This window comes from Scatophagus argus, chromosome 3 (assembly GCF_020382885.2).
Source record: "Scatophagus argus isolate fScaArg1 chromosome 3, fScaArg1.pri, whole genome shotgun sequence".
NCBI lineage: Eukaryota > Metazoa > Chordata > Actinopteri > Scatophagidae > Scatophagus > Scatophagus argus.
Genome location: NC_058495.1, coordinates 9,901,060 through 10,018,538, shown reverse-complemented (window position 1 = coordinate 10,018,538; position 117,479 = coordinate 9,901,060). Strand labels below are relative to the sequence as shown.

The window sequence follows — 117,479 nt, the reverse complement described above, 5'->3', positions numbered from 1 at the left end:
AAGGATTATCTGGTTTTACTGATTTAACCACTATCAGAAAGGTAAGTGTTGATTAAATATATTTATTCGCAAATTCTGATAACATTAGTTCCTTGCTCTCTCTCATCCTCATTTTATTCCTGCTTCAGTTGCATTATTCAAGAACAAACTCAACTGACAGATTGATGGGGTACAAACATGTATAATACAGAATTTTTTTTTTTTTTTAAGGAGTTAGATTTACATTTTGAACAAAAAATATGTCCATTAAAAAACAAAACCAGCATCTTTCAAGGAAAATAAAATCATCAAATGGTGTACATCAGTGAGGTCAGTACTATGACAAAAGTCTGTTTTTCCTTCATTTCATCATATTGCAGTCAGTATGGATACCTCCTGGTACTGCCCCTTGCTTTTTTAAATCACTGCTACATCATGAGCCAACAGTTGGCACATGACTCATGTTAAGGTAGTCTCGCATTACCTTGCATGATCTGTTGTTTGCTCTTCTTTTTCACTTGTGATCTACCAGCCTGTGCTGCATTCTTTATTTGTCTGTGTACCTTGGGACGGTTTGCTGACCTCACATGCCTTTCACTGGCTGTTCCGTTCAGCATTTGAGCAATCTCACACACACAGTCCCACCACAACCAACCTTTGCTGTTAGCGACGGAAATACATTTACTCAAATGCTGGGATGAAATACAATTTTGAGGTACTTCTATTTTATGCTTTACACTTCTACTGCGCTATATTCGAGAGAATATATTATTCCATTGCTTACTGCAATTATTTGACAGCTGTATTAATTACACTACATATGAGGACTGTGTAAACAGATGATCATCTTAGACAATATAATTTATTGATGAAACAACCTAACAGCACATAAAAAAGCGATAATTAGCTTTGCTTAAATTAACCACAACAAAAAAATCAGCTTACACAGTGGTCACTAATATGCAGTTGAGCATCAACAGTGGTCATTCTTCCTGCATTATAAACACTTTTTCTAAGTATTCAGATGTTTTACTTCAGTACAAGTAGTAATACTTGTAACACTCTGTTATAAGTCCTGAATTCAAAATTAGAATTGTTCAAGATCCACTTCAGACATGTTCTAAAACTGTGGCTCTCAAAGTGGGAGTCTCCAGCAAAATAAAAAAGAGAAAATTTTCACTTTGATCATATCCATAAGTGCCAAAATGTATACCTGATATATGGAATGTATACCAGTCTTGCATGTAACAGTATTAAAACAGCCATAAAAAATATTAATGTTCACATTATGCTACCTCAACGAAATGCTAATGCAGTGAAAAAAAGTAATGTACAGAGTCGTGTAATGGTTAGCCAGACTTCAAAACTTTAGTTAAAAGACACAACAAAAAAAAAACAAAAAGCATTGACGAAAACAGGATAGCCTATTTTTCGTGTTGGGCTTAACGTGTGTGTGGTTTAAACGTAAATATTTAGACAGTAGTATAAATGTTGCTCAGAGACACTTATAATGTAGCCGTTAAGGGAGGTGAGCTCTACTTAATCCTCCATTAAAGGTTCCCGCACACCAGACTGCCTGAGTAGGCTGGTAAACACAGTGACAGCAGCCTAACCTGCAGAGGATGTGATGCAATGCTCTTATTATCATAATATATGCTGATATCATCGCTTCAGTCCTCCTCCAATCAGCGCGCTCCACTTTCACCACCTGCTAGGAACTGAATTCCATCATTCCAGGCATTCCTGCCCTCCCTCTCCCTCCCTCCCTCCCTCCCTCCCTCCTCCTCTTCCTCGTTTAGCCTACAACCAAGTTTGTCCCGACAGCTCTGCTACTATTGTCTTCCCTCGTACAAAGAGCGTTTAACCGCGGCGTCTGGTTTGAATCTCCGTGGGATATTTATCTGCGCTCGTGGTTTGTTTTTATTTATTTCTCTGAGTGGATATTATCATACTGGAAGATACCAAAGTGGCGCTTGAAGGAGGTATGTGCTGTGAAGTTGTGTTTGACTGACATTGTTTTCGGGTTTGTAGGATGAGAGTGCGCTCTTTCTTGAGTCCTGTGCTGCTAATGTAGTCAGCTTTGTGTGAAATAGTCGAGACTGCGCTGAGGACAAATTTAAGACGGGGCTGAGATAACATCTGCCTGCTTACACGAAGGTGAAATCTCATTCACGATATGAGGCGGCACTGGCGGGTTCCCAAACTTTCTCGTGTCGAGAAAAACCCCCCTTGAGCCATATGCTCTTCTGCTCCGGACACCTGGGGAAACCCAATCCCAACATCAAGTAGCGATAGCCCACATTTCTTACGGTGCCAAATTCAGTTTAAAGCTTTTATTTTGCCCTCCTGGACACCTCGTAAGGGCCACATAAGGAAACATTGAGTCAGGCTGATATAAATAAAAGGTTGGTGGTATTAAAAGTGAACGCACTTGCTACGAATATCTAATTGGTTTCACGTTGGCCCGTGTCAGGCGTAAATACGTCGCGTTTCTTTACGCGCACCGCGTAGACGGTGATGTGACGAGTCTTGTGGACAAGAAACGCCAAATGTTGATGCAGTTTAGTCTGAAGCAGCATGACAATCTTGCTCAAAAACCCTGTTTTCATGGAGTAACGAGGAAAGGTATTTTAGGAATGCAGAAAGAGGGAAGAGAAGCGCACTGGAGCGGGTTTTTTTTTTTGTATCCACAAATACCTTTCATAGTGCAGCTAGATGGAAGGCTCAACATTGTAGACAAAACCCCTCAGAACATGCTAAAACAAATTTTGGAAGGACAGAGTCCACATATCACTGCAAGGTCACAAATCTTAATATAAACTACGTGATAATAACAGTTAAATATTCAAACCGAGTACCAATACTTCAATTTGACAAGTGGAAGTCCAGCATTAAAACTTAAGTAAAAGTACAGAAGTGTTATCAGCAGAGTGTAGTTACTGTATCTACCAACATTATTTCTTATTATATATTGTGTAACTGAACAGCAGTGATTATAGCTGATTGAGTCGATGGTCATTTTTAAAATCAAAAATGCCAAAAATATACTGCCTCAAGCTTCTCGTCTGGGTGTAGGGAACTATAATGGGCATTTTTTGATTAATCAATAATTGAAATAATGTGCAAATTAATCAATATTTAAAACACTGTTAGTTGCAGAACTGTTTAGACATATCTGATATTTGCTAGAATGCATTGTGCTTAGGGAAATTTCTTAAAGACAGCTTTGAAATATTAACGTACCAGTAGAAGTTATTAATAACCATTAAACAAAAACAATATTTGAAATAGGTACACATTTGCTGCGAAAATTAAAATCTTAGTGTCGAAATTTAGACTAACCAGTGATTGAATCTGACTAAGTCCATTTTACTCAAGTCCAGTGCTTGAAGCACGATTTTGAGGTACTTGTACTTTACTTTGGTATTTCAATTTTGTGCTGCTTTATACTTTCACTCCACTATATTTTGAAGGCAAATATTGTACTTCCTTCACTACATTTACTTAACTTCAGGTACTGTGTAGAATCTGGTGGTATGGATGAGAGATGGTGTGAGACCTTCTGCAAACAGGCAAAAACTAAAACATGACATCGATAATCGGAAAAACGCTGAATATCAGATGGATAACCATCCGAGGCTGATAATCGTTTTTCTATAAAATTCTGTATACACGTGAAAGTCCACAGTTCTCAGTGCCTTCTCTTCTGTCCCACAGGCATCCAAGCATGGAGACACCACTGGATGTTCTGTCAAGAGCAGCATCATTTGTTCATGCGAATGAAGAAGAGAGTAAGTCTGATCGGAGAACTCGGGTCCTCTTGTGTGTCAGTAGAAGTGGAGTTTACGTGCAAATCTTTCTGTCTGGTCAAAAAGTGTACTGTAGTTTGTATGATTTAGCCTTGTTACATGTCAGTGAAGTGCAACAACATGTCCAGTCATAAGCCTTGGAGGACAATAGGCGTCTTTGTGCTGGACAAGCTTGCATTTGCAGGCAAATAAGACCAACCATACCCAACTGCCATCAGCGCTGCTTTTTAACCAGCGTGTTTGCTTGTGTTAACCTGCTTTCACTGGAATCAGGGTGGGGCAGGTGTCTGTCTTATCTGTCTCTAGCTCTGTTTCAGGGTCCGTCTCTAACTTTTTGTGTTACTGTCTGATTGAACTCTGTCCATCTTCCCCTGCCTCCTGTCTTCTTCCATCTTTTCCTTTGTCATGTCTGAGGACTTCTGCTATTGCTGACAAAAATTAAAAAAATCCACCCGAGATTAAGCGGAAATGACCAATCCTTGTCAGCTGGCCTCCTCACAGCTAGCAGGCCCCTGAGCTGTGTGAAAGCCACAAAGACACTTAACATTGAGTGAATACCACTGATAACTGATGTGCGCTGTTTGGAGGTGGACGTTTAGTTTGTGGTGTTTTTAGTATTCTCCTCGACAGCTTAACTGATTGTGTGTCATGCATTTAATAATCCCACTCTGGCTGTGCAGCACTTGAACTATTGATGCAGAAGAGGCCAACTTAAAAAAGCTGATGGATTTGTGATTTTCTTTTTCTGTTTGTTTTGTTTATGTTTGAAGGAATTTGAACTAAAAATGGTGTACTGAATTCCATTAAAAGACATGGATATTTTAAGTTGACAGAGGTGCCAAATAGCTCTTGTTTTTTCTTATTTCACAATGGGAAAAGTTCTTTAAGTTTTTAAGTCTGTAACTCTTTTTCAAAGATGAATAATGGTTGATCATTTTAGAATATACAGTAGACATACAAAAAAAAAAAAAGTTAGATAATCACTCGGATTCATTGCTCTATAGAGAGTCTGGGAATATTTAGAAAGAGCTTTGGCTGTATAACGTCTCCCATGTCACCGTTTTGTTCCCATAATGCTTTGGCTTAAGTGAGCTGAATATCAGCTTCCTTGCACTTCTGGGGAAATGACATGGGAGCTCTCCTCCCCTCCTCTGCTCCTTTGCTCCCCTGCAGTGTTTTTGTTTTTTCCTCTGCGCTGATGTCACTTTTTGTTGTGGGTTGTGCATGGCCTCTTTGTCCAAAGACAATGCACTCGACCTTCTTCCACAATGGTGCACCAGAAATGGGAGAGCGAGCAACCCAGCCAGCCTACTAAGTTAGTTAACCAACCAGCTAGTTTGCCAAACTAACCGTGAATCAGTCAGCCAACCAGACCAACAGGCAGTTGAGTCAATAACCTCTGCTCATTTGTTTGCATTTATGACAAGTCTTTGTGATGCCTGTGCTGCACTCGAGACCAGAGCACTTGCCGTAGAACAGGGAGAGGCTCAGGCCTGCCTTCACAGCAGCAGTCAGTGTAGCTCAGAAGGGCCAAGTGTGGCTTGTTGAAGACTGGTGCTTCAGTTCACAACATTCACAGCTTAAAATGAAAAGCATTGTTCAGTTTTTTAAAACCACGGTGCTGCAGATAACCCATCTCTGTTGGAAATGAATTTCTTGGGTTATTACACACATTCTGCCTGGAGGGAAATGGAATTATGAATAATAATGGAAGTTTATGAATAATGTATTGGTGCGATGTTGAACTGCTTGGCTCTAAATTGGAAAATATACTACATTAATATCCCAGAATAGATTGTTGGTTTTGGCCTGGATTAATTAACGCTGCCTGAATATGAGAGCTCATCCATGATTAAAACTCTAGATTTTTTATTTCGACCTGGACTTGGTTTTCTGCTTGAAATGTCTGTACTTGGAGTTTGCACACATCACACTTTATATTTGTGATGGGTGGATAGCAGCAACAGCTTTTTTCACAGAGCAGAAGGCAGCACAGTTGTCACACTTTGAAATATCACAGTCTTTATCCTGCCTTGCAGCTTAGTTTATTCTTTGATAATGTAACGACTCCTGAAGACTTGCCTGTTTGTTTTCCATGCTTTCCATGCACACGAACATAGTTTCTGCCTCCTTACTTTTACCGTTGAGTTTAGTATACTCACCAAAACCTCCCATAACAGTGCCATAATACGACCATCATAATCCCGAATGCTCAGAGGAGTTGATCGAAATGTTCATGTGCTCATCTTCACATGGTCACAAGAATGACATTGCAACAGGGAGCAGCAGGGTGCAAGTGTTATGCCCTGCATTTTGCTTCTCAGGCTGTCTTCTTCTGGGAAGCTGTTGAAACCATGTGCAGGTAGATCAGGGTGGAAAACTCTCCCCTTTTTCCAATTAATCTCCTTAAAAGACTAGTGCTCAACACCAATCAGAGTTAAAGCAATAAAGGGCAGGTAACGGTCCTTATAGTAAATCTGCACCTGATTGATATGAATGTATATAAATAAGTTTGTTGATCCTTGCTGTCCGTGAGCTCGCACTCCCACCTTCCGGTTGGAGGACAAGCTGTCTGTGAAGAACACTAATCACAGGTCTTAAGTCAAATAGTCCTGACCTTGAATATACAGTAATTACTGTACACACTTACTAAAAAAGCAGTGAAGTAATCTGCGCCTTATATTTAATGGTAAATGTGGGTGAATACTTAATACTTGTCATCACTCTTCCATAGCAATTTTGGTGGCTCCTTGGAAGATCTTGCAGTGTGCTCCACCCTTCTTGCAAGCAAACCTGTATTTGAAATCAAACCTAAACAGTCAAGCCCAACCTCAAGGAGAGATCAAAATATTTTTGTTTGTAGTTCTGTGTCTTCTAAATTATAGCAGTTTTCTTACATTTTTAGAGTAATTTCTTTGACAGTGTCTCTGTATTCGCACTAAAACCAGTCAGCATGCCCTGACTATGCTTGTTTGGTCTTGGATGTTAGATCAAAGGCAGTCATTCCAAAGAGGACCGGTGGTTTAGGGCCCTACCGTAGTGATGGAATATGGGCCTTTTGTTTCTGACAGGAACCACAACAAAAGAAGGACAGGTGCCAAGAGAAGGTGGTTGGCTGAGTTCTGAACAGTGCCCTCTGCCCTACTTCTGCACACACACAGATATACATACTGTACACTGATATCCTGCTTGTTTGTTTAGAGCAAACCCACACATTCACACACACACAGACACACACACTTGCAGAAGTGTGCCCCCCCCCCCTTCATTGTTATAGTTTCCATGGTTTGTTCAAATACCACCAGTCTGTTCCTACCTCTTGGTGAAAGGAAGTAGTCCATGTGGATAAAATAGTAGGAACGCCTTATATAATGTAATATCGACATAATACATTCTGATACAAAAATACTGCAAAAACAGAGCGAATTCAATGCCAGGTAGAACTTTCTGAGCTCAAATGGATATAAGGCAGTATTGGATTGCTGCTTCCAGATGTTTCTGTTATTTTGTCCATCTCAAATCTAAATTTTCAATCTCAGATGTACGGCAGTCTCGATTTGTGATCACCACTGTTTCAATTTGGTGAACATCACAGTGAAATTTACCATAACACCCTCAGACTAACAAGACACCCTTTACCAAGTCACCCAAAGACTGAATTTCAGCCGTCCAGGGATTTACACTGATTGCATTTGCAAATTCAGGCTGCCTCCCTGAGGCAAGGAGAGGGGAAACACTGTATGCACTATAGCAAGGTGGTTAACTTTGCTCGTTTTAAACTTTTAAACTTCAGGCCGTTGTGATAGTTTCCTCGATAAGAGAGCAGTAAAGACTTGTCAGAACTTGTCTGTGCTTGGCAGATCAGCACTGAAAGTGAAATCAGAGAGCTTAGATTGTGACATGTTGTCTAAACTTTACTGGAAGGGAACAGCATTCTAAGTGGGAGGTAATTTGACTGAAGATTCATGCCCGTGGGTGGGATAGGCTTTGGGTGTGTGCAGAACTCCAGTCTGTCGAGGATTGTGACAGATATTTCTCAGTGCAGCCCGTGCAACATGACGCAGGTGTTAAACAACTAGATATAGTAAAGTGAGCATCCATATGGTGAGCAGCAAAACTCTATCTCTGTAAGACATCTTCCCTGCACGACCTGTTAAGGTGTTTTGAAGTTAAAACTTAACCCTTGATGTGGTCCTCGGATATTCTGGTTCACAACAGAAAGAGGAGGAGGAGGAGAAGAAAGAGCTTTGGTGCAGCTTAGGTAGCCAGTCATCTGTTTTTACAGGGCTGCTAAAAGAAGTGTGAGCAGCACTCTTTTCCAAGGTCAGAAATTGCTCATGGCACGACCTAAATGTGTGTGTAGTTTATCGTCTGTTTATAAACAGTTTGATAGTTCCTCAAGTCTCAAGGTGTTGATTGGAAACCTCATGATAACAACAAGACTCAAGGAAGTCACTGCTTCCAGCCAAGAAATAGTCGGACTCTGCAACTCGACATTTTTACACATTGTTTTTTGTGCCAATAAACAATTAGTTTGTGAGATTTAGAAATGTTGAAAGGTGGATTTGTTTTTGGTGTTAGACAAATAGAGCTTCACCTTGCTTTAAGTCTTTATGTTAAGCTAAGCTAAGCTCGGTGTCCTGTAGCTTTAGTTCCATGGATACCAATTTGAGAGTTGTATTGATCTCAGCTCAGCTAACTCTCAAGGACAGAGTGGATAAGCTTATACATGAAAAGCTTACATGAAAAGTTAGAACTGTAAATATTACACAAATAGTGAAGTGAAAGCCAAGTGATCCGTTTAGATATAACATCACCTGTCTCGGCCCAGCATGGGAGAAGCGAAGGTCTCGTCAGTGTTGACTCTTCGCACTGATGCTCAAGGAGACTTTTTTGTGCCTCGATTGATAAATTGAGCACAAAATGTAATGATTTGGCATGTCAGCAGCATATCTTTCTGCGTCTGCAGCCTACACATAGGCTCAGTCTTGGGTGGTTTTTGTTCAGAGTATTAGACAATGTGCTGCTGCCACCACTGAACACCACTACTGCCTGCCTTGGGATTAAATGATTGCACAAGGAATGATCTGTCTTCTAAGTGAATGACCAGCTAAGCTTTATGAGTTAGAAGTCTGCAGCAAACATAACAGCCATAATCAAATCAGGTGGTGTCAGTGTGGAGCACACCGACATCTGGTGCGGTTGTGTATGCATGCTGTAGTTTTTGTGTGTCTGCTTAAAATTGTGTGCCTGCCCCTGCAATAAAAGCTGAAGTATGCATGAAAGATGTATGCGCTATTGTCTCCAACACCAGCAGTGTTTTATTGCCCGTTCCCTTGACAGCTCCCCAATCAGTGTCTGTGGCCTCTTTATTGATAAATGGGCTACTATGATGTCATTAACTGTTCACAGTGTCTGAGTTATTGCCTGCTATCAGTGTGTTTGTGGCTCAAGGGGTCTGCAGTAGATAAATCTCAGTTATCAGCAAAGTTTTTATGGGTGGTTATAAAGATCTCATGGATGACTAAGTCAAAGTGACATCTAGACAATGTGCAAAGTAACGCCTGTCCCAGTTGAACACTGACTTTACTGTTACACTCCTGCCCCTCTCTTACATCTGTTCTATCTCTCTGTCATCACAGAACACCTCTACTGTATGTGAGGTGTCACTGTGGGAATCCTGCCATTGTCCGTGTCTGAGCACTGGTCTCAAAAGAGGAGTTGGTGCATTGTGGGTTTAAGCTCAACTAAAAGGGACTGCAGTGTTATTAATGAAGGTTCAACATTGTGGGTAGAGCTGACAAAAGTCAATGTAATAATGAAACAGGGGAAGAAGCATCACTTGTATCTGTCATACAGTCATACAGAAAAACAGCCACTCCTGATGCATGCATAGGAGCAAATCTGTCCACAAGACAGGAACTCCTTAAGGAAATGTCTTCTAATTTGGTGCAAACATCCACTTGGACTCAAGAACAGACTGATTTTGGTGGGCAAATGTCAGACATCACTGTGACTCCAAAAACCCAAAAATCCATACACTATTTGGACAAAATTTCACACAAATTTCTAATATGATATGATAATGATGACATTTTATATTCAGAAGGTCAAAGGTCAGCTTCAGTGTGACATCATATTGTTTTCTGTCCGTTATTCAACACCATAATTCAGAACAGAAGGGCAGATTGTGACCATATTTCACGTTTGGTCAGATAGTGAATTGGTGACACTAATCTTGGGCGGACACCTTCAGAGCTGTGCTGATTGTACACATCTTTTGTGCCATGATGTGTGTGAAACATCCACATTTTGGAATTCTGTGGCATCCTTGTGTTCTGTCAGAATGAGCTTTATTGGCCAAGCATGTGAGCATACGAAGGAATTTCACTCTTTCTTTTTCTAGATGAAAGTACACAGCAACAGAGACATATACAGCACAAGTCCACCTCAAGCTCACTGGTTTTCATGATGTTGAGCTTCAGGTGATTGCTGTTACACCATGTGATGAAGCCCTCCATCATCCCTCTGTTCTCGGCAGCTCTGTACTTCCTTCTCTGTAAAAATAGTCACTAAATGAAGACAGCATGTTTCCCATTGGAAATATGTATAAATGAATATGTTTAGTGCTCGTTCAAGACAAATGAGCTTTCCTCCTTATCATCAGTCTATCTCTTGTTGCCCCCTCTCCATGCCTCGAGATTCATTTCCGTCTGCAATTTAACTTATGAGTCTGTTGACTGCTGCACGCACGCAAACACACACACACACACACACACACACACACACACACACACACACACACACACACACAAACAAACCCGCAGAGAGTCACTTACGTCACTGTCACTGCTTTGTTAAGTGTCGTGGCTCAGCTATTAAGAAAAGAGGGCCATGGGGCCATTAGGTCACAAGCTCAAATGTCATGTGTCAAAGGGTCACAGTTGCAAGTCACAAGGTTAAAGACAATCAAATCTTGTTTTTCTCTACATGCAGCATTTCTGCACTTTGACCAAAACAAATTCTCGGTACATTTACGCGCAAGTCATCATTTGAATTGTTCCTTCTAAACAAGATGACATGTTTTTTTCATTTGGGGAAAGACTTTTGTGTTGTGTCTAAAATAGTTGTGTTAAGTTAGAAAAGATGTGATTTAAGTCCTTTACTGTTTTGTTTTTCATCTTTGTTTAGAGCAGCATGTGTTCCGTAAATTTGATGCGGTAAATTCCCTTTATATGATTTCCTCATCACTGTGAAGTCTTTTATGGTGTTGATAACCACATGTTTTTACCATCAGATGTTTTCACTGCTAGAAACGGGGATGTATATCTGGTCTTTCAGAACAAGGTTGTATGAAGAGTTAGCCACCACGCTGACAATTTCAGGCTGAAGGTTCTTACTTTCATCTTTTGGATCCTGACTGTTTGAATTTGGGGCTCTTTGACTCTCACAACTTATGTCTTACATTTGCCCTCAGTAAATGCCACACTCGCTGGTCTCATACCAGCTCTGCTGTCTTAGCGAGGGAACGTTTTCTCAGAGCCGTGCTGACCACACATACTTGACATTCCTCTCTTTTTGATAGCACTCACCATAGTTACTCAGAATGAAATGAAACAGGATTACAAAGCATCTCACAAAGAAAAAGTTAACCTTTAGCTTAAAAAGTGTTGCTGCTGAGACATACTGTATTTTCTTTGTGATTGGTGAAGTCTGTTGATCATGTTTATTGCTGCTGATACCGATTGTTGCTCGTCTGTGAGCCATGTGGTCCCAGTGATTCTCTTGTTTTGTTTATAGCAACTGGTGTAGCTGTTATAGCTGGTGTACCTATTAATGTGGTTGTCCCCAGCTGCAAACGTGAGTGTGCATTAACCCAACTGTTTAAAAACAAACAAACAAAATGTTTACTAGTGGGGATTTTTCACTGGGGTCGCACTCTTCCACAACAAAGATTTTGCTACGCTGTTTTTCCCGTGCTGAAACAGGCAGGTACTCTCCCCTCACACACGAGGGAGATCTACTTCCCATAACACCTGACACCGTGAGCGCTTGACATTAAAGTTTGCCCGGGGCAAGTTAACTCTGTGTTTGGGCGAGCGAAATGCCTCTTGCAGTTGTCTAAATAGTCGAGTGTAGAATAAATGTGCTATGTAATGTAACATCATCTACAAATAAATTGTGCACTGTCTCACAGAGCTGCAGGCATGAGTCTGTCTCACCACCAAGCATTGCAGGACTGATGTGAAAAAACTCACATGAGGGACACTGTAGAAGTTAATGCTGGGGTTGACAGTGTAGCATAATGCATAATGTTACTAATGATGAATGTGTCTGGAATGCTGCATGTTTCATTGTTTTGCCCGGAAGATAATCGCTGTGGTGTTCCAACGAACACTCCCGTGTGATTGTATTACTTTCACAAGCTTTGTAATCCAGTGATGAACTACACTCTCTTTTTGGACATTTTGTTAAATACACCCATAATGAAACTGTAAATCCAAATGTTTTCTGTGATTATTGTTCTACTTTTTTGTGTTAAAAACAGTTTTTCTTGTTGTTGGCCATCCACTAGCAATCCCATGATGTTCTGGCAAGAGTGATGGAAGAAGTACGTTGTAAGTAAGGTGTCAATTGTAAAAGTACTTGACTGGTTACTATAAAGCATTGACTGTGCTCTCCCAATCGCAATTTACTGAACATTGGCCAGTAATGATTGGCAGCCGACTGATCTGACTGCAAGTTCACAAACAACATAAAACAATAACAGATTTAGAGCCTTTATTGCATGTAAACTTCTTTTGGGCTGATGGAGGCACATTAGAGAAACCACAATCATTAGGTATTTATTGCCATTTTCTAGGTGATGTGATCTAAAAATATCAGTTGTTTTGAAGAGCATAGTAAGGGTAGCTGTACTTGATAGTCTGTGAATGTACTCTCTCAGGATAGTATGTATAGTATTTGTAGCCTGGGCTTCCAGCGATAAGGTTATGTTGACAGCATCTGAGTATGCTGAGGCTGTAATTCAGGCACAGATGCAGAACATGAGAGGTAATGGCACAGGTCCTGCTGTCCCACATAGGAACAATCTTGCCAGTAAATGATAAGCTCCTGGGCTTAGTATGTTACCAGCTAACTGTTGCCATGACAAGATTGTTGTCATATGTCCCATTGGTCAATAGGAGCACCAGCCATTTTCCATGACCAGAAATAAGTCAGGTTTGGTGTTATATTTTGGAGATGCGTAATTTTCTTAGCAATAAAAAAATAACTGAACAGCCTCGCTATTTGTATATGAAAGTTGGATAAGATATTTGGATATACATGTTTTCCAAATTTTAGTTAGAAAGAGTGAATGTTCTGTTATCATATGATAACATATGATAATTGTTAGAATAATTGTAAATGTTATCCAGACACTTGCATAATTAATAACATACAATAGATATCTAACCGTGCTTCGGCAGAGTCTGAGAGTACAGTCGCTGTCTACCTCGTGCTTGTTTTCTTTGTGCTGCAAACTAAATTTGGAAGGCAGGGTGAAGGAGGTGGAAGGAGGGAGAGCACTTATGATTAAAGACCGAGAGAGAAAAAAGATTTGGAGGAAAGAATAGGTTCAGGATGGACAATTAATAAGAGAAGAAGAGAAGAGAAGAGCTTGGTTAAACCAACAGAACAAAAAGGACGGACCGCTTAAGAGGAGACAGATAGACAACAGGTCAGTTGGAGACAGTTTGTTCTGATGGTAAAAGAGAAGCAGGCCAGACAGGCTATGAAAAAGAGTAGAGAGAACACTCAGCAGGTTTATCTTGTTTTTGCCGCTGCAGATTGTGTCACAATACACAGAAACCTTCATAGGTTTTTTCTAAATGCACACAGGTAGTCTGAGCTCCTATTAGTGTTCTTACCTTATGAAAACAGCAACCATCCAAGTCTACGTATTCCCTGTTCCAGTTTGATAAAACGTGTGGACTCTGATGGTTGTGGCTTGGGACTTCGAGACAAACCAGAAGAATGATGTTAATGGTATAGGAAACTGTCTCAGGGGTTGCAAGTAACACCGCTCATTAGCCTGTGATGTGTATTGCCAGACAGCACTGAGCTACTTCATGAACAATTAAATGAGGGGTTACTGCTGCAGACCAAACTCTCACATTGTATAGAAACACTTTGTATCAGGGCACAGTGTCTCTCTCTGTCTGTATCTACACTGTATGCTGTGCAATAACTGCAAAATTACCAGTTCATTATCAGTTTATACCAAAGATTAAATTCTCATTATTCCCCTTAAAGCAACATTAACTTTCCATAGAAATATAGTTAAATGTTGTGCGTCCAGGTTGTCAAATACTGACACTTGGGTTGGTGGCTCAGGTTCGATGTCAGCCCAGAGTGTCGGCATATGACGATGTGTCAGAGAGACTCAAAAATCGACTATCTTACTACAGTTACGTGGTGTGGCTTTCAAAAGATAGATGACAGTTTCACTGTTGTTTACTGGGATGCAACAGGAAAAACTGGACTTTTTGTGTTGTGCATTTAGAGGGGAATATCTTGTGTCTGCATCTGGTAGCTAATTGTGTAGTACCAGAAAGAAAATGCCCACAGCAAGTGAATGCAGGACGGTGTTTAACAATAAAGAAAATGCTAATGTCTGACATGTCTTTTGCCATCTGCCGCATACACATAAACACAAAGGTGGGAAATAGCTTCACTTCCACACAATCACCTGTTGTTGTCATTGTTTTCATGTAGCAACCTGATATTTCCCCAAGAACACTCTCAGGAACCTTCTGTAATGGTGTCTTGTTGCAGTGTAATGCAGTGTAATTTAGCTTCTGTACGCTCAGTAAGATGACGTAAATATCCTCGCAGAACTTCTGTTTGTTCCCTGGTGGCTTTTCAGAAGCACGTGACATTAAAGGAACCACTCTGGAAGTTTGGATTTACCTGTACAGGATTTGCATAAAGTTGACTTGCAGATAATTCAAAATAGACCCCCAATACATATTATTATAACTTATAATACAGATCTGTGTTGCTCATGTGTTTGCAAACATAATGTATGGCCTAACATTTTGTAGCCTCAAGGTCTGTGGAAAAGTCACAGCTAAGTAACCACCCGGATACCAAAAGCTGACACATTTCAGAGTGTCTTCAGTTCATTATGTCACCATGTAAACAAAGTAGTGATATATTGGTACAACAGAGGGCACAATAAAGTAATCAAGGCTTTGACCTGTGATCTCTGCTAAGTTGATCTTCCAACCTAACTTACAAAAGACAATGTACATCTCCAACATGGCTTAATGATAATTTCAGAAGTAAATAAATGGTGAGGCTGAATTCAAGGAAGGAAGGAGCACAAGTGAGAAAAACATAAGTGTGAAAGTCCATTTTTCCTTACACTCTACCATCACCTTACAGTCTTTTATTCTGTAAGTGAATAAAGAATTAGGATGAATCACCACCTGGCCTGTGCAGTGTGTTGTTATCCAGACACACCCACTCCCGGGAGAAGTCCAAACCTGTTGAGAGAGAGAGAGAGAGAGAGAGAGAGAGAGACACACAACACCACAGGAGATTAAGTAGGTGCGGTAGTGCCTTGTCCTGGTAGATTAGGTAAATAAATAGACAAGCAGGAAGTGAAGGGGTTAATGAGAATAAAGCAAGAATTCTCTATGATTCAGGATAGTTTTGTACTCATGTCACTCAAAAGATTGGGTAACTGGTGGGTGCACTGGTAGATCCTACAGTTTTCATTTCATTCACCACCAACTCTAAGCAGAACTTATTTTAGAATCAGAATCAGAATCAGCTTTATTTGCCAAGTACATGTGACCATACAAGGAATTTGACTCCGGATTTTTCTCTCTCCTGTGCACCATACAAAATACAAAATAACAAATAATAATAATAAAAAAATGAAGAATAAAATATTTACAAGAAGAAAAAAACAAGATATAAATATGTATATATATATATATATATATATATATATATATATATATATATAATATGAAAATTATCTGTAAAAATGAAGTTAAGTGTTTGTACGGTGATGTTTTGCCACAGAAATTTGTTTTACCTGAAAGCTTCTGTTTTTTTTCGTTTTATAAACAAGTGTTGACACAGTATAGCTGACATTGGTGTGGGTCGTCAGCTTCACAGCGAGCTCTTAACACTCAAGTCACGCTGGGGAAACAGTGAGGAGAAAAAGGTTGTTACAACAGCAAGTATGTGTAACAACGTGCCCCTATCGAAGAAAGAGGTGGAATTTTGTCAACTTGTTGTGTAACCATTAATCTCCTTAGTATACTTACTCAGTCCTACATTACGCCAAGCCGGTACAAAGACACCCTGTTTGAGACTCTGTTCCCCTTTTTAAGTAAATCTTAAGTCAAATGTTTGTGATAATAGAAAGACAATTGAATTGCAAACGCAGTGGTCACAGGGGAACAAATGATGATCTAATAACCAGCAGTACTAAGACACCTTTTATGTATGATGGAATTATTTATGAGTGTTTTTATAATCATTAACTTTTTAAACACAGAGTTGAGTTGTCCAAGGTGTCTAACTTCCCGCATGCGAGAGTCTGAGCCAAAGCGGAAACAACACTCTGTATGCTGTTAACTAATGCGGTTTGTATGTAATGGATCATCCGACATCATCCTTGTGTCCCCTCTGAATAATTTGACTGGCTTATCGGTTTTAACTAATGTTGTAATTATCTCTTGGTCTTATGGATTTATGTTATTATTGATTCTGGTTTGTCTTTTGCTCCATATACCTGATCATTCTGTCTGTAACTTGTAATTGCTGCATTGGCCATTTATGTCTGGTAAAAGAAGTCTGCTGACTGAGTGGCACTTCCTTCATAGTCATTAGCAGGGCCTTAAACATCATTGTAAGCCAATATTAAATTGTGGAAAAAATGTGACTTTTTGTTTAAAGAAGCAGAAATCTATTGTTTAAAAGTTCCTTCCACCTTCTGCTTTCCACTTTCCACTGTTATGATGGGCAGTTTTTCAGGTCAAACAGCCATTATCTGTTGATAAACTGGTCTATATGGAGGCACTGGTCTGTTGGTCTGTCTTTCATCTCTTTCATCCCCAGCTGCAGTGAAATGTGTGAAGATGTTCATGTGAAATATGAGCCTGTGTGCAGGGATGCACTTGCCACCTGAACCAGTTCAACTGTCTTATTGCAGTTTTGTAGTTCGTATTTCCTGAGAAGCTGTGACGCTGACAATACAGGAACTTTAAAAAGCCTTCAGCATAATTTTTACTTCCTGCAAAAACTTTTTGTGTGTTGCCACACACTTACATATGATAAAATACAAGTTAAACTTTTGTCGAGCTTTGAGCCTCTTCGTTGTAACCTGCAGTGCCAGCTGTAGCAGCAGCAGCAGCTGAATGACCCCTCTGTCTGAGCTCAGCCTTTTTGTGTGTGAAACTGGAAACAATGGGCGTCCAATGAGACAAGAACCATGTTCCTTAGCTGTGAGCCACCGTTAGAGGGGGAGGCCGAAAGGGAGGAGGGGAAAGGCCTTTTGTGTGTATTTGTGTGCTTGTGTGTTTGAGAAAGAAAGGGGGGACGTGTTTGGAAAGATGTGGAATAATGTGTGTTTGTGAAGCAGAGTAGAGTAGATGTATGGGTTTTCTAGTTTCTAGCATGTGTGTGTGTGTGTGTGTGTGTGTGTGTGTGTGTGAATGGGTGAGGGGCAGGGGATGCAGGGGGTGAAGTCCCCTGTATAATTAGTCTGTTAATCCGGTTTTGAGCAGCGTTAGAAGTTAGCAGAGGCCTGTTTTAGTGAGGTTTTGTTGCTGCCATAAGTCCAGTGTTAAATGCTGTCTGATGAATGTAATTTACAGTGATTTTAACCTGCGTGAATCCTCAAAGAGAGTAAATCCACCTGTCTGAAAGCTTTATTTCTTCAGTCTCACTAGAACAAAGGGCTGGAGTGCACTACTGCCTAAAGGCTAAGTAAGACTGATTCTTTCTCACTTACATATACCATTTTTTGTTCTTTTCACACGTCTTTCTGTGTAGTAGCTCTGTACTTTTCATACTGGGTCTTGTGTTTGGAGTTTGCACTGACATTCATGACGCCTCTCATTTCTGGTCTGTGCGTTGTTTTGTTTTTTGTTTTTTTTGGGGCTATGTGTCATACAAAAAGTTCTGTTATAACCCACACTCTAATGTGCAGCCACACCCTACTCATTATGTTTCCTGTCAAATACCCAGAGGATACTCCTCTTTACTCTTTTCCACACAAACCATGTAATCTGATGACAGTCACACTCACATTCTATTCATCTGGTTTCATTCCGTTTACCTCCTGCCCTTTCCACATCAATCCCTTTTATTGAAGAGAAAACGTGGGTATAGCGCATCTCAAGCACCAGGGGGCAGGAGATCACCACTTTTTATATACATTCAAATGAGTTGTGAAGTTTGTTTTCTCTCCATTTATAAAACAACTACGGACAATTTGCGCAGATTTGTTGTCATATGTCACAAACATTACATAGGCTATATAATCTACTTTTCTTTTAAGATCTCTAATATGTCCATACCTGAGAGGTCTTTGTGGTACAGAGAAAAAAATCCTCAGTTCATTATATTGTATTCTGTTGTGTTCTTAGGAGCCTGACCATAAAGACACAATGCAGATTGAAGGGAAAACCACCGTCCTTTCCAAAAGGAAAAAGGTTTATATCCAGAAAGCTCATAAAGAGAAGCTCAACTTCTTTGTAAATTTCCCTCCTGCCGCCTTCCTTTTACTTGTTAGTTTTCCCCTCACTCACAGTCAGTTTCTAGTGACTTATAAAAACCCTATAACTTCCATGCTATCACAATAATGTTCCCATAATACTTGAGCAGGGACTAACAACATGTGATAAGGTTATAGCGACCATAACGCACTTTTATGGCACCTTAACGTGGTTATCACTTCTGTATTCCTAGAAGGACTTGTCTGCTTTACATCAGCAGCCATGGTGTTGTTTAAAATCCTGCGGCAAAACTACAGCATTGGGACTTGTGATACTTTTCAAATTTAACAGGGAGTTAATGCAGCTCTTTAGGTCCCTCACTTCCCTCTCTGGATGTGTTTGGAGAGGCTGATCTTGCGCGTCAAACATCCCTGATATTTGAGGCGCTCCAGGGATTTATGGAGCATGCCCAGTGCGCCCCTCTCGCAGGCAGAGGAAACCACTGCTGCAGCATAGGAGTCATACCAAGCATAGCCTGCGTGTCAGTGCAGTCGACTTACAGCTGGCTGTGAGGAGAACTGACGCTACTCTCTCTTCTTCTTTTTTTTAATATTGCTTTCCATCACTGCGATACGTTTACCCATATTTCAGAAAAGTTTCGTGAAATAGTTCAAATAAGTGCGGGAATCCGGTCTCTCTCCTCTCTGTCGGGCTTTATTTTAGTAAGGAGGTTTCTAGACAAACTAAAGTTGGAGGCTGGGCCTTTGGCTTTTTGATCGTCGCTTGAGAGGAGAAGGGAAACAAGCTGGTCTTTTTCTTTTTTTTTTTGGTAAAAAATCCAATAAATGCTACTAACGAAAATGGACCTGTTGAACTACCAGTACCTGGACAAAATGAACAACAACATTGGTATTCTCTGCTACGAAGGTAAAGTGTTTGTGCTGTTTGTGGGTGTTGCTACGGTTGTTTTTAAAACCTCGAAGCGGCCGCTGCCGATTGGCTTTGAGTTAACTTTAGCGACGCTGTTGGTCGAAGTTTTCTCTCTGGTTACATGTGCTAACGTAGCTGTTGCTTTTCACAAGCTTTTCGGAGAAAACCTTTAATACATGTTGATGAACTGACTTTTTACACAGCTTAAAAAAAAGAAAGAAAAATAACTTCTCAGCGGTCTGAAGTTCATGCGTACCCCGTTTTTCCTCATGGGACGCAGGTTGGCTAGAGCCGCTAGCAACGCGTTAAACTTTAGTTTGAGTTTTCACTTTTAACTGTACTCACACTTTCATTCGCTCGTTATCTGGAAAAACTTTCGAGTTTGTTTATGAGCCTGTCTTATCACTTCTGTGCCATTGACCGCTCTTGTAAAGGAAGACCTGGCTAATGACTGAGATCAAAGGCTGAATAACAGACTGTAACGTTGAGCCATGTGTGGATTTCATGGCTCTCGCCCTATGGCTGATTCATGCCGTCACTACTCACTCACTTATTCATATTTTCTGCTCTCTGTTATTAATATAACCTGTCTGACTTTCCTCTCATTTTTATATGTGGCTAAAATCCATCTCTGTGTCTTTTTGTTAAGTGCCGAGATTTCTCTTGTCTTTGCAGTTATTTCTTACTGTTATGTCATTAACACACATGCCCTGTCCAACCAAAGTACCTGACTTTGGAGCAGGGTAACTCGTGTCCTGTGCTCTGCGGTTAGTGCTCATGTGTCAGCGGCTGTAATATCACCCAGTCTGTCTGTCTGTCTTGGGGGCTCAATACAAGTTCCTTCCTGTGCCCCTGATTTGTACTGCAGCATGCCAAAATCAACCCCAGCATCGAAAGATAAACAAAATCCTTTTTTTTTTTTTTTCAGTTCACAAGCATGTCTGCAGTTGTGAAGTCTGCCTACATTTTTCAGATTTTACATGAACTACAACTAATGATATATTTTAAGTGAAAAATTACCCCACAGGAAGACCTAGTGGGAAACAAAATGTTAGTATACTAAATAGTAAAGGTTTACTGTAGATGGTCACAAGTGATTAATCTCCATCTGAGGTTGCACTGAAACAAAAGAAAACATTTCCATGGGGAACTGATCAGGAAGTTTTGTTGTCATCTGTTCTCCTCCTCTGCTGTGCATTAGCGTATTATTCACATACTGCTACTGCGCCACAGTTGGCAGCTACTCTCTACATAACATGATGAACTTGTAATAGCCCTCCTGTTAAACCCACACAACTGAAAACCGTTTTGCTAGGAGACAGAGACCGTTCAGCAGGTGTCCAAGTAGGTAGAAGATGTTTTTGTTTTTGTTTTTTTCTTTTTAGTTGTTAAACATTTGATTAAGGTTTATGTCAACAGAGTTGTGCTTCTGTCTGTTTCTAATGCTAATACGAGAAAACAAGTGTTATGTTGCTGTAATTCCTGTTTGACAAACTGCAGATAAGTCTTGCTCTTAGGCATGTGACTTTTCAAGTTTCGAAGTTTGGACTCGCATGCCATTTTTGGGGGAAATTTCAGTGTCAGTAAAGCTCACTCCTCAGTGCAGTGATGTTGTAGCAGATAAGAACCCCTGGTCTGGGATTGAAGCCAGTCAGAATTGGTTTTCTGTGTCACTGCAAAGCTTCATCTTTGTCAGGTTTCATCCTGTGCGTCTCAGTGAAGAAAATTACAGGAATTAAGAAGGGAGAGGACTACTTTTAGTAGTCTTTTTATACTTGTATGTCTTCCGGGCATCTCTTTTATGTGTTGGGTTTTCGACACAATGCTTTATTTCTATCTCTGGAAGCACATCTCTGCAGGATAAGCCCATGTGTTTGTTTTTTTTTCTTTTTTTTTCCCCTCTGGGTGTTTTTTGTGTGTGCTGTTTTTAGCTGACAGAGCTAAAACTGACTCCATCATGTGCCTCATGATAAGAAAACAAAGATAAAAAAAACAGGGAAAAGAGCCAGTCTGTAAAAAGAGTGAAGTAAAAGACCTTCATGTTCAAACATGTTGAGCCAAGAAGGGATTGGAGGTGCTTAGTGATATTGTGGCTGTTCTGACTTGTTGTTGTATGCATGAGCTCACGTACTTGTGCACATTGCCTGCCAAATACAGATGTACATGCTCATATATACTGGTACACCAGTGTCCCAAGAGCTTCAGTCAGACAAGTGCAGACATGACAGTTATTATTTCCCATAAAAGTCATGATTCCTCATTGAAGTGTTTGGGTAGTTCGCACTGTCCCAACTTCTCCATTAACCTCTGGTTCATTGATTTGTTTGTGTATCACATCATTTTTGGGAAGGATGTGTCATATAACTGATTTATCGACATATATCCTTAACAAACTGGTATGACTCTGTTCATCTACAGTTTGTGACTTTTCTGGTGAACATTAAAAACAGCAACAAAAAGAATCAATAATTATTCCAATTCAATAATTCCAGGTGTGTTAATTTGCGTTAAAGTAACACTGATTTTGACCATAATTTGATGACCAACTTCTGGATGGATGTGTCAGAAAATGTGTCATATTGCAATGTTTGTTATGAATGGGAACTAGTTCTGGGAATTCATGCTTAATCATAAATGTTACCCAACCATTTGCATGCATGAAAGAATGAATGAATGAAGTAATGAAGTCCTTTATTGTAGCTGGTTGTCCTGTATTGTGGTTGCTTGTTTGGTTGAAGTGCTCATAGTCAGTACTTAAAATGCCAGATAGCACGGCAGGAAAGGAGCACTGGAGTCAACCCATACTGTCTTGGGATTTATTTTTGGTCAATATTATTTGAACTTGTCTCATCCTAAATTACAGGAAGCCAACAAGATGAACTGAAGCTATTATTGTCAAGTACAATTTTGCCTTTTAGTGCCTACTGCTCATTACTGTTATCACTGCAGTTTTTTTCTGTACAGTCAATCAGTGTTATTACACTGCACATTGTGTTTGAGATCAGTGTTGGTACACATTCCCAGTTAGGAACACAACCTCTGATTGGTTGACAAATAAGCGCCGGTTTTTCACATGCGGTTGGAAAAAATCCATACTGTCACAGTCCTAGTTATTACAGTAACTGACGAAGGAAGTCCATTGATTAGCTAATCAACAACAGTGCCAAGTTGTAAATAGTTGCTAACTGCACACTTCAATCTCCTGAAGCACATCAACTGATTGCTCCCATTTAATTTCAGTCGATGTTGTCTCCCAAACACATTAAACTGTGGTTTTGATTATATTCTTGGAAATGATTGTTTTTAGTCAGTTGTCATCTACTATATGACCGTCCTGCTTTAGCTCTGTCTCTCTTTTTCTTTGTGTGTCCAGTCTCCTGTCTTGCTCTCCAACTCTCCCTTTTCTTTCTGTAAAGCTGCTATCAGTTGTAGGCCTGGCAGTTCGGGCTGTAGGGGAATGCTGACTGTCCCTTTTTGCTGATGAACAGGAGAAAATAAACAAGGACGAACACCTCAAAGCTGTGGACTTTTGTCAGCCTCTCTCCCTCTGTTTTTGTCTGTCTTGCTGTCTGTTCCTCCTGCCAGATATCAAACATGTTGAACATTCGGTTTAAAAGTTCACCTCTAACACCGACAAGAATGTCTGTAGAAGGGCTTACTTGTATGTCCTTTTAAGTATTTAAAGTGTAAATCTCCATGGACTTAGAAACAAAGACAACCCAGATGGGCAAGTCCAGGTTACTGAGAAACTCCAAAAAATAACCAATTTGCTGCTTTGCAGAGATGGAAGAGAACATCCTTGGACTCTTCTTCATTAAGTATCTGAAGGGGGAAATAAGAGAGGGAAATGACAGAGAGGTTCACTTTCATTTGTAATCCAATCACATCCTGACTACTGGCTGTTTGAAGCCCTGTCAAGAGAAACAGGTTTGATTATGTGGCCCTAATGAACTGAGGGGGTGGAGGGGATGTGGGTGGAATTTTACATATGGGCAGCAGCCCTCCTTCCAATGATTATCTGCTCGTTGAATGGGAAATAAGCATGGCTTGAACAAATAAATAGAATAGATATGACCTTGAACTGGGCCAATATTTCTCCCATACATAAGCGGTACCTAATGTTCTTGAGTGTAGCAGAACGTCATGTTGTCAGTGGTTGTATGAGTACTTGGCTTCTTTCCATGTTCCCATCTGTCTTTTTAATTTGAAGGTAAATTGCACATAAAATGGACCTGTTCTTTGTGCCTGTCTATCTCTGTATTTTCTTTTGGCTTCCGTTGGGCAAATATTCAGTTACATTATGTTACTTCAGAAATTGAAGTTGAATCATCACCTTTTTAAATGAACGTTAGATTTATTGTAAGGGTGCATTAGTTTTACATTAGTGCACCTGACAGACGAGCAAATGGGTACAATGTTGCTTAGTTTTACTGTTGAGCAGCAGTAGTTGACGCTGTAGGACAAAATGTCTTATTTGTTGTTTGAGGGCTTCACTCCTGAACTGCTGATAAGCTGTTATGTTCCCTGGATTCTGATTGGACAGTGTGGTGTCACGGTGTCCCTTCTTTTATAGCCACCCCCTTGTCCTGCCAAAAACAATGATGTCACCCTTGTTGCCATGCTACACAGTGGAGCGAGTAGGAACATGCCAGAGAGGAGAGGAGCTGCTGCTGTGTTTGTACAGCAACAGTGGAGGAATAGAGTACACATTTTATTACATTACCAAACCTTTTCTTCCTGTGTGTGTGTGAGAGAGAGAGCACAATGAGCTTCTGAATGACTTAATGATATAATTATTTTCAGATCGGTTTAAATTGGTTTTCACCCAGATTTGATGACATCATGCATCCAAACTCAGTGTTTCATCCATCTAAAAAAGCCTGTTCACCATAGCTTACAGGAAACTTTCTCCTTCTAGACAGCTCAGAAAGTGTTTGCAGTAAACACACTCTATAGCTCTGTGCTGCTAATTAAATATGTTTTCCATCCAAAAGATCAACATTTTTAAATTTTGAACATAAACTTTATATTTAAATCCTCAGAACCACTAAGAACAAGCCATGTCTAGCAGATTCATTTCTACTGTGTTCCTCTGTTTTATTTATGACAACTGTCTAAATTGTAAGTAATTTTATTTGGAAGAACAGCAGAATAATTACAAACATTTCATAAAATATAGTTTGAATGATTGAATGTCTACCCTGATTTGTCTGTGCATTTCATTCTGCAGCGCCAGTGACACAAAAATAAATGAAACTTTGAAACCTAATTAACACTGCAATTTATCATTGTTTGTCATCTAAAATTATTTAAAATGAATCGGGAGCAACCAGCTGTTGTTGTGTTGAGTATGAGAGTAGTTATGGAGAAAGCTGTGACTTGGAATGGGACTTTTCTTCGAGACTTTATGTTTTGTTTGGGAAGAGTCAGACAGATAGATGCAGCCAAAGCAGTGGAAAGTCCCCGTGCTGAAACAGAGCCAGTGGTAGTTTTCCTGATTCTCTTTTGCTCTTACTCCCACTCGCCGTCGTCTCTGTAGGCTCTCTGTACCAGAACAAGACTGGAGGAAAGCTGAGAGAGTCAGGCACACACAGAGAAATCGTTCACAGCACACACAAACACATGTATACGCAAAAACCCTCCACAACTATTTCTTCCAAAACATTTCCCAACCAGATACTCCTCTGCTTATGCCAGAGGTTTGTGCCTTACTCAGCAAACTGTATATAAGTCAACAGAATCCAAAGTTTGAGCTGGAACACAGCCTATGCCGTAACACTGTCATGAAGTAGTTTTTGTGGCTAACTTGTTTAAAGTGGCAATAAAACCCGTTGCTGTCTACTTGAAAATATCATAAATTTGACTTACTACCACAATTCACATCCAAGTCTAAGCACCTTGTTGGAAGTGCATGTGAGTTGACAGGAAACGCACGGCTGTCAGTTTCTTTTCAGTCATGTTTGAAATGACCAAAGTATAGCCAGCTGTTGGTGAATGCTTGGTGAATGTATCTTAGCCTGGCTTTGTCTTTTTGTCTTTGCTTGTTCAGTGCTTGTGTAAAGGTGGAGTTTACGTGATCAGTGCCCCATATTGATGTTTACATGTTCAAACTTCAGAACAGAGGTTCAACATCACCAGTAACTATTTCTCCTTTATCTTTTCTCTCGCTTGCTGTCTCTCCCCATTCAGGTGAAGCAGCTTTGAGGGGGGACCCCAGACTCCAGTCCCTGTCTCTGTCCTCATCTTCCTCCTCCTCCTCCTCCTCTTCATCATCGTCCTCCTCATCTTCCATCTCCTCCATCTCCAGCCACAGGACAGGTCCACCTCCCATCAGTCCCACCAAGAGGAAGCTGAGTGGGGACCAGGGGGACAGCGACATGGATGACAATGAGCATGTGGCAAAGATGAGCCGACTGTTTGCTGCACAGCTGTGAGTACACGACTGAGATATACTCATTTGCTGTTGCATGAATAAGCAGGCACTTTCTAATAAAATCGATAGGGACCTTCAAATGTAGATACTTTCTAGATGCTCATTTCCTGAGGTGCTATTAAAAAAATATCTCCAATTTTGTGTCACCCCACCTTTTTCTATTTGTGTCTGTCATTCACTCAAACACATTATGGCCTAGAAAGCACATACTGTATGCCCACCCACAAAACTCAGATTTTTGAAATAAGACATTTTTGACTTGTGTGATCGAGTTTTTCTGTGGGGCCAATGTTTGCGAGCTCTTTGCTTGATGAAGTTGCACACGGACAGGCTTTCTCAGAAGTCCCAGTTTGGACTCTTGGGTGCTGTGCCAGGTTTAGCTGGCTGCACAGTGTTCTCCTTATAGCTGCAGATCTCTGGAAGCTTGGAAACAGCGACTGCACAACAGAAAGATTACTCACATTTCCAGCGCTCCCACATTCCCACTTGCAGAGATTCCAGAAATTCTGGAGTGCTTATTGGTGGTGAAGGACTGGAGGGGCTGGAGCAGTGGAGTGAAAGCGCTCTCTCTCATTTGATTCATTTGAGTCAGTCTTGGGACTCCAGCCATTGCTATTTATCGCAGACACAGTCAGGGAGGTGTCAGGTAGAGCAGTGCACTTTCGCATGCATGCTGACTCTTAGCAATATGCGCAGTTGCTGAAAATAGCAGGAATATTGTAATGTCATAACTGTTTCATGCCACTTGTTTGCCAGTCAACATGACTGTGAGGTGACACAATGGAACATAGCAGACATAAATGCACTCGATATTCAGGAGGCCCTGGATTAAGAGTTGAGCACAGTTGCTGGCAGTGTATTTATGTGATTAAGCATGTGCAAACACACAAGTGCATGCAAGGGATGCACATGGAGTGCATGCTGTCATTTGTGTGTGTTGGCACAAACACCTTTTAAACTTTACAGGTAACTGTGGAAAGTTTGCAATGGAAAGCGATTGCAATGGTGACCCAGAGTTGCAAGAAATACACAAGTATCAACAGAATTTTCTCACTCCTGCAGTGTAATCCACTCCTCTGACACCATTATGTTTATGTTCACCATGTTCCAAACTCTTCACAATGTAGCTTAAGACACACACACTTTCCTGTTGCATTCTCTTATCTCAAAAGCTCTGCTGGTAGTAACATATTTGCAGTTTGGAACGTATCAAGCAGCGTAGAGATTGTAAATAAAGGGCTTGTACCCCAGTAAAAGTAACTGCAAAAGTTGTGTTCAGTTATGTTCACTTGCCTGTGTGACAAGGCGGGGATATTTTTACATGGGTTGTGTTACAGGTAGGAATCTTGCTCAGGGGAAGGGTCTTTGTTCCTTCATCTTGTGGTGGATTGGGCTCACACACAACAAAGGATTAGCTTGTGTGTCCTGACATTTGTGCAGAGTCATCTTGTTTTCTGTTATGGATGTGTCAGTGGTGGGAGAATTACCATTATACTCTTCAGAGAAACCAGGCCTATAAATCCATCTTCCCACTTGGTGTTTTATTCTGTTGCCTCAGTTGTTCTTTTATTCCCTGTGAGCTATTTGTCGTGCACGATGCGGTTAACTTCTGCATGCATTGAGAAGCAAATGCTCCTACGTGCGTATCACGAGTTGAATTTTATTTTGCAAGTCAGTCTTCTGAAGTAAAATGGGACTTATTGTTATGTCAGCTTCCAGTTGGTGTTGCAGCTCTTTGCCACAACCTCTAAATGCAGCTATTTTGTGTAGGTAGTTGTATGTGGTGAAAATAAAACTGATCTAAAAAAGTCTTTGATGTTTTAAGACTTTTGAAACTGCTCATTGTACCTTGATTATCTCCCAGAAGTAACCTGTGATAAGCCATAATCCCTTCATTTAATCTTCATTTTAATCATGACCTTGAAGTCATTTGACTCTAATGTCTGTAGGTTAATCTCTACCCAAGAAAAGTCAATTACTAGTTGACTTGCCGCAACCTGGAGTTTAATTCGAGGCTCTCTACAAAGCTTCATCCAAATATTTTTTTTTTCATCCTGGAAACCTATTTGCCTAAGGGACATCCTAAATTTGTCTTATTTTTAGTTATTTAATTTGAGGTTTCTCTTAGGCCTTTCTTTCCTTGCTGAAAGACTTGTTGAAACTTGCAGTCAGAGGCAGCCTCTGAAAAGTCTCCTCCCCGTTTGAATCTGAACTCCTAAGAACAGTGAGTACACTAAAGTGGAGAATGATGGGTTGTCATTACAGAAACAAGTTAAGCTAAAAACAGTCTCTATAGAAAGCAGTCGGTTTTTCTTTAACAAAATACAAGCCCTATGCTACATTTAACTCATGTTCATTTAAAGGAATAGTTCACCTCAAATGGATTTGAATAGACATCCTTTACATCCTTTTTTTAAGCTGAAATATTCACTGAAGCTGTTAAGCTAAAACCTTTAGCACGCACCCTGTTGGAAGGGGGTGCATGAGCTTAATTGTGTGTACGCACACCATCAGATGAGATTTCGTATCATTTTTTTGTTGAACTGCTGCTTTAACACATCTTCATTTCACTCATCCATCAATTGTAAGAACAGTGATTAGATTTAATTTGAAAATGATGGATGAAAATGTTGAATTTTGCTGGTTGCTTCTGTCTGTGCAGCTTGTTTTTTTGTTTGTTTGCTTGTTTTTGTCTGCATTGATTGCTTTCTTCACTGTTGACGGTTTCTGCATGTTTAGGAACTATTTGTTTTCATTTTCTTCTTAAAAAAAAGGGAATGTTCTGTCCCTCTCTTACTCACTGTAACAGTAGTGTATGTGTGTGTGTGTGTTTTTTGTGGAGCTGTGTGTAGTTGCCTTCTGTTTTGTCTCTCAGTATTTTCAGTGAGTGTTGACACAGATGGACACCTGACACCTCAGACCTGATGCGGAGCTGTGAAGTAGGAATCTCAGGTTTCCTTTGTTAACAGTCATGAAAAGCTGAAGTCAGGGGCAGGCACAGGCTGGGGTGAGAGAAAGAAAACTTTTTGATCCGCCTTCAGCTTTTGTCACGTGGGATAGCATTAACAGGCATGAAAAATGAATGTATTTTTACTTTTGACAAAAACCTGTTTATTTAACAATGTGGTTGTGAGTATGTTTTTTTCAGCAGTGTTTTAACAGTGAATTTTCTTTGGTGTGAAGTCACTCGTGGAATACAGAAAAGTTTATTGCATGGTAAATTCTGCATATAAACAGGCTGAAAATATTAAGAGTCCTAGTGACAGGCTGATATGTGGATGTAAACTGTATGGCTGTATTGAATCTGCATGTGTTTGTGTAGGTATGCACATATGTCGTTGTGTGATCAACTCTGTGTGAGTGTGTGTGTGTGTGCGTGAGGGGGCTGTTAGGCAACAGGGGCTACTTTCTCATTTTCTCTGAGGAGTAGGAGGATTCTTGAACAAAGAAGCCTTATCCTGTCCACTGGAGCCTGCGGGCTGGAAGCTTGCTGCTGCCTGCTCGCCTGCCCGCCACTCTGCAGTTGTAGACATGCCAGTATAAAAGTCCTCTTGCTCAGCTGTTTTATCCCTCCTTAAGAGTAAGAACCTCTATAGGCTTTTAATCGATTTAGATTTTACTTATCTGTTCTATTACTTTTGAATTCCTTTTCCTCCATTGAATCCTATTTAGTAAAATCAATTTTAGATAACAGAGATTCTTATTTATTCATTTTAAGCATTAGCTTTTGCTTTTCATTAGTCTTTCTAACCGAAGTCTGGCACTGGAAGCTATGTACCGCTAAGAAAAGGTTACATGAACCTTCTGAGACTGTACTGAAACATGACAAACAAACAGATGTACAAAACAAACAGATTTATGTAGCTACTTCTCGGATGCAGATATAGGTAGAGCCGTCCACTCTATTCAGTAGGCAGTTGCCACTTGAATGGGAATACATGTAGCTTGCTGTTCCTCTATTACAAATGCTAGTTACAGTAAAAACTCACCTCAGACTCTGCAATACCACTTTTAATAATTAGCCAGTGCTGCTTTTAGCAGCCAGCAGCTGTTTTGAGTGTCCATTAAACTCACAGACTAATGTTAAACTAACAATGCTTTCTTACCTTTGTGGTTTTCATCCTGAACAACACACTCAACCTAGGAGACAGGAAGACATCAAACGCTGAACATTAGTTTATATTGACTCCCTGCTGCCTTAAATGTTTGGTCAAACTTAATGTGCATCCCGACGTACAGCTAATTAGCTTCCCACATGCACTGCACTCCTCGTTTTCTTTTAAGAAAACAAATTTTGTTTCCCAGGCTTTCTTGTGCCTTCATACTTTTTGTTTTTCTAAAAAGTAATGCTGCAGATAGAGGTGCTAAAACAAAATCAAAGGTAGCCAGTTTGCTGCAGTATGTATTGTAGCATACAGAAAGTGTGGCTGCTTTCTACTGGGAACTTCTTCAGTAAGTTGTTCTCATGGAAGTTTCTCCATAGGACTAATGGGGAGAAAATAAGAGAGAGGAAGTGTGTGTGTGTGTGTGTGTGTGTGTGTGTGTGAGAGAGAGAGAGAGAGAGAGAGAGAGAGAGAAAGAGACAGACCAACAGAGAGTGTCCAAGCCTGGTGAAGTCATTGTTACCCTCTTGTTTGACTTGGGACTATTTATGTGGTGTGGGAGCATGTGAGGAAAGGAGGGAGAGCATGTGGGTGTTTTCTTTTTTCCTCATTGTGTGAGTGCGTGTATGTGTGTTTTTTCAGATATCGTTTTCGTTCCCTTCTTGTTGTGGTTGTTCCCATATCCGATCTGTCCCAACTTTAATAACAAGAGATTTCTTTCTGCAGTCAGTTAACTGTCAAATATGTGGTTGATTTCTATCAGTATTTCGTTTGTCTTACTTGCTCTATATATTAAGCATAAAACATGTTTTGACATATTTCAGTGTTGTATTGTCCGTTGTGTGTCGAGTACAGTTGCTTCATTTATATATAAATGACATTTGCCAAGGTGTATTTCCTCTGGATTCTGACTTTTCTATTTTAAAGGAAACAAATATTATTGCTAACTTCCGCTCGGTGCTGCTACAAAAACCTGGATGCAGCAGAGTAAACTGTGTTGAGATGTTTGTATACTTTATTTTCATAGCTTTGGTAGACCCTGTGGCTCACTCTGTGTGTGTGTGTGTGTGTGTGTGTGTGTGTGTGTGTGTGTGAGAGAGAGAGAGGGAGTACTGTATATATCCATTTTGTGGGTTTTTACAGACCTCGCAGAGCTTGGGTCTGGTTGTAACCTGTGGTTGAGCCTTCATCCTCCCCTGCTTTTTTTTGTCGTCTTCTTTCTACACCCTGATTCTTCCCAGATGTTTCCTGTGTGTGTGTGTGTGTGTGTGTGTGTCTTTTTCTCTCTCTCTTCTCTCGCCCTTTATTTATTTCTTAAAGGAGTAGGATATGAACTTCTGCCCAACCAAAGACTGAAGTGAGGTTTTCTCTGAAGACTTAGGAGCACAATTGTGAGAAAAGGCGCTGAACAGTTATAGCTTCTGTAACTTTCCCTCAAAGTAAAATTTAACTTGCTCACCAAATTGGCAGTCTACCATAGAGCTAAACATGGCACACTTTTGAAAACTAAACCATATTTTTCGAATCTTCACTTCAGATATTTATATTTGGTTTAGTTTTCCATTGTGGCAATTAGGCAAATTTAGGATTGTCCAGAGCTGTTTGTTAAGCCAGCAAGAACAAATTATAAGTTTTCAGATTTTACAGGAATACAGTCATTTTTAACTCATTCAAACACATGGTCACAGCCCTGATCTTTAACTTGAGGTAAACATGAAGACAGGGTGTCATGTGAATGGTTACTTAAAAGGCTGTACTTAATGACAGATCCGAGTGCCGTAATATTGTTCAAGATGTATGACACTATCATTTATGTATCAAGGGCTGGATTCCCTTGGTTTTAAATTAAGGGATCTTTGAGTGAGTGCCCACCACAGTGACTACCACTAATGCCAGGCTGTATATAACCCAGACTCAAGCTGTCCCCTCTGGTGTCAGTTACATGCTTTTTCACAAGAAAAAAAGAAGAAGAAAAAAAAAAGTCAACCTTAACAACATGGAGGTGCTCCCCAATGTATCCAAAATATAAAATACTCCCTGTCCGTGTCTAAAATCAGTCTAGAATGGTGTGAGTACTCCTTATTTTAGCAGTTAAACAAGCACTGTGTATCGAACACCTCAACCAATTGGATGTAGGGAGATACCGCATTATGATTAACGTCTTCCATTAAGAATGATTACACGTTGTTAGTGTGTTTAAAATCACCTCATATTAACTGATACAGAGTGTATTTGTCATTCGCTGTTTTAGTTGATCTGATTTCTGAACAGGCGTATTTTTTTTCCTTTATCAAGTGACCCCAAAAATTCCACAGTGTCGATGTAAAAACGTGTGTTACTGCCCCCTACTGAGTTAATTGATTAATGTCTATCATATAGGGAGGAGTGAATGAGTCAGCAACGGAGTTACTTTGGACACAGTCAGCAGTTAACTGAGCAATGCTGACTACTGGTTATTTACACAGTTATTTACACTAAGCTACTTGATAACTATCAAGCTACAAAGAATAAAACTTGTGTCAATCATCAAGCTCATTGTAGATAATTTACAACCCCTTGGACTTTATTGGACATCAAATATAAAGTTCAAAATGTTTTCAATATCACTGATGCTTCAGATTGGTGCTTTTCTCTTGGATGCCATCTTTAGCTAAATGATAGAAGGAGTAAGATTTGTTTTTTCTTCCTGCTTTCTTGAATTTCCCCCAGGATCAATAAAGTATCTATTTATCTATCGATCTATCTAATCTTGCAAAATATTGAGACTCGCCAGTGTTCAGCCAATTAAACCTGAGATCAGTTTCTTGCTATAAATGAGAACCCTGCAGTCAAGATGCTGGTAAGGAGAGCTCACTTGTTTCTGGTATAGTTGAGCGCCTTCAGTCACATTTATACATACATTATTAGATCTACGCTTTTCTCCCCCTTTATTTCTCTGCCCCACCTCAGTGTGAGCCTTTGTAGAGCTGTGTGTTATTTACTCCATATTGATGCTTGATCCAAGAGTGATTAGTAACCTAGTGAACATTTGTTGTGAAATAAGATTAAGCTGTGTCCCCAACCTCTTCCCTTGCTTTTTTCTTTTTTATAGTCCACTCAGCCTTCTTTTTTTTTTTTTTATTCAGTTGATCTCCCCCTACTCCTTCGTGCCAAGTCTCAGAGTTCTTTACTTTTCAAAGTCTTTCCCACTTGTACATCCCATCCACTCTTCTAGACCTAGCAACCCCCCCTCTTCAGCTCTAGCCCTTGGTACGACCCCCATCCCCATGTCTCATGTGTAGCTCTCACCGTCTGCCCTCTGCATCCTCTATCCCCAGCTGCGGCCCTAACGATAATTGAGAGGTGAGTAAGAGAGACAAAGGCACAGGGTGGATTTTGAATGCCTGATCCCTGGCATGAAATGCGGTCCGGGGTTTGGTGGGCAATCAGGCGACTGGAAGGCGGGGGCAGCGGTGGATTTGACTGCTACGCCATTCATTGGTGGGATTTGTTGATCCCGTACTCTGGCCACTGCAATGGTCCCTCTTGTGTGAGGATGTGGGCTCTCTGGCAATGATTAAAGTTTGGAACCACTTCCACAAGCTAACTCAAGACCCAGCTACTTGGAGGGGGATGCCAGAGAGCTGTATTATCTAATTGCCTCAAAGCTAAACAAGTGATTGTTTATCTTGTAGCATCTGATCAAATCTTGTTTCCTGTAGAAATAATTTAGACGATATTTTCACCAGAGCACACGTGTGTGATTATTATAACTTGATTTGTATGTGACTAACTGTACAATGCTTTTATTTTTTTGGCAATTTGTTAAAGAAACTGAAAATTGATGCCATTATGGGAAAACATAAAAGCTTGTTGGTGAGCTGTCAGCCAGGCTTATAAAAGCTCTACCAAGTCTAACCCCCAGGAAGTTTGCTGTCGATTGTGAGGAGAAAAGAGAAAGAAAGACAAAGAGAGAAAAAAGGGACGGACGGGGAGGGGGTGGTCCCCGGCTAATGGAAGCCCTCGGCACAAACGAAGGAAACTACCGACCTTGCTCTTTCTTGTAGTAGACGTTTGGACTATTCACATGGTCCAATCCTCCCCACCTCTCCTCAGCTCTTCCTCTCTCCCTCTCTCCCTTCTGTAGAGACTATTTATTTGTGGAGGACGGTGCTGTGGGCTCCAGATGCTTGACCCAGCAGTCAGGTTGCCTAGTCACATGGAGCTACAACTGTTTGCCTGAACTTGTTGTTTTACATCCAAACAAATCTCAAATGGCTGCTGCAGTGTCTTCACTCTGAGTTGTTTTTTTCACGTCGGTGGAGAAATGGTGAAGACTATTTAAGCACAGCTTATTTTTTAGTAAATTTGATTGCATTTTCCCCATGAGGTTTGACTGTGTACACAGTGTGTATGTAAGTGCAGGGGGAGGGATGTCTGTGTGAATGGATGTGGGTATGAAGAGGAAAGAAGAGATACTGAGAGGCAAGTACAGTAAATCTTGCTCCCTGTAACTGGGCCTCAAACTGTAGCAGGGGAGCTGCAGTAAGGATATAATACACAGTTGAACGCACAACCAAAACACAGACCACATGTGACGCACTAGCAAAATAATTGCTACCTGTTAAAGTGCAAGCAAGTGTACACAGTATCAGGCCCCACCAATTCACTAGATATCAAACATTTCAGAGTCATTATCATCAGAGTTGGGAGCTGGAAAAAAGCACGCCAAAATCTGTGTTGTGTTAAACTGTCATTACTCAAATCACTTATCCTTATCTCTGCTTTCTCAATGATTAAAATATGAGCTCACAGTTTGAAGCGAACAAAGGGGATTTTTTCGTGGTGGGAAGTAATTCTCTTTGATATGGAAACTTTGCGGCAAGCCTACCTTCTTTTTTTCACCTTTAGTATTCAGTGATAGTTTTAGCAGATTAAATCAAATGTTGACGGTGAGATGCAGTTGGAGACAAATCCCAGCTCGTGTCTAAGCTGCAGGATTTCTCATGTGACCGCAGTAAGTGCAGCTGGCCTTAGGTCCACTGGAGAGATAAAGTTGATTTGTTTTACAGAGAAAACCACTTTAGAGCTTTGAACTTTGTGCCTGTTTGCCCCTCTGTGCAGTGATAACTTTGGAGGCCGTCCATGTTGGATCAAGTTAGGAGACTGTTCCTTCCTTCTTCCTAGACTTTATAGCAACGTGTGTCTGCATGCGTGTGTTTGTGTGTGCGCGTGCATGAGTATGTACTTGTACAAAACCCTCCAGCAATCTGAGAGGTAAGAGTGTGTATGTGAGTGTTAGGGATGTCGATATTAATAGCTTCTGGTCCTGCGGTGTTTGACACAAAGCCCCATTTACAATAGTTCTTTGTTCATCTCCCCTCTTTTCACCCTCATCTCTCTCTCTCTCTCTCTCTCTCTCTCTCTCACAGCCCAGGTTTACCTCTCTGTATTTATTCATCTCTCTGCTGCTTATCTTTTTTTCTCTGCCCGTGTTCTATCCCAATTCTCCGTCTTTTCTTACCTTGTTTGATTTTGAGCTCATCCCAACACACTGAAGGCTGGGTTTTCAGTAACTTTGATAGGGTGACATGTTGGTAAAATGTATACATTTTTCAAGCTCCAAATCTGTTTTTTAGTAGTAAAGAGCATGTCTTCTTAAAATTGTTGGAAGCCAAAACAGACATGACATGCAGTCTAGAGATCAGTTTGGAGTCAGTGTAGTGCCTTCGAACCCCAAGCTTTTATATGAGTACATATTAAATGAAAACAACCCAGTGAGCAGGGTGAAATAATGTGTATGCCTCTGTTCCCCAGGAAACCTAATGTAGACTACCGCAGCTCTCCTGCCTCCAAGGACCAGAGCCGGAGCCCCATCGAGCGTGTGGTGGTGCCCAGCGCTATGGGAGTCCACAGCAACCACCTGTACAGCCATGCCCACCACCACCATCACCACCTGGCCAGCTTAGCCGGCATGGACCAGCCACTGGCACTCACCAAAAACAGCATGGTGGAGTCTGCCCGTAGCAGCACAGCAGCTATGGCCACAGTGCCACACACAGTCAGCGCTGTGGAGCGCCAGCAGGTAAGCTGCACATCCTGTTTCTTCTACTGACTACATCTTTTGCAAATTGTTGGGTAAAACCTCAACTCTGGTAGGTTCCCCACATGATGAGACTAATGTGCTTTCATTAGCCAGGCTCCTTGGATGGTGCAGAGTAGAAATTTCCCATTTGGCTCTTTAGCCAAAAATGTTTTCAGGCCCTGGTGGTCATTGAATCATACTCTCTCCCTCAAGCTACAAATCTCCCTTTGGTCTGTCATCCCTACTTTTTTTCTGCATTTCTAATTCTGTTTTCTTTTATTCCCCCCTCGTTCCCCCTTGCACCCGCACTTGATACAATCGTTTCTGTTGTTTTTGGTTATTCTTAAATGTTGAATTTGTGTCTTTGTGTTTCAGAATCGTCCTTCGGTGATCACATGTGCCCCAGCCAACAACCGCAACTGCAACCTGTCTCACTGTCCAGTCTCCCATAATGGCTGTTCAAACCTCACTAACAACTACAGGAGAATCAACAGTGAGTGCTCATGCAAGTGCATCCAGAGGGACACACAAATGCAGACAGACACTTAACAACCTTGATCTCTCTCTGTATTCAAGTGTATTTAGTTTTTTTTACTGTACATGGATTTATGGTAGAAGGAGCAATAATAGCATGATATCTCACAAATTAATTAACATTGATACTTTATTAGACATGTGGATCTGATTTTGGAAACAACATTTCCCATGCCGGAACAGTTTGTGGGAATCCCCTCCATGAACTCACCCTCCAGAGAAAACACAGCCTGCTCATACTCTCCACATTCAGATGGACTTATATAACTAGTGGGGCTAAAAAAAAACCTCTGAGTCTGTGAGTCTCAGAGTTTCTGTTGGGTGCACATCAGTTACTGTGATGTGGCCTCAACATGTTTATTTGCTACCTTGTCTGTTATCTTGGAAAAAAAAAAAAAAAAAAATCACCCAAGGCCTCAGCCAAATACATGTCTGTTTTATTCATGACTGAGTGTCAGTCATGTTTTTTTGTGGGTTGATAACTTAACTCTGGCCACTTTTATGATCTAAGTGAAATCCCTATGATCTCATTGAGGTTAGCAGTGAAATTTAAGATGGTGATTTAATGTACAAAAAAAACACAGCAATGAAAACGTGAAGTAGATGCTGGAGTTAGTATTTTTCCATTGACCTAAAATGCACACCACCAAAGTTTAAACTGATGCTAGGCAATAAATTGCCTGCTGAACTTCATTTAAGTTTGAGAGATGTTTCCCTTTTCATTATGGGAACTAAAAACGCTCTTCTCCTATCCCCTCTGTTGTAGCCAACACAGCCTGTGACCCTGTGATTGAGGAGCATTTCCGCCGTAGTCTCGGGAAGAACTACAAGGAGCCTGAGCCCCCCGCCACCAACTCAGTGTCCATCACAGGCTCTGTGGACGACCACTTTGCCAAGGCACTGGGCGAGACCTGGCTTCAGATTAAAAACAAGGGCAGTCCCTCATCGTCCAACAGCAGCCCAAACTCCTCCCCCGACAGTCACATGGTCAATCACAACCACTCCCCTTCCGTGGTTTCCTGAAGGAGGCGGGGTTTAAGAGGGATTTGTTCCCCGAGCCCTATCAACCACCCCAGCTCCAACACCCGTGCCCCCGTCACTTTGGTCTGTCACCAGCATCCCTGAGGGAATGCCTGCCTGCTGGTCTGCTAAAAACATCCAAAACCCTCAAGCCTGCTCTCTCTTTCTATGCACTCATAGAGGACCAAGCAAGCAATAACAACATGGTCTTTCTATCCCTCTGTGCTCTGGTACGGTAATGCCAGACAATGATCAGTAATAAGCAATGAGGGTTCGACTTTGGGACTTGACTGGAGCATCAAGCTGCTCCTTCCAATCATTCATCATCCCTGCATGTCAAGCTTGGAGCTGAGCAAGCATCTGTAGTTATATGTACATAAAGAGAGAGAGGAAAGGCGGTGTTTTAATTATTAATTTTCTTCTTCTATTTTTTTTGGTTGTTTTATTTGTTTGTTTCTTTAACAGTAGTTTCGTGTACTGCTTTTGCGTTACGACATGCCCGACATTTGAAAGAAAAGATAAGTGAGAAACACTTTGGAGAAAATAATCACAAACCACCTGACTGTGCTACCAAAGAAACCTCAGACACTGATGCTCATCGAAAACAAAACAACAAAAAGTCGCTCTGTAATCTCCTCCCTGTTTTATCCGTTTTCACTCTCACCTTCCTTCTCTCTCCCTCTCTGTCTTGTGTGTGTGTGTGTGTGTTCTGGCGGTTCTGTTGCTGTATGTGTATACTCAGTGATCGACTTGGTCTGATTTGCACTACTGCCGTAGAGGGTAAAGGGTGGCATGTCAATACTGTAATCTGGCACTGCACACTGGGACTGATAAAGCTGAGTTTGAGACGATCAGGCATAATCCGGCTTTTGTTGGAACCTTTATTTGATCTCCGATTAAGTTTTTTTGTTTTTGTTTTTTTTAAATCTACTGGGGAGTCATTTCACCCTGGCCCTGACAGAAGTGTACAAACCACCAACCAATCATTTTTGAAAAATAGAAAGTACATAACAATGAGGCCGAGCATGGTAATATGTCAGAGATATGCGGCTTAATGTGATTAGGACAGCATGTGTTTATGTGTACATGTTGTGCAAACACATTGTTGCATGGTAAGAGAAGGTGGGTGAATAAATGGTTGCTTGTACTGCTGCCTCTGGGAACCCCACAGGTCAGGTCTCACTAACTCAAACCAATCCATGTCCAAACTCAGGCATGTTTTTAGGTGAGGGGTGTGAGGGTATAAATAAACAGGTAAACTGTGGGAGTAAATAGCCATTTTCAAAAACTACCATGAGAAGTTTTATGTACAAGAACAAATATTAGACTTGAAATTCATTACACTTCCACCCAACACGAACAAGCAAACTGGAGTGTAAATTATATGAATGTAGTAGCCACAATCAGTTTCTTCACCCACCTTCCATCTTTTTTTTTTACCATATAAATGTGAATTCAGTTCATTTTATGAGGGGAAAAATCCATATCACATGATATATATCTTGAGTATTTTAAATATACATAATACATCATACATCCCAGCCCTGTATACCAGCCTGACTTGTTGATTGTGAAAACTACACCTGCATTCTTTTTTTTTTTTTTAAATTAAGTGGTGTTGATTGCTGTTGGCATGGAAAAATATACTGTTATCCCAACAAAAAACAACAAACAAACCTACTTGGCACACTTAAATCGCACCAAACTGATTCATTTTATTTCACAGGCACAGTCAGGTTCTTAAATCAGCTACGTTTGGTGTTGATGGACGTCACAGCCTGCAGTGTGTTGATGGTTGTGCTCTGCTGAACAATGTGCTTTGATGTGTTTCACGAGCTTAACTGCTGACAGCGATGAGGGGGATAAAGACGCTGCATGTCACTTTGTGGTTGAGACGAAAAAAAAAAAAAGTCTGGTTTTTAGTGTGGGGGAGAGAAGATAATTCAGATTTCTTCAAACACACCTTTGTCTTTGCAGCTCTTTGAACACAGGTGGTGTAATTATATTTGGCTTACACCCCGCTATGCCTCCCTCTCTTACACACTGTGGTTTGATAGATTTCTGCGAGGTTTGAAGGGTAAACTAATGCTTTTACAGATGCATGTTTTTGTTTTATTTTTAATAGCTGGTATCTATTAATGTTTTTAAGCATTTCAATCTTAACTACTATTAGCCTTTTTCATTTGGACGTTAGTTGTTACTTCTTTCATTGTCAGTAACAGACATAGACACTATACACTCACTGCTGGGTCAGTCGTACTCCATTTTATTATTGTTATTGTTGTTATTAGAATTTTGTACTTTTGTTTTCCATTAATATCAGTATGGTAACAAACATCTATAGTGGGACAGCCTCCGGACAGGCTCTGTTTAACGGTGAGAGCTGCGTTTCTCAGATCCTTCTCGGCAGCGGTAATCAGTGAGCTCGTTCCCACAGCAAGGTTCCATTGTCGAGTTGGCTTTGGGATATGCAGCCCATAAAGGGTTTCTTGAGATGTTGATCCATCAGTGGTACAGGTTGCTACAACCTTCAGCGTAACTGAGCTGAGACACCAAGTTGGCACAAATCACAAGTCAGCGGGGCTTCTTCTCATGAGAAAATCACCTCAGCCTGAGATAAACTGTGGAAAACAGAACACTTGGCTGATAATTTGGGGTTATCTGAATTTACAACGTGATGTCACAGATCTTTCGGTCGTCATCAGCTGACCTTTTGTGTCCTGATTTGGTGTCCAGACTTTACTTTGTTGTTGTTGTATTTCAGTGCTTTCTTTTCTGAACAACTTTGTATTGTTGCTGCAGTTAAGCGAGACTGCTGCAGTCTGAGAAAATGAATTTAACTCTGTAAAAGAGCCTGCGCTAAGATGGCATACATTCCTCCTGTAGGGAACTTTGTACAGGCCTCACATACACTCAGTATCTCCATTATCAACCGACAGAGCTAAGGACAAGCCAGGGCCACCTGAGTTCCCCGGCTGAAAGAAAATCAGCCCTTCATCCATATATTGTGATAAAGGAGCAAACAACATGTTAGAGAAGTAAAGGAAAAAAAAAAAGCACGATTGAAAGGTGACGAGGTTCATATTTGTCTGGTTTAGGTCTTCTTTTTTTTTTTTTTCTTTCTTTTTCAAATCGATTGTGATGGGTAAATCTCTTACAGAGTTCTTTAAATGGAATGCCTGCTCAGTGTTCTAGAATGTCCACACATTCCATCCTCCACTGTCAGAACAGGTGTGAACCAGAACTGATGGTTAAAGTTCTAGAATCTTCAGACACACCAAATTTTGAATCCTAACGCAACTGCCATTGAATTAATGTCCTTAACAAATAAGTACTTCACAATCAAAGTGAGCTTGGTTTGGATGATGTTTTTTTGGAAGGGGGAGGGGGGGTCTTGATCGTGGGGCGGCAGAGCTTCAGGAGCTGAGCTTCTGTAAGCATGGCCGCTATGCCAGGAGATCTCACAGCGATGCCTCTCACCTCCTCTCAGATTAAGATTGGATGTAGAATGAGGGAAAAGGGCTCAGTGTCCAGAGGATTTAGTTTTTCTATTATTGCTCTTTCTCATTATCATTTCACTACCACCCTGTAGGTAGGAGGCTCTCTTTCCGCCTCGGCACACACTCCCTACACACTGTAGGAAAATCACTTAATTAAAAAAACAAAACAAAAAAAAACAATACTTTTTTATGATAGGTAACTATAAGACCATCATTACGCTGTGCGTAACGAATGTACAGAGAAAAAAATCGTAGGTATTTTTTGAGGAACAATTAATTTGTTAATGATATGTAGCTATTTAATTGTTGGTTTTCCCTGTCCTTATATTGTAATCATTGCATTTTCCTTTTTGTGAAAAAAGTTGATCTTTTTTGTTCATAGAGTTTGTCTTGTTAGAGTAAAGGTTCAAGTGCAGGAACACAGCAAATGTATGAAACCACAATAAGCCACTGGTTTGTTGGTGACAATCGCTACTTCCATTGGTCCCCGATGTTCTGCAACTCACTTTCACTTGTGTTCCATCATGTGACTTGGGGCACCTGAAGAAAAGTTTCAGAGGTTGTCCTGTTGGAAGCTTCTCGAGCAGTCTGCATCTTTTGCATTGATAACACACAAAAAATATTACCAGTAGCTCAGTGAGTGTTGCTGGACATTTCCAGTTAACTGTTAAAAATTAACTAAAAATGAGCTACCATACAGGTAAAATGTCCACCACTGTTTGTAAGCAGTATACATTGCAGGGTTTAAGAGGAATTGAGCTCCAAATGAAAGCATCAGTCCATTTAGGAATATTTGCCAGATTGATTTAACTTCACCCAAATCTAAACCTGCCAAGTTTATCTGCTTTGTTGCCAGTTGAGCAGTGGGGATGTTACCCTTGTATCTGATGTTGCTGTTCCCATCTGTGGGGCCATTTTGCATCTGTAATCAAGTAAACAACATGAAAACTGTGCAGATACATAAACAGGACTTAGTCTTTACTCTGACTGTACCACAGGTCCTTTTTGAAGTGGAAGTAGCATGTACTTAGTGGTAGTAATACTCTGAAAAAGAAAATTTGTATCATGAAAACAACAGTGAATTTGTGGCTCTGTGTCTCCTCCTACTAAAAAGGTTTTGGCAGGCCACCTTTTTTGTACGTAAAGTAGCCTTGATGAACAATAAAATGCTTTTAAACCACCACGTGGGCCTCTGCTGGTGTTGGTGTATGTGTGCTTGTGTGATGGTTAAAAGGGGGAAATGGGTATTGGAAAGCTGCAGCTACACTGAGTGTATGGAATGACGTAGTGTAATAAACACACACCAGGATTCCATATGAAGCACTATTTTCACAGAAATATAAAGCTTACAGATTAGCTTTATATTTCTGAATACCAGACATTTTATTCCAGTTTGTGGTGAAAGTGGAGGGCAACAAAAAAAAAACAGCTCTGAGAATAGTGAGAATTAAGAAAAATGTCAGAACCTTGAGTTTAATCTCAACTTTGAGGATAAGGTCTGAGTTCTGTTTGTTTTGGATTCAGGCATTCATGAATGTAAGATCTACTTTGCACTAATCCTCTGCCACAAATATCCAAGTGGAATGCTGAACTTTCCATTTCATTACAGTCAAAATATTGTACATGTTAGCAGTGCAGTCAAGAAAAGCAACAAATGACACAAACACAAGCATGCATCAGCATAAACAAAGCATTAAGACCTTCAGTTTCTCCGTAGGCTCTTTCAATTAAAGTGTCCTACAGTAACAGTAAATATCAGAAGACATAATTTAGATGCTGTCCAGTAAAATCTGTGTGCACTGTACTGCATATATCGCAGTAAACAGACGGGATGGATGGATTCTCCAAGTTATTTCTGCGTTTTTCTGAAGCTCTTTTCCTAACTGAATGAGCAAACAGATGTAGTAAACCATAAACTACTGTCTTGCCAACGTACTCTTCTAAAAGGCAGTTAATTGCGTTGATGGACAGACAGTGGGAGGGGCCGAATGTTTCCAGGGATTGAGTGTTCAGAGCGTGCCGCCGTGTTTTTGTTCGGGGAACTGAGCTGACTCCAGATACTGAGTAAATGTGACTGATTACACATCACCAAGTGACAGGAACAGGTACTTTCTCCCTTGTGAACAACATCTTCATACACACACTGCGGAAAATCAACTTGTTTCTAACGTAACAGTGAAAGACAGACATTTACTGAATAATCAGATTCTTTCTTTGTTATTCTTATTGTATTGGTTGAATCCAAATTAAGAATAATAAGGTTTGTAATGCTTTCCGCCTACTTTTCTGAAGGTTTTGTGACAAGCTTTTGATTATGAGCATTTTATAGCTGTGCCTGCTGCTGTCCACAAAGCCTTTGTCCCTGACCTTTGTAAATGTAGGATTCCTTAAAAAAAAAAAAGAAAAAGGTAACTGAAAGAAACATTAAATGGAGTGTGCAGTCCTTCACAGGCTCAGGGTTTGTTCCTCCAGTTCTTCAGATGCTTTCATCATCACTCATATCCCAAATCTAATGAGAAAATGACACAAAACAGAAAGACGTTAAAACACTGAAACAGACATTTAGTCATTATTTTGTCTGTAAAACTTTTGAATTTTTTTTTCTCAGGCTTTTATCTGTACCTTACAGCCTTCTGTGGAGTTTGTTCAGTGATAATGAGGTAAAGAAAATTCCAGAAAAAGCCTTTCAGATGCCCCATGGATTTCTCTTGTGAACAAACAAAAGTTCTGTTTACAAATGCATTGAATGCTTTTCCTTCCTAATAAAACACAATAAAACACACTGCATTGTCAACATCCATGTTAGCTAGCATGCACTCTTCTTCACTGCTTTTCGAGCTGCGGCCCGGCATTGCTTTGTACGTTAGCATCAGTGGAATGTCATGAAACTGGCTGCAGAAATAAGCATCAAATTAGGACCTTGACAATCATTTTGTCTAACTACTCCAAGGCCAAGAATTAACTTAATATATAATATGCAGTGTTCTCTTATCTGAGTGCAGTGTGTACAGTACATAGAGTCATAAGGTATCATTAACATATCAAAAGCTCTGTAAGCACACAGAGTAATCAGTACAAAGCCCAGCACACTGTAGTACCATCCAACACAAGGCTGTAAGGGCTCTGACTGTGGTTGGCCCCTGATTTACGTCAAAGTGCTCGAACCAGAGAGGCTGCACTGATTTAATACAATTCTACCAACAACTACAAATGTTTGATTCAGTTTGAAACACAGGAGGGGAACAGATAAACAGGATAAACAGGCACATTTAGTGTTGTGGAAGAAGCTCTCTGTCTTGGCTACATGCACCAATAGCTTTGAAAATAATTACTCCCAATCACAGCTAAAGGATTTCTTACCAGGAAGTGACAATAACATGTGACCTTCTGCTTTCTCTTACACACACACACACACACACACACACACACACCTCTTTCTCGCTACTGTGTCAGTAAACAACAGCAGCCTTCTCATGGCAGCAGATTCTTCACATTCTCTCTCTGTAAGACGTAATTCGCATACCTCTAACACTGTCTGGAATGTTACACACACACACACACACACACACACTTGTGACACATACATGCTGCATTCCTTTGAATGTGCTGCTTCAAGACTCTGAAAGAGCTGAAAAGCAAATTCCAGATCAACAACTGAAACCCGGAGAAAACTGAAAGAAATCTAACAAACTTGAAGGCAAGAGCTCTTTCTGCTTGTGCAGCACGCAATACGGCCTGCAACACAGACGTACATTTAGCACACACAGACCCAAGGTACCGTTAGGAGCACTGAGAAAAGCTGTGTCCAAAAAGTGGTTCATATCATTTCTACAGGCCTTCATGGAGAACGTCTGAAATCATTAGAAAGAAATCTACAAACCATCTGAAAGTGAAGCAGAGCTGCAACTGAGAATTATTTTCACTAATAATTTATATGTAGATTATTTGGTTAACGAAACGTCAGAAAAATGTGTTTTTCCAAAGCTCAAGGTCACGACTTCAAATGTCTGGCCAAAAATCCAAAACCAAAAGATGTAGTAACTTGGTTAGTCAATTAATCAGTTGATTATTGAGTTCAAAGTGATCACACTCACAAACGTAGACATGAAAAATGAAACTCAACGTGAGGCTTACAAGGTTCAGCTTATGAATAAACCATCAAATGCTGACTGACAACCTTTCAAAACCGTTTTTTTTTCAGTTACTTTTTTTGCACCAGGCTTCCTACAAAAGTTGAACACACACACACACACACACACACGTGTGAAATGTGTCGACAGGCGAGAATACATTCATTCAACAGAAAGTTTCCAATAAATTATGACTGAACATTTACATGGGTTTCCATTGACCCATTCTTTCAGGGAAATTCTCTAAAATTAGAACCAAATTACACATTTCTTCCTGGAAACCTTCCAGGAAATGATCAGGAAATAACTGACCCGTAAAATAAAAACATAACTCTGTGTTTCTGTCCCTAAATGCTGGCATATTTTGCCAGCACTTTGTGTCACGCCTGTGAAGACGTGTGAGACTAGAAGAAGAAAATAGACTACACAGATCATTACACTAACTGCTGTGTGCAGCAGCATGAAGGAAACACAACATGGAGTGGACACCCTCAAGGTCCTCAATAGCACACGTCAGGAGCTCTCAGTGATCTATAGTGTAGATCCAGATTTGGTTGGTTTATTTTGAAATCAATACCAGGATGATACATTAAGGCAAAACATCTTTTACAGAAAAGCTTAGCATAAAGACTGAAAGCAGAGGTAAACACTTAGTGTGGTTCTTTCCAAAGTCCAGTCCAGTCTCTCTGACTCCTCTAAAGCTCTATTTCCTTTCATTAGCACACAAACCATCATCTGAAAGATATGATGTGTGGTTTCAGGTGGAGTTACCTCCTCTATTTCTTAACTATTCCTTGAACAATAGCTCACTGATCCGCTCAGCACCTCTGTGCCGCCTCTCCAGCTACAGTGTGGGTTGCCAAATACAGCTGGTAAGTACACAATTTACTTACCAGCAGGTAAGATGGTATCACACTTGGCAACACAGTCTTTATGCTACTTTACTGATCCCTGAGGGAAAATTCACATTTAGTTGTCAAATTTACACTGCAACCCAAGCGAAAATATGTCATTAATTGGCCTAAAGAATAATTAGAATATGAAATACAGCTACTACATGCAGGGCTGTAATGTTTGTGTTTGACAGTGAAAGTGAAAGATGGAGTGTTAACAACTGCTAAAACCTGTCAACTGTCAGTGACAACTGTTATTTGGATTCTGTTTAAACAAGGATGTCTTGGATTTCACTTTGGCTTTGTTAAGGTTTTAGTCATCATCTACATCCATGTGCATCTGCGTTCACTACTGCGGTTTGTCTATAATCCAATTCCATTTTCCTTATTATTTTAATCACAAGAAGGACAGAAAAGCCCATGTGTGCAACAGATCTAACCAGGCACAGAATGCTGCTGGTGAGTGTTATCCTCTTTCACCCTGCGACCTGTAAGCTTGTTGTTGGCTGTCGACCCTCTGTTAATGTAGCCTTCCAGTACATTAGCTACCAAGCTAATGTCAATCAAAAGTGATGTTTAGCTTATTTGATTCTCCTGGCGCTATCAGCTCTGTGACAATGTTAAATGGACAAAGAAACCCAATGCAAGATCATTACTCTTATTATTTTTACTACACTATTTTATACTGCCAGGGAATTATTCATGGCCATAAGACCAAAAGTCATTTGTGCCCATTCTCCAGCTTGTGAGGGAACTCTGCAAGTTGCCCCAACTGTTCTGCAGCATGCTGACCTGAGCAACTGTATACTGTATACAGGCCAAACCTGGGAGCTGTTCTGTGTTATATTCCCACTCATCTTATTGTTTTAACTTCAGGATACCTTTTTCAGAGTGTAGTGGGAGAGTTGCAGGACAGTGTGGAGAATGAGGGACAAATTCATATCAAAGCTGGACGTTCAGCATTTCTGCTCCACTGGTGCTGGGGAGCGAGCATCAAAAGGACAGCAAGCAAAGAGCTCTTTGAAACGGAGCGACACTGGAGCCCCTCTCTGGACGGCTGCCATGCCACACTGACGGCCTGTGTGTGTGTCTGTGTGTGTTTTGAGAAATCCTTTGTGCAAAATGAAAGGGGAGGGGGGGGCAGATCGGAAGGGGGGGGGGGGGGGCTTATGTAACGTGAATAGCTGAGGCAAACTGAAGCCAACAACTTTACTACACTCTTTCAAGAAGGGCTGAGCGCTTAGGATGTTTCTCAACCATTTAGCTGTGTTGCTGCAATGCATAATCAGATTTCTGTAAAGCCGAGATCAAAATAAATTACTGCTCAATTCAGTCCAATTAGGAAGCTCATTGGAATCAGTGAAGTTTACGGTAAAGTTAGTTACTGTTTTTTTATTGAATTTGGGGAAGTTTGCACTCTAACGTTATCCAAGATAGCGTCACATCCCTTCCTGGAAGTCATGTTAAAGTTGAAAAGATAGCCTTCAAAAATATGAACAATAAAGAGTAAATTCAATGTCTCTCTTGTCCAAATATGTAAGCTATATTAGGTTATAGTGAAATATGAGTGAAATCTTACACGTTCCTGATAACCCAGTGAATGACTAACGCCTTACCGCCCTACAAGAACAGTAATGTTTGTTCCCACATGGATGATCAGCTGGTAATGCTGCTGATATTTTGCCTGGGACATAACACAGCTTTTGTCTACCTCAACAATTTGGAGTGGTAAATCTGCCTCCATTATCACTGGAAACTGTGTACATGCTATGCTAAAATTGAAAGAATTTGAATTTTTTGGGCTCTGGGAAATTTTTATTATTACAAAGAGAAAATATAATCACCAAATAAGGCAACAATGAAAATATTCTTTTCATTGCAAATCTGTCCTAACTGGTTGACCTACTCCACCCTATGTGTGCACACACACACACGCGCGCACACACTCCGACAGCACCTCAAAGGGATTGGCAGTAGCACAATCAACGACACATCTTTCACTTTGAAGCAGCCTTATCGCACGGGGACCTCGAGTGACTGCAGGTTACAAAAAGGGCTGCTGGATGTTTCATAACGTCCAACAGTAAGCTGCATGTAATCGTTGTGTGACTGTGTTTGTAATCAGTTGGGCTCCGGCTAATATGACAACTATAAGCTGGGCTAGCTGTTGAAACAAGGCTGGGATCTGATCAGATAGAGCAGGTTTTAGCTGGAAGTCGAGGTCGGGTGTGATCACAGCCAACTCTCTGCTGCAGCTGATTATTGTTCCTACACACACACAAAAAAAAACAACCCACAAGCATCAGCACGAGGGTCTTTAGCAATATTTACTCTCTGCAGCCCCAGGCTGAAGCACTGCTTCTGGAAACATCAGAACTGCATCACAGCTTACCAAGAAGCAACTTTTCAAATTTCAGTGGTATTACTGCTTTCAAGCAGATGGCTCAGGATTGTGTTTTCCTTAGCCGAGTGGATTCAAAACAGTGAGCCTCCTTACAGGAACACATCCTAAGTGCGGGTGGCCCCAGTGGGAATCCAACCTCTAAAGCCATTTAACTAGGCAGCGCTACACAACCACTGATGGGCTTTGATATTAAACACACATCTGCTTTACATATTAGAACTGACACCAAAGCACAAAGCGCAAAGTCAAGCTTTCATCATGGAGACTGGCTCCATCTGATATGCAATTAGTGGACCACACAGAGTGACGTGGTTTATGGCTGCTGGATACAACAGTGACTGTGTGCTGCTGGCTGAGGAAGAAAAGTAAGAAATCCAGTCAAACTGTTTCTTCCTTGTGGTCTTCGGTGGTTTATGTGACAAACCTTAAGAAACTGTGACGATATCTGTTGTTTTTGTTTTGTCTTTTGTCAAGCACTAACATGGTGAAAATAAAAAATAACTGTTACAAACCGCTGGCATGAGACGAATCAACAACTTAAAATTACACTGCTTTTAATAAAAACAACAAGATGCAAATCTCTATAATCTCTATTTGTGTGTTTAATCTGAGGCTGTTGCAACCTTCGAGTATTTTGGAGGCATTCAGTTCAGATTTTAAGAATTACTGGTTCTAATGTGGTGACGCTGCCATTGAGACTTCAGTAAAAGCAACCCGGCTGCCATCACTTTACATCATTCAGCACTATACAGTGAGAGAGTGAAGGTGCAAACACTGCCAGAAAGTATTTTGGCAGATAGTTGGTCGCATTGTTCACATTCAAGACTCAAGACTGACAATAGATAACAGTTTAAATGTTTGTTGAATATGGAAATTGTATACTGTGGCAAACTGTTTCACTCCACAGCTTTATTGCATAATCCCTGGCCTCAGAGAGGCCCAGACTACATTAATTCTTTCTTAACGATCTGTAAGTTAACCCTGATGAATCTATCAGCCTGTAGAGACACTGGCACCGGGCCATTAGTTCAGACTTCACAAAGGGGTGTTGGCCATGGAGATTCTTGTTTCCTCTAACAAATGATCTAACATCTGCTGGCCAGGAGGATGCGTTTGATGATTTATGTTAATGAGGTGGGAGGGGTGTCTTCCCCTTTCATCCCTTCTCATAAGGCCCCCCTGAGGGCAGGTTTTACATCCAGAAGGGGGGAGAACAACCCACAGAGCTACAATCAAAGAGAGATGAACTTGTTGAGAAAACAACCCAAGAAGCAAACACACCAGTTTTGAAATGTGTTTGGTTACATGGCTGCCAAATCCTTTCGATCTTCAGATCTCATGGCCCTCTACAACACTGGCCATATAAGCCTTGAATAAGAAAATTCTCTCTCCATTTACTTTCTTCCTCCTCTCTTCCTCCTCCTCTTCTTCCTTCTTTTTCTCCCCGCTTCTCCTTTTCTTTCCTTCTGCCCTGGCTAACCACAATCCACTGATGATGAACACACTGAATACCTGGAAAAATTACCTAAATAACAAAAACAATAGCAGGTGCGTGTGTGTTGACCTTATGTCTGCTTATCTAGATGTGCAGAAGGACCTACACACATGAATCTCACACTCTCTCACACACACACACACACACATCTAGCGATGAGCACAGAAACAAAGCGTGTGTTCCGGGTGGTTGATGCAAATAAATAATGCATTTTGGGTATAGCCTTTCTGTGGATTCAGATTCTGCTATGGAGGAGTAGTCAGCTGTAAAACAGCAGCACTTTGAAGTACAAAAGACATGCTAAGGTCTACAATCACCTGAGGGAAAACCTTTACCTGGTTTAAATGAAACCTGAGCGAAGAAGAGAAGAAAAACTTCTGGGCATTTTTTTCACATCTTAACTTTAGGCTTAATTCACACTCTGCACTGGTGTGTGAAAATAAGGGATATAAAAAAGTGGGAGCTTAAGCTCTGTCTGTTGAATGTGAGCTCTGAGGATTGCAGCAGTCCCTTCACTTGAGACTGGATTTACTGAAAATCACATTTGACATTTTCATGTGGCAGATAGTGTTTCTTTGGAGTTTCTCCTCTTTTTGGGGTCTTCCACTGAGGCATTGCCCTTCTGCAGTGAGCACTTTTAAGGCATGCAGAAACAGTTTTGTGGTCTTCCTGAGAGCACCTCTGTGCTTTGCTCACTGCTTTGAAGCTTTAACGTGAATGCCAAACGTTTATGAACTGTGACTCTTTCTAACCATGCTTGCAGCATCCGCTGATGGCACCGCAAGGGCCTCATTTATAAAACTGACTTGCCATCAATTTCCATCTTAAATTGGACTTAGGCAGACAACCACGTATAAGTATTTATTCATAAAAGCTTACTTTATCTTTAAGCAAAGTGTAGACTTGATGTAAAGTAATTTTCCTGCTGTTTTTGTAAATGTATGAGCATCCAAACCTGTGGTGAACTTTGCATGAGCTTGATGAACAATGGGAAGGGAAGTAGCAATTAAAGGAATTCATTGCCAGACTATTTCTTTTTAATATCAGCCACAGTCAACCCCCTTTTTGTCAACAAACTATTAAGTCCACTGAATTTCAAGTTGTCTGGCTTCAATCTCCTCTACCACTGCAGTGATCTCATCTTCCAAAGAACTAGATTTTTTCTTCTAGTCCAAGTCTATTCTTGACACAACCCTGATTCATGCTGACACTACATACGAGGAAACAATTAAAGTTGATTTGAGATTTTTAGATCACAGGTGCGTAAGTTAAACAGAGGATTCATAGAACCTGCTTAAGCAAGTTTTTTTTTATATTCAGTGTTTTTTATGCATAAACATAAGCACATCAACAAAATGATCTTAAAGCTAAGTTCAAATGTAAATCTAAGAGTGTTTTTATCAATGGGACCCCTGGTTTTTCTGTTGGTTGGTTGGTTGTTTGGTCCACAGTGAAATGTCCTGACAATAAGGGGAAATGAAATTTTGAACAGACATTCATGGACACGCTGACTTTGCACAACTGCCATTACAAAGTTGACATTTGGGCTTCGGAGTAAAATATCTATTGGACAGATTGCCACGGAATTTACTATGAAAGGCAAATTCTAATGACTTTGGACATCCCCTACCACAAGTAGGTCAACTTATTCAGTGAAACATCTCAGCAATTAGTAGATAGACTGGAACAAATTTTGCACAGACTCTTCATTCTGTACTTGGTGGCAGCTGTTACATTTGGAAACAACATGTTCATTTTATGGTGTTTGGTTTATTATTACCAGGGCAAAATTTGCCAGGCTGCTCTGTCCTGCCGCCTGAGATATAACCCACCCAGCAACACCCTGACAACCTGAAGCAGCACCTTCCAACTGTATGAAAGTGCTGCATGTTATCTGAAAGAACACTGGAGGCCTGTCCATGTCCCCTAATGCTGCTGTCTGTACTAATCCCTTAAAAATATTACATCGTGTGAGATGCGTCTTTATTACCTATATAGACTTCTCTCTGTTCATCTCCCGAAGGACACTGTGCCATAATGGTAACACTGAGCTCAAGCCAGTACCTGCATCAGGAAGTTGACACGGTACAAAAAAATTGGAAAAACAATCAGCCATCAAACTCTAATGATGTTTTAGAAAAGAGAATCCCAACATTCTGGGTCCTATAATGACAATGCAGTCTGTTTGACTTTGTGGGTTGCACAGCAGCCTGGCAACAAGACTATTTAAAGTCCTTAATTATTCAGTAGTCTACCACTTCTGATCTATTATGGTTTGTACAATTTATAGGAAAACATTGCCAGAAAAGTAATTGGTCAAATAAATATTCAGACTTAATCTTGGTTTTGGAAGACAGTGTGTCATGTTCCAGTAAAAAAGAAGATCAGCTAGGATTACAAGTGTTAAACCCTGTTTTGTCTGAGTCTACTCTGCCAGTAACACACTTGCTGATCACACACATGATCTCACACACACCCAGACACATGTACAAGCCACCGCAGCAAATGTACACAAACACAGATGCTAACGGGCAAATGTGCACAGCCATGTTCAGCAGAGAAAATGACCTCATGCAGAACAACCCAAGTCAAACTGCTGCTGCAGCACACTGCATTCCCAGCTACATTCCTGACTTCCCCTCAGACATTCCTGCACAATGTGGCGGGAATCTGCAGTGCGTCGGTAGAGAGGCGGTTTAAAGAAGGGTGAAAATGCAAAAGAAAATATCCTATAATATGTCCTGGGAAAGGGGTACTCAGCATTACATGAAGACAAGTGAAATATTAAAACAAAAATAGTAAAACAAAAATGAACAAGGTTTTAGTAAGGTAGTCTTTCATCACAAGCCCCTAGAGTAGCTTTAATGCAACATGGCGGATGTTTTCGTATCTGTTCTTCTTGTGGAAAAAAATATTTCCTCACTGTAAAACTTTGCTGACGGACACGAGTCTAAAATCTCCCTGTACGGAGGCATCTACATTTGTTCTTTCTCCACTCATTTGCTGAGGTTTTCTCCTTTAATTTGAAACTTGTCTGTCTGTATGTTGCAAAAAATAAGCACACAAGTCACCATATTCAGACTTGTCCTGTGCAGGGCCTTGACTTGGTTTCTGGGTGGTATATTCAAATGACTGAAGTCATTCACATGCAGTCTGCCAAGGCACCAAGGAGCTGCAGTCTGTCACAAAAGACCAGCACTGCTTTCCTTTGATTTTTTTTAAATACCACCAAAGACACCCAAGATTCTAACAACTGAAGTTTTTGATGACTACCACAACAACTGTGTTTGTGGTTTATTTTATGTCATTACACGTCTTACCAGCATCATCTGATCCGCAGGACGCACTGTATGAAAAGCTTCATCCTGTAAGCTGTGATCCTCTAACTTGTAAAATATTTTGGTTGTGACATGTTTTGAGAGACAGAGTCCAATTGTGGAGGGCCGCAATGTTCTTTGTATTATACTTTTTCAGTGTGTCACTTTCTGCTCATTACCATTCAGGCTGCCAAAGGAAGCTCTTAATACCTTCTGTTTAATAAAGTAATGCCTCCAGGCAGCATACACAACTCCGCACAGTAAGCAAAGCTTTGGCTAATATTACTTGGTAGTAAAAACACTCATTTGATAAAGCAGTTCCAGATGCCTCAGTGGATACAAGATGGTGGGACTGTGTGATCCACATTCAAAGCTATAGGTGTGTCTGATCCAGTTGCAGAGGGAGTCACCTAAAACTGGGAACAGACCTTAAGATTGTTTAAACCTACAGAGTGTGGACACAACAGCACCGACATCAGCTTGCACAGGCTTTAAAGTCCTTACAGTGAGAAAGAGGCAGATTTTTGAGGACAATACAGACTATGATTCACATCTCAGTCACAAGTGAGAAATACTCATATAAATTTTCCAAGACAGGAACAGACACCTTCCATCTATTATATGATCAGTTCAGTAATCATAACGTGTGACCTCGCCTCAGGGCCAGTGTCTCTGCTACTTCTGCTGTCAAAACCACTGCACAAGTGATCCCGTAGAGGCTGAAACTGCACTTTATGTTGCTTTTCCTGCCAGAAAATACTGTAATCCCAGTTCAACAACTCAACGCCTCAATAACTCAAACCTCCACATGACACAGTAGCCTGTCACATGGTAACACATCAGCTATGGGCGAGCCAAATCTAAACGTTTTCCACATCGAATGTCTCCCTCGCACACATTTTAGGTATTAGGTATCCCCTCCCCTTTGCGTTTTAAATGATCATTTTGTGCTTTTCCATTTCCTGCAGCAATCCGCTGTGTTCTCTCTGGTGCCTTCATTGTTCCAGGCTCTCAGGGGGGAACAGAGTGAACAGGCTGGATATGTCTGTGTATGTGTGTGTGTGTGTGTGTGTGTGTACATGGGTACACGTTCTGTCCACTGAGACTTAAGAGAGGAAGAGGAAGAGGAGGAGGAGATGGGTGGAGACAGGAAGAGGAGGGTCACCTACTAAACCTAACCTGCCCTCTCAGCAGCACATGACCTGGGTTCTGGGGTAGACACAAAACTGACCCATACACCCTCTTATATATAATAATAATTGTGAAATAATGTACAGTATACTCAAACACTTCTACAAGGATTAGTATTGCATTTACTTAGTCCCTGAAACAAAATCTGTGCAATAATCAATCCAATGACCAGAGTGTAAATAGTCCTTCTGTACTGTGCACATCTGCGTGTACTGCTTCTTGTGTATTTATTCTTTTTGAATGCACATCCTGCTCTTATTTTGCATGCTCTTCATGCTCTGTATCCTTTTGGCTGCTGTAACACTGCAGTTTCTCAGTTATGGGACTATTAAAGGATTATCTTATCTTAACACTAATTCATTATTTTATTTCTACATCAAAAAGTGTCTAAACGTACAATGAAGCTATAATTAAACATTAGCGCTTTCTTATTAAAAAATTGTTCCTAATTACCAAACACATAATAGATTTTGATTGTACAGTTGAATACAGTGTTACCAGCATACAAAATGTGAGTCAGTGGCAGGATAAGAATTGAAACGAAATGATATGACACATGCACACACACACACATATATATATATATATATATATATATATATATATATATATATATATATATATATATATATATTATGTATGTTTTTTGCCTAATTCATGTGGGAGGTTTCATTTGTGTATTCAAACAACAATCTGGTTGCACAGACAATACTTGTCAGTGGAATCAATTTATTGGTGGTTTGGGTATTTTCATGGGACACAAACATTGACACATTTAAAACCAGGAAGCAGAGGACTGGTGTGAAGTGAGACAAGACAAAAGAGTGATGGAGAAGAAGAAGTGAAGTTTGAGGGGGGACAGAAGGTTGTGGACAGGTGTACAAAAGGGACATCAGAGGGAAAGTGAAGGATGACATGTCTGGGAGTGAAAGCAGTCTGACACTGGTTAAGAGAGTGAAGAGATCTGGTGGGAACAGAGTTAGTGTGTAGGTCCCAGCTGAGGTCATGTCCCCTGGCTATGTTTTCATAAACTCCTGAGTCTTGGGGTAATCAAAACAAAGCGCCACCCCAGACAGTAAACCTTGGAGCCAAACCTCATGACAGAGAAACGACAGATCAGGAAGTGATGCAGCATCCGCCTTTTCCCTTCTCGTCCCATGTTCTGGTGAAGGGTGGATGCTCGCGCCTCTTCCCTATTTTTCTTTACTGTCACCACCAGCTCCCCATTCTGCCTCTTTTCTCTCAGAGTCATAAAGGCCAGCTACAACAACAAATGGAGTCTCTCTCGGTTGGGTGTGGTGGCCTGCAGAGCAACAGCTGGGTCCTGTTGTTTCTCCTGAGACACCGACTGACTGCTCGCCCTCTTTTTCAGGACAGCTCTCCCTCCATGACCTTAAGTTTTTCTTAAATATTTAGCCTTTTTTGCTGTCACATTCTTAGGATTGCTGTCCTTTCCAGCCACAACCCATGTGTGCTTTTCTCTGAAGTGCTCACTCATTTTCTCAGAACACTGTACTGCTCTCAAACTTTCTTTATCAGACAACTGACATATCCCTTCTTTCATGTGTCCTCTTCTCTCTTAAAAGTTTGGATTCTCTCTTGTTCCATCTGCTTTTTTTGTTCTTTCTCTCACTTAATCTGTCAATCCACATCTCCCCCTTCCCCTCCCTCTTCCTCTTTCCCTCTGTATCTCCCCCTGGTCCCCATTTCCCTCTGACACATTTCCTGTACCCGAGAGAAGACTATCAACACTTTTCCTGACTCATACAAGTGTCTCATAACGCCACAAATTTCTCACACTTTTGTGTAAAATTGTCACAAAATTAACTACATATTGAAACAGGGTAGACATGTACTTTTTTCATTATTTATGACCATAATGATCATTTCACGATGCTGTAAAATATTAAATAAAAGTCCTTTACAGCTTGAAGCCTACATTTAGTTCAGCTGCTGTTGCTTCTGGTGAGCCATTAGCGTGTGTGCGTCTGTGCAACCAGTTTAAACTGTACCTAATGAACCGTTTTGAGCGTGCGACTAACCAAATGGCAATAACAGATCAACTTCAAGGCTGTGTGTGTGTGTGTGTTGCCAGTTCAGACCTGCCCTAGGTTTAATTAGAGCTATGAGTCAGAGCCAACTGACGTGTGGTCAGAGGCGCAATCAAAAACCAGTAGGGCCCCATGGGCACATGCACAAACTCACGCACAGCATGTGTGCCTGCACGACACGCACACACCCACACATGCGCGCACACACACACACAATTTTAAGATAATAAAAATTATGAGATCAAAACATTTTCTTTTTTCTCCATTATTTCTCTTTTGTCTGCTCTACAGGACTGAGAGCAAGTAATGTTCAAGCTAACTAGTCCTTATGTTTATTAAGCTACAAGCCCACACACACAAAGACAAAGTTCACAGCAGAAAAGAAGGCAAAGTGCCTAGTAAACCACAGTGGAGGCAATCTTTTGATCTGCTGCTAAGAACCAGACAGTCAGTCTTTCATTACAGAGACTTCTTCACTCTGTGAATCAGTCACTCAAAGCAGAATAAAACTGTCAGAATAAACCAAACTTCAGATTTAACACCTAACATGAGGACGCTAACCATGACAGACCATTTTGGAAAATCAGCTGGTCAAACAAACCTAAACTATTGTCACCACCTGAGAGGGAAAAAAAGCATATGGCAATCAGGTTTTTGACTTCATGCTGGCCATACTGGGATCCATGAGGCTTAACAAGCCACACACACACAGATGGAGTCACCATATATTTACATATTCAGTATAGTATGACCTCAGGTTTTTAGCTTAACTGAAGTGTGGCAATTAAAGTAATTTTGTTTTCACATGAAAATTAGGTCGGGGGAAACAATGCTGGTCACAGATGTGTGTGTACATGGGCAAAGGTTAGTCAGAGAAAAGAGGGAAAAGACACATGAGCATCGTGTGAACACAAAGAGAATCATGCACGTATATACACATGCATCTCTACATGTATTATTTGTGTGTGTGTGTGTGTGTGTGTTTGTGTGTGTGGGAGCATAATTATCTGAACCAGAGGCTTGATGCTATCACTGTCTTCCATGTGCTTGACAGAAAAGCATCAGGGGAAAAAGATAAGAACTGGCATATTGTGTGTGCATATGTGTGGATTTCTTTTTCAGGCCAGAGCTCCAGGGCAGATTACCTGCGACCAGCCAGGCGCACACACACACACACACACACACACACCAACGCATACACACAGCTCTTATCTCTGTCTTTGATGCAGCTGGAGTGTTTTTCTGTATCAAAGATTATCCAGACTGGGAACGGAGGAATAAACAGTCCTGCACTCAGATGGGATCCATGAATACAATTTAATAGTGTACTTTTAGTTTTCTTAATGCACATGTAGCACAGTAACCGGACATGTTTATGCAGATATAAGTCCTACTTAAGCTTGTGTGCAGGAGAGGTTGTGTGTAAGCACTCAGACAAACAGGAAGGCAGGACCAAAAGACTTTAAAAATCACTTTCTTACACGTATTACATGATCTGTGCCCACCTGACAGTCTTAAATACATCAAGTGAATGTTGGTTTGCGGAGGAAATCAAACAATACAGCATTAACAGCATGCAATGTGCTTCACATGCTGATAGCATTCACTTCCTGGGATTTCAATGGAATAATTTATGAACTCTCTACCAGTATGGAGGGGGATACAGGTGGGAAGCTGACCTCAAGTCAGTCAAATCAAACTTTTTCCAACTATCTTTATGCTTACTAATAGGTGTGATTTTTTTTTTTTAGTAAAACACCAGGCTGACAGTCCATTTATTCATATATTATACAGTTCTTCTTAAACTGAGATTTTATTAGATCCATCCTATGTGTAACGGCGGTGACACAGCTTAGCAGCTCTAATGTAAAGGAAGATGGGATTATTATATGACAGGCTACCTTCACATGGGACTCACAATGTCTAAGTACAACTTGGAACACACAGATCAATTTAGCAACTTCAAATTTGGTGGGTGTATTGGTGAGCGACCGCATGTCAGTAGGAAAATAGTTTCCGTAAAAAAGGTAAACACGACGCCATTTGAAAGCAGGGAAACGGGGAAAAAAACTGCTGAAAATGCTACTTTAGAAGGCCTCAAATTAAAAAGTAGAGAGATATACAGTATAAAAAAGCAGTATGATGGCCACATCAAAGAACGCAGTTTCATTGAGCTGCATACTTAAATACAAAGCGATCCCCATTAAGTGCTAGTGGAGCTTCCAGAAGTAAAAGCCCTTTCTAAAAGTGCAATGCTGACACAGATACGGAAATAGTCCTTAAAAGCTACCGAAGAGGAAGAAGACTAGGAGCTAAACAGGGACGACTAGACTACTACTCAGTATGTCGCAACCCAGTCATCTGTCTGTCTGTCTATCCATGCATACAACCAGCTGCCAGTCCAGAAGAAGGCATCACTCTGGACTGACTGGCGCCGGGGAGGAGAGGCCACGTATAGCATCGGGGCCGCTGTAAGTTTTCCCATGTAGTGAGGGAAACATTGGCTTTAAGTCTCATGAAAATAACTTCCCTATGATTGATGATTGGTAATTCTGAATGAAGCCTCTTTAGGCTCAAGACGTCCCCTTTGTCCCCCCCCTCCCCCCACCTACAGCACACCTCTTCGGCTCCAGGCCAGTGCACAAGTGTATTAATAATATACAGGCCACCAAAGTAGAATCCCTGTGAAGTGGAGCAATGTGCTCAGCAAAGAGGTTTAGATCTTATCACCTGCTATTCTTCACCCACCCACTTCATCTTGTTAAGCTCTGTTGGAAAAGTAAAGTAAAAAAAAAAAAAAAAGAAAAAAAAAAAGAAAAACAAAGAAAACTTCAATAGTGCAGGAGCCCAGTAAGTTTTTTGCTTCTTATGGAGAGAAAACAGGACAAAAACCCCAACTCAGAGCATTTAAACATATTCGGTAATATATTATTTAATATTAGTCTCTTTATTCATCTGTGCTGTATGTATTATGGGGATGTATATTTGACTGGCATTTTGCTGAAGATAGCACGCTGTAATAAGGGAAACACTGAGAGGCTATGCTAGCTCTGATACTCATATTACCTCAGCTACAGAAACAGAAAGGAGGGGAGGGGGACTGAAAGAATGATGACATAGCTGGGCCACCTGACTGAAGTCCTGAATGAGAATCTGCCCTGACACAGAATGTGTGTGTTATTTAACAGATTATTTTTCCCCCTCTCTTGTCTGTCTACACACTCAGTAAGATTCTTGCAGCATGATGAAGCAAAACAGGCCCATTCTGAACGTGAATTGAAAGACGGATGGATCTTGTGCTAAGTCTAACTAGCCTAATTACAATTTTTACTACAGATTGTAAATAATGTAAGTAATATTTTACCCATGTGAAATGACGATTGCTTGAAATGATTAACCGCTTTATAGCTCAAAATATACACAGATATTATACAGGATAAGCCCATGACCTTTCCAGTTTTGTTTGTATGTGTCAGTTCTCACCAGGACATACTTTGGCCAGACGCTGGAATGCAGCTATTAACCCAGATAGCTAATGATGAAATGTGCTCTGGAAAGTTGAAAAACAGGCATGAAAAGACAAAGAACAGGACTAAAAATCAATCTGCCATGACCGTCGTTTTGCACATTCTGTAGTGAATACAGAGTCACATACAGCTTAGGTAAAATCTAAGGACCCAAGGGTCAGGACTGTTCTCAAGTAAAGAAATATTAACAAATACAACTACCCCGGACTTTGCACTACCAAATATACACACATCTCCAACGCAGAAAAACCTTCAAACACTCAGGAGAGGGTTAGGAAGGGCAGCAAGAGAAGTTATAAGTCAAGCCACTGACTGACACAAAGCTTCTGAACTTAGCCTGTAAAGAACCAGGGAGATTTAGACTAACTATGTATAGTGTTGAATGTGTGTGTGAGTGTGACAGGGAGAGAGAGAGAGAGAGAGAGAGAGAGAGAGAGAAACTATGTAGAGAAAGGAAGGTTAGAAGGTGTGATGTTGCTGTACATGGCTGACATACATCCCTGCAAGTAGAGCACACATTTATAATTAGCAGTGCATTAGATGTCAAGCAGACATAGCTAGCATACACAGGGGACATAAATACACATGTTTAGCACCAGTGTCACACAATGACACTGTATGTGTGAAGAAATGAGCCAATTATATGGTGGATTTTATTTCTCTAAATACTTTGCAAATAATTTCCTTGTAGGTCCTCTGAAAAGATCTGTGTGACTTGGAAATTGAGTTTAAATGGTACTTTCAGATAATTCATTCAAAATAATTGCTAGTTTAACACAGAATGTCAGCAGGGCAGCTGAACTGACACAAGAGATGTCAGTTAAAGTGTGCTAAACTCAATATAAAAGCCACTGTCTTCTCACAATTGCTTTAACATGAACCAATGAGAGATCTCAAGAAACTATTTTGAGGCTGTAACTCCGTGTTACCCTCAACTCTCTGGTTTGACATGTTTCTGCTTGACATGAGAGGGAGTTAATTTGTGAATTCAAAGGCACAAAGACTTCAGAGCGAAATCAGCCTTTTTCTGCATTTGAGAATAACTCGCTTTTGACATCAGCCACATTTACAGAGTAAGGAAAGAGGAGACAAAGGAGGCATGACTTTGGCTTTGACTTTCATTAAAGATTCATTGTTTAATCATCATAATAACATAAAATAATGAAAAGCTCAAGCTGCGGTCTAAATATCCCTTATGTTAACCAAATATTAGTTAAAATTTCATTTAGAATGATATAACACAGAGAAAAATAATCCTAACATCGCAGCAACCAGTGAACATTAGGTATTTTGCCTAAGACATTTTTTGTTTTTTTCATACTATTTCCGGAGGTTAAGTTGTAGTTGTGTTTTTCTCTGTAGAGCAACAGAATCACATTCTGTGATCTTCATGAAGAAGAAAATGGTGGATTGTGATATACAGACATAAATGTGGATGTTATGAAAACATGAAACAATGCATAGCAGTGGTACACATCGATAACACTGGTGTAATTTCTCAAAGGTCAGGAACCTCGATGTTAGATTTGATCCTAGCCTTCTTCTTCGATCAGCACATTACAAAAATGACTAAAATCACATTTTTTCACCTACGCAGACACACAGATAAAATGAGGACCATGCATGACCATGACTTTGTTTGATCCACACTTGAATACTGTAATGTTGTCATGTCTGGTCCACTTTGTGCTAGCACTGAATGTCTTCAAGTGGTTCAGAATGGTGCAGCAAGAATCTTGACTAAAACCAGGAAATTTGATCACATCACACCAATCTTAGCTTCAATTCACTGTCATCAATGTATTCGTGTTAGATGAGACTTTAAAGTACTTCAGATAGGCAATGGCTAAATGTGCTCCCTCCTTCATACCAACTTACACATTGTACTTATATTGTATATCGTGCCTCACACTCTCAGAATACAGGACTCTTGTGTCCCCCCAGAGGTAAAGAGAAGTCAGCAGGCTGCAGGGCCTTTTCCAAGCAGCCCCCTTTATCTGGATTAACCTCTGTGTTAATATGAGACAATCTGACTGTACTGAGGCCCTTATATTCGGATATGAAAATCATTTATGCACCTTAACTCTTAAATTGGTGCTATGTTATTTGATGAGCCCTCAGACTTGTAACCATTACCTTCTCGGTAGGTTGGTCTCAGTTTCTTAACCCCAGTACTTGCTCATTTTGTCCTGCTGACAAGAATACAACAAACTTCAACTACAAACTACAACACTTCATTTCTCTGGCTTCTGTTGTTTTTATTGCTTCTCTTTCCTTGCTTCATGCAGGTGTTAGATCTGGACTGGTGCCCTCTCAGAGTCCCCTTATAGATCGTCACTCACTTATGCTATATGAAAATTGTAAAACATAAGTTTACAAAATATAATTTGCAATCTTTTCCTTGTAAGGCCTTCCCTTTTTAAGGTCACCACAGTGGAGAAAAGATCAGACTCTCAACTCAACTTCTATCTGCGATTTTGTTGGTCTGTTCTCCACGCAACATCTATTGTGCGTCTACTCGTCCTGGGAAAGGAATCCCTTCTTTCTTTCTTTCTCTTCCTGAGTTTTTCCTCACTCATATCAAGGGTCTAAGGACAGAGCGTGTCACACACTGTACTCATTTTTAATTTCATGGGATCTTAAAATAAGTAAAAGAAAATGGAAACGGAAATGTGTGACCATACACAGTGGTTGACGAGGGTCAATTGTTCTCGACTTTCAATTTTCAATTTATTAGACTTTTAAAGTGTCTCTCTCACTCTCCTTCCCTACTTTCTCTCTGTCTATCTCCATCTCTTGGTCTCACAGGAGGGTGTGCAGTGTACTAATGAAAAAGCAGACTTAATATGTTTTTCCCTAGTCCATCTGGTAATAATTGTAGCATGTAGCAACCGTAGCTGTGTTTGGATAAAGCCCTGACATACATGGGGCCCTCTGACGCTCAAGTGTGTGTGTGTGCATTTATGTGGGGGTGGGAAAGAGAGAGAGAGAGAGAGTGAAAGAAAGAAAAGAACATGTGACTGGTGAGAGGAGTGCGTCTGTGTGTCTGTGTGTGCGCATACATGTGCGCGCTTGTGTGTGTTCCAAGCTGCTGGGTGATGAGCCAACATAACTAAATCAACTTTATCGCCAGCACACTGTTTTACGTAGAGAAGCACAAGCCAGAGGAGGGCTGAGCGTGGGTGGGTTGGGTAGCAAGAGCCTCTGCTCCTTCGGGGCATTAGCCTGACTCTTGGTGATGATGTGGGGCGTATGATGGCGCATAGACTGTCAACTAACAGCGAAAGGCACAGATAGGGAGAAACACAGGTGTCGCTATTTTCACTGAACACTGCCCTTCTGTGTACTGGAATCATGCTGAAAAGAGGACTCTGTCAAGACATTTAATTCTATCAAGACAATGGGTGCTTTAAATATGTTGGAAGTCAAAAATGGGGCAACTTTAGCAAAAAAGACTCCCTAATACTTAATTATCATTTGTTTGACACGCCCAACTATAAATGTGTCTTGTTGAACTGTTCTTGAGCAAGACACTGAACTCATGACAAGTTGCCCTGGATATGCAGAATATCAGCTAAAAAACAAATTAAGCCCCCCAGACCCCAAGGAACACTGGATGCAGAAACTTCCAGGAAGGTCACATATTTTTAAGAAGGGATTGAGGTAATTTTACAGTGATTTCATTTCAAAACACATGGGTGAGAGAATGATGTTGTACAAACACAGGTTACACCCTTAGAGTGTTATTGCATAACTAAATCCACAATATAACCCCCCCTCTGTGGTACCCAGTTCCACTAAGTCCCCCTGGTCAAAATCATACCAAATGCAAATCTGTTGCTGTATGTGTGTTGAATACAGACGCAGGTCTTGTCATAAAACTGCCTGGAAAAGCTGAAATAATACCATATTCTGCTGGGTTTCGCAACCATTTTACCAGTTTTTCATGCTAATCACTCTGTAGGAGTAACTGTCACTTTGTTCAAACGAGATTCATAAAGACCCATGTCACAAGACAAGACACACAAATAAAAAGTAAAAAGAAAAAAGTGAAGTGACAAGTGACACATTCTTCTCTAAGTTCAGCATTAACGTCTTTATCTTGTGACTTACTGGCAGCGCTGATTGGAGTAGGTGGAAGGGAGTGGAACATGAGCTCTTCAGAAAGACCCTTTGTACTGAGAGGGTCACACATCCTCTGTGTGGGGCATTCACAGTTTGAAAGAATAATGTGTGCAGGAACACACGCACATACACACGCAAGCAAACAGTATGGCTTACTGAAAATGATGATGGGAATAATCAGTTGAAGAATGAGCAATGATCACGGGCGTATGGCATGGCAGGGAAAATACAATCACAAGTCATTTTTCAGTTTCACTTATGTGATGTAGTGGGGTTTCAATTTAGATTACTTTTTACAAAGACAAACCTGATCAAACTACGACTTAGTCTGCAATTTAACATGACAGACTGCAGAGCAACAAATGGGGATTTTACCTTAAAGAATGAAAAAATACTGCATGTTATAATGTTACATTTCCCCCTCTCCTCACTAGACTGACCCATTAGAGCATAGCGTGTGTACTGCACCAAAGGCACCACATTATTATTATTGTGTTTAATACTGTGCTAATATAATACTCAGATTTTGCTAAGAGAAAATATATTTCATTTGCCCTCTGCCCTATTTTATGTAACTTGTAACTCATAACTTGAGCCAAAGAAGGCGAGTGGGGATCAGAGGAGTCCGAGGAGTCAGATCCTGTACAGACACTCATTTCCTTTCAGGCTCTTTTGAGTGTTTGTCTTTGCGCTGATTTGCACACCCCTACAGCAAGGTTACACTCAGGAAGGTTAATCATTTAACACAATACTTTGTTCTGACATGCTAACCCATATCTGCAATACAAAAACTGTTACCAGATTTAGCATTTGTTTAAATACTCAGAGAAATGGTTGTGAATTGAAAGGGAGGCTGAGTTCAGTTCAGGTAACCCCTCTAATACCCCTCTAATTTGAGACTAGCACACACTGACAAGGTCAAACATGCATTGTGGGTTGATCTGAATGGGCCAACATACGCCATCTAACCTGGTTCTAACCTCAACTGAAACTGGGTTAGGTGAACACAGGTTGGACATTGTTAACTTTACTGAACAGACATTTTGCCTTACAGATGGTCAATTTACTAAATGTTATCTATGCTTTACTAAAATTGACCAACCACATGACTAGTCAATTTAAAGAACTCAGTATCCTTCAAACAAGCTAGATCCTACAGTGTCTTTATTCCCAGATGAAGTGTTTATACCTATTCCAAATGGAGCCTACCGTCATAGCCCCGCCCAGACTGCATCACACTCTAAACCCTGATTTCTCTCCAAGAACTGCGCATCTATGGAGGCTCAACACGGTGAACTGAACACAACACACTGGACGGACTGCTTCTACTCAGAAGCATCCTCCTAATTCAGTTACTTCTAATGGCTCTTTAGAACAACACAGTACAGTACAGTTGTACCAGTACCGCTTTGTCTGAAGCATACAGAGGCCTCCAGTGGGGAGGTAACAGACGGCAGAGGTAACAGTTGTGGGGACTGTATTACACGGGGAAAAATGTACTAAAATATACAGTGCAAGGGGAAAAGAGCCAGTACAAGTGCAGAGGACCTCATAAATACCTAAAAATGGTTTGTCAAGTTTGATTTTTCCTTCCCACAAATGTGATCGGTCTAATGAGGCAAAAGACACAGCATGTTGCAAACAAAAGCAAATGTTCAACAAGTTTTAAGGACATGTAACTGATCTGACGACAGATTTAAAGTACATTTTCAACCCTGCTATGTTACCAAAGTACGAAATCCCAATAGGGCTGATCTCACAAAGAAGCCATTCACACTAATTTGTGCCTGCTCTCTCTCTCACACACACACACACACACAAACACTCACAAAATCACTCACTCGCTCACACACACAGACACACACACACAGCTCTCAGTCAGTCTAAACTTTTACCGAATTTGAACTCCCCCAAAACCCTGTGGTGACCGCAAAAAAGTAGTTCTCAGGTTACAAGCTCACCCAAAATAGGCCATAAGTACATAGTACTGCTATCTGGTGACGTACATTATAGTTTAGAATGGTTACATACACTTGAACGTACAAAAATGCACACAGATACACACAACCTGTGGTGAATTCAGCACCATGCTTCAGAGAGGACAACACTGTACAAACAACAAGCTTTTATGTGTAAAAAAAAAAGAAGTCATTTAAGCCCACTGGAATCCATATCCAAACATTCAATAACATATGATCAATTTATTGTGTCATTATGCAGGCATTTTAAATATCACAGTCCTTTGCTATGTCTCACTTCCACACAAAAGATACAGGAAAAACATAAATATTGTTGTTGTATTGATGATGAAGGGCTCTCTTTACACGACTGAAGTAAAGTTAAACCTTCCTGAGAGCATTAAAAGTGAGTCACTGAAAAGGCGACTGATGGTGATAATCATCATCCAGCGATGACTCAGGAGGGATCTCTTAAGGACAATTTAAAACCCTAGTTTTTACATTGAGAATTTTCATCATTTTAGGCCAGTACTTCTTAAAATATGAAATATGGACCTGAACTGAGCCACAGGCCTGTTTCTAGTGGGTGACCGCACAAAATAAGTAATAATACGCTTTCACAAGCAAGCGAAGAACTTCTGTCCCTTCCTGGAATTGGGGGGAAAAAAAACTTGAAGGCACGTCCTCCAACTGCAGTAGTTTTCAGAATAGCTAATCTGTGTACAGGAAACAGGCGCTAAGACTTCTGGCGCTAGTGGACTGAGCAATCAAAACAATCTCTCCATCTTCTGATTGAGGAGAAAGGGACCCACGTCAGACTTTTTAACACACTTCATCGGGGAGAACGGGGGTGAATAGACAGAGAGAACAAAAGGGAATGAGGAATGAGAAAGGATAAAGAGTGAGAGAAAATCAAGGAGGCTCAAGAGGCCCCTCCTGATAGATAGAGAGTACGAACGAAAATAGGAAAAATGAAAAGAGCTAAAATTATTTTCTTTCTCACTCGCTTCTGCTTTCCTTGTCTTTTACAACTTTCCTTCTCTACTTTCGACATTCATTCTTTTCTTTGTCTTTTCTCACTCCACCGTTTCTCTTATCCACTCTCGTTTTTCTCCTCATATCACTCTTGCTCCCTTGCTTTTCTCCTCTCCCCTCCTCCATCTGTTATGAGTAGGAGTTGGGGAGAAAGTACGTGGGATTTTCCCACAGCTCGGCAGGACCAGTCCCAACCCCACACCCACTCATTTTCGACCTCTTCCTCCACTCCCTCTGTCTCTTGTCAGAGGGGAGTCTTGAAGAAAACCATCCATACTTCACTAGTGAGTATTCTGGATTGTTGGGACTTTATGCTGCTTGTTGTTGCACAGACATTAAGTGTGTGCTGCCATGGCCAAAGAAAAATTAGCAAAAGGTTAGAGAACATAAACATCTCTGCCTCTGAAGTAAAACAGCAGATGGTATTAAATGTTTAATTTAAGATGTTATATTAATTAAATTAAAATTCTTACAAAAGGCCTTAGGCCGTTTTAAAACTGTATGAAGAATTTTATGGATTTCACAGGGTTATAAAACTTAGTCAGCTTCTGAGGTAACACGGTAAGCTCTATCTAGCCATCAATTTTCTGCTCTGTATTTAAGAACCAAGTCATGTTTCCAGCAGGCTAAGCAAAAATGCCCAGACGTCCCTCTCCCCTGTCGTAATGTCTGACTTCTCCTGAGGCATTGCCAGGCCAGGTGGGATGGCAAATGGGATGGCGTATTTTGGGAGGTGTGAGGAAGGCATCATTCCATTAGATACCCTTAATAAGTTTATTTCAGCGAAAAGAAGCAGGAATTCTAAGCTCCTTCAGGATGTCTGAGCTCTTCACACTCTCACCCTAAAAAGCAAAAATTATATATTCTGTATCCACAAGCATGCAAGGGTCTTCTAGGTCCACAGAAGGTTGGACACACAGGCTCTGTGTGGATGTACACATATCTGCAATTTTTTGTGACCCAGCGGACTACCCAACACACAAGATATTCCACCACTAAACACTAGCACCAGTCCTTCCTTCCTGAGAGCAGCTCAGATTGTCTGACGGATTGTCTGAAGGTTATGATTAGCCCCTTTTCGTTTTGACAGCCTTCTTTACCACTGGTTTGTTGTTCACCAGCATCATCTTTGGTTTGCTTATGTGGCTGGCACCAACGACCAACGGACGCTACAGGTGGTGAGCACACCTATCACACGCGCTGTGTGATAGGTGTGCTCACCACCTCACTACTTTGTGTGGGCATACCTAATACAAACACAACCCATCTTTCCAAAATCCATCAAATATATAAAGTTGCAAAATAAACTCAAATATGATTTTCGATTGTAAAACTGGGATAAAACACACACTCAGTTGGTGTTGTGAATGTACTGAGTGTGACATTTGCTATTACAGCAGGCTTTGTGTGTGTGTGTATGTGTCTGCACCTGTTTGGTGCAGTGTGTGTTTTACCTCTGCAGCCTGTGTCTCTTGGTGCAACAGTGTCAGCCCTGTCAGGTCCTCCAGGAATGAGTGGGAAGAATTAAAAACCTTGGACAGGAAGTTGAAACCTTCTCTCTCATAATGGTCCAGGACCTGGTCAGGAACACAACATGAACATAAAAAAATGTTCAGGTAACTCAACAGAAAATTTTATTTCTATTGCTCGGGAAACAGTACATTCATTTTGATAGGGAATTATATCACTGTATTGCTCCACGGTGTTTTACACTTTTAGATCTGATTAAAATCAATGTCTAAATGACAGTTGACCCGCGTAACGATCGCTTTTGTAATGATTTGGATCCTACAGAGAGAGGGAGAAACAGAAGCTGTTTTGAAGGTCCCTTGTACGTGCTACTGAGGCACTGATCTATAAATGCCATACGTTTGCCTAAAGCAAGTTACAGACTTAAACGGAAGATGTTAAAAATTATTTTCCTGAGAATTTTTCCTGAAAGAGTAAATACCAGAGGCAATGACCTTTTCAAAACACTCCCATTTTGCTCAGGTTTGATTCAAGTCACAATGGTGAAAAAAAGAACAGGTACCATAACATTAACTTTACATGCTTTCAATCCTTTTTGAATCTGACGAGTACACGTGGAGTGAAAGGCTGAATCACGCTAATGCATCACGACCTGTCATGTGATCTACACTCATTATGAGAGGAAAGAGGAAATTTACTTTCAGAAGCAGATAATAATCTTTTTATGGTATAAAGTAAAAACGCACTCTTGTCACTCTGGTCCTATGGGACAACCTGTGTAACACCCCCCGTCAGCACCTCTGCAGTAATGCTGCAATAATGCTGAAATATTTCCCTTGATCTCCTACCAGTACTGACTTCAAATACCCACACCTTCTTTCCAAAACACAGACACACCCCACACAGATCCTCTGCCCTCTTGACTACCTTCCTGGCTTGGCAAAGCCTTTCATGAACGCCCATAAACCCTCTGCTGCAGGTGTAGGGTTTCCTCTGTCTCAGACATCAACACACTGTGTGAATCAATGCCTGCATATGTGTATGTGTGCTCGCAGACTGACCTGGTGTCTGGTCTTGGAGTCAGACACACACAATACACACTGACGTGTCCCTCGTTTATCTTTTCAACCTCTCTTTTCTGTCCTTCCTGCTCTTTTATTTCTTCGATTCTCCACTTCCATTCATGGGATCTGTTACACGAGACGCCAATGATCAAAACCCATTTTGCTGAAACATGGCTGCCCACAATACAGGAAGCAACATGATAACACACACACATGATGACACACAGTTACACACACAAGGCACATGCACATTATTCACTTATCTCCATATCAACAGTAGACACAGAGGACAATGACCAGTGACCTCTGTGATCCAGTCCTATGGCTGAGTTTTAGGTAATAGTTTCAGACTGTAAAAAATGCAAAAAAATCTTGTACTTCTACTTTCTTGTATAAATGATTCTGCTCGGTAGAGCATAAATAATTTGTATGACATAGTAGTACCTATACATGCATAAAAACATAAACATACGCAGGCACAAAGGGGTTCACCCTGGACTGGTCACCAGTCAATCGCAGGGCTGACATACAAAGACAGACAACCACACACGCACACACTCACACCTAGGGGCAATGTAGAGTAGCCAATTAACCTAATGTGCATGTTTCTGGGATTGTGGGAGGAAGCCGGAGTACCCGGAGAAAACCCACACAGGCACAGGGAGAACATGCAAACTCCACACAGAAGGGCCCAGACTGGGATTCGATGTGAAGTAACTGATCCATTCAGCATAGCTATCAAAGTTGGAAACATCACTCTGTTGATATGATCACACTGCACTGATCTGCTAGTCAGTAAGGTTATGCTATGATTGGAAAAAGATGTAAGAGTAGACTGTGGATGCCTTCAAGCCCGACCACGTAAGTAAGAGCAATTAGGACAAGGGTCCTGTTACATGGGTCGTAAAGCTAAAATGGCATTCCACAATAAGAACATCGTACCAGCAGTCAAACAGAGTGGTAGCGTGATGCCATGGGGATGCTTTGCTGCTTCAGGACCTGCGCGACTAGCCATAACTGATGTCACAATGAATTTTGCACTCTATCAAAAAATTCTGAGGAATGTCCTGCCACCAGTCTGTGATCTGAAGCTGAAGCACAGTTCGATTATGCAGCATGGCAACAATCTGAAGCACAAGAGCAAGTCCTTTACTGAATGGCTCAAAAGAAACTAAAGTGAGGTTCTGTAGTGGCCTTGTCTAAGTCCTGACTTGAATCTAACCAAAATGCTGTGGCAGGAACATGGACAGGGAGTTCATGGTCAAAAATAGGGATAGAGCGATTACTGGCCTTGGCAGATTACTGGTCCAAAAGTGAGTATTTTTATGATTACTGATTGTGTGGGTTTTTTTTGTCAAACTGCTGATAAAACAAAAATGCAGTACTTTGGCTCTGATGCAGCATTCACTCTCTGTTTATAGTCACCACCCATCAAAAGTAATAGTCTATTAAAAGTGACTTTAAAATATAGTGGAATATAACACAGCAGTCATTTTAAATACTCAAATAAAATAGTAGAGTACCTCCAAATTGTAAAGACTTTGTTACATTCCATCACTGGTTGGGGTTAAATTACATTTTCACACAGTGTTGGATGACTTTTTTCTTCAATAAACAAAAAATGATTTAAAATCTCTTTTGTGTTTAATCTGGTTGTTTTTGTCATATATTTAACTTACCGGTACTCTGAAGATCTGAAACAATTACAAGTGATAAATATGCAAAAACAGATGAAGTCTAGAAGATGGCGAATAATTATACATGACTGGGTGATGCACGACTATCAATGAAATGCTAAGAGGTTCTTGGTTAGTGGGTAAGCCATGACGTGACACTGTACACTAGTATGAGTAAACAGTTCCTGGTGACTCAGTGGCTTCAACATCTCCTGTTAGGTCAACACGCAAAGTTAGAAATCTGCCCTGAAAATGTATAAACTCCATACTGACTCATTAGGTAACAACTCTGGCCTTTTGGTATTCTGGAAAATCAGCACACAGGATGTAAAGTTCATGAAGAATGCGTACTTACTGCTCTGTGGTTGCTGTACAACACAATAACAATAACATAATAACCTGTGTTTTTGAAATACTGAATGATTCTTGAGAGCAAAATATACAATTTTATAAAAAAAATCCCTCCTAACTCATAATTTGGCAGTGGCTTTGCCCAAAAGATTATAGAATCAAGAAATAGAGTAGATTCAATATTTTTATGAATCCAACAGTCATTTAGTGTACAAAATGTCTGAAAAAGGCTTCCTGTAGCCCAAGGACAGCACAGACTGTAACCCAGTCAGATATTTCATTCACAATTATTCACAGAGAAAAGTGCCAAATCTTCACATTAAAGCTTAAATAGCGAAATGTTTTGCTTGATCGCTGACTTAATTAAAAGATTGTCTAATTGCTACACCTTCATTATATACCAATCAACTAAATTAGAAGGCCAGTGAATTTACTCTAATAATTATATAAGACCAAACGTCACGTTTTGAGCCATGGGTACAGTGTAGTGGCACAAATCCAACATAAATTCTTTGAGGGCCTTTAATCTTTAAAGAGTTTTTACATCTGCAAAAGTTGCTACCTACGCAGTAAAATCGGGTTTAATCTTTACAATGTGTGACGAGAGAGGATTTCGTTTAAGTGTATATACATATATATATATATATACCAGTTAAAAAGGTTTAGGAGGAAAGAAAATTTTAATAGAGAAACACAGTGAACGTTGTTAGTAAGCCACTCAATGTCATTTCAAGATTTTGCACAACAAATGTAAAAAAAAAAATGTTTTTGCTATTAATAGTGGTAGCATATTTGGTAGTGTTAGTACAAGAAGTTGTAGTAAGAGGTGTCTGGCATGGTTTAAGACAAAGCCACGTCAGCTGTGATTTACTCTCTGGCGTGTAGTTTTATTGGCTTGCAGCCCCAGTAAGAGTTAGGAAATGTGCACACAAGCTCACACACACACACACACACTCAGATTGAAAAAAAAAACAACTCTACAGGAACTGTTCCAGCCCAGACAGGGCCTGAATTGTTTTGTTTCCATAGTGACCTGGCAGCCCACAGCTGACTGTGGCAGGAATACACACAGACACACACACACACACATGGAAGACAAAGACAGACACACATACACATTACAGTGAACGGACTGGACAGAGGGACACACAAAGGGACAAGAGATATGGGGGAGGGAGAACAGGAAGGGAGAGAAGGTAAGACAGAGGAGAGGAAAAGAGAAAGAAGTGAAATAGGAGTAGGCTGGTAGAAAAGAAAAAGAGTGAAAGGCAGATAAGCAAATGCAAAAACAGAGAGGGGAAATGTGTGTGGGTGGGATTGAGAGAACCAAAACATATTCACCAATTTCACTACATAACCTTTATCTCTGCCTGAGCGAAGGATCGTCTTTCCTAACCCATGTTGTTCATTGTTCCTGAAAACACAGGCTTCACCCAACCCCTATCAAACCTTATGAACCTCCGCGCAGACCGAATAATCTCATCAGTCACACAGGCAGAAACACGACACCTAAAGATGGGGTGGAACTTCATACTTTTTTTTTCTTTTTTTTTTTTTTTCCAGAAGCAGTGTAGGTGGAGAAAACTTTTAGAGGACAAGTCAGCCAGCTCCACCCCCACCCCCACTCGGCCTCTTGGTTTCTCCCTCTGTCTTCACATGAAAGTGATAGATCTGGGGCTTTATGACCTCTTTATAGACACAAAGACTGCATTGAGATCAGGGGAAAGAGAGAGAGAGAGAACCAGCCCTCCACTCATCACAATGTCCTTTCTTCAGCTCTGCACTTCCTCTCTACACCCCCCACACCCCACACCACCTCTCGCTTTTCCTCTCTTTCTTTTTAACGTTCTCCCTCTCTAAGTTTTGTCTCCCCACACCACACCCCCCTCTTTCATTAATGCAACCAATCACATTGCAGGACGCTGCTAACCACTGGGCCACCTGGATCAATGATTGGACAGTTGGCTGTGGACCAGTGAACCACAATGTGGTTAAAAAAAACAAAAACTTAATTTCTCCCACACTGCTTGGCTGATTTGTGATATGTGGGCCCTTCAACAGCCCATCTCTACACACACACACACACACACACACACACACACACACACACACACACACAGCAGTGATGGGAGCTAATTCCACTCATACGACAGTCACTGACATCAATGAGCAACTGCTGCCTGATTGCTACCATATGGTCTTACCAGCTATTCTGTGTGTATGTGCATGTCTTCAGTAGTCCTCAAGGAACGACATTTCAACACAGCTCCACTGACTTAACAAGGTAGAAACGGGAGAAATGGGAATCCCCCTATTTCTGCTAAGCCCGCAATAAGTGTTTCAAAACAATGTTGTTACATGGTAACAGAATCTGAAAAGCAAATCAAAACCTGCCTATCTGCATCTATGTTTCAATCCTTCCAGCAAACCCGGAGTGTACAGTCCAAACATGGTACTGTTAGAAAACTGGATTTGAAATGACATATTTTGAACTAGTCAGAAACATCATGTGTTACTTACAATAGGTGAGCAGGCAGTGCATTTATCAAATGCCAGGCTGGCAGGCAGGACATTGTCGAACCTCGAAAGAAAGCCTCGGATCTGTGGAAGAGGAATCAACGCGTCAAAAACTGACAGGGAGCAGAGGAGAAAAACAGCACTCAACACTCAAAACCACATTTATATAATTTAAAGACTGTAAATTTAAATTATGTGAACACAAGGAAGCTCTAACCATAGAGATAGTTTGTTGAAACAGAAGATAACTTTATTGACATTTACTGGCATTAAATGAATGCCTTCCAGACAAGATGTATACGATGTGTGAGAAGAGTAAGACACCGCCAATACCTTTAGTCCTCAGACAAATGTAAATGTAACAATAGTAAAGAAAAGTGGTAAGTAAGGAGTAAACATAAAATCTGGGACTTTCTGATTTCCACATTATAAAATCATGCTGAGAGCGCCCTCTGGTGACACAGAGATTGAACATTTTTACTGCTGAGAGCCTTTACTATTTATGGCTACTGTAATTATAGTTAATTACCTTGATTACCCCTCCACATACACACCAACAGCTCTATAACAGCACACGTTGAATCGCCATTCATCACCAACATATTCCTTTCACTGTCTCCCACCTTCTCTCTTATGCCCACATACTCCTGTTTTGAAATAAAAGCTCAACCCGTTATGTTTTCTGGTGACGCATGTAGACGAGGACACAAAATGACTTCCTCGCTATGATTACCTAGTGGTGAAACTGACAAACATATCGAACATTGGTTGCCAATTACTGTGTAATGTGCAGCAAGTGAAGAGGGTTGGAAATGAAAAGCTTTCAGTTCAGTTCTTGGCTGGGATATTTGGGTGCAAACTCCACCATATCTTCATGTACTTCCATTAGAATCACTCTTCCTGGGCCCAGATTTATACTATGTAACTGACAATTGAAGCAAATGTGGTTCAGTGCTCCATCTAGCAAAACCTTTCAATTTAATCCAGCTGCACAACAGCCTTAGCCAGAGGCTCGTTTCATTATTTTTTTCTTGTCGTATTTATCTTCCCATCTGTGCACTGATAAGTTCACTTAAAATGTTCAAGGACATACAAGGGGAAGCAATAAAAAGCAACAGATTGATTGAAATACAGACTGCAGCAACATGAATGTGACGATAAAACTGGCGGAGCAAATATGTTCCGTGGATGAATTAACAAATGAAGGGCGAGTGGATGAGTGAGTCAGACCAAAGGATGAGCGTGGGCAAATGAGATGGACTTGAACAGCCTAGCAGATCTACATATACCTGCACGGCACTTATGGTGAGCATACAGGGAGTAAAGGACTCCAGGAACGTACTTGTATGTACTGTGAATAAACAAAGTCTGTTTTCAGCTTGTGTGCATGTCTGCTGTTTACCATAATTATTCAGACATCCTCAGGCATAGCTCTCATTTTTACAACGTAAAATAATACATGGAAACTATTGTTTAAGCAAAGCATGTCAGACACACCTTCCTCCTTTCCCTTCCTTGGATTTCTTTCTTTCCAGTTCATCCGAACATCATTTAACATAATATCTGAACCCAAGTGTCTAAAGGTAACTGCAACCAAGCAATGACAAATTAGCCAATCAGAGGCAGACTTTGGCAGGGATTTGTAGAATGCTGGTACAAAACAAAGTATATTAGGTTATATAAATACAATTATCTCCACTTGTGTTGTGTTAGGGACAAGTATACTATTTCATCAACTGTTATTTTTACCCAACAAAAGATTTTGCGTTGTCCCTTGATGCAGAGTGTTTGATCTGGTTTCAGTTCAGACAGACAGATTTACCCCAAAAATGAGAGAGAAAGCATGGAACATTTGCCTGACATCAGACTAAATTGTCAACTCTTTATGCCCCATTTACATTTTCAGCCACAACTCGGTGGAGTAGATGGATTTGAAGGTCTAGACCCTGCAAACAGAGCATTTCTATGGATTTTAGAGATGGTTAGGGGAAACATTGCTGTGGGACAGAGAGCAGAGCTAGAAACGTTTCAAGTGTCAAAACTAATCAACATATTTCAGAGTCAAAAGCTGAAGAAAGAGAAACAGAAAGGGTTACTGCACTCAAATATGTTGAGACCTCGAGTACATTGGCATCAGCCACTTGTTGTTTCTGTAAACCACCACAGGCTGTCACTGTGGCACAACACAAAAGATAACCTGCAGCTTCAAACTAATGAATTGCAATGTGATGGTGTAGCAATAGACTGCTGTAGGAACAGGCCCTGCAGGCATAATATATATATAAACGCTGGAGACAGACACACACACACACACGCACGCACGCAGAAGATGACCAATTTGCATGCCATTTTCGTTTGGCTGAAATGCCATGAGCAGCAGAGGTGTCAAGCAAATGGCAAAAATTCAGATTCTCAGGGTGATGAATACTGATGATGATGCAAACAGATATGGTGAGATACTTGAGTATGTGACAGTAACAGTCAGTAGGCAAAAGGGCACAGCTTTGGTAGCTGCAGATCTTCTTGTCTTCTAGTATTTGTTGACCCACCAGCCCAGAGTACACAATTATAATTTCAATTATGCTTATTATGCTTTGAAAAGGTTTGTACACGGCAAAGTAATCTTGCTAACTAACTAATCTTTTTCATTCTTTTTAACTACCAATTGCCATGTTTTCAATACAGTTGCCTTTCAGGTCTCGGTTAACTGTGAATAACATGATTCATTTTTAATACCATGATTACTTTGTTATTTTAATGCTGTTTATGTTTTGTTAATTAACCTCCAAATGTGTCACTAAGCTTATAATTCCAATCTCATTTCCAGTGTTGGGTTTTGAGATTTGAACTCAACTGTTGTGCTCATTGTCCTAAGGAACTGATTTCATTTTGTTCTCCACAACAGCAGCATATCAGATGTTGTTATGGTCTGTTATGTTGAGCTTTGTCCTTGGCCTTTTCTACTTTCAGGCATCGTAATTCATAAAGGACAGAATGAGATTCATTCCCATGGATAATGCACAAAGACTGTCTCCAGCCACAGTTTGCATATCATAAAACTTCTTCCTGGCACAGTTAATGGGATTCATATTGTGGGGTAGACAAGACCTCTCTCTTCCCTTAAGTGTGATGACTGTTGAATACACAGAGTCTCTGCAGTAAAAATCTAGTTTTGTTTTTGTGTCTGATCTTTCATTTTAACAAAACTACTGACCATTAAAATGACCAGAATAGAAAACCCTATGCATGATAATGTAACACAAAACCCTTAGGCTAAGTATTACTTTTACTGATAGCTCCAGTGTGTTAAATATGGATGGATTTAGAAAGATAAAATAAAATAAAAAAAAATCAATGACTCTTTTGGAGCTCCTGAAACACACAAAAAAAGATGAATAACATTCACAGACTGGAACTTCAGATCAACAAAGCAGCAGTGAAAGCAACCTGAAAGGTGACTATGACTGAGGAGCCTGTCACAACCAGTTGCTAATGCTAGGTTACATGCAGGATGCTAAGGCTGTGTATGGAGTGGGACCCCACACTGAGATAATGGATACTCTAAGCATGCTTTAGAAGCATTTAGAGATCATGCTAAGAAAAAAACATCACAATCATGCTGGCAAGATGGCATATGACTGAAAAGTCTCTCTGATTTGTCTAAAATGTGGAAAACTGAAAATGTAAAAGAACAAAAAGTATAATACTTCTCTCTGAGATGTAGTAGGATAGAGGTACAAAGTGGCATATACTTTACTTAAGTAATGTACTAGTAGTGGTGCTTGAGTGAATCTACTTAGCTGCTTTCCACAACTAATGTGTGCACCCTTGCATTAGTTTTGTAGACAAAATATTAGAAAAATAAAATCAATATAACAAAGTACAATTTCAAATGTACCACATAAGTTGAGTTGCCGCGCAAACAAGCATTTTTAGAACGGTAAGCATTTATTGCAAAGCTGTACTGTACAAAACAAGCGTACCTTTCAGTATAACATAGTAATAAAAACTTGCAGAAGGTAACTCAGACACTGCCCATTCTTTATTAGCTGAATGCTAAAACACTCATCCATGCAATCACGTCTCTTCTGACCTTATCAAAATTGCAGTCTTGGTGAAATGCAGCTTTTTTCAAAATGCTGAAGCAAGACATGTAATCAGGATCAGAATGTCAACCATAAACAACGATACAGCCTTAGTTTGATAGTCCCTCTTCAATAAGCCCAGATATGTGTCAGGTAGGCATGTATCAACCACAACTATGGGCATGTATGCATTATTAGTAATCACTGCAAAGAAATGCAACACATCTACAAGGACGTGACCTCCTTCCACGACCTGTCTACTGAACGCATCATGTAACAGCATGTCCATTTGCTTATATATTTAGACAACAGATGACATGTTGTGCACATAGACAGTTAGTGCAAGAGATGGTACACTGCGAAATGAGGCTTCACTTTACAAAAGAAAGCAATGACAAGGAAAAGTGCACCAATATGTGTGTGTGTGTGTGTGTGTGTGTGTCTAACCTGATGTGGCACTAAACCCAAAGAAGTGGGAGGTTCATTCATTCTGTCATCACTGCTGCTGGCCACTGCATAGCCTCTGCAGATGAAGAAGGAAAAGGAAAAAAAATACATATTTGACGTTTTTTGCTTTTTTTTTTGTAGATGATTGAGCCACATTTTCCTGCCACGAAGAGATAGCCTTTTAAAACTCTAATTTAAATTTGACTGAAAAAGGAGAAAGAAAAATGCAGTAAATCTCTTAAAAATCCCACAATATTACACATCTTATGACAGGAATAAACTTAACAGAACAACACATGAAGTGAAACATACTGACATTTTTTTTTATATTGTAGCATATCTATATTATATATAGCAACTCAATGTCACAAAATAGTGATTTAGGTAGCCTTTACTGACTGGTCTCTTTTGCCCGAACATTACAACGTTTTACATTTTTCATGAGATTTGAGAGCTCCTTGCTTTCAAGAAAATCTAGCAGGGTTTAAAAGATTCGACTCAATATGTACAATGACAAAAATGTCAAGTCTCAACCCGAGCTCAGAGAGGTTCTGCAAAACAAGAAATGTCAGTCAAATTTTTGCAAAATTAATCCTTAGGTGACCAATTTTCTGAAGCCTGTGGTTGCTCGTATGAACACTGGTGTAAGGGCCTTAAAAGGATATAGAGGTGGAAGGAATAAGCATGGCAATGAAGTAAAAAACAAAGACAGAGGGAGGGCAGACACAACCGAGGGAGACTTTACTGTAAAGGAAGGAGTTATGCATCCACAGAGGTAGTAGGTGAAAACACTCCTTCTCTGCTTTGCTTCCTAAGCTTTTCATCCAGGATAGACTGAGCAATTCTGTAAACGCTTAGAACATCTCAAAACACTTTCAGAAAAAGGGTCTTATCAGGCCCAGTAAGCAGCTACTCTCACAATTACATCTACACAGAGACACACCTGAGCACAGGAGCACACACTTTATAGGAATGAAAACATTCCCATCAGTGTTTGAAAAACTAAAAGACATGTTTAAGAGTCAGAAATCTGGTGCTAGTACAGATTACCAAACTGAGAGAAGGCTTATAAACTGCAACAAAGCTCCTAACTCAAGTTTCTGGGCTTAAAAAGTTTCAGTGAGCTGTGCTACAGCCAAAATAAGGAAACTACCTACAGTGCAGAAAGACCCCAGCTGCAGCTCTGCTCTATCAAATGGAAAAATTAAGCAAGTAAAGCTTACAGAAAGTTCAGGAGCCAGAACCTCAAACATAAAATCTTTTTTAGTACCAGCATAAAGCTCTGGTGGGAGAATGTTGTGGTGCCACTGGCAATCAGGGCTGTTCACTTAGGAAGTTGAGTGCCTGATCAAGCAGAAAGAAAAAGAAAAGAAAAGGGAAAAAAACAAGTAGATGGCATGATGGCATGGGTTGCAAGAGAAAAACATGGAGACAAAAAGCACAAGTGATGTGGACTTCCGGTGTTGCAAAAGTGAACTAAAATGGCTATCAGGGAGCAAGAAGAAGTGGCAGAATTACAGGGCAGAAACAGATGCATCTGTCGCTGTCAACCACAAAACATTGGAGTAAATCATTCAACACAATAATACATAGAATAAAGTATTATTACTCCAACAAATAAATATAAACAGCCTCTGAATTTGACGCCAGCAACAAGTTTCAAACAAGTTGGGATAGGGGCAGCAAAAGATTGGGATATTCCACACTGATAACAGGTGATGGTAGAGATGAGAGACTCAGTTGTTCTCAAGCAAGGATGGGTTGAGGTTCACCACTTTGTAAACACAATTCGCTTGCAAGCGGTGACTTTCAAATTTATTTACTTTTCACACAGCATCCCAGACTTTTGGAATCAGGATTGAATTATAATTCCTAAATACTTGGCTGCATAAATTCTGTAGGTCAACTGTCCACTTACCCTTCACTGTGTTGTAGAATGGACACCATCATCTCAACAGCCAGGGCTCCGGCAATCATGGCCAGGCCTGGTCTGCTGACTGTGCACTGCTGATCCAGAGTCCGGTCTCTGGTCGACTGTTTACAAAAAGAACAAAAAGTCAAGAAGAAAATCAATAAGTTAAGGTTAGATGGTGAGGTAGAAAATCTCTCAACAGGTTGCACTGATAATCTTATTTAAAGTGATTTAGGTTGAGTTGGTTAGCTAAATAGTAGACGGTCTGCCACACAATGTCTAGCATAAGAGTCCCTTAAGTAATTAATTACACCATATTAGTTTCAAAAGTCTGGCCAGCCATATCTAATGGTTTTCTGGCTATCACACTCAGTGAACTGACAGATGGAAACAATAGACTGAAGAGTAAGTATTAGAGAAAGCACAATACAGTTTCATTTCACGTTCTCAGCACATTTCGTTTTGTTCTAACAGCTCATCAATGGCACTGTAGTGACAGACGCAGTATGTCTGGCAATCTGTTTTATCATGTTGCTTCACCACAAAGATGCTGTGCAGAGGAAAACAGCACAAAAGCCGGTTGGAACTCAATGACATTATTTTCACCTTTGTATTCATTCTTTTAGCATTCTTTTTCTAAAATTTTGAAATAAGTGAGAACAGGTTGAGCCTTTGACTGAAATGTTAATATTACTATAACATGTGACAGCAGGTTGGTGCCATATGGCATTTATACGAGAAGCCAGAGGTGAATGGCAAAGTGTTCAACAATTTGCTGTGGCCCTCAGTTTATGAATTTCTTTCACAAATTACTCCTATCAAAAGGTCATGACAGAGAAAAAGACCAAAAGGAGAAAAAGAGTCAGAGTACAAAAAATCAAGCAAAGGCAGAATGTGGCTGGTGAGGAAAATGTGATGTGATGAAGCCTCAGACACCTCTGGTCTTATTTTCTATATCACGATGAAATGTAGGAATTTAAAATGCTACAATGTTTGCAGCATATAACAGTGCTTATAGAACAATTCTTATTTATTCCTAGAAAATTTAAAAAAAACTGTGCAATTTAAACCTGCAACAATATGTTGACTGATTTTTTTTTCATCATTTGAGGGCAATGGAACAAACTTAAAAAAAAGTAGTTATGTTACGACCTTCTGAAGTTGGCATGGTTTAAGTGTTAGTACATCCACATTCATTCAGAGTCATGTTTCTGGAAAACTGATATACTTCAAGTGTTGACTCTACTGAGTCCTGTTCTCTTTCAGTCTCAACTACTTGAAGAAGATACAGCTAGTGGGTACTAAGTGAAGACTCAGGTCTTCAGCTGCCAGATGCCCCACATGCATGTACTGTATGCATTTCAGCCTTTAGCATGCATGTTTGACCTCTTCGTATTACTTTAGGTTAGGTGTATGCTTGTTAGCCGAGTGTTTCCTCACATCTCCTGGTGCCACAACGTCATTGCAGAAGTAGCAGCCCAGCTTGTGCCCTGGGATGTTGGAGAACAGAGAGGATCCTGGGATAGAGGGCACAGAGCTGGCCGGCGTGGAGGATGAAGAGGAAGCAGAAGAACAGGAAGGAGAGGAGTCTGGACCCGTATGAACACTCTGACTGACGGGGGGTTTCTTCAGGCCGTGGCGCATCACAACGAATGTGTCAAAGCCTAGAGCAGCATTCACCACAAGCTGGAGAGTGAAGTACACAAAGATGATGGAAAATTACGGTGAAAAAGGTTTTCACAAAGCACAGCATATTTCCATCAATCAAATCAGTGGGTTGTTTTACACAAACAGCGTGTTGAATCATTCGAAAAAGCAATTTCAAAAATTATTAAAAGGCACTTTTCACTGTTGAAAGCATCTAGAATTTTGGAGAAGCAATGGAAAGAAATGTTAAAGCCATTTTGCAGCCAAGTCTGAAACAGCCCACAGCACAAACAACCAAACAATCTCCTTGCCTTGAAGGCTATGAAGAAAATCTAATCAGCAGCCCAAGAAACACACAGCAACCCATAGGAGCCGAATCAGTGATACCACTGGAGGCCTTACTAGCTCCTCACACAGTGTTCAATTATCTGACTTTGCCTGGCAACAAATGTAATTCCAACTAGTAAAGACAGTTTGACAGAAACAGAAAATGTTACTGAGCAATTTTAATTTCCTGGAAAAGAAGTTAGACACTTCAAAGTTCCACAAAAAGTAACTAAAACAAGAACCAAACAAGGACACACTGTGTTTAGAGCTACATTTTTTATAGACCTTGACCATGTCAAATACTACATGACCAAAACAGATTTGAATTGAGATTATTTAGAAGGGGGTTAAATCACGTCAGAATCCTGAATAAACAACATCATGTCTCTGGACACTTTAGGAGTCTAAACTGAATTTTCAATCTCACTGTAGCTACATGTTTGTTTGTCTCTCTGCCTTTTAGCATTGGTTTATCAGAGCTTTTCTGAAGAAAATCGTCACTTACAGCAGCTAGAGAAAGGGTTAGTGCAAATTAAAACAAAGCACGGAAAAAAGATCAAGAAGCTTCACAGATGTGTTGAGCCAAGTGATAACTCTCTGTGCATTCACCAATGTAAGTGTCTACTTTCATGTTACACACTTTGATTTACTGCTTAGAAAGAAAACAACTGCTGGCCAGTGACAGTGCATCTGTTCTGTTCATTGTACATACTGCGCTGTTCCTTCCTACCTTCCTCTTGCTGGCAGCTATCACTGTAGGCAGCCAGCGGCTCTCCCTCGTATCCATTAGTAAGAAGACCACGTCGTGTTCTGAAATGAGCTTCTCCAGCTGCTCGACGTCTCTCTGGGCCTGGGAAAGAGTGGCCTGAGAGAAATTCACTGGGTGGCCAGGCATGGGGATGCTCATATTGTAACCCTCTGCATTCTGCAGGAGGTGACAAAGAGGAGGAGAAAAAAATACAAAGAAACGTTGCTTACAAACTGAGTCAATATGCGCATCAAGGTCATTCATATTCAATTTTCTTCTCTACGGATAAAGGTGTTTTCATTTTAGCTGTATCTGTGTATTTGCAAAACATGAAAATGTTATTACTGACTTTTAATTATCATCTGCATCACACTCCTACACTACATACACTCAAACACACACAGCAAAAATTAAATTTTAACCTGAGTGAGGGATTTCACATTAAAACAGCCGTTTCTGGAGTCAGGAATGTCACCCCTCTTGACAGTCAATCCCTAAGTGTCCAAAAGCTTTTATTTGCCTTGTCTGTAGGTGGTGGTATACTCATCGAACTTTTTGAATGAACTATACAGTTTTACTTGTGTCCATATTTAGACAGGCACGGCACTGTTATCTAGTTTATATTTATATTAATGATGCTTTCCATTGGCCTCTCATCAGTTAAAACTTTGAGCAAAGTATTTCAAACAACATATTAGTTATAATGCAATGTGCTAACATATTCCACACTTTATGCTCTATCTGTTCTGTCTTTTTACAGACATAAAGCTTCTGGGCTGCAGAAAATCCTGAAAGAGACAAACTTCCCTCTGTCATGATCTGAGGCCAGGGTAGATCTGGCTTTCCTTTATAGGTTGATAGTAAGGTATGAAACCTTGAATCACCCCTTCCAATTCCACAAAAAAAAATCTTCAGTGAGTTATTGTCCACTGCCAAATCTGTTTTACTGTGACTATCTCAAAGGAATGCAGACTTGTCAGTGAGGTAAATGAAAAGAGTAATTTCAGGATCAAGAGAAGGACAGAAAAGCGCTACGTTGAGGTGTGAGATCTTAACAAGAAGGAATGCCAAATGCCATTTTTACAAAATCAGTAGATCTGCTTCCTTCAAGTGAGAGCTGTTAACCAAGTCTTAAATTTACATTTCACTTTGACGCAAGCGTTGCTAAGCAGTCAGGGAGGGTTTTTATGCCGCAGAGATAATAATCATTTTCAATTTCCACTGTAACAACCTCAACTTGCAACCAGAAAGGACGCAAAACATCATTGTGACTGTGGAAAAGTTCTTTCCAGAGATGATAAAACAGCATTTCCAGACAATCCAACACCACTGTTGATATCTTCACCCAGCCCTGACCTGAATGTTGACAAAACTTAAAAGAGAGAAAAAAAAGTTGGTGCTTCACTTCACACTTCAAACTATCCTGCAAATGTCAGGTGACAGTATTCGTCCACAGACAAAATATGAAATCTTCTCATGACCTTTTCAACACTGTGACCTTATATGAACCACCTCCTCTCGATTCCGTTGATGCATTTCTGTGGTCTCTGCTTACTGTGTTCACATTTCTTTCAATCCTTCATGCTGCCACCTGATGCCCCTGCATTTGTTGGAAAACAGGCAGTGAAGAGAGGGAGAGAAGCAGGCACACACCCACGCTGATAAAAACAGGAGGCCAGGCATGGATTCAACTTGTATAAAGGCTGGACAAAAAAGCGTGTCAGGACACACACCACACATTGTGACAGCACAGGACTATCCATCAATTGGTAAGCCTCTACTTCTACTTTAAACCTTCACTTCCTAGTTTGTTCCCAGAAGAGCAGAGACAGAAAATGAGAACAGGCAGAAGGAAAGACTTGAACATCAAGTTGAAGATACGGTGGCATGACAATTATTTTAGTGTGTATTTGTGTGCATTTAAAGGGTACATCACAGGCCATCTTGTCTTTGACACTAAAACCCCAATCCAATGGCTCTTGTTTCAGAAACATCCTATTATTACAGCTAAAAAACAATCATAGCTTCACTGGACTTCAAGTATGATGCAGTCATGTCCCTAGATAAATGGTTGCCAGATCATTAAAGGCATGAGATATTCATTTTTCTGTCACACAAAATTAAGTTTACATTTCTTTGTTTTTCTTGTAAAACACTGCATTTACTCACGTTTTCAGGCACCTTAAAATATAAGGCACTGCCATCACTAAAAAGTTTGGTAAAATGAGCTAGTAGATATAATCACTGGCAAACACATACAAAAGGTTTAGACCAAACGCAAACGAGAAACATTTGTGGAATTTTAACTTTAGTGGCCTCCCTAATCGCAGCATTTCATGTTGTTGGAGGGCAATCTGAATCATGCCGTTATGAACTGTTTTTTGAAGAGCTTAACATACATGCGTTGTAAACTGCTTTTTATCAATGCCTACCTCCGTTTTTCACTATCTACTTTACTGCTGCAACAATGTGAATTTCCCCATTGTGGGACAATAAAGGAAAATCTTATCTGCACACATGACTGACATCATAAATATGCACTTGGGTCCACGTGTTTCCAAGTGGTTTCATAAGAGATGAGTGCGCTCTTTCACACCAAAACAGAGCCCTGCTGTGAGTGTTTGGCTGATTTTTCATTTAGTAATATAGCAACACGTCTCCCCCGGGGAAGCCACTCATTAATTAACAAAGTAATGACACAACCAGCATTAATATGCAGCGAACAAGACTTTTCTCTATGGTCTGACTATCACATCTCAGACACGACCAACCAAACAGGAACACAATTATAAACGTAGCATAAACAAAATTAAGATTGCTATGATGTCAGTGCAATTGTACAGCAGTAACACAAAAGTAACAGAGGTATAGCACTTGTCAACTTAATGAATCAAATTAACACAGGACAGATTCCAAGATGATACAATCTCAGATTTGCAGAGAGAAAGCAGTGATGATTTGATCCTCTTTTATGAACAGAGATAAAATATCTTACTCCACTGCTTGAGCGTTATTATTTGGTTTTGAGTACTCACCACACCAGGAAAGATTTTGCTGAGTCTATCTACAGCTGCCATGGCCTTGGACTTCCCTCCTCCAAGACAGTCCTCAAACTCATAGAGCGGCTGTCGCACTGGGTTGGAGTATGAGATCTTGGCGTTGTCTACAAATGTGATGTGTCTCACTCCCCATCCCTGCAGGACGAGGGAGAAACACAAATCATGTTTTCGATTACTTTATTTTGAAACACTTAACCACTAGTTGGTACCATGAACACTTTCCTAAGCAGCACTTTGTAAGCAGAATCAGTGGTGGTGAGAGAGAGGCTCTGTGCCCAGCGTGCGTTTCAAAATTCATATTGGTATTCATTTTGGATAATAATGGATGCATCAGTGTGCAGGTAGTACAATGTTAACTTACTCTAGTTGTTTTGCCACAACATTGAGTACATTTCATAACACCTTTGTATTTTTCATGTCTGTGCTGACTGACAGTCTGAAGTTCAGAACAGGAAATGTTGAGGGAAAAGAAGCAAACATACATTAAAATGAAGATGAAGCAGGTTGTAATGGGTGAAAACTCTACAGGGTACCAGTCTTTTGGATCTGGTTGCTGAATGGAGCACATTTATTTGATGGGGAACAACATTTAGAGTGAATTAGAGAATGACAGAAGGATCAGATCTATGTTATTCCTGTACTGTGTTATTGGATAAGCTTCATGGGAAATCTGTGAATAAAATCATAAGATTGTGCTGTTATAATGTTAAGCAAGTATTCAAGAAACAGGAAACAAAAACTTTTGTTAATCAGTAACTAAAGTCATCAAACATTTCAGGAGATGATTACATTATAACAATTGTGTTTCTGGTCTGCATAAGGACATAAATCATAAATTTAATGACATAATGACATAAATCTAATATAACTTGGAGGCAAATTTATTTATAGCGTACAGCCAATTTAATGCTAAACTTTTATGTCTAGTTCTTCTCTGAAAGTTGGGAAGGTAGAGGGTGAGACCATAACAAACATAAGGAGTCTGACTGCAGCTCAGTTTGTTTGGAGGCCATCTCTCCTCTGTGTCCTGACAAGATGCTCCTTACACTCTAAGCACAGATTATCAATGAAGACTGCACATTCTGCACGTCTGTGCACAGCTGACTCGTAAAGCCTGTGGAACATGTTGATTACTGTGTCAAACATGGTTTCGTTGTTTTTCTCTTTAATGTTACAGACTGCTAAACATTTTAACTGTCTTACCACAACTGATAATGTTTTGACTGTTGACTGTTGGAGTCTCTTGAAAATGCTTTTCCACTATTGTTATAATGCAAGCTCTTGTTCAGTTGACTATTGAGAAAAGATTATAAACAAAGTTCAATCACGCTCCTGAAACCTTTTTGGTCATGTTTGATGTTACACACGAAATAAAAACAAAACAAAACATTTTTTCTGTATCTTCTTCCACACTTACCATGAGAGTCCTGGCTACATTGCAGCCCAGAGTTCCGGCTCCCAGTAGAAGACACTTTGTGCTGACCACCTTGTCCAGGTCCAAGGAAGGAACCAGTCTCCATCTCATTAGCTTCAGGTTCAGATCCACTGAAGACTCTGCAAGCCTGCAGACAAGTCAATGGAAACAAATGACTGCCCTCTTTGTTCACAGAGTACTTTTTTTACTGTCCTCAGCAACAGATGAGTCAACATGCTTGACTGTAGTAATGTTAAGAAAAAAGGCAAATGTCTCAATTGTGCGCTGGCTAACAGAGTCCAGTTAGAAACTTATACCTAAACAAATTTGTACTGAATTTATTACCTTTTAGGGTCCATGCATTCACTGAGGTTGACCATCCTGGGTCCCATGGCCCCCTTCGGATTCTTCTCCCAACCAACACTCTTAGGACATGCTGTAAAAATAATGAAACAATAACATATGCAAAGTTTTGATTCACCCAAATTACAAAAACAGTTTCTCACTTACCGCTAGCAGTATCTAGTCATGCTGAATTTTGGCTTTATTTGCTTAAGTTTTAGTATATCCTTCTTTGAGATTTCTGCCTCCACCCCAAAATACTGAAAGCTAACTGGGCATTGAAAACACATTTAGAAAAATGCATCAATCAAATCAAACATCAATGTGTCTCATCAGGAACAATTTATATTTATATTATATTTATTTATTCTGGATTAAACACAGACCTCACTGTCAGCAGTCATCATTGTAGCTGTTATCTCAAGAGGAAATTGTCCCCATGAAAAGTGGTGAGGTGAGAAAACACATCTTTTGACCTGTGCTATGACATAAAAACAAGAAGACTATAGATCATAGCCAACTCTCTGTCTCTCTTAACCATTTCATCTTCCCACATGAAATGAATATGGAGACTGGTTAATGTTTTTGTTCATTTCACACAGATTAGTGATTCCATCCCACTAAAAAATAAAAATCAAGCGGCTAAATGACTCAAACTAACTGTTTTCCTTCATGTCCACTCAGAAGACTACACAGTAAAACTCCTTGTTTACTCTTCACTGGTCAGCTTTGGCATCTAAATGCACAAAAGCTGACATGTAATGCAGTGCAAAATAAACAGCAGCAGCTGCATGGACATTGGGAGTTTAAATAGCCTGTTTGGGTTAAATACTGGACTAAAACATGTGAATGTTAATCTGAAAGCACAATGTTTATTTTGTAAACATTTTTTCAGTTTGGGTGAGAACTGAGCCGGGTGTATTTAAAAAGCTGGGCTAAGGTAGGTAGACTGATTACCCTTTCAAAACTTCAATAGCTGAATCAGTTGCTGTTGCATGAAAACATCCTCTGTGAATTAATTAAAACCCAAGGTGTACTGCAGAGGTTGACTGAGGAAAACAAAGACACCTCATATGAACTCAACAAAAACCTTCACAGATCACAGAGCTACCCCCTTTCCCATCCAACTATTACCATTTAAATTACTTTCATCCCTTATTCAACAGATAAAAGAATAATTGGGAAGCTGCGTGAGATTACTGTGGCTTGAAAAGGAAGCAGATCTCAGTCTCAGTGGAACGTGAAATAAGACTGAGGGTTCAAATCTGTTACAGCTTACACACACATTCAGATTAACAACAACTTGTCCAGAAAAAGGCATATGACATACCATCACACATACAGCAGATGTTACATGTTGTTACACACATAAAGGAATGGAAATTACCTGAGTTTAGGGGAAGATTAGGGAGTTTGATCTGGAAGATGAGACTGTGTTGAATGGAGCGTTTTCCCTGGAGAGTTCTGTCCCTGAAACACAATACCTCCACAGTGTCCAGCTTAGAGCCCCTGACACACACACACACATGCAAAAAAAAACAAAAACGCAAAAGTCAAATGATGAAAATAACACTTCACAACATAAATAGGCGACAGGTCAGAAGCCGGAAAGTGCACAATGTGCATAAAATTTTCAGTTAAATATAACTTGATGTGAAATATGCTCCCTACGCTACAAGAAACAACAAAATGAGCACTAACAATAACGTGATCGACACACCTCCCCATATATGGTGCTAAATACCCACAATCAGATTGCATAGTCAATAGCAGTGAAATGACTGAATAAGCCAGACGCTTCTGCTGTGTTGTAATTCTATCTTCACCCACCTAAGCCAGTATCAACAGCTTATGTTTAACAGTGGGAGAAAGTATAGTCAAGCACAAGATTGATGAGGTTTGTATTGGATAGAAGCTGCCTCTGACTACAGAGTGTGAGGGACAAACTATAAACGTGCCGATAAGCCGTAAGTATGACAGGATGCTATTGTTAAATGGAACCTTGATGGGAGTTCGATAAAATGTTTTTGAAATAGCAAGGCAAGTGCCAGGAAACACTAAGCTCTCTGGGGAAAAGTGTGACTAAAAATGACAGTATGGCTGTAGATCTGTGCTTTGAGGTGTGTCATGTAGAACAAAACAGCAGAAACATGCAGCACCAAATGCAGTGACAGTCCCAGATGCAACCATGTTCATTCATTTTCAGATGCTACTCAGAGAAACTAGTGTTGAAGCTTCACCTTTAACTTTGATTTCTCACAGGACAAATATTCAGAGAGTAATGAACATCCTTCCTACTGATTTGATGTTTGCACCTGCACTATCTATTTTTTTAATAAACTCAAAACAAATTTGTTTAGTTTAGCTTTCCCTTGTACCTGATGTGCATATTTATGTGCACTATCTGTCTGTCCGAATGTTTTACCTTTTTATAACACGTGCTTCATAATTGCAAAGCACTTCAGCAAGCTTTGGAAATAGCATTAACACAAAGTGTGAGTGATTTGTTGTTAATGTAAAAACACTCAAAAACTAATCCAGTTTGCAAAAACATAAGATAACTGTCTAAGATGATACTATGGGATGTGAGATGTGGAATAAACTCTGGAAACATTTTGTTTAAAGACTAAACAGTATCTACATGTCTGTTGCTAAATTTGTTACAAATGGAGAATTATTTTTGGCACCGCCAGGTTCTCCCATCATTTGAAAATATTATCGGTTCGCTTTACTTTTATGGCATTGCACGCAGTTTTGAAATGGTTTCCCACTTGCAATCACAGAACACAATTTGACCTACTGTCATTATTTCTTTCATCAGCCATCTGACGTCAGCTAATGGATGCTAACGCTAAACTCTGACATGGGATTAAAATGAGTGACACCTGCAGCATATGCTCCTTTGTGTAAATATGTGAGTATGCTCAGACCGTCGGATTCTTGGTTGTTTATCAGGAGAATGTACAGCTTTGTAGACAAGCAATCTCAACATAAACACTCGTTGTTTATGTTGAGAAACAACAGAACACACATGCTCTGCAAGTCAGTGTAGCCATCTTGGAACAAGTGTAATTCATGGAGTTCATCTTAACACTGCTAAACTCTGACAACATCGCTGTGACGTAACAACAACCAAAACAGATGCTTTTTCCCTCCGAACGTCTACATAGGCTGTTTACTTGGAAGGTCATATCACCATCTTTCAGAGATGTTTGTGACCTACTCCCTGTACTTCAGAGACAGGAAATTAGTTAAGCACATATTTCCTGTCTTTCACTCTGTGGCTTTGTGCCAAAATAAATTTTAACAGAGTAAGCTGAAAAACAGTTATGACAGAAGTCACGAGTAGAGACCTACATGCAGCCCCTGGGAGAACTTCCTCACCTTTATCCAAACACACACACACTAACAAATCAACACACTCACACGCAACAGAATCAGGGCTTACCATCGGTGAGCTAAGAGGACCAGCAGATTTCTCAGAGGCCAGCCTGGATGTTGAGACAGAGTACATGGATCATAGACACCCACAGTAACCTAGAAAAAAACAAACAAGGTGTGTTTACATAACCAAGAAGTGTGTGTGTGTGAGAGAGAGAGAGAAAGAGAGAGCGAATGTAATACAAAGAAAATCTAATCTGGTTTTAAAGATCAGCCACAAATTACTGTATAATACTTTGTCTAATACTTTGTCTATTTTGTGAGTTTTTCTAATCATAATAATTTCACTTCAGAATTTTTATGGTGCTTTAAAAGATTGGACATATTGAATAAAACCCACAAAACAAAGTAAATGAGATACCTTCTCAGTGTCAGTGAAGAACGTATCCCAGTCCCCGAGTGGAGCCATCTGAACCGTGTCATCAGTGTACTTCATGAGGAAGTAAGGAACTGCAGTGATACCTTTATTGATACACAGGTCATCATAGGCCTCCTGCAAGGCTGTGATCTGACACAGAAATAATTAGATGTCAGCTGTAATTACAGACCCCTCTGTACATTAACACTGTCCACCATATAAAGAGAGAGCTTTTAAAAGGGCAATAATGTATATAATCCATCCATCAAGTTTCTGCTGCTTATGTGGGGCCGAATTGCAGTGGCAGCGGGCGAAGCAAGGCAGGAGCAGTAGTTCTCCTCCAAGCTACCGACACATCTGAGCTCTATGGCCTCTCTAAGGGTGAGCCCACTGTCCTCATGGGCAGGCATTGTGATCAGGTATTTTTGAAATGTTTTACTGTAAATATGACTTACAAGCAATAAAAAGATATTGCGGCACTCATTACAAGTATAACTGAGGGTACACTGAAGGTGTACTCGTTTATTTTACTTGTTAAACAACCTAATAACATGTCTTATACATTGACAAGATCCTTAAAAGTCATTTCTAATTTACTTTGCATATTTTATAATCAGCTTAAGTCGGCATCATGCTGTCCATGCATTTAATACACAATACAAAAGACTGATAATAACTATGATGGGAATGTGCAACACTTGAATGCAGTGAACGGGAATCTGGCTTTGTCTAAGCGCTGAAATGATTAAGTGCTTAATGATTTGGTGGTCTTCCAGCTCATGAATCTCTGTTATAAACTATCAAGGTGTTACATAAGATTGATAATTTAGGTTGACAGACAGAACAGAAAGGGAACTGGGAAAGATGGAGAAATCGCCATCGCCTGTGGCCTGAAGTTGCTGTCACACTGTTCATGAGTCATTCTGACACTCTCTTAATGATGCTTTTTCTATAGACCCAAAGGTCTGAGAGGTAACAACACACTTCCCCACTTCACACTTTTCTGTAACCTTCTCAGTATTACAGAACTGGAATAGTACAGAGTACTGTTGCAGCAAGTTCTGCTGCCATCTCATTGTCTTACAAAATATGTCAGGAATGTTAGCACATGTACACATTTTTGGGCCAACATGTGTCATAAAAAATAATTGGAGCACAGTATTTACTTTGAACATCATACAGTAGATCAACTTACGTCTAGAATTTGTAATGAGAAATAGGTATTGGTATTGTGTTGAACATCTAAAAACTCCAGATTTAGAAAAGAGAAAGAAATGCATCTACAGAATAATTTCAAACTGTACTGTCCAAAATATACAGAGGTTTTATAAACAATATTTAAAAAGCCAACCTGTTTTGCTGAGAAAACTTGTTCGAGAACAGAAGGCTGTTGGACAATCTTTATTCCCTCTGGGAAACAGAGCGCAGGGAAGCAAAACCAGTAGTAGAAATGGTACTTCTTCAAATCCTGGAAAACAATTGTCAGAAAAAGAGTGAAAGAAAAAACAGAGTCAGTCATAAAGTCATTAATATACAGGACCAAAACTTTTATAATATACTGTTTATACACACAGCAAAGGTCAGCAGAACGAATCTGCAAAGGATGGATGGGTCCTGCACTGCAGCTCCAGACTGTATAGCGTCCCATATCTACAAAGCAACAGAGATGAAACAATTACCGGTACATCATTTAATTCTCAGCTGTTCAATGTAGTGACTTTTCAGATGCAGACATCTGTACGTGAATATGTGAGCAACTGAGAAAGCTGGATGTGTTTCACCTCCTTGGCTTCTTTCTCCAGCAGAGCTTTCTTATCAGTGGTCTTAAAGGCATCAAGTGTGTTGGTGTTATACAGCATTCCAATAGCTGGACAGCAACGGGCTGGTGTCGGACCATCCCTGACAGTAAAACACATCGTGGCTTTGCATTAAATCAAATGAACTGAATACACTGAGTGTACTACTTCATATACAATGAGGTACAATTTGTAAATATGAACACAGTCGCTTTATTGAAAGTTTCAACCCTAAACTGATATGGCTGTTAAACTATAAAGGAAGTTCAATCATTCATTATTCCATAACGGGGCTCAACAATGCGAAATGCCAACCTACTCAGGACTGCCTGATCGGGCACATGATAACAAAGAATTAACACAATACAATACAAAACAATTATATTGCTGATTGCCGGCATCACTGAATGTGAAGACAGTTCATTGTTGATTCTCATTCCCAGGTCGTTAAATACTGATGTTATGGGGTAGGGGCAATTCGATGAATAATGAGCTATTTACTCCAGAATCACTTAATGGTGTGTTTACAAAGAGCAAACCAACAACTGCTGCATATTATGCCTTTAAGGTTTAAAGTCTACATATCATCATACTTACACCTCAAATGCGCTGAACTCCAATGTAAGGCGAGTGGGCAAACCAAGTGGGTCACCTGCAGATTATAAATGTGAATGAAATGGTTAACAATTTTTTAAGGTTCTTATTTAAAACATCTCTCGATCTAATAGTTTTCATGTTTGTGACACTGTATAAAAATAATTGTGGAAAAATGAAAAAAGCAGCAACTTAAAAGTCTGCGTTATCACGAAACCATATGACCTCGCAACTCACCATTGTAGTAATATGCTTTGATACATTTGGGGCTCTCATCCAATCTGTAGTCATTGAGTTTCTTCTGAGTAAGCTGGTGCCAGAAGCCTGCCTCCAAAGCACTGCTGAAAGGAGCAAACTGCAGCTTGAGTTCCGCCTTCGAAGCCGCTGCTTCACTGGTGTCAGATGCCATCACAACTTCACAGCCAAGTACAACAAGCTGAGAAATTAAACAATTGTGGGTTACAAAAAAAAGATGCAGTCTCCATAATCTGTCATAACTTAAACACACTTACAGTATGAAGGTTACTTTCACATTGATGTTGTAACTGAGCTTAATGCAAACACACAATAACAATGACAGCTGCTGAGTACACTCAATAAACAGTATATGTATACACTAATTCGCTCAATTCACCAAGCAGTCAATAGCTGACATTAAGCCAACTGTCTGGTATCAAACTACTGTCTGCTTTAATAGTAACCTTTTGAGCAGCACACCACAAAGATTGTGCAATCGTGTTTTTATCATCTTCGAAATATTCCTAAAATAAGATCCATCTTAACTTTTAAAGAAACAGAGACCATTTTACACGCTTTCATCACTGCAGTCTCTTTACTTGCCTGAACCGAAAATCTATAAATTGATTGCAGACGGTACAGAACTCAGCTGCAAGGCTTTTAACCGCAATCAAAAGATGTGATCAAATTGGTAACGTTTTAGCTTCTTCACAATGGCTCCCAGTATGTTGCAGAATAGGTTTTAGGATTTTACTGATCATTTGTAAAGCTCTCAGTAGCCTTGCTCCCTATTATATTATGTTATGTGCTTTGGGATGCTCGGCAGAGGTCTTTTGTTTGTCACAGAGGCCCAGCTGAAAACTAAAGGGGAGAGGGCGTTTGCAGTCAGTGCCCTGAAGCTCTGAAACAATCTGCCCAAAGACATCGGGTCAGCTGAGACAGTGACTGCTTTTAAAACCCTTCTTAAAACATACTTTTATCAAAAAGCATTTTCTGAATTCACTTGAGTTTTAATGCTTTTATGAGATTTAGTGTTTTGTCTGCATTCTTTTGGCTGTTTCACCTGTCTTCTTGTTTTTATGTTTTCTGTCTTTTAATCTGTTTTAATCTGATGATTTTATGACTCATTTGTTTTATTTTGCTGCTTCTGTGAAGCACTTGGTAATGTAGATATTTAAAAGTGCTACATAAATTCAGATTATTATTATGAAGCACTGCACAAATACATGTTCAAATCATTCGCAAAAGGATTAGGCAGGGAGTGTCATATGCTGTACAGACTGAACCATTTCTGATTTCAGGGGAGACAAATAAACCTGACCAACCTTAACCATGGATATGTTCATATAGTTATACTGGTAGTATCAATTAAAACTTACTGACAGCACATAAAATTAATGTAATTTCAAGATCAACTAAATATAGTCATTCATCACATTACAAACAGAAGAATTCCCTTGCTTTTTGATTTTACATCAGTAACATACTATACCACAAGACAGGATAGGACAAAGACATGACAAGACAATACTTTATTGATCCATAAGGGGATATTCATCAATGAACACATTGGGTTTTGTGATTATTGGCCATTCGACCAATAAATAATTTGGAAACATTTGTTTCGAGTCTCTGGTAACTTGTGACAAGCATTTGTCGTTAAATGTAATATTTGAAAATAAATTACTCATTTTATTTGCAAAAGTGATGCATAAAATAATTTATAATGGATACTATCTACACATCCAATTGCTATGCTACCATCTAACACTACTCATAACAACACACACCCACAAACATCAGCAGTCTTGTGTTGTTTGGATTATTTCTTATTAGCAAAAGGTGCAGCAAGAATATTACACACTTTGATGGTGTCTTCTTTAGTGTCTCAGGTAAGCTAATAAATGCACTTTTTACTTTTCAGGACTTTCGGGGCTGTCAGACAGTAACTGTCTAGCTAGTTAACAAAGACCACATACAGAAAGCAAAAGCTTTGACAGCTTAAGCCCCTCCAACATTTTAACGTTTTTAGGACGAGGATCATAATATTACGATATAACTGTAGTTCAACGAAGATGAATTTGGGTAACCCTCAATCAGCCAGATACACGTTCATATCTCAAATTATAACAAACTGGGGTTTGTACACTTACCAGAAATCCTTACTTCCTGGTTAAGTTGATCATATGATCGCGGGACTCAATACAGCAATGCACTGTGGGTCAGTCGCCAGCGTGCTAGCTTAGCTGCTAAAGAAGTCAAGCTCTGTACCTTATGGTGCTTGTATCATTGAGTAAAATATGAAGAACCAAAATAAAAACAAGAAGACACAAACGATGAAGCATGAGAATACTGACAAAAACTTATAAGCGCCGTTTCTTTTCATGTCAGACTGAACAGATACACGGATGTTAAGCGTGCAAAGCAAGCCAGCAAGAAGAGACGTTAATGTAGTTTGTTACATTCGCAGCAGGTTTAAGCAGATGAAGTCACAAACGAAACCTAACTATATGTAAACAGGAAGAAATTCAGAGTTCCGGAAATGTAGGAAAGTAATCACGGTATCATTTTAACCAAAATCGCTGTTGGGGATCAGAGTTAAGCTCCATCTGGACATGAGACGGTGCGACAATGGGTTAGGGGCCGTCTTGAAACTATACGCCTGAGAAAAAACGCACCGTATGGAGTTCATGAGAGCTTCGCTTTTATTTTGTTTCTAGGTTTTAATTTTGCGATTAGGAATAGAAGTTATAGCCGTACAGGGGTGATGGCATACGAAAAAATCCAGGAGACCAAGATCCAGGGCCAAGCTACAGTTTTGGAAAAAGGTGGTCATTAAATAGCTTAAATTTATTTATTTATGATTATTTTCAAATATAATTATTCAGTTACATTTCAAGTCTACTTCACTGTATGGAGGTCTAGTTGTTATTTCAAAGCCTTCTCAACACTAATAAAATACTGATAAAGAAATTCCAATCTTTGATTGAGTTACATTTACTAACTTAAAGTTAGGAACACATAGCAATTGGAATTATGGCTAATGATGGGATAAAATGCTTAGAAGTGGATTTATTTCTCAGTTTGAAATAAGGCAACAAATCTGATAGTGTGCTTCATGAAGGCATACACTGCGAACTGCTGGGCAAACCAACTTGTGTTGGACAGGGACTTTTTGAAATACTGTGTTTGAATCACACTCATGAATTGACTACCGTGCCTCATACATCAGACACAAATTAGTTCTTTTTGTGTATCTAATGCTTTATTTCAAAAGGGTTTAAATTATTACATTGCTAGATCACTACACGGTGGTGCAGTGGTTAGCACTGACGGATAAGCGTTATAGAAAATGGATGGATGGATGCTAGATCACTATAGTTAATGTAAGGATAAGATTTTATTAATGGATATACTGCGCGGATATACGGAAAGAAAGTGAAATTCACCTTGATGAGAGCAGCTGTAGAGTCTGAAAATCGTCCTGCCCTTCTGACCCACTTGTGTTGTGATTGCATTTTTCATAGTTATATAAATAAAACAGACATAAAGTTAAATCAATAATTTCTGCAGAAAATGTTGCACAATTCTGAACTTTTTTTCTCTCAGTAGACTAACATTTTCAGATCGAAGTAGCTGATGTTTTTTAGGTGCATTCTTCAAAAAACCTTGCAGAAGTCACAAATTCGCTAGAACAAAATGGAAACCCCTGCAGAGTGGTTTATAGGTCCAGGTTTTGCAGCAGCGGTTTGGGGAGTGGGGGCTGTCTGTATTTGTTGAGTCAAGGCAGGTAGCTGCTGGCAAGCAAGGCAGATGTCTTCCATGCCTGAAAAATTCCCTCATGCAGTCCACCGTTGTTAATACATATCACATGATAAAACATATTTATTATTCTGTAAATAAGTGCAAACATTCTGTGAGATCATGCTACTGCAAACATTCATTAAAAATATCAGAAATCCATGAATCACACCACTGTCACATGTAAAAAGACATTTTCCTTCCATCCTGTTCATCCATAAAGAAAGAAGAATGAATAAGGGGAAAGTGCAGAGGTGCTCCATAACTTACTCTCTAAAAGAAGAGCTGACATTGAGATGGGTCTGATTGTAGCTGCAGTGTGGGAGTTCCTGTCTATCACTGTTTTACATGGGACATTAACACCCCCATCACTACTGACCACAATTGTTTCATGTTACATTAACATAAGTTGTTTGTACTGATTCGATCTTCACAAAGCGTGAACAAAATGTGAACTATATCAGCTTGGAAGCAAATCAACATCAACTGATTCTAATAATGTAATTGTGGTAGCATGGGACGTTGATCTGCCTCTAACCACGAATTATGCTCTAAATAAGCAGAAAAAAAACTGCAAAAATATTTTTGTCGGATTTTAGCCAGTATGTACTGTAAAAATTGCTTTTTACATATATAGCACCCCTGCATTTCTGTGATCACATTTTTCATCACAGTTATACTGAAAATAATAAATGAAGTCTGTTTCATGTAAACACTACACTCAGTTATGGTGTAAATGAACATTTTACTTGAGGTTAATTTTTATGAGAACATTACAATTATGGTCAATTTTAGAAAATATTATTTATTTACTTTATTAATCTTTTGCACAGAAATACATACATAGAAAAGTAGTTGCAGTGGGAAATGGCCATTGGACAGCCAAAATACTGGCCAAAAAAGATGCAAAGTGGGTGTTCCTCTTCCCCACGAGCCAATCATAACAGTGTGCCTTCATGTCCTCTGTTAACCAATCAAAATAGTGGGCTCAATGCCCTATCGCGACTGCAATCAGACTACTGATGTTATCGCTCTTTGGATTCCAGCTTGGCAGGATTTCTTACAATAACAGTGACAACAGTATGAATTATTATTCTGTTTGTTTGGTCAAGGGAACATTTCAGCTGAAGACCAAAGATATTTCATTTATCTGCCAGGGTAACATGCTACTACACCATTAGACTTGGCACTGAGGTACAGACAGCCTTATAACCAAGCTAACCACTGGGTTTTGTGTCTGCTGGGCATATATCCTGGATTTGAGATTTCCATTCACCGCTTAACATTTTTTATGACATGCCATGTTGGCTTTAGCAAATCTGTTCTTACAAGCACCATTTGCACAACTGACAGCATGCTTATCTTCCTATTTGACCTACAGCAAAGTATTGATGAGATTTATCGCAGTCAGCTGTCACTGTTCTGGTAGTGTTTTCACTGTTTCCATGGTTAAAACCAGCACAAGTCTGTTTCCTGTTCATGTCGTTCCTTTGGCAAGTATGAAAACACAGAACTGGGCCACTTATCCCTGTTGATATGATCTGATGTTTGTGTATATGGACTACACGCAGTTCAAGTTGACGGTGTAGTGAAGTTAAGAAGCTATTCTTGTACAGAACACATCTTTGACCTAAGATGTGTGAATTTGGGCTAATAAAAATCAACCGGTGTTGAAGGACACAGCAATGCTGATTAAGTACAGTAATATACTGTATGCTGTATGTAGCCAAGGCTGCACTACCAATTGGGCATAAACTGCGAATGCCCCAGGGACCCCAGACCTCTAAGGGTACCAAAAAATCTAGGATATACTGTGTGTCAGTTGTTTCTTTTTCTTTTTTTTTTTTTTTTGGTAATTTCATTATTTTTAAAATTTGCATCACTAAAACACAATAACCTAGTCCTGCATAACAACACAGTCATACTGTCCTATTTGTTAGTGGGATCCCGTGTAAAAATCTACTTCTAACACCTTAATCACTTCTGCCAAGGCGGTTGTGTTTTCCATTGGATTTGTTTGTTTGTTGTCACCAGACTTGTTGGGTGGGGGTAACATGGGCCAAGGGAGAACCCATTGTATTTTGGAGCAGATCCAAATGGGCAGATGTACAAGTTTTTCCACTTTCATTAACATAGCATTTGGACTTGGCAGAATAAATGCAATGCACCTCTAAATCAAAAACACAAGCAAGTATTTTTTATCTATATGGATCATTTTGGTGTGAGTTGCTGAGTTTAGTGATATTGTTTGTACAGATGTCCCCCTTCTCACAAATGTAATGAAACTAGGTGGCACTCAGCTTGTGGCCCTCAATAGGAATGAATGACCCAGTTACTGAAGATAATCCACAGAACAGAAATATTTTCTTTCTTTTTACCCTTTCAGTTACACAGGAAGCATGTATCTACACATGGATAAGAGGCTAGCTAGCTAAGTGAACTAAATTAAATAAGTAATGTTACAACTCAACCGAGGAGGACGCCATTAGAAAGAAAATAGTTACATGATTACATACACATTACATCAATACATGACACTGCTCACATCAAGTAATCAAGTCAGGATTTCTGGAAAACAATTTTGCTGTTGGGTTCTTCAAACTTTTATTGTTTTTCTTTTGTGGCATTTTAAGCACCAGAAGCAAAATACCATCTTATTCAGTTATATTAGAAAAAGGCATATGTATGACTGAAAAAAAAATTCAAAATTCAGCAACTCACACCAAACAATCTAGGGTGGGTGAACTGGGATTGGGGTGAACTGTCTCTTTAAATGTTTGTCTCTAGGAGATGCTAGCTCACTGTAAAGATACAGTATCTCCATAACACAGTTCACACACACAGGCACCAGTAATCCTTTGGCAGTGTGGAACATCAACTCGTGTGCAACAAGGCTTTCGTCTAACTATGGTGTAGCTATGGAAATATAAATAAATGCATACCATGCATCTAATTATAGTAATATTTTTCTGTATGCAAATTTAAATGTGACTGAAGTAAAACAATTGTTTTTTTTACTCCTATATGTCCTGGTGGTCATAACAAGGAGAATTATCAAAAATGTCATTATTAAATGAAATACTAGACGAATACTTTTGTGCTCTCTGCTCCCTGTCAGTAATAAAACTCTACAGGAATTAAATGAAACTAGACATCAGTCAGAACTGATTGTGTAAAAAAACACTGTTGCAGAAATGTAAATTTCATTTTCATTAACATAAAGAAATCAGTAGGTATCTTAATGGCAGGAGCTATTTTTATCTACTTGCAGAACTTGACAGCTTTGATTTGTGAACAAATTCAAAAAGAGCATTTAAAAAGAAAAGCTAAAACATATTTTTATTCCCTCAATACCAACCTCACACTGGGTCCATCTTGTTGAAAGAAATGTGCTATGGAAATGAGAGAGCAATCACACACACACATGCTTCTTCTGCTCACATCATCACCTCTTCCAGCTCATTTCCAACTCCCTCTGATTTGTTTGATTTGACTAAGCAGTGACTCACCAACCCGTCTGCGTTCATTGGACACAGGAAGCATTTTGGATTTCTTGATCTGAGGCGATCAACCATATCATACAACCCAATTTCAGACATTATTACTGTCTGACATTTACATTATTATTAGTGAATTTCCCCACTGCGGGATCAATAAAGTTCATCTTATCTTATTATCATCCAAATATTCATATTGGCAAAACAGTCATAAGCCTCTTATATGAGAATAATGTAATTTATTGGACATGACAAACTGTTTTGTTTGAACACATCAACTGAATTCATTTCATATTAACAGTAAAATGTTAACTGTAACACCAGTTAACTCCCCCCCTGTTTGCAGGCATACCCTTTTGTGATGGGAGACATAATGGTGCCTGATGTGAGTTTCAAAATTATGGTTACTTTTCAGCAGTATTGTGGAAAAATATTTGGTGCTCTTTGGCTCATGAAAAGAAGTGCTACAGCACATCATAGAATAAATGAGTGTAAAAAGGCTGTTTTATTTTAATAAAACAAGATCCTTCTGTAGTTTGAGAGAAAGGTTTCAGTGGTTGCCATACAGGCACTTCCCTGCTTTTTTTTGACAGTATGAAAATGTGTGAAAATGTTCAGACAAACAGCTAATTTTTAATCAAGTGCTCGAGTATACACATTTATATGCATGTAGTTCTGTTCTGTCAAGTTTTTCTTCACATTATGTCTTTGTTGATACCCTCATCAGTTCTACTTGATGATAACAAAGAGACAAAGTGACAAGGCAGGTGAAAACAAGACTAGAAAATTTCTATAAATTATCATTGTTAAGGCAAACATGATGAATTCATCGGAAACCTGCCTGTTAAAAAAAAAAAAACCCAAAAGAAGAGTGAAACAGGAGACCGGCTGACCAGTTCTCAGTCCAGCCTTCCCTTGGGTAAGAACTCAGAAGATACTTGGCAAGATTTGTGTTTTTCCTGTACTGACACTAGAAAGGACACCTATTGTCCTATCTTCTGTTTTAATGAAGAGAAAACAATGTGACAAAGTCTCTCAAGTGCATGGCAGTGCTTGTGAATGTTAAATATTTCATGTTCATGATCATGTTATACCATGTCACATTTCTTTGCCCTTTGATAGTGCACAAAAATAAATACATGAAAAGGTTTTCTTTGAAAACACATTTAGGACACAGTTTTTCTCTTCTGAACTAGAGCCAAGACGCTGGATTCATGCTTCTGTTTTTGAGGGTGAGAGATCAAATTCCTTTGAGTTTAAAGGTCTCTGGTCCTAGACTCACTATTATCATTACCATAACACAGACAAAATAAATAACATTAAATTCAGATATTATCCTCATCTGTCGCTGAGTCTGAATCAAAGGGCAGTCAGTTACAAAAATAAGATCTAGAACGAACATAAATAGCAGACACTCAAAATACAGTTACAGTATTTATCTACACTTAAAAAGCTCGCCCGTGCAAATGTGTTTAAGACATTTAGTTGATGCAACAGTTGCCCTGTCCTTATCTGCGACTATATGCAGCATATAAACAATTATGACTTTGTTCTGCTTCCTTGCTCTGCCTGTCACAAACCAATATTCAGAATATTTTTAAATACTCGTTTAAAGTTTCCATTGCAAAGCGGGTATATAAAAGGATTGAGAGTGGAGTTGATGTAACCTAGCCATATGGTAAACATGTGAAGGTCATGGTGCACGCACTCTCTGCAGAACGCCATGACCATGAAAACTATAAAATATGGTATCCAACACAGTAAGAAAGCAGCTATTATGAAGCCCAACTGCTTGGCTGCTTTGTGCTCTTTACGAATCCTCAGGCTTTGGATACGATGACGTGAGTGGTCGATAAACCTTTGCCAAGTCTGTCTCAGGGTCACTGCATTAGCCGGGTCCAATTTGGCATCTTCAACCCCTTCCTCAGTCCAGGGCAAAGCATGGCTGGGGTCATAGTTGTTGTAGAGTGCAGACGTGTATCTCTGCATGTCTGAAACCTGATTGATATCACAGACGCCGCTCACTGAGTTCGGCACTGTGACGTGACATTCATTTAAAGACGCCTGTGTTTTGTTCTCATTATTCCCCTCACAACAAATTACATCCTGTGGCTTCTCCTCAGGAGACAAAGAACACCTTTTAACCTTTTGCGCCAGTCTTAGTCGTTTTGTTGTGATGGCAAGACATGACGTCTGCTGGCACTTCACACCAATTTTTCTGTGAGATCTGGATGGAGCAGTTTTAGTTTTATCAGCATCCTCCAGGGATGCTCCCTGGTCTAGAGTATTTTGATCCAGCAAGCGTTGTTTTTTAGATATTTTCAGTGGAACCTCACATTCCCTTCTGGGTGATTTGGAGTCACTTTTCATGGGTGTTTGAACATTTTGTCCATTCTCATTTTCCCCAAATGAATCGGTCGGATGAATGATTCTCTCTCTGTCCCTGAGATGTTGTCTTACTGCCAAGTAAATATGTGTGTAAAACCACAGCATCAACACAGAGGGTACATAGAAGTTGAAGACGGCAGTGATGACCTTAAACCACGTGACAAAGCGAAAGTCAGTGTCACACTTGTTCTCCTCCTCAGGTTTAAGGTCTACATGAGTGAAAGACCTCCATCCTAAAATTGGAATAATCCACATCATGGACAGTAGCCATGCTCCAGAAATCATCACACTGGCTTTTCCTCTCGTTCGATATTTCAGGTACTTCAGTGGCTGTCTGACAGAGCGGTACCGATCCAAACAAAGGATAAACAAGCTGAAAATTGAGGCTGTGCTAGCCACATAGTCCATTATAAGCCAAAATTGGCATACAGCCCGTCCCAACTTCCACTCATCCTCTAGCAAATATACCAGGTTAAGAGGCATAACTGTGGCCCCCACGATGAGATCTGCCACAGACAGGCTGACAATGTATAGGTTCCCAACAGTGTGGAGGCTCTTTTCTTTCTTCACGGCGTAGAGAACAAGCAGGTTCATTATGACCGTGAGGAGGGAAAGAAGTCCCAGAAAGATCCCCAGCAGGGCGTTGTGTAAGTGGTCATGGAGGGTCAGCGTGTGATTGCTCCTCAGTGAGTCACCATCGAGGAGCACACTGTTGTTGCTGTTATTGACGTAGCTGCTGGAGTTGAGCTGAGGAGGGTCTGTGGAAGCAGACAGACCAGATTCCATCATAGTAGGTGAGATATTCACCTCTAGGTCCAGTCACATCATGGAAAATTACCAGTGGACTTTTGTGTTAAAAAAAGTCAGTCCTTTAAATGCTGGAAAAAGGCATTAATCTGTGCTGTCTTTTTTGTCCATTTCTTATATAAATCCGAATCAGTAGAACCTGAAAAAACAACAAAAAAAAACCATTAAAAATACAGCAATCTTCTTGAATAAATGTGCATTGTTTCCATTCCATGAGTAATTGTAATATGGAAAAACCACATAAGACACCCAGTATTTTTCAAAGCAGAGTATTTTCAGAAGTCTGAAAACATATCTGGAGGACTCAGATACAAATGTCTATATAAAGATAAATACAGAATAACACTTTTTGACTTTTCTGGTTATGATATGCCATATTAATAGGCTACAATCTCTCTTGCTCTTTCTTTTCACTGGCCAGCTGGCTTTCTTTTACACTCACATGAGGGGAGGTGGCAAATCCCATCAATGACACAGCAGTAGGCAAACTGTGCGATTGGAGGAAAGGTGACGCTGACATTCAGCCAGTGCTGTATGAAATCTATGTTTAGGATTCATTATATTCTATACTATTGTGTAAATGTTAGAGTCTGCAAGGCACAGCAAGACGTCTCATATTAAAACATACAGTATGCAGATGGAAATGATGTTTGGGGTATTGATTGTATTTTAAGAGGGTAGAATGAAATGAACGCACTGCCATGGAGGCAGGTGGGTGTTTCTGTGCATAGCTCATGCTGACTTGTCTCTCCGTAATTCATCTGTGAATTGAAATACGTCATTTGGCCTTTTTTTTTTAAGAACCCTCGGACTCAAACCTAAGTGTAAAACATAGATCTTTTTTCCCTCCAGCATAAGAGCCTAATCACGTGTTGTTTTGCCATTAAGACCATCACACTCCACTCAGATAACTCCTGATAACAGAAAACAACAACAAAAAACTTGAGTGTGTAAAGTGCAGGAATCAATGTGGATGTAAATCAAAACCCTTGTGATTATACAGCAAAAGCCAACCTGCAAAATGAATAAAGAAATGAAAACTTTAAGAATATGGACATGTGGGATTTGGAAAGTCATCAAAAGGAAACAAAAATATTCAAAAGCCACTTAGATGTAAACAAATACGAAATCTAATGCATTCAGAACAGGTAGGAAGGAAAAGTGTACAATTAGTAAATAAGCATCATTTCTGTAGAAACATCAGTTTTCATTCGTACTAATCTAATTTCTTCCCTTGTCGTCAAACAAGTATGACAGTACCTTTTTCGACTGTGTCTGCTTACTCAGTGATGACACACATTCCGGAGGAGGAAGAGAGAAAAAAAATACCCACCAATCTCACAATATTAAGCGATTAGTGGGAGAAGAAAGTCACTCACAACAGCGGTGGTGGCTGAACCTCAGAAACTGACTCATCTCAACTCTCACTGTGGTTTTTGGTTTTAAAAACGGTGCGATGTTGTAAAGTTGCATTTTCGATTGCCATTACCCCCCCCCCACACACACACACGTTGTATGATGGATGTTAAGTCTACATACACTTATACACTTATTCCAACGTATTCCAATATTAGATGCCAATTCAAATGCACGTATACTAAAGCACATGTAAATATAACGTTGCACTACATACAGCAGCCTATATGCTGTCCTTCATATAATGAGCCTAATTGTGACTGAAGCGCCTCAGTCGTTAGAAAACTTGACTGTTTATCGCTTGCTTTCGTTAAATATCTTTGACTTTAATCTTTATCTGAGCCGCACTGTGCGGTGGTAAACATTTTCTCGCTTTGTTTGTAGCCTCTGTGTTTATACATTTACTGCCTCCGCAGCACAAATATTTACAATCAAGATTATTACTCACCCAGTTCACAAAGAATAACAAGATGAAGACAAGTGGATAGCTGCGTGTTTTCTGCCTGGGAGCAACTCAGTTTGCAGCACCGGATAAGGGCAGGATATTTGTCTAACACTAATTGATCAATATGATAATCAGCAATGATCACCGCTCCTCTGATTTCATTACAAAAGAGCGGGAACACATGCATTAATCCTGCTCTGTTTTCGCCCTGTTCAAACTCCATGGAACCTGTAAATGAACGTAAATAGCCTGTATGGCTCTCACATCCAACACGACAAGTCGGTGCCCAGAGAGCCACCTGTTGAGCCCCGGCGGGTTCTCACACGAAAACTTTTCTGCTTTCAGCCCTACCCGGACAAATGCATATTTTGGTATCAGCCATCGGGTTAATGAACTGGCCCTTGTCAGCTGCCATAGGAAAAAAAAAAAAAAAACTTTATGAGTTGAAATCTGTGTCTAAGTTATTGCAGCCTATAGCCGATGCGTCTGTCCAGTGAGAGTTTCACACTCACCGGGGTTGCGCCTGAATTTCCCAGAAAGGCAGTTTAGATCCAGTCAGTATCCCGGGTCAGAAAACGAGTGAAGGACAGAGGTTGGAATTGCAAAGTAAAAGTCCCCCCCCCCCCCGCTGTTCCTCTCTTCCTCTCTCCCTCCCCCTCACAGTGTGTGTGTCTGTCTGTCTCTCTCTCTCTCTCTCTCTCTCTCGCACAGCTCTAGACTGAACACTGAGTCACAGATTTTCTACTTTACATAATATACGGCTGAATAATTGCAACCATAAACATTACCGTGTTGGAGGAAAGAGTTTTCACCTGATGGAGGTGCGCATTATGATGTGCGGGGCAATGACTCAGTGTATGATTCACCGTACAGTTCTTTACACGCGCGCCGTGAGCAGGGGAGATAAGCCCGTAGGCCTACGTTGACGAAAGATCTGCTTGAGGTCGTTAAATAAATACGTTTGAATTGTACAGTGTTTAAATATCTTAACTTTTATTTACAGCTGAACCAGTCAATGGAAATCCTGTATCAAGGAGCAGTGAGGGTGGGAGCTGTCTGGATTATTGGTAGGGGAAATGAGGACAGCAGGAGGAAGGGACCATGGTAACATAATGAATTCCTCCAATCACAACACATGAGCTAGATCGATGAAACTCAGCATACAGTCTGCTGACTAGTGGCAGTCTTCTTTGTGCTGTTTTTTCAAAAGCCCAAGTCCTCTGCCCCTCTGCGCTGACTCAAACAGCAAGTCTAATATTAAAACATAAATTGAATTTGTTCTGATTTCTGGACCCTGCATATTATTTCATCTTATTTCTCACCTGAAGAGACAGCCTTTCAAGCTATATGGCTCACCAGCTGTCTAAGAGCAGCATGTCCACCCACCCACACCAACGTGTGTGTCAGTGTTTTGGTTTATGTAGAACAAGAGAGATGACTGTTTTAATATTTGATCTTAAATAAACATTTGGCATTTTGTGGGGTGTGAATCAGAAACATTTCCTTTGAAAAAATATTCAAGAAAGTAGCCTATAACAAAAATGAATACTTTATGAATAAATACTTTATACACATGTATGTATGTATGTACTGTATGCATACACACCAATAGCCAAAAGTTAACTACTTCACAGTGCATCTTTCAAGACATATAAAATCTCAGGTTTCTCCACAAACTATACAAACACACTCTAATCTAACAAGGGCTAATAATGTGTTAGCTGTCAAGTGTTAGCTGTTACTACTTTCACATGAACTCGACATGAACTGATATGACATTTGTCCAACTGTAAATTCTGTTTTTCTGTTGGGACGACATGCTCCCCCGAAGACACAGCGTGTCAACAGCCCTGTCAAAATATCAAGTGTGTTTCATAACATTCAGCAGCGAAGGGATGAGGCTCCTGATGACCCTGTTCGTGTGCTGATTCTGAGAATTAGTCTGGGATTCATTTGGGCTTTGACTTGTTGTGAAATTGCAAATTGTAATTTGAACTCGTGTCATGAAGGGTACGATTTCTTCCAGCTGTGTGTTTGTGTGTGTGTGTGTGTGAACTATGATACCAGTGTTTTGTCTGTATGCAAGCAACAGGCCAAGGAATACAGGCAATGGAAAATAAAAACTATTAGATTTTTCCCCCTTGGGAGTGTGACAGTGTATGTTAAATTTTATGGTCATAGTTTCTGAAATATCTAAACAAACCTCTGCTCCTTGGCAGAGCCTGAGGTTCATGCTAATAATTTTTATACTTTTGGTCATGATATTAACTTCACTTGGCCCACCATTAAATGAGTATGTTATATGTTTGTTATATAGGGTTTTTTTTTTCGTCAGAGAAGGGCCATTATTTAAAAACAAACCAAAAAAAAAAAAACCACCGTATTGTACCTGGAACCTTAGCAGTCACTCTTTTCAGGACCCCCAGTTACCTCTGGTACCACTGTTGCTTTTACTTGCCACATCTTTTGTAGCTCTTCTTTCAGCCCTTTGTATTTTTTGAGCTTCTCATGTTCTTTCCTCTTGATGTTGCTGTTCCTTAGGATCACTACATCTATCAATTCAATTCAGTTATTTCAATTTCAATTCAATTTATTTAAAAAACAAAAAAACAAAAAGTTGTCTCATGACACTTTCCATTTACAGCAGGTCTAGACGAAAATCTTTAATTTGATTTTTGGAGAGACCCAACAAAACCCCCATGAGCAAGCACTTGGCGACAGTGATGAGGAAAAGACATTGTGATGGTCACCACTGCCTTCTTCTGTTGTTTGTCAACCACCACAATGTCTGGCTGGTTCACTGTCACCGTTTTCTCAGTCTGGATCTGGAAATCCCACAGGAGCTTGGTCATTCTCAACCATCTTGGGACGCGTCTTCCATTCTGACTTTGGGACTTCCAGCCCATACTCAGTGCAGATGTTCCTGCATACTATGTCAGCCACTTGGTTATGGTGTTCCATGTACACTGTTCCTGCCTGCATCTTACACATTGCTGAGTTTGAATTTTCTCAGTGGCATCTTTACACAGCCTGCACCTGGGGTCTGTCTGGTGTGTAGCTTCTATTGATCTTATAATGAGTGCCTGTTCTTGTGCTCTTGTGCCTTGTCCTGTTCTTTGTGCTGTCTTTCAATCCTGCCTTCTCCAGCCATTGGAAGCATTTCTCGATATCAGGCACTTCTTCTATCTGTCGGTGGTACATGCTGTGCAGGGACTTGTCCCTCCATGGTGGTTCGTCCTCCTACTCCTCCTCATCATCAGTCAGCCTGAGCTATTCACTTCCTCGGCTTACCTCGTTCCACAAGGTGTACAATTTCAGGGTGGTGGACTTGGGGTGAAACCCCGCTATATGTGGGGGGGGGAGAGAATTACACATCTAGATGTATGAATAATTTTTCAACTTTTAGGAAAATTTTGATGCCAAACTTGCTTCTCAGAATTTTCAAATGTGCACATAAACATTAAATAATAATTGCAAACAAATGATGCTGAGTTTAAATGAATATTCTTTCATAAACTATTAGTTTAAGATCAGGTTTAATTTTTCCATTATCTTAGTGGTGTGTGAAATCTCAAAAGCTCTCTGTTGAGTTCACATATAAGCCTACGTTATTTTGTTTAACATACTATTGTCAAAGGTCAAGACACAGATAAAACTAATACATCATCCTCAGTGTATTAGTTTTATCTGTGTCTCCTGTCCTATAATGTGATGTCTATTTTACACAGTTTTGTATTAATTTCTGGCATAACATATTTACACATAACTTGCCTTACTGCTTTTATCCTGCTCAGCAGCTTCATGCTTTCATCTGCTTTCTCTTGTTCTAATTCTACATGGTGTGTGCTTTATTGTTTCATTATTTTAATGGCTAATTTCACATGTAGCCAAGGGACAACAGTTGAAAACTGGCCTCCTTGTGAGCACTGGTTCATTCACAGTGATGCTGATCAATATGTATTCCCTTTAAATTAATACAAATAAAATAATATTATTCACCAGTGTATGGAGTTTATGACATTATAGTTGTTTTCACACCCACGCAGGTGTTATTTTTGGGCAGAACAGACCTCTGCTCAGGAACAGTGTGGTCATGTCTCCATCTTCACTTTCCGGTTTATTTTGTTACTGTCAGGGTGAGACGTGACATTTTCTGGACTCTCGAGTGCAGTGACCATAGCAAAGCCCTAAAATCACTCTACCCAACTTCACCCTGAGAGGAGGTCAGAATCATTTAGAATAACACCTTTTCTCCACACAAGCTGTACTGCGAATCCTCATGTCACCAGCGCAACAGTGACAGCTGTGAGTGTGCCGTCAGACAGCCGCAGACTTGAACCGCTTAAAGAGGCTGTGGGACTCTGTTACGTGCACAAAGTGTGAGTGAAGTGGGAACCATCACACAGCCGGTGTGGACAGCTGCGTGGATTACGTAAAATGGAAACATTGCTGCTATATGAGTGAAAATCATCATTGAAAGGTGCCTGGTGAGGACAGGGTGTATCAACACCTTTCATCAGGTACTTTGTGATACACCTGCTCCTTTTCAGGCAGGAGAGCCGTTACAATGAATTCCTGATGTTTATATTCATCGTTATGCAATATTCAGACTAGGTACACTGGATACACTACCAAAATCATCAAATCAGCGTTACTACCAGCCTGCTCTCTGCTACAGGAAGAGCTGCGGGTGAATAGGTGATGAAAAGAAAGAAAGGAAGGAAGGAAGGAAGGAGGGAGGAAGGGAGGGCAGAGTGACAGTATGAAACGAAGGATGAGATGAAAAGGGCCAGGAAGATTTGAAGAAAGGGACCAGGGGTTTATGTGTGTTTGTGTGTGGGAGGAGGTAAGGAAAATAAGGTACACTAAATTGAAAAAAATGTCAAGAAAGCAACAGTAGATGGTGACAGAAGTGTTTTTAGATATTGAACTCCTGGACCCCTTTGGGTCAACAGTTACCATGAAAATAGTTGCTTTGTGGTCAGAAGCTGGACCGCTTGAATGTATTTGTGAAAGCAGGAAACTGGCTGTTGCTTACATACGGCCTGAATGCGTGGTTATCCTTCTCTGTATGAAGACAAAGGTGTGTTAGTTCATGAGTAGAGGGACAACAGCAGATTAGCTGAGGGATAAATGAGTCAGTGGGATTTTCATATTATATACTATATTATATTATATAAATCATATAAAATTGTTGTCGCCATAATGCAATGTGGACGTAACCAATGATTTAAAATGACAGACTGTAATATGAATGTGTAGTAGTGAGAAGGTTTTCTATTTCTGCTACACAGTTGTGCAAGGAATTTGTTTTCCTTTGTATGTTTGTTGTGTCCGTGCATGCACATTAAACATGAGAATGTGTGTATTCTTATTTGTGTGTGTACGTCAATGAATGCAATAATTCAATTTAGCTCAGTCTGTAGTATAGTTGCCCCATAATAGCCCATAATTACAGAGTGTAGGGAAAGAATCAGGCTGGTTAGAGTGCATTGTGGTGATGGCTGATTGTCTTTCAAATTAAGCCAGATGACTCTAATAGAAGTCAATCACTGATGACAGACATTGTGTGTTGCATATGCCTAAACTGAATATCTCTGTCCCTCTTTGTCCTATGAACATTTATAGTATCAACTTTTTTTTTTTATTCCTGTTAGACAAAAGTCAATGTTTCATTTCTCTTATGTGTTTCCTTGCCATAGCAACACTTGAAAAGCCATGCATGTCTATGTTTTGCAGGCTAATGGTGACATCTGCTGGTCAGGCCTGTATCTGCTGTCATTTACTGTTCCATAAAGGAAGCCTGGCAAAGTAACAGTCATCTTATATGTGACAAAATGTGGGGGTACTTATGAGCTCGCAAAAAATCAAAGTTTCCTTTATTACTTTGAATTGTCATTATTATTACCTTCAGAAAAGCCTTTGTGAACTCAAGAACAGTCAGATAATCTCTGCTATCAATCACTCTCGCCCGAAGATCAGTGTCTCTGAAAATAATAAGGGGAGCAGATCTCTGGCTAATCTCCCTTTACATGTGGGATTTACTCTCCTGTTATCACTGGGAGGTGACTTTGTAACCTTCTGTTCAGCCTGTAAACAAACTCATGAAATGTCATCAGCTGCTAATCATTACATTGAAGCAGTGTGGTTTCATCTGCATTTTACAATATATACTCCTGGAAAAGAAGCTCATGCTCATTTCCTCCATCTTTTTACTGCTCTCTCGCTCCTGTTCCAGTCCTCTCCTCACATGTTCTTCCATCCAGCTCCCTCTCTTCCCTTGCCCATTTTGACACTTCTTTGATACTTCTATCATTCCTACTGGTCCAATTGACATTAAGGTGTTCTTGCACATTATTTCTGAGAAATTTTGTTAAAATTACTGATTCAGTAGTGGTTTGGGTCTCACATGTCAAGTTGTTTCAGCCAGTGTGCCACCAAACCTAATACTGACAGAGCAGAGAGAGACAGTGATGAAAAATTCTGTGAAAAATACTCCATTACTAGTAAAGGTCATCCATCGGTAGTAAAGTAAAATTATCTAAGTGTCATTGAGAAAATGTGCTGTGAGTGCAGAAAATGACCCCTGTAACCGTAATGCTGTGATATATTCTATCATTATTATTACTTGTGCAATTATGTGTAAGCAGCATTTTTCTGGAGCTGTAAAATATTAAAATACTTTATTTGGGACTGTGACTTATTTAATTTGAGTGCTGATTATTATTTTTTAGATCCTTTAACTGTTTTGTTTGCAAAACATTCAAAAATGGTGAGAAATGCTGTCACAATTACTAGAATAGGACAGTTGCAAATTTTCTGCTGACTGACTAATCGATTAACTGAATAATCGTTTTAACTCTAAATTGTTATACTTTTGGGAAGCTTCATACACAAAAGTGCATCATATTTTATAGGCTCTTCATATGTTTTGCATTTGAATGTGTAATTAGTATATGCATAACTGATAATTATAGCCAAAGAATAATTACAGTGGAGTGAAAAGTACACCATTTCCCCTTGAACTTTACTGCACAGGTATGGAAGTACTCAAGTCAAATACCAGTATTTTAGATTTGTATTTGAGTACTTGAGTAAATGTAAGTAGGTACATTACTTCACTAGAGTGGATTAGTCAGTATGGAGCTTTCTTTTCAAAGGGTGGGGGGGGGGATCTGCCCTTCTGAAGTGTCCTTGAGCAAGACAATATAATCCTCTCCTGTGATTGGATTTGCAATAGTGGCTGTGCAGCATGGACCAAATCTCTTCAAAAACATGTAATTTCAGCCCTTAGTCATGTTATTTTTATGTTATTTTTTATCAACATAAAACCATGTCAGAACTTATTGGGAATATTTTTATTTGCTTAAGTTCTGTGTCTGTGTTCATTTCTATTGCTGAATCAGTTATGGTAGCCTTTTCGTAGATTGCATTTTCAGATTTTCTACTTTTCCCTGATGTGAGCGTAAGATACGCTGTGGTTGATGGGGAAGGATTGCCCGCAAAAAAGACAAAAAAGAGGAGAGCTCAATCAGGAAAGTACGCTGAACAGCAAGTGATTGTTTTCATCTAGATGTAAAGAAGAACTGGAGACTGAGTTACAGTTGGTAGCTATTGAAAGGGAGCGAGGCTATTGGTGAGTCCGACGCGAGATCGCCAAAAGAGCTTTTTCTTTAAGTTGTTGAACTTCACCTGTGTCGGTAAGCTAACGTTAGCTGTGTTTGCGACTAGTAGATACTACAGTGACTTTAATACAAAGTTCCTCATGTATTGCACTGTGACCTTCTGAACTGTGTTGTGAGGGAAATATATTTGTATGTATAACCGAGTTTAAGATATTCTCGATGTTGTTAGGGAGGAGGAAAAACATTTTTTTCCATGTGACTCTCCTGTTTACTTGCTCCTTGCGTTAGAGGCTTTTAGGTATTTTTGCAAGCAGAGTTTTGATGCTGTGTAAGATTATGCTCTACTGTGTATTGAAATGTTAAACTGAAACAGTTTAATTCTGTTTTCATTTGTGATAACTTTATTGTGTTGTAGTATGCTAGGCATGTACATGTATTTTGTTAGAACATGATTCGAAACATTTTTCTTTTGAAATGTGGAAGTTGAATTGGAGAATAACAATACCTTTCAAGTAATTGTTTTAAATTAGCACTTGGTATTGTTGAGATGTATTAAAATGTACAACATAATTGAAAACATAGAAATGTAGAATTTATAACCTGTTTGCTAAAATACAGCTCAGGTTTTCTGATATGGATGGAAGGATCCAGTGAAGAAGATCAGCTGGTCCAGAGGGCGAGCTACCTAATTTTCATGATACACTGTACCTCTGAAACAGCTGGATTACCTCTGGGTTCAGTGGTAGGATCAAACCACTCGCCTTGGCTGGTGCCAACCTGAGCAGATACACTGAGAGTACACTCTGACATAGCAGACTCTGATGGGTCAGGTCCTCATCTGATCTGACTTTGGATTTCACTTATTTCACATATTTTTTTCTCCATGGATAGACATCAACTTCTCCCTTGAACAGTGAAAGGAACTACTAAAGGACAATACAAGACTGAGGACACTCGATCAAAGTGCCCATTTTTTATTGTTCATATGCACTGTAAATGTTTGGTTACTCACATATAAACTAAAGTTCCAGTTCACTGAATTTAATTTAGTTCTGCTCATGGTTATTACACTCATACTTGGCTCCTTCTGAACCTAGAATGAGATAGATAAGTGTATTTCCCAGAAGTGGGTTACACAAAGACTGTATTCAATCAAATAATTTAAATTGTTTTTTAATTAAAATGTGCGGGATGAATGCAGCAATTTCCAAAATGAGTAAAAAATGATTACAAAACATTTTCTCTGACACATTGCGTCAGCGAGACAATTCGAATAAGGTCATCAGTCTGCCTCCCAATTGACTTGATTTCAACATTTTGTCGGCACGTCAGCATTTTTCAAGCCATGCTGCATCTGATAAGTGCTTTTGTCAGGCTGCATATATCAGAGCCCTCTTCAGCGGCGTCTTTATGCTGTCGTTGAGTCGAAGCGACTGGCATTAACTAGAATGACAGAGGCCCACTTCATACGCCCTCTACATCATCTTCACTTTTCTTTTTATAAACCTCTCATCTGCTTCTCTCTCTCTCTCTCTCTCTCTCTCTCTCTCTCTGTCTTGTTCTCCCTTTCGCTCGCCCCATCGCTCTCTCAAATCCCTCTTCTCTCCCCTCTTCCACTTAATTTTCTCCAATTTACTCCGCTTCCCCCACCTTCTCTCCTCTCGCTGCCTTCCACCATCCCTCAGTCTTTTGGCCTTTTTGCAGTCACATAGTCAGGCATGTGAGGTGAAGGACTTATGTAATCTTCTCTCTCCATACAGTCTCTCTCTCTTTTTTTTTGGTCTTTCTTTTTCTTTTCTCTCTACAGTGGTGCTATTTTGACAATGAAGTGGAGGCAAATTGATCACTTGTCTTTATGTGGAAGAATCCTATTGTAAAAGACAGACTTTAATGCCCACAGCTGTACTGTTGACTGATTGTGTTCTGCTCTGGTTTAGTCAAGGTAATCATGCACATATTTGACATATTTTTATCATAATATATGATGCATTAATGTGATTTTTAAAAAATGAGTTGAATAATTAAAATTTTTGGTAGAATTACAGACAAATGCAGTCTCATTTCTGTTTATCCTGGGGTAAAACATTATGCTGGACAGTGATGAGCTGGAAATGAAAAAACAAAAAACAAAACACAAACCATCCTTAAGCTGTCCTGAGTAAGCAGAAATAATGAGGTGTGAGCATATTGGATAATTCCATCCCAGCAAATAGCCAGAAATGCGGAGGTTGGCAATATTCAGTCAAATGCATGTGATAGATAGCAGAGAGGCTCATCATGCAAGTCTATCCATCCTGAAATTCAATTTATATTCCACCAGTTATACCTCAAAAAAACTTGGTCTGAATGACAACTGGCTGACTGGAGACCTGAGATATTTCATTGCATGAGCTCCAAAATAAGGATATAGATATTATGAATAGTAAATAAATGAATAAGGAAATTGCTTTTTACCTTTGCCTATCAAAAGTTCACTAAAACACTGATGTACTGCATTGTGTCTGTATTCATAATTACCCAGAAGATAATCTGATACGACTCAACAAAATGTTGATTTCTACTCTGCTTCTAACTCAGTTGTCATTGATGTGAATATGCATATGAGTGTGTGTGCATTCATTGTATGTGTCTGTGGGTGCCTGGGTGGTGGATTGACTTGAACCCAGGGGCAGTCCTGGAATAGACAGACTCACTCATCTGTTTCTAATGAAGAATAATGCACTGCACCGGACACAGACAAAAGCCTTGTATACTCTCTCTCTCTCTCTCTCTCTCTCTCTCTCACACACACACA

At 40.0% G+C, this 117,479-nt stretch overlaps 3 protein-coding genes across 6 annotated transcripts; 1 reads left to right on the top strand and 2 right to left on the bottom strand.

Moving 5' to 3' along the window:
• Positions 1–622: 622 nt before the first annotated feature.
• vgll4b (vestigial-like family member 4b) lies at positions 623–42,278 on the top strand. Of its 3 annotated transcripts, none has more exons than XM_046383312.1 (6): positions 623–694; positions 3,697–3,770; positions 25,631–25,871; positions 35,774–36,041; positions 36,417–36,534; positions 37,342–42,278. In XM_046383312.1, the coding sequence occupies exons 2-6, from the start codon at positions 3,707–3,709 to the stop codon at positions 37,596–37,598; spliced, it is 948 nt and encodes a 315-aa protein (XP_046239268.1). In that variant the 5' UTR covers positions 623–694; positions 3,697–3,706; the 3' UTR covers positions 37,599–42,278. The 3 variants fall into 3 exon arrangements, with proteins under 3 accessions (XP_046239268.1, XP_046239267.1, XP_046239265.1); XM_046383311.1 differs by lacking the exon at positions 623–694 and adding an exon at positions 1,748–1,961; XM_046383309.1 differs by lacking the exons at positions 623–694; positions 3,697–3,770 and adding an exon at positions 18,989–19,438.
• Positions 42,279–42,567: 289 nt separating this feature from the next.
• atg7 (ATG7 autophagy related 7 homolog (S. cerevisiae)) lies at positions 42,568–97,360 on the bottom strand. The gene is made up of 19 exons (XM_046383308.1): positions 96,860–97,360; positions 94,707–94,905; positions 94,473–94,527; positions 93,861–93,978; positions 93,652–93,729; positions 93,431–93,547; positions 92,083–92,229; positions 91,729–91,817; positions 89,668–89,789; positions 88,284–88,374; positions 87,942–88,086; positions 86,501–86,659; positions 83,448–83,642; positions 82,184–82,429; positions 80,750–80,865; positions 78,832–78,907; positions 74,303–74,383; positions 68,676–68,798; positions 42,568–43,604 (listed from the first exon to the last, which is right to left on the bottom strand). Exons 2-19 carry the CDS (start codon positions 94,876–94,878, stop codon positions 43,572–43,574), a joined length of 2,163 nt encoding a protein of 720 aa, XP_046239264.1. The 5' UTR covers positions 94,879–94,905; positions 96,860–97,360; the 3' UTR covers positions 42,568–43,571.
• A 3,174-nt stretch (positions 97,361–100,534) lies between these two features.
• hrh1 (histamine receptor H1) lies at positions 100,535–107,679 on the bottom strand. 2 transcript variants are annotated; one of them, XM_046383306.1, is made up of 2 exons: positions 107,573–107,679; positions 100,535–105,338 (listed from the first exon to the last, which is right to left on the bottom strand). In XM_046383306.1, exon 2 carries the CDS (start codon positions 105,179–105,181, stop codon positions 103,577–103,579), a length of 1,605 nt encoding a protein of 534 aa, XP_046239262.1. In that variant the 5' UTR covers positions 105,182–105,338; positions 107,573–107,679; the 3' UTR covers positions 100,535–103,576. The 2 variants fall into 2 exon arrangements, with proteins under 2 accessions (XP_046239262.1, XP_046239263.1); XM_046383307.1 differs by having other exon boundaries at positions 107,064–107,667.
• Positions 107,680–117,479: the final 9,800 nt, after the last annotated feature.

What these genes read in the sequence shown, in the direction of transcription:
- hrh1 (XM_046383306.1), bottom strand. Translation starts at nt 105,181, where the DNA reads ATGATGGAATCTGGTCTGTCTGCTTCCACAGACCCTCCTCAGCTCAAC.
- vgll4b (XM_046383309.1), top strand. Translation starts at nt 19,357, where the DNA reads ATGCTACTAACGAAAATGGACCTGTTGAACTACCAGTACCTGGACAAA. An exon ending in GCGCTGTGGAGCGCCAGCAG is followed by an intron (nt 36,042 to 36,416) that starts GTAAGCTGCACA and finishes TTTGTGTTTCAG; the next exon opens with AATCGTCCTTCGGTGATCAC. An exon ending in CAACTACAGGAGAATCAACA is followed by an intron (nt 36,535 to 37,341) that starts GTGAGTGCTCAT and finishes CCTCTGTTGTAG; the next exon opens with CCAACACAGCCTGTGACCCT.
- atg7 (XM_046383308.1), bottom strand. Translation starts at nt 94,878, where the DNA reads ATGGCATCTGACACCAGTGAAGCAGCGGCTTCGAAGGCGGAACTCAAG. An exon ending in TCGTTCTGCTGACCTTTGCT is followed by an intron (nt 93,548 to 93,651) that starts GTGTGTATAAAC and finishes ATTGTTTTCCAG; the next exon opens with GATTTGAAGAAGTACCATTT. An exon ending in AAGTTTTCTCAGCAAAACAG is followed by an intron (nt 92,230 to 93,430) that starts GTTGGCTTTTTA and finishes TTTCTGTGTCAG; the next exon opens with ATCACAGCCTTGCAGGAGGC.